Source organism: Microtus oregoni, unplaced genomic scaffold (genome assembly GCF_018167655.1).
Source record: "Microtus oregoni isolate MIOR12 unplaced genomic scaffold, Mior012 000069F_ref0000032, whole genome shotgun sequence".
NCBI lineage: Eukaryota > Metazoa > Chordata > Mammalia > Rodentia > Cricetidae > Microtus > Microtus oregoni.
In genome coordinates, this window is record NW_024543976.1 from 4,373,107 (window position 1) to 4,474,873 (window position 101,767).

Genomic DNA, 101,767 nt, shown 5'->3' on the forward strand with positions numbered 1-101,767 from the left:
CTACAGACATGGGGAGCTGCCATGTGGGTGCTAGGAATGGAACCTGGGCCCTTTGCAAGAGCAAGTGCCCAACACCCCAACACCCCCCCCCAACTTCAAAGCCTTTATTTTGTGTGTGTCTGCATGCACATGTGCAGGAAAGTTAGAGGCAGAAAGGCAGCTGAGTCCCCAACGCCCTATGGACACTATGCATGCTGGTCCTCTGCAGGAACAGCACATTCTTTTTTTTTTTTTTTTTTGACAGGGTTTCTCTGTGGTTGGAACAGCACATTCTTAACCTGAACCACTTCTCTACCCCATTTGATTGTTTTTCTTGACCTTACCTATTTTTTAAAGATAATTCTTTATTGTTTCTTTGGGAATCTCACATCATGCACCCCAATCTTTATTTTTAGAAGCTATGTGTAGGTAAAAACTCAGTTGTTTGACCTGGATTTGTTTGTGCACCATGTGGGCAGTGCCCTTTGAGGCCAGAAGAGGCATTAGATCCCCTTGAACTGGAAATTACAGTTGTGAGCCACCATAGGGATGTTGGATTTGAATCTGGGACCTCTGGAAGAGCAGTCGGTGCTCTTAACTGTTGGGTCATCTCCTCAGCCTCCATTTAGGTAGGAGTTTATGCATCTATCACTCAGGGGGCCAAGCAGGAGAATCAAGGCTAGCTTGGGCTACATAGGGAGTCCTGTCCCCCCAAATCAAAACAGTACAACTCAGGCAATGGGCTTGAGAGAACTCAGCAGTTAAGCGCTTATTGTCTTCCAGAGGACCAGAATTCAGTCCCCAGCATCCAAGTCAGCTAGCTCATAACCACCTATAGCTCTAGCTCCATGAGTCTAGCAACCTCCCCCATCCCAACACACAGCAGATGTTCATAGACACATATACACATGAATTTAAAACTAAGAACAAGTAAACAAACAAAACATTTTTGCCAATGTTCTAAGGGCTTTTATTTGAAATAAGGTCTCACTATGTGTGCCTGAACATATATAGCCCTGCCTGTCTCCGAGTGTTGGGGTTAAAAACATGCTCCCATACCTGTGGTTTTTTTTTTTTTTTTTTTTTTTTAGGCAGGTTTCAAATTGTAACCCAGGATAGCCCCAATTGCATAGTAACCCTAACTTCGTTAGGATTACAAGTGTGCTGCCAAAGGCAGCTTCTTCTAATCACTCTCCATACTGACTTTCTCAGCTGTTACAGGAACAGCAGCACCTAAAAGTCTTAACACTAATCATCTTTAAGATTCAGGATGTGACCATGAATGGTGGTACATGCCTTTATTTATTTATTTTTTTTCTTTTCTTTTTCGAGACAGGGTTTCGCTGTGGCTTTGGAGCCTGTCCTGGAACTAGCTCTGTAGACCAGGCTGGTCTCGAACTCACAGAGATCCACCTGCCTCCGACTCCTGAGTGCTGGGATTAAAGGCATGCGCCACCATTGCCCGACATAGTACATGCCTTTAATAATCCCAGAATTTAGAAGGCAGAGGCAGTTGGGAATCTCTGCTGAATACCAGTCCAGCCAGGCAGAGACCCTGTCTCAAAGGAATAAAAAAAATCCTTCCGAGCCGGGCGATGGTGGCGCACGCCTTTAATCCCAGCACTCGGGAGGCAGAGGCAGGCGGATCTCTGTGAGTTCGAGGCCAGCCTGGTCTACAAGAGCTAGTTCCAGGACAGGCTCCAAAGCCACAGAGAAACCCTGTCTCGAAAAACCAAAAAAAAAAAAAAAAAATCCTTCCAGAACACTCAGTACCATCTGAACACCGTCCTTGGAACTAGATGCAAACTTCCGGAAAGCAAAACCCGTTATCTTTTTTGTTGCTGATGAAAATAGGATTTGGTGTATATTTGTGGGGTGACCGATTCTTAGGTACTTTATGTACCAATGTGGAACAACCTCCAAGAAGTGCTAAGGAAAGCAACAGAAGTGCAGCGCGAGTTACCCATTTTGCACAGCCGGTGTGAAGGGGGTAGGGGAGAAACACACCCACACTGGTCTATATATGGCTCAGGCCTGGAAGGCTCCTCTTCTGCTCAGGCTACACTTGGATCAACAGTTGCCCGCTGCTCTGGCCCTTTTAAGACCCAAAATGGAAGCCAGGTGGTCAGATTAAAATGGGTTTTTAATCCCAGCACTAGGAGGCAGAGGCAGGCAGATTATTGTTGAGTTGGAGGTCAGCCTGGTCTAGCTCCAGGATAGTGAAACCCTGTCTTGAAAATTAAACAAACAAAGAACCAAACTGTTATTTCACACTTGCAATCCAGAACGAAAGGAAGCCAAGGCAAGAGAATTGACACAAGTTTGAGGCCAGCCTGAGCTACAGTGAAACCTGTCCATGTTTAGACGATCCAAACAGCTTCACTTCTGTGGCTGCTTCAGTCTTGCTATGAAGACCTGCCGGGCCTAGAATTCCCTATGTAGGCTATGCTTTCAATCTGTGAGTTTTTTGCCCTGCCGGCCGAGGCCAGTTGCCCCAATGCCTGTGCTATCTATCAGCGGTCCCACTTTCAAACAGTGCTGGCTGGCAAATGCCAAAGCTGCAGCCTCAGCACCTCTTCTCGGGTTCCATGCTCAGAAAACCAGTCTGCAAACCCAGACCTGCCCAATAGACACGAGAAGCCGAAAAGGCCTGCTTGTGCTCTGCACAGTGTCTTTACATCTCCCGAAACACACTGCCTTGGTTTTTGAGGCAGGTTTCAAATTGAGAGTAACAACAAATACCAGGACTGGTAGTCTACACCTTTAAATCCAGCATTTGGGAGGCAGAGAGAGGTGGATCTCTTGAGTTTGGGTCCATCTACACAGTGAGTACCAAGAAGCCAGGGCTATGGAGACCCTGCCTCAAAGCAATTAAGAAAAACAAAAGGACCAAAACAGCTGATACAAAGCAATTTATTAACAGAAAATAATTTGAGAAGTCCTGTTCACAGACGGCGACCACGACGACCTCCCTTCCTTCGGGTGCTGTCAGAGGGAATGGGGGTGACATCCTCTGTGAGAAGGAAGAAGAAAAATGTCATTGCCTGAAGACACAGGCCTTCCCAGCCAATGAGACTAACTAGCAGAATTCATTCTTGCCCAAATGTATCCCAGTAGTCAGCAAACAAGCCCCCCCCCACCTGCCCATTTCCTCATCCCAACTCACATTAGAAGGGGACATGGGCTATAAGAAGGCACATAAACATCGGAGGGGAAGGACACACTCAGGTTCCTAACTCAGAGCCTACTGACTAACAGAAAGTGCCCCTACCTACACTGAGCAACTTGGACTGGCCCAAGGAGCATGCTCTAATATTTAGTAATCAGGGACAAAGGCTGCTGAAATCAGATTCAGAAGGGTTTAGGCTTTCCCACCGCAGATGGGGAAAACATGATGTATCAGAGCGGCATTTACGGAGATCAACTCTTACAATGTCTCTACAGGTTCCTCTAACAAAAGTAACCACCACCAGACAAGCCCGAACCATGTATGCACATCACATGGTTTGGAAGGGGTCAATGAATGCTTTAGAATAAACCCAAACCTTAGCTAGACGGGGCACTTACCAATCCGCCCAATCTTCATGCCTGAGCGAGCAAGAGCTCTGAGGGCTGACTGGGCTCCAGGTCCAGGGGTCTTGGTCCTAGAAAATGAAGGATTGTTGGCCAAATCAGTGGGAATGTTTCTAAAACTCATATGGTTTTAATTCATTTCTGAATGGGGGTGGGGAAGAGCCTATAGTTAAAGATATGAATAGTCTGTGAGGGGGCCACATTTTGTGACACTTTGTGGTCACTATTTTATTATTACATGACTCCCCCCAAAAAATCCTTTCAAAATCGCTGAGGGTTGGAGATGGCAGAAGGCCTGTTTCTTGGTTCTGTCCCCGCTACCTACAAGGTAGCTTACAAGCACCTGCAATGCCAGTTCCAAGAGATTCACAGCTCTCTTCTGGCCTCCACAGGGCACGCATACACACTTGCGTAATTTCTTCTACTTTTCCTTTTTGGTTTTTCAAGACAGGGCTTCTGTGTAACAGTCCTAGCTATCCTGAAACTTGTTCTGTAGACCAGGCTGGCCTCCAACTCAGAGACCCACCCTGCCTCCTGAGTGCTGGGATTAAAGGTGTGTGCCGCCACCACCAGGTATTTTCCACCCTTTTTTGTGTCTGTGTGGGTGGCAGGCCAGAGGTATTCTAGGATTAAAGATATGCACCACCATGCCTACAAATCCTTAAGGAAAAAAAAAAGGGGGGGGGGGGAGTATAAAATGCTCTCATGCAACACAGTCGCCTGTCCTGCTGTCCTTCCCCTTGCTGCTGATCCCTACTTTCTGGCTCCTGCATCTTTTGCAGGGACCAATCCAACAGCTTCCTGTCTAGCATCTTTCCAATCAGTAGCCAGCCTAGTCTAGTTTTCATGCCCATCTTTGCTCTGCTCCGTAAGACATAAAGACCCTGCTAGGTGGTGGTGGCACACACCTTTAATCCCAACACTCGGGAGGCAGAGGAAGGAGGATCTCATGAGTTTGAGGCCAGCATGGTCTACAAGAGCTAGTTCCAGGTCAGGCTCCAAATCTATAGAGTAACCCTGTCTTGAAAAACCAGTCTCGAAAAACAAACAAAAAAGCGAGGCTCCATCCCTTGCTTCTTGACTCACACTTCACGCCTATCATTCATTCCTTTAATGCCCAACTTCTTTCTCACCTGAAGAAGCTCCTCTTGCAGTTGTCTCTATCTGGACTATGCACCCCAGTGCATCATTTAAGCAGCAGTGTTTAGCTCAAGGTGGCCTCAAACTCATTATGCAACCAATAACCAACCTGAAACCCTTAACCCCCCCTTCCACTGTCAGACAAGTGCGTACTACCATACCCAGGCTAAACGGTACTGGGGAACAAAAAGCTGGGCTCATATATGCTACAAAAGCACTCTACATAAAGGAACATAAACATAAAGGAACAAATTATCTTTTTTTAAGGCAGAGGCTCACTGTATAACCGAAGCTAACCCCAAATTCTAGATCCTCTCACGTGGGTTCCTGAGTGCTGGGCTTACAGGTATCTGCCACTATGCCTAACTAGGAACATACATGCCTACAACAGTTTGCTTTCAGACATATCAAATCTCAAATCCAGCCCCCCACCAGTGGATTTCCCATACCTGTTTCCTCCTGTGGCGCGGAGTTTGATATGCAGGGCGGTGATGCCCAGCTCCTTGCACCTCTGGGCCACATCCTGGGCAGCCAACATGGCTGCATAGGGAGAGGACTCGTCTCTGTCAGCCTTGACCTTCATTCCACCAGTCACCCGGCAGATGGTTTCCCTAGAGACAAAAGCAGAACCGTGCCTTCATTTTCCAACAAGGAGACATGGAACACTTACTGACACCAATGGGCACACTGTTAACAGCTTAGGTATGACAGGCTCATTACTTTGAGCATATATCCCGGTTCTAAACAAGACAAGAGCTGTTTGTATTTACAGGTGTCCAAAGACCCTTTATAGGCAAACTCCTTATTAATACAATTCCTCCCACATCAGTCCTTTTGAGGCTTAGTTTTATGTCTTTTCGCCGAAGTACTCACTTGCCAGAAAGATCGGTAACATGGACAAAGGTGTCATTGAAGGACGCAAAAATGTGGCAGACGCCAAATACATTCTCTCCTTCAGCCACTTGAGGCCCAAGGCTGATGACTTGTTCTTCCTTCTTTTCCTTCCCCTTGCGAGGTGCCATCTCTAAATGGAAGGAGAACCTCAATGTTAACAGACGAAAGGGTCCAGAACATTCTTTCTCAACGTACTAAAGGAAAACCCAGGTTTTCCTCCTCTGGCTCCCTAATATCCTACCTCTTTTTACTTGGGGAAGTTACTGAGCCGTAACTAAAAGGGAGGTGCCAAGAGAAGAGACAATTTCTCAACTAAAGCTCAAAGCATTTTTTGGATGAGCCCACTGTCCCAGAAACTACCACATGCATCTTTTTCATAAACAGCTATCCAAAATAAACACAGAGCTCATGTCCTGGCCCAAGTTCCACTCATAACTCCCCTTCCTTGAGCCTGGAAGTTTATTTGTCCAGTGTGATACAAATGAAGTAAACTATAAGGCAGTGAACAACCACAACCAGGTGAGGGGATTCTCTGCCTACACACAATATTTAATCTAAGTCTCCTGGACCCCAGAGACCACAGTTTAGAGCCCAAAGAAGCCTAAAAGACAAAAAAGTCAAGGCCAAGATCACTGGTGAATGGCAGGAAGATCCCTTTCAGTTCATCCTTGCCAACACAGCCTTCAAAGCCTTCTACACTTAGTATCCCACCAGATGCCCCCCATCCACGAGTTCACCCCACAACAGCCTCACCCTTTAGAACCAACCTTCCAACTTTTACTAGTAGCAAACAGTAAAAGAGCCAGCAATACCAAAGTGTGCTGGTGTATAACTTTAACCCCAGCACTCAGGAGTCAGAGGCAGGAGGATCTCTCCAGCTGCTAATATGCAGGCCAGCCTAGTCAACAGAACAAGTTCCAGGATGGTCAGGGTATGCCTTTCAGGAAGTCTAATGGGAAAGATCTCCATGTGTAAAATCCAGTGCTCAGGAGATCAAGTAACTCTAGCTCTGTGGTTCTCAGCCCAAAGCTGTGACCTTTTAATCACTGTTGTTACTTTGTGACTCTAATCTTGCTATTGTTAGGAACTGTAAATGTATCTCCTGTGCAAGACCCGTGAAAGGTTCATGCACTGCTCTAGCCTATAATGTTATTTAATGTAAGACCTGGGGAAAGACAAAAAAGGAGGCTTTTTTTTTTTTGGCAAAAGCCACGGGCAGGCCTTTGACCTACCTGAGGGTAAATTCCAGAACAAACTACCAACATCTTCGAAAGAAACTAGTGCTGAGCAGCATTCACAAAAATCAGGCTGTATCCAAGCAAATAGGATGCCCCTACTCCACAAAAACACCCCAGGCCTTAAAAGTAGGTTTCAACCAGACCTGGGACCTCTCCAACGTCTTCCTTATACACTATTTGGGGTCTACTTGCCAAAAGCACAAGGGCAGGGTTGGGGATGTACGGTCACCTGCCCTTCCCCGCACATTAGGCTAACCAACACGATTCGGTGGGGTACACATCGTTGGGGCATGACGTCTACTCGATATAGCTTTGTCCTCAGTGGAGATGAGAAAACGATTATGCCGAGAAATGTAAACACATGGCCATCAGTCCGACTCTCCTAGGGAGCACCCCGACAGGCAATGTGTCCGACTCGGGGGAGGGAACCACCACGAATTGGGAGCACTCCGCACAGGGACCCGGTTCTCTGACACTCCCTTTTACTCTTCGGTTTACAGAGTAAGAAGCCTACTCGCGTTTTTCACATGAAAAACGAGGTTAGGCGCAGGCCTGCGACCGCCCGTAACAATCTAAAGGGGTGCCGATGCCGGCCCACTAGCGGCTGGGGACGCGCTCCCCGAGCGCCCTGCGCGACGGCTGTGGCTGGACGGCGAGGCCCACGGCAGGACCCGCACCCACTCCCGACCTCCCGGTCTCAGGCCAGAAGGCCGCCTCCGGGACACGGCGCAGCCCTGGGCTCCTGTGGGGCCGGCGGGAGTCCGAGCGCATGGCCGGCCGCCTCTACCACGCACCTGCCTCGGATACCGCGCACAGCCCTCGGCCCCGACCCCGCAGATGTCCCTGACCAGTGGATGTCGCACGATTCTCGGCGGCCGGGCCTCCTACCTGAACGTCGTCTCCAGACTCCTCCACCGGAAAGAGAGAGACGGAAGGGGAGGGCAGACGGGTCACTTCCGCGTCCCGGAAGTGTACCTCTGAGGTCACGGAGGGAAGCCGGCTCCCGGAAGAAGCCTCTATCACTGTTGTCAGGGAAACTAAAACTGCCGGCGAGGAAGGTGGCTTATTAAGGACGCCGGGTGCTGCGTGTCGCTGGGACAAGATCGACCTATGACACCGCACGGAGCGGACGCGCTCGGGAGGCGAAGTGGGCTATGATGCTGGGCGCGGTGGCCGCAGCTAGACGAACTTCCGCCATCAGGACCTCAGCTAGAAGCGACAGCGCATCTCGTGGTACGGAGGGGAATAACGGCAACAACCTTGTCAAGCAACTTTTGCCCATTTTGCCCAGTACGCTAATAAGCTGCTCAACACTTACATGCTACTCTGCACTAAGCATCTTATATTCAACTAATTCTGTCGACATAAACAAGATTAGTTTTTATTTTCATTGTACAGATAGGTGTATGAAATGAGACGACCTGTGTGTGGCTGATCTGGGGTTATGACATAAAAGCCTCATATAGTCATTTTCATATATCCCTATATTAACCATATTGCAGGACCTTGACGAAACGGGAGGGTTGTAGATGGAAACGAGGAGAAAGAGAAGTGTACCTTGTAGAACCTGAAAAGCATGGGCACAATACACACACACACACTGGCATGCGCATGCATTCATAGACTCATATTACAGAGCGTGGCAAACAATAGAACAAATATACGCAGACACATATACATATAACAATAAAATGTATATATTGTATATAGTTCTTTGTGTACTAGAATTGATACCACTCTGAAAGACTTCAGCTCCACTTAGGGAAATTCTTTTGAGACAGGGTCTCACTGTGTCACCATGATTGGCCTGGAACTTTCTATGTAGATTGGGCTGACCTGGAGCTCACAAGATCCCACCTGCCTCTGCCCCCAGACCACTAGGATCAAAGGTGTGTGTGTCACCATGCCTGGAGGAAATTTTTCTTTAAAACACACACACACACACACACAAACAAACAAACCTTACCAAACCTTATTTTTTTATAAAAACAGCTGCAGAAAACCTATAATAGACTAAGATAAGGGAACAAGAAAGGAAAAAGAGAAGAAGTCAGGTATGATGTCTTTAATTCTAGCATTTGAGAGGCAGAGGCAGGCAGATCTCTGTGAATTCAAGGCCGACCTTGAAATAGGCTAACCCACTACTGTTAACTTATATTTAGCACGTTGTCTTTCCCAGTATTACTTAGGGAATTACATATGGGAAAGAACTTTGGGGGAAGGACAAGATCTCTTGTAGCCCAGGCTAACCTTGAACTGGCAAATACCTGAGGATTACCTTGAACTCCTGACTCTTGCCTCTGCCTTTTGAGTGCTGAGATTGTAGATACACACAATCCTTTCTTGTTTTTGGTTTTTCCAGACAGGGTTTCTCTGTGGCTTTGGAGCTAGCTCTTGTAGAGCTGGCTGGCCTCAAACTCACAGAGATCCGCCTGCCTCTGCCTCTACCTCTGCTGGGATTAAAGGCGTGCGCCACCACCGCCCGGCCTCTTTTTTTTTTTTTTCAAGACAGGGTTTCTCTGTGGTTTTGGAACCTGTCCTGGAACTAGCTCTTGTAGACCAGGCTGGTCTCGAACTCACAGAGATCTGCCTGCCTCTGCCTCCCGAGTGCTGGGATTAAAGGTGTGCGCCACCACCGCCCGGCCTCTATTTTGTTTGTTTTTGAGACAGGATCTCAAGTAGTCTAGACTGGTGTGGAACTTGGTGCGTAGCTCAGACTGCCCTTGAACTCCTGATCTTCCTGCCAGTAATTTCAAATTCTGGCATCACAAGTGTATGTTACCACACCCAGCAGGGTACTTTTAAAAAGCCATGTTTATTGTAGACAGTTCACACTAAACAAAAATTAGGTAGAGAAGCTGGGAGTGGTGATGTACACCTTTTATCCCAACATTTGGAGACTAGGCAGGTTTGTGAATTTAAAATCAACCTGGTTTACATAGCAAGTTCCTGAGTTCCAGGCCAGATAGAGATATAGAATGAGATCCTGCCTTAAAAAAAAATAGAACTTAGACAACAATGCAGACGCTAAGAGAGACTTACGTAGATATAATCTACATGGGAAGTAGAAAGTAGAAAAAGACAAGATCTTCTGAGTAAACTGGGAGCATGGGGACTTTGGGGAAGGGTTGAAGGGGGAAGGGTAGAGGCAGGGAGGGGAGCAGAGAAACATGTAGAACTCAATAAATATCAATAAAATAAAAAAAAATCTTCAGACTAAAAAAAAAATAAAATAAAAAATAAAAAAGGGGGGTGGAGAGAGGGCTCAGTGGTTACGACTTCTCTTCCAGAGGATGTAGGTTTCATTCCCAGCACCCACATGGCAGCTCACAACTATCTGTAACAGCATTCCCAGGAGATCTGACGCCCTCTTTAGGCCTCCACAGGTACTTCATGCATTGGTGCACAGGTACACTTGTAGACAAAATAAAAATAAGTAAAATCTAAAGAAGAATTTCAAAATGTGTGTGCCTGTGTATTATAGCATAAAAAGGACTAAAAGCTTAGTGGTGTGCCTGTGAAAGTCAGGCGAGGGCGGCAGAGCCCGTGGAACTGGAGTTATGAATGACTGTGAGTCAACATCTGAGCGTTGAGAATGGATCCGCCTCCTCTGTTAGAGATGGAGCAAGAGCAACCGCAGTAAGTGCTCTTCACCACTGAGCATCTCTCATGGTGAACATTGACGTAAATGAAGTTTTTTTTTAAATTTATTTATTTATTAAGGATTTCTGCCTCCTCCCCACAACCGCTTCCCATTTCCCTCCCCCTCCCCCATCAAGTCCCCCTCCCTCATCTGCTCGAAGAGCAATCAGGGTTCCCTGACCTGTGGGAAGCCCAAGGACCGCCCACCTCTATCCAGGTCTTGTAAGGTGAGCATTCAAACTGCCTAGGCTCCCACAAAGCCAGTACGTGCAGTAGGATCAAAAACCCACTGCGATTGTTCTTGAATTCTCAGTATTCCTCATTGTCCGCTATGTTCAGCTAGTAGAAAACAAGGGCTCAGGAAAATAGAACACAGCAAGGATGGGTGGGGCTTCTCCGGAGTCAGTCATTTGTTTTGCTTGTTTATGTGTTTGTTTGAGACAAGGTCTTAAGTAGGGGAAGCTGGCCCTGAACTCCCCATCCTTCATCTGGCTCCAAGTTGTAATTACAGGTATGTGCCACCTTGTGTAGCTGAGACCTCTCTTTAAGGGTTGCTGTGTCTGTCTGCATCTCTTCTGTGAACTGTTTATATTCTTTAAAGATTACGGCTCTTGATCTCGGGTAGAGTGTTGTTCAATAGAGGGAGTTATTAGCAGAGATGAAGCTGTGAAGTGAGTTCCTGCTTTGAGTCCAAACTGTGTGAAACAAGGCTGTAAACCTCAGGGACGGAATTCTCCACGGAGGGAGCAAGGCGGAAGGCAGCTATGCCGTCACCCAAGCTGACCTCCTCCTCTCCGTCCAGATGCCTCAGCTTCCTGACCGCTGGGATTACATGCATGCACCACTACCCTTGCTCCTTAACCTCTTTTTTTTTTTTTAAGATTTATTTATTTATTATGTATGCAATGTTCTGTCTGCATGTCTGCCTGCAGGCCAGAAGAGGGCACCAGATCTCATTACAAATGGCTATGAGCCACCATGTGGTTGCTGGGAATTGAACTCAGGATTTCTGGAAGAACAGTCAGTGCTCTTAACCTCTGAGCCATCTCTCCAGCCCCCCTATCCTATTTTGTTGTTGCTGTTGTTTTGTGTTTTTGTTTTGTTTTTGGAGACAGGGTTTCTCTGTGTAATAGTCCTGGCTATCCTGGAACTTGCTTTGTAGACCAGGCTGGACTTGAACTCGCTGAAATCCACCTGCCTCTGCCTCCTGAGTGCTGGGATTAAAGGCATGCGCCGCCACCACCTGGCCCTTAACCTTTCTTACCTGACTGTTTTGCCATCTTCCCTACTGAGGCTACTTGCTTACATGTTGTTACCACAACTTATAAATCCCCCCCCCCCCACCATCTCTGTCTCAGCCCTTAAGCCCTCATCCAAACCAACAGGCAGTGTGTGGACTTTAACCATCCTTTGGTTTAAGTGTTCCATCTGAACACTTAATCCATTGCTTCCACCATCTCCATGCTGTCCTGCGTGCCCTGGATGTTCCTCCAGCTTTCCCACTTCGGGGACATGCTCAGTCACTGTCACTATTCCTTCACCCTCACCTTCTGTTCCCTGGTTGCCTCTGGAGAAAAATCACAGCGACTAACATCTGTGCCATTGCGGAGGGGGGAGGTTAGACTGTAGACTGCAGAGGGGCCTCCAGCTACCCGACAGACGGAGTATGTGGGAAGGTAAAGGTACCATGAGACTAGTGAGTGTGTTCAGTGGGGGCTGTCGAACCCTCATCACAACCAGTAGCGTGCATTTACTGCTCAGCTGCCCTCTGCACTTCTCCAGCCCAAGGCCCCCAAGCCCAGAGAACAGTGCCACCCAGTGAGAAGATCTTACTTTGGTTGTGAGCCTAGCTTTTAAAGGCTGAGCTATCTCTCCAGCCCGAGAGGATCTTCCCAATTAGTGTGATTAAGAAATCTTTCATGCTGGGCAATGGTGGCGCACGCCTTTAATCTCAGCACTTGCGCGGCAGAGGCAGGTGGATCTCTGTGAGTTCAAGACCAGCCTGGTCTATAAGAGCTAGTTCCAGGACAGGCTACAGAGAAACCCTGTATTTTTGTTGTTTTTTTTTTTTTTCAAGACAAGGTTTCTCTATAGCTTTGGTGTCTATCCTGGCTGTCCTGGAGCTCACTCTGTAGACCAGGATGGCCTTGAACTCACAGAATTCAATTCTGCCTGTCTCTGCCTCCTGAGTGCTGGGATTAAAGGCGTGTGCTACCACTGCTTGGCTGATTTCTTTTTAAAGATAGGATCTCACTAAGTACTTCTAGCTGGCCTGAAACTCGTTAAGTAGACCAGGCAGGCCTTGAACTGTCAGAGGTCTCTCTGCTGAAATTAAAGGCCTATGTGACCAGATTTCTTTTTCATTCTTTCATTCTTTTTGTTTGTGTGTTTATTTTGGTTTTTCGAGACAGGGTTTCTCTGTAGCTTTGGAGCCTGTCCTGGAACTAGCTCTTGTAGACCAGGCTGGTCTCGAACTCACAGAGATCCACCTGCCTCTGCCTCCCCAGTGCTGAGATTAAAGGTGTGCACCACCACCGCCCGGCTAAAAGAAAGAAATTCTTAACAGACACTCTCAGAGGCCCTTCTCAGGTGATTCTAGGTGGCATCAAACTGATGATTAAAACTAACCACCTCAACTCCACCTCTTATAAACCTGACACACATATATCACTTTAAACTATAGCCTCTTGTCCCCAATACGCTCATGGTCACCTTGTAACACTAAGTACACTGGGCAAACTTTTAAAGTTCAATACCACAGTCATGGAAAGTATCAACACTTTAAAAGTCCAAAGTCTGTTGAGTTCCTATAAAATAAAACACAAGCTACAGCCTTCGAGCTTGCGATGGCACAGAATACAGATTCCTACTCCACAGCGGAAGAACCAGGATGTAGGAAGGAGCAATCACATGAGAGCAAACCCAGAGCCTGTAAGGCAGATGCCAAGTCCTGAAGCTCTGCCTTCTGGATCTGAGGCTCTAATATAATCATCTGGTCTCCAAAAAGGCTTCCATTGCCTTGTCCCGCGCCTCCATGGCCTTTACACATGGATTCTCGGCTAGTTTAGGGTCGTCACGTGCAGCACTCCTCAGTGCATGTGCCAATCAGTGGTCCTGGCATCTCCAATATTCTGGGGTTGCCACTGCAGCTCTAGGCTTCACCTTGACAGCTTTGCACAGTAGCTTCTCAGGGCCTCTCACCAGAGTTCCCACACCCACCCCCAAATCTTGCAGTTTTCATATCTTCAAAACCTGGACAACAGATGTTGTTCCCTTGGACCACAGCTGCATTATCTTATGTGTGCTGACCCCAAGGAAACGCTTTCTTGTCCTAGTACAGAACACCAGGGTTCTCTTTTTTAAAAAATTGCATAGAGGCTGGGCATGGTGGCACACACCTTTAATCCCTGCTCTTGGGAGGAAGAGGCAGAAGGATCTCTGTGAGTTTGAGGCCAGCCTGGTCTTGATAACAGACTCAAGGACAGCCAATGCTACTTAGAGAGACCCTATCTAAAAAAATTACATTGTGGACTGGGTGGTGGTGGCAGTGCACCCCTTTAATCTCAGCACTCAGGAGGCAGAGGCAGGCAGATCTGCTAGAACTAGTTTCAGGACATGCTTCAGGGCTACAGAAAAATCTTGTCTCAAAAAAACAAAAAAAATTACATTGATATAAGTGTGTGTACATGTGTGCATGTATGTGTGTATGCATATACTGTTATGTGTATGTGGTGACCAGGGGACAGCTTGTGGGTGCTGGGTTAGTTCTCTCTTTTCACCATGTGGGTTCCAGGAAGTGAATTAAGATCATCTGGCTTTGGCTTTACCCCCCTGAGCTGTCCTACCAGCTCTAGTTTCTTTTTAACAGTACTAACCTCCCTCTCTCTCCTCAGCCCTCTCTGTATCACTATGTATTCCTCCCTGGCTGTACTGGAACTTGCTATGTAGATCAGGACAGTCTCTAGCTCACAGAGATCCACCTGTCTTTGCCTCTCGAGTGCTGGGATTAAAGGTATGCACTGCCATGCCGGACTAATTTCTTATTTACCAGTTACAGCTGTTTTGTTGCCTACGTTTTCCTTGTCTGAAACTTTGAACTTGACTACACACTCCTCTTATTGAAAAAATTAGTTCATTATATTTACTTATTTGGTTTTTTGAGACAGGGTTTCTCTGCATAGCCCTGGCTGTCCTGGAGCTCAAGTCATAGACCAGGCTGGCCTTGAACTCAGAGATCTGCCTACCGGCTGGGATTTAAAAAATGTGCCACTACCACCCGGTAGTTCATATCTCATTATCTTTTTTTTGTTTTGTTTTGTTTTTTTGTTTTTCAAGACAGGATTTCTCTAGCTTTGGAGCCTGTCCTGGAGCTCTTGTAGACCAGGCTGGCCTCGAATTTACAGAGATCCGCCTGCCTCTGGCTCCCAAGTGCTGGGATTAAAGGCGTGCGCCACCACCTCGTGGCTCATTAATTGCTCTTGTAGTCCACCGTTCCAAACTGCTCTTCATTCCTTCCCCAAACTCCCAGTCCCAATTTCTGTCCTAGTTTATTTTCTTGTTGCTGTAATTATTGCTCTGGCAAAAAGCACCTTAAGGGAGGGAGGGTTTAGTTTCTTCCCACATTTCAGGGCATAGTCCTTGTGGCGGGATCATCTGGGAAGCAGGAGCTTGAAGTAGTTGATCCCATCTACAGCAGGAAGCAGAGAACGATGAATCTGCGCATGCTCATGTTCAGTTCCTTCTCAATACCTACACAACCCGGAATCCCCAAGCCCAAGGAGTGGTGCCGCCCATAGTAGATGAGTCTTCCTATATTATTTAGTATAATTAAGATATTCCTCCACAGACACTCTCAGAGGCCCTTCATCCAGGTGACTTTAGGTCATGTCAAGTTGATGAAGGTCGTGTCAAGTTGATGGTTAAAAATAACCACCATTGGGCTGGAGAGATGGCTCAGCAGTTAAGAACATTGCCTGCTCTTCCAAAGGTCCTGAGTTCAATTCCCAGCAACCACATGGTGGCTCACAACCATCTGTAATGAGGTCTGGCGCCCTCTTCTGGCCTGCAGGCATGCATGTAGACAGAATATTATATACATAATAAATAAATAAATAAATATATTTAAAAAATAACCACCATTAAAAACAAAGCAAGCCGGGTGGTGGCGCTCGCTTTTAATCTCAGCACTTGGGAGGTAGAGGCAGGTGGATCTCTGTGAGTTCTAGGCCAGCCTTGTCTACAAGAGCGAGTTCCAGGACAGGCTCTACAGCTGCAGAGAAACCCTGTCTCAAAAAACCAATAAATAAATAAATAATAAAACAAAGCAAACCAAAATACAAATAACTGTATTTGGGCACCAGGAACAGATCTTTCAGTGTCTGAAAAGGTGAGACCAAAGACTGGAGGCTGGGCCTGGAAGACACAGGAGCAGGGCTTCTTACAGGGCGCTTAGCTGCCACTCTGAGTTCTGAGTGTGGAAACTGAGGGCAGTAGCTTGTGCCGGTTTGGAAATTGAGGTTAGGAAATGCCTGTCCTTGCCCAAGCACCCGCTAGATGGCGCCTAGCTCCATGATGCTGCCTGAAGGACCCAGTGCTGTTATGAGCTCTGGCGTTTGTTTATCCATCAGAGAATGGTACACACTTCAGCCAGGATGTCTCACGATATCGCTTCAGCGTGACCAGGGCTATAGTGAAGCTGAATCAGGAGAATATCAGGGCAGTACCCAATGCTGTTTGCCTGCTTCAGAACTCAGCGAGTGGAGAAATTCTGCACCCATGCCTTTGTGTACTCTGCCAAGTCACAGGCTAACTTGCAAGGACCCACCCTTCTGTGCTCTCTCAACGGGAAGAATCACACCCACTGGGTTATCGTACTAGAGTATATAGCCTACTTAGGCCATGTATTTAATCCGTGCATTCAGGGAACCCTCTATGTGGGATGAGTAACAAAGCAGTGGATAAGGAAGTCCTAAGTCTCTCTCCCCATGGAAAGAGCTATCTAATGTGAGTGGTAACAGGGCATTGTGTAAGAAGACTAGCCATTATCGTGTCCGTACAGATTGCGGTAAGTGCCGGGAAGAAAGATGACTTACAGGAGAAGGCCACTATGCTAGAAGTGGGACAGGACTGTCACGGCCAGGAAACCCTTGTCTAAAACCTACAAGAAGAAAGAGTAAATCAGGGGAGCAGGAATGTGTGACGGATGGTAGTGAGAATTCTGGGAACCAAACCCAGATCCTCTGCGAGAGAAACAAGTGCTCTTAACCACTGAGCATCTCTCCAGCCCCAATTGATGTCTTTGTAAGTCTGCTCTGGAGCCTGGATATGTAGTTCAGTCGGTAGAGTGCCTATCTAGAATATACAAACCCTGAGATCAGTCTGAAGTGGCACAGAATCCAGCCATTTTGGTGTAGAACTGTTTGTATGGCATTGGGAAGGAGGGGCTAAAGTTCAAGGTCATCCTTAGGGACATGCTTAGGAACTTACATCCACAGTAAATTTGAGGGTAGCATGGGCTACATGAAGCCCTGTCTCAAAAGCAGAAAGAAAGAAAGAAAGAAAGAAAGAAAGAAAGAAAGAAAAGTAAGCCCTGGTTTTGTTTGGAGAATCAATGTCAGTTGAAGGGGACAGGAATGGGGACAAGAAGAGAAGAAGACGGTTGTGTGATGAGAGATCACAGTGGCTCAGACCATGACAGCTATGAAGAGAGAGAAACATCACACAGATTTTTGGGGGAGTTAGCAGCGATGCAGTGCTTGGAGCAAACCCAGAGCCTCACAAGCAAGTGTTCTATCATCAAGCTACACCCCCAGGGCAATATCCATATTTGAGATTCATTTTGGAAGCAGACTCTAACCTTTAAGATTAGTTGGGCCAAGCCGGGCGGTGGTGGCGCACGCCTTTAATCCCAGCACTCGGGAGGCAGAGGCAGGCGGATCTCTGTGAGTTCGAGACCAGCCTGGTCTACAAGAGCTAGTTCCAGGACAGGCTCCAAAACCACAGAGAAACCTTGTCTCGAAAAACCAAAAAAAAAAAAAAAAAGATTAGTTGGGCCCAGGACTGAGAATGATTCAGGCTTAAGTGATGGGTAAAGCTGAGACCATGTGCCAAGGCAAGGAGGCCTGGGGGAGGTATTTCTGGGGTGAAGGTGTGCACTAAGCTAGGATGGCCCATGCCTGGAGTCATCTATGTGACACTCTAGTAGGAAGACAATGGCCAAGCTGTTGGAGGGTATCGGAAAGTCGAAATCCTATCGGTAGTCTCCACTTTACGTGTGTGTGTGTGTGTGTTTGTGTGTGTGTGTGTGTGTATGTGTGTGAATGTGTAGGAGACCTCTTCAAACACCCTATAATCTAGATAGCCAAAGGGTAGGAGACAGTGAGGGCCATTACCGTAAGTAAGTAAGTAGAAGGGCCTGGCTGATGTTGGTCAAGGCTGCTGGAGAGAAGTGGATTCCTGGACTGGAAGTAGAAGGAAGTCACCCGAAGGATGTCAGTAGTAACCCCATGACTCTTGAACAATGTGGAGGGGTTGGCCATACTTAACTCCATCTCTTTGTCTAGTTAGATCCTCCTTTCTCAGTGATACCCTTCCCCCATTGCCATATGGCAGGGCCCAGCTGCTCACAGTTTCTGGGGAGAGAGGGAGACGGGGCAGCCTCCGGGATGGGGCTGTAATTTCAGCTGGAGGCAAGGCTCCAGCATTTCAGCCTTCTGCTTCGTGTTCTCAACAGCATCTCTCATGTGACTATCTGGGCTATGAGACTCCCCCACCCCCCAGAAGCTTCTCATCCTCTCTCCAAGGAGGTCCAGGCCCAGCGGGTGCCACCTGCTGATTCCCACCTGGAAAGGCATCAAGTCAGGTGGTACAGCATCCCTAGGGACCAGGGGATAATGAAGGGGGCTGCCAAGTTTAATTAGTGGTTGTGAGATGTTGGAACCTGCATCTGAAAGTCCCCACACAGTGTCTTTCATCTTCAAAACCTCCCCACCAGGCCGGATGAAAGGGCCAAGCAGAGGCCAGGCATTAATAATAATTATTAGTTTCACTAATAAAGCGAAGAAGTGGGATTATCACCAAGTTCAATTCCTTCTCTCTTTTCCTTTTCTCTCCTTCCTGTTGCCCCTCCCTCCCTCCGTCCGTCCCTCCCTCCCTCCCTCCTCTTTTGTTTTTCTCAACACTTGTCACTCTGTTCGGTTTCTGTTTCAAGGCATGGGGCCCCGGCTCTCCATCTCATCAGTATTGAGGTGTGCTAGGACATATGGAGAGCATCGCTATGCTAGTCTGGGTGGTAGAGAGAACAAAGAGGTGGAAGGAGGCGTGGGGCTGAAGGGAGCATGTTTCTGAGTAGCTGCATTCTTTCTCTCGCTGTTATACAGAGTGCATGAGAGACAGAGTCTTGCTGTGAGCCTGGCTGCAACTCACTGTGCCTTGAACTTGCCCAATCCTCCTGCCTCTGCCTCCTCAGTGTCGGCATTACAGGTGTGTGCCAACAGACTCAGCAACAAAGTAATTAATCGTGTAGTATGCCAAGTCCTAGGACGGACACCTGGGGACTCAGTCTGAGCAGGACAGACATAGGCTCTGTTGTCACAAGTCTACATTGCAATGGGGAGGAGGGACAAGAGACAGTAACTGGCAGACACAAATGATGTCATAGATCATGATGCACTCTGTGAAAGGAACAGAGTGGGCTTTTGTAGTTTGGTTTGATTTAGGTTGTGTGTGTGTGTGTTTCCAGTGCTGGGACTTGAACTCAAGGTCTTAAGGGAATGTAAGGTAAGTGCTCTAATACTGAGCCAAACTCCAGGCTCTAAATAGAAATTCTGAGGAGAGCTATGTGGGCAGCTACTTTAAATTAGGGAGCCATGTCAGTGACGTTTAGACAGAGCCTTGAATGATAAGAAAGATCAGTTATGGGGGAAAATTGGGAAGAACATTCCAGGCAGGAAGAAGAGCCCTTGCAATAGTCCTGAGGTTGGCAAGGGCTCAGCAGGAGGTGTAAAACAGTGGCTCTCAACCTCCCCAACACTGCGACCCTTAACGCAGTTCTTCGTGTTGTGTCGACCCCACCCATGAGGTCATTTTCATTGCTACTTCATAACTGTAATTTTGCTACTGTTATGAATCATAATGTAAATATCTGTGTTTTCTGATGGTTTCAGGTAACCTCTGTGAAAGGGTCATTCAAGCACAAAGGGGTTGTGACCCATAAATTGGGAACTACTGGTGTGGAAGAACAACACTGTTCTAGCAGAGGACCAAAGTTTGGTTCCCAAGAACCAACACCACGCATTTCATGACTACCTGTACTTTGTCTCCAAGGATGTAATGCCCTCTTCCAGCTCATTGGGTACCGAAATATATCTAAACACACACACACACACACAAATAAAATACATTCTTTCTTTTTATGTTTTTAAGGTATTTTTTTTAAAGATTACATTTGTGGAAGTTACACACAATTGGATCACCCTGGAGATGGAGTTATAGGCAGTTGTGTTGGTTTTAAACATCTTAACTTTTTTTAACTAAGAAAAGGCCTTTTTAATTTCTTTTTCAGGACTGATGATTTTGAGTCAGGGTCTCTCAAGGTAGCCTGGGTTAGCCTTGAACTTGAGGTGATCCTCCTGCCTTGCCATGCTTGGGATTATAGACCTGAGCATAGTTCCTGGCTTGAACTGGGCTCTGCAGATTATGTAGTTGGCCATAGTAAGAAAAGCTGGCAAAAGAAGTGGGTGTCCGTGCATAGAAGTGTGTGGGCCAGTTGACTGGTGTTGGATGAATGAGTGAGTGAATAGTGGGCGGATGAATCTAGGAGTATACATGGGAAGCTGATCTGTGGAGGCTGTCAGAGGCCACGTGGACCAGAGGATGCTGCTCCATCAAGACCCTTCACCTGCAGACAGTACCCCTGCTCAGTGGACCAGAGGGTGCTGCTCCATCAAGACCCTTCACCTACAGACAGTACCCCTGCTCAGTGGCTCCCACAGTCTGCACCACTTGTTACATTTCTCAGGGCCTGCTGTGGGCTCCCAGGACTATGTGGACCCGGCCTGAAGCAGTGCAGTGGGTAACTAGTTAGGGGTCAGGTTTGCCCTAGTTCTTGTCTGAGAAACAGGGTGATCCCTCACCATAATGGTGGTGGTCATATCTTGCCTAAGAGGTCTGAGACTTTGGAGCTTAGACAATCTGGAGTTTAAATCCGACTTTGACACTGAGTGGATGATTAGATGCTTAGGTAGACACTATATATAGGTGAATCGCTTCTCTAAGCCTTGGTTTCTCATCTGTGAAATGGGGGAAGTAATGAAGAGAAAGGGCTTGCAGTGAGAGCCTGGCAAAGATTTGATAGTAACAAGATTCTGCCAGAATGTGGCTCAGTTGACAGAGAGCTTCCCTAGCATGCAATAGCCTGGACTAGAGGACAACCCCCCCGCCAAAGAAAAAACCACACCCGCATGTGGTGGCCCAGGTCTATAATCCCAGCACTTGGAAGGAGGCAGCAGGAGGATCAGGAGTTCAGGGTCAAAATAAAACAACACAAATAAAACAAAAGCCTCAAACAAAACAAAGAAACAACAACAACAAAATCCCAGTTATTGTTAGCCTCCAGTTTCTGGAGACCTGGGCGAAATTAACATTTACTGTTAACCATCTGCATAATTATGAACAAGTTCCTTAATCCTCAAGCCTTGCTTTCCTCTTCTGTTAAGTCAGGGTTATCGCAATCTAACCCATGTCTAATCTGGGTGGCTGGATGATCCAACAACCTCACTATGAAAAGTCTACAGATGGCTAACATATATGAGTTTCACATATGACCCAACCTCCAAGAAAAGTGTCTTGCATTTCCTGTCAGCATCTAAAACTCACTCCCTCACTCTGAAAACTGTGCCTGGGAGTGGGCCTCAAGCTCCAAGTTCATAGCTGGGCAAGACAAGGGAAGGTCCCGAAGCTGGGGCTGTGGGAGGATGAAAGAGAGGGGACAAAGGAGCTGAAGCCAAAAATCCCATGGCTTTCTTCCTGCTTTGCTTTGGGGCAGGAAGCGGTGGAAAGCTGCAGAGAATTAGTCTTACAAAGGACCCACTTAGTCTCCCACATCTGCTCCCCAGAGGTGGATCTGCAGCAGCCTCGAAAACTCTTGAATTCTGAGGAGTGCCCACCATGAACTTCGTTGGGCAGAGCTCACAGGCTCTTTAGAGTCATTCCAATGTGGGAAACATTTGGGGTTGGGCTTGTCCAAGACCTCAAGGTTACTCTCTGCCTCTGTTTTCCCATTTGAAGCATGGGGATAATAGTCATGCCTTCTCAAAGTACTGTAGGAAGAACTGGGTGTTCTCGGGGCTCAGCAAAGCCTGATGCAGAATGAGTGCTGTGGGAAGGTGACTTTGTATCATGTTCTTGCAAAACCGATGCTGTCTAGCAAGTTGGGATGGAGTCTGTCACATCGTATGTAACAGGTCAAGACCTTTTCTCCCCCACCCCCATCCTACAGTCCTGTCTTGCAGCACCCATGCATCCATGTATGCATTTGTTTATTTTATTTATTTATTTATTTATTTATTTATTTTTTGTTTTTTTGAGACAGGGTTTCTCTGTAGCTTTGGAGCCTGTCCTGGAACTCCCTTTGTAGACCAGGCTGGCCTCGAACTCACAGAGATCCACCTGCCTCTGCCTCCCGAGTGCTGGGATTACAGGCATGCGCCACCACCGCCAGGCTTATTTATTTATTTTTTTAAATATTTATTTATATATTGTGTATACAATATTCTGTCTGTGTGCATGTCTGCAGGCCAGAAGAGGGCACCAGACCTCTTTAAAGATGGTTGTGAGCCACCATGTGGTTGCTGGGAATTGAACTCAGGACCTTTGGAAGAGCAGGCAATACTCTTAACCACTGAGCCATCTCTCCAGCCCTGCATTTGTTTATTTAACATGCACGTAGGCAGTATATGGTAGCATAGTGTGGCAGATGTCCCTGAAAGGTTCCTGGAAGGGGATCAGAAACTCAGGGTCGTTCTTCACTGCAAACTGAGTTTAAAGCCAGCTTGGGCTATATAAGACCTCATCTCAAAACAAAAACAAAACAAACAAAAAACCAATAGCTTTTGTTAGCTTCCAGTTTCTGGAGCCATAGGCCAGTCATAGCATCTGCCCCTAATTGTGTATATAATCATGAACAAGTCACTCACATTTACCTACTATCTGTAGGTCTAGTTCTGAGTGCTCTGAATCTTGCTACCAGGACACAAACACTGCAGTTAGGGGAGGGAGCCAGGTGAGCATGTACCCCAGACCACACAAGTCTGAGTCCTTGATAACAGGCTCCCTTCCCGCAGGTTTGTGCTCCAAATCTAGATTTAGAGAATTCCTTCCTGCTGGACCCCAGCTCCCTCTCGCCTCCACTTTGGTCAGAAGCAGGTCCTCTGAAGCCCCAGGCTGAGCTGTTTTCTGTTGCCCTCCACAGGATCTTTGTCATTTCCTCCCGGATTCTCCTGACCACAAAGAACCATCCTGGGGTTTTCCTTGCATGGAGAGGCCCAGCCTGGAGGTAACCCATGGAGAATGCAGTTATGGGCCACTCAGAGTATTTGTCTCTTTAGCAGTAGAGCACAGGGTACCTGGGGGTAGAGTGGCAATCGTTTGTGATGGGTGCCAAGCCTAGGTCTTCTAGGTGCCTAGAGTGTCTCCCTCTGGTTCTGTGGGCTGAGACAAGCCCTTTGTGGGGCTCAGATTCCCTGCCTGCTGGAACGGGGCAGTCACAAAAGCTCTAGAGCAGGTACTTAGGTTGAGAGGTTATCTGTAGATGACAAGTTGGCCTGCCTGCCTCTCCTCTTGGGCTCATCGATGGATATAATGGGACAGGAGCCTGGAAAGGACTTGGGCCACAGAGCTGGATAAGGGAGCAGATGAAGAAGCTGGCCACTCCTATTTTACTAGTCAGCTCTAGTTTTGTGCCTCCTCCAGGCTGGCGCCCAAGCCATGTGGAAACTGGGCTCTGAACTCAACAGGAATCTGAGTTAAGACTTTAAAAACAGGGCAGTGGTGGCCTTTTTGTCAGCACTCAGGAGACACAGGCAGGCAGATCTCTGTGAGTTTGAGGCCAGACTGGTCTACAGAGCTAGTTCCAGGACAGCCAAAGCTGTTACACAGAGAAACCCTGTCTCAAAAAACAAAACAAAGTGGGGAAAAAGACTTTAAAAACAAACATGTATTTATTTAGTGTATGTGTATGCATGTACATGTGTGTGTAGGTCCAAGGACAGATAGCTCTTGGAGTCAGTTCTCTCTTATTATGTGGGTGTTGGGAATAGAACTCAAGACTTTGGGCTTGCAGTTTATGTACCTTTAGGTGTAGGGCCTCAAAACATTAGGTAAGGACTTTCTTTCCTCCTCCTCTTCCTTTTTAACAGTCTCGTGTATCCCAGGCTGGCCTTAAACTTGGTGTGTAGACACAGATGATCTTGAATTCGTGATCTTCCTGTCTCTACTTCCCTAGAGCCACGTTTACAGTTCTGTGCTACCTTACCCAATGTTTGCCACGTTGGGAATTGAGTCCAGGTGAATATACTTGGCCAACCGAGCTACATTCTCAACCCTTTATAAACTTGTAGGGGTTGGAGAGATGGCTCAGTGGTTAAGAGCACTGGTTACTCTTCCAGGGGGAGCAGGTTTGATTCCCAGCACCCACATCGCTGCTCACAACCATCTGTAACTCCAATTCAAGGCTTCCATGGGCACCAGGCACACAAGTCACACACAGACATACACATAAAACAATCATACACAGAAAAGTAAAACAATCCTTTTGTTGTTGTTTTTTGTGACAGGGTTTCTCTGTGTAGCCCTGACTAGCCTGGAACTTATTTAGTAGACCAGGCTGGCCTCAAACTCAAAGATCCATCTGCCTCTGCCTGCCAACTGCTGGGATTAAAGGAGTGCTCACCATTGCCCAACTTAAAACAATCTTAAGAAAAAAAAAACCCAACAACTTTATTTTTGAGGCAGAACTTTCCTAACTTATTCAGTTTGGCCTTGATGTGGTTCAGGTCAGCCTTGAACTTCCTCTCCTCCTGTGGAACCAGTTCTCATCAGGACATTTCTGGACCTGGCCTGAGCATCCTGCTGTGTTTGAATGTCTGGGTGACTCCTAAATACCTGTGGGAGATGGGTAGGTCTTGAAGACTGAATCCTCACGATGGGAGTTAATACCCTTATAAGATAGGCCCAAGAACTCATTTGTTTCTTCCGCTATTCAAGAGCATGGCAGAGAGTCATCTATGAGCTGGAAGTGGCTTGCTGAGACACAGAATCCGCCAGAGCCTTGCTCTTAGGTTTCCCAGCCTCAAAAATTGGGAGACAGATTTCTGTAGTTTACAAGCTCGTCCATCCATGAGATTTGTTCTGGCAGCTCAGACTAAGAAACACCCCAAAGCCACCAAGGCACTACCAGGCAGCAATGTGTGTGGTCTCCTCTAGTGTCCTTGATATTCAACCTTGCCCATCTTGCTCCCTGTCCTCCCCCCACAGGAAGGTGGTGATTGGGACTGGAGCTGGGGTGCAGAAGAGACTTGCTGCTAAGCAGATGTCCTTTGGGCACAGTGCAACACTCACCTTGTGCCTTCAGCTCTTGGCTATGTTTCCCCATCTGCACAGTAAAAGACACAGATCCTGTGACCCTCAGAGACTTCTGACTCTCCAAGCACAAAGGCATGGACCCCTGACTTCTGTCCTCCCCAGACTCCAGCCTTGAGCAAATGGAAGCCTATTTCACAGAGCCCAGATGCTGTCCTGACTCCTGAAACCAAAGGAGGGAGCTGGGGAAGGCCTGCTTCCACAAAGACTCAAGGCCAGGGTCTCCCTTGCAGACTGATGCACAAGGATGGAGATGAAGAACTCCAGGATTGGCAGAGGAACAAGGTCCCCCACGTGGAGAGGCACGCTCCCCCCCCTCTCCCACAGGCTGGGCCAGATGGTACAGGCAGCTGAGGGGAGGCTCTTTGCTCCCACCTTCGCTATTGGCTCTGTAGGGAACGGGGATTTATTTCTACAGGAGAAATGTGTGGAGGAAAGCCTTTCTCACAAGCAGTCCTGGTGCTCAGGAAATGTTTTAGTCCAATAGAACCACAGCCATAGCATTAGCGAGCCGAGCAGGCTGCAAGAGTCTAGAATCTCAGAGGCCCAGCATCTTGGAATGTTAGAGAAGTGAGTCACAGAATTTTCGGTTTTGATACCATGCTCTCCAGCATTGTAGCCACTGGGCACATGTGGCTTCAGAGCGTCTGGAATGTGACTAGCTCATGTGTTAGAAAGTGTAGAACACACAGGATTCTGAAGACTAAGGAAAGACTTTGAAACAGCTCTTTGGTTCTCTCCCTCCCTCCTTCCCTCCCTCCCTCTCTTCCTGCTCTCTGTTTTTGAAAAAGTATCTTGTCTGGTGGTGGTAGTGACACATGCCTTTAATCTCAACACTAACTAGGGAAGCAGAGGCAGGCAAGTTTCTGAGTCTGAGGCCAACTAGTCTACAGAGAGTTTCAGGACAGCCAGGGCTACACAGAGAAACCCTGTCTCGAAAACAAATATCAACAACAAAAAGAAGAAGTATCTATGTAGGCCTTAAACTATTAGCCAATGATGACTTTGAACTTAGGATGCTCCTGAGACTCCCACCTCTGGCATACAGGATCACAGGGCTGAGCCATCACAGTCAGTTTATAATTTCTTTATATTAACTACATTTCAAGATGATGTTATTTTGGTCTATTGGGTAAAATACAACATGTTTACAACATCAGTTTTGCCCATTTCTCTTTATGCTTAAAAATGTGGTTACTGGGTGGTGGTGGTGCACGTCTTTAATCCTAAGACTTGGGAGGTATAGACAGGCAGATCTCTCTGAGTTCAAGGACAGCCCAAATCTAGAGACCTTGTCTCAAAAACAAACAAACTGGTTACTAGAGAACTTAAAAATTTATGTGAGGGCTGGAGAGATGGCTCAGCAGTTAGGAGCACTGGCTGGTCTTCCAGAGGACTTGGGTTCAATTCCCAGCACCCACATGGTAACTCACAAGTGCCTATAACCTCCAGGAATTCGACACCCTTACACAGACATACATGCAGACAAAACACCAAATCACGTGTCATAAAAATCATTTAAAAAGTTTATATGTGGGGCTGGAGAGATGGCTCAGTGGTTAAGAGCATTGCCTGCTCTTCCAAAGGTCCTGAGTTCAATTCCCAGCAATCACATGGTGGCTCACAACCATTTGTAATGAGGTCTGGTGCCCTCTTCTGCCCTGCAGGCATACAAGCAAACAGAATAATGTATGTCTAACAAATAAATAAATATTAAAAAAAAGTTTATATGTGGTCTGCCTACATTATATTTATTCTTTTTCAAAATTATTTATTTATGTATATATGTATGTATGTATTTTTTTAGGTATGAGTTTTCTGTCTGCATGGATGTGTTTATGCCAGAAGAGGACATCAGATCCCATTACAGATGGTTGTGAACCATTATGTGGTTGCTGGAAATTGAACTCAGGACCTCTGGAAGATCAGTCAATGCTCTTTTTTTTGTTTGTTTTTTGTTTTGTTTTGTTTTGTTTTGTTTTTCGAGACAGGGTTTCTCTGTAGCTTTGGAGCCTGTCCTGGAACTCACTCTGTAGACCAGGCTGGCCTCAAACTCACAGAAATCTGCCTGCCTCTGTCTCCTGAGTGCTGGGATTAAAGGCGTGCACCACCACTGCCTGGCCAGTCACTGCTCTTAACCACTGAGCCATCTCTCCACCCCTATATTTATTCTTTTAAGAGTATGCACATGTGTATGTGTGACACATATATCAAACTTTTTTTTTTGATAAGTTCTTTCATTAAACCCATGACTTTTCTATTGGTTAAGAGTGGCTGGTCCTGGGAGCCTCCTGTGTCTGTCCCCTCAACCCCACCCCAACCTGCATTGGTATTACAGGCCCAGGCCTCTTTTGAGATGGGTGCTGGGATCTGAACCCAGGTTCTCAAGCCACCCCACCCACTTCCTTTTTTTCTCTATTCCCTTCCTCCCCTACCTCTCCCCCTACCACCCATGACCGAGAATTGAATCTAGGGCCTCACAAGTGCTAGGTTAGCACTCTTATTCCAGGTTGCTTCATGTTTCTTTCTTTTCTTTTCTTTCTTTTTTTTTTTTTTTTGCTTTTTTCAAGACAGGGTTTCTCTGTGGTTTTGTTTTTTTTTTTTTTTTTTTTTTTTTAAAGTTTTATTTATTTATTATGTATATATTCTACCTTCTTGTGTACCTGCACCCCTGAAGAGGGGCACCAGATCTCATTATAGATGGTTGTGAGCCACCATGTGGTTGCTGGGAATTGAACTCAGGACCTCTGGAAGAAGAGTTAGTGCTCTTAACCACTGAGCCATCTCTCCAGCCCTTCTCTGTGGTTTTGGAGTCTGTCCTGGAACTAGCTCTTGTAGACCAGGCTGGTCTCGAACTCACAGAGATCCACCTGCCTCTGCCTCCCAAGTGCTGGGATTAAAGGCGTGTGCCACCACTGCCCGGCTTGCTTCATGTTTCTAATGACAGGGCAGTTTTAGAACCTGAGACTCCCATGTTAGAACCCAAGACTCATAAGGTCATGGCATTTCAGAACTTTTTCGTGTGATCACAGTCAAAGAAGCAATGTACTTTAGAACTTAAGATGACAGAATTTTGGAGGTAGTTTTCCATGTGCTTGAATGCTCTGCTTGGATGGTCCTGTCATGTCCTTTACTTTCCCCTACCTGGTCCCCAGCTCTTACTCCAGGTCACATCCAACACAGACAGGAGAAAAATGCTCACCTTGAAGCAGTAGGCTAAAACAAAGGGCTAAACACATTGTTGGTTCCAGAACCAACTTCCCATCAGGGTTTACAGTGCTCCTCTTCCCATATGGTACCTCTCCAGGCACCCAGGAATAGTGTCTAGGCTTGATCCTGGGGGATCTATGTTCAGTAGGTCTCAAACCCCTGCACCTCTGTGTGCCAGCATCCCATTCACATAGAACAGGTAAGCAGAAAACCTGGCAAGTAGACCCTCCTCTGGTCTACTCTGCTTTATGCCATTGGTGCTCTGACAGATTCCTATCCTCCCCGGGTCTTAGTTTCTCTATTTCTTTGGCTTAAAAAAATTGTTGTCAAGCAGTGGTGGCGTACACCTTTAATCCTAGCACTCAGGAGGCAGAGGCGGGTGGATCTCTGAGTTCGAGGTCAGCCCGATATACAGAGTGAGTTCAGGACAACCAGGGCTGCACAGTGACACCTGTCACAAAACAAAAATGTTTATTTTGCATTATGAATATTATGAATGCTTTTCCTGTATGCATCCATGTGTACAGTGTGCATGCCTGGTGCCCATGGAAACCACAAGAGGGTGGGTGTACGATCCACGGGTGCTGGGCACTGAACTCTACATCTCTGTGAAGAGCAGCAAGTGCTCTTAACAGCAGAGCCGTCTCTCCAGGCCTCTCCATTTCTTTAAGGAGAATTGGAGTGGTTCAGAAGTCAGAAACTCAGATGCCAATAGAGTCAAGGGCAATAATGCAAATAAATGACAAGTGTGGAATGGGGGTGGGGCTTAGGGACAGCAGTGAGCTGGTCGAGTGTGTGTGGGGCCTGGTGTTCCGTGGCTCACAGCTACTGCACGGCAAGGCAAATGAAATGAGCCCTGAGGGCTGGGAGGCTAACTCAGCTGGTAGCGTGAGTGCCTAGTGTGTGTAGAGTCCTGGGTTCCAGGGCGTTTGGTTCCCCAGCACTACATGAAAACGGATGTGGTGGCATTGGCCTATATGATACCACTTAAGAGGTAGAAGAAGGAGAATCAAAAGTTCAAAGTTACTCTAGACCGCAAAGCTAGTTCGAAGCCAACCTTAACTTCATAAGGCCCTGCCTTAAAAAAAAAAAAATTGAAAAAAAGTCGTCAGTTCTGGTTGCTCCAGGGTCCACAGCCTGTAGGCTGGGCTCCTCCACCTGGCACTGTCCTCAGGGAACCTCAAACCACTTGCTGATAACATTCACTTAGAAACCTCTGGCCCCTGAGAATGTTTTTCTTTGTCTTTGTCAGATTGTAATTGGAGCATAACAATGGCACCGTTAAAGGGGGAATTAGCGGATTTGCAGAAGCCACGTTTTCTTGCTTGCAGGATGCTGCTCTTGTTTTCATCCCCTCCCTCCCACTCATCTTCCATCTCAAAACAAACTTCAGTTCCCAAAACGTTTATTTTATATCTGTTTTCCATTTGCTTAGCAGGTACCAAGTTTTCTAGTCCCTGTCACTGAACAACCTGCCTCCCTTCCCCACCACCCGTCGGGTGGGGGGTAGGGGAAACTGTTACACCATGTGGTCAATGCTGTAATTATGGTGACCACATGTTCTCCAAACCACAGTTCAGGTCACATGGTCCAACACAGGCTATTTTCTGCCTCCACTGCTGTACAGACATGAAATCACATGTAGTTATACATTCATCAAATCACCTTAAATTTCTTTTTAAAAAGCAAATGACATGAAATTTGGATTATCCTTGGCAAATCCCACTATCTTCATAGGAAATCATTAAAACTGTGATCAGGGCCTGAACAGACCTCTATGCAGAGCGAGGTTTCCTGGATGGGGTGCTGTGGACAGTAGGTTTTGACGGCTGAATAGGAGGTTTGCAGACAGCAAGAAGAGTGGTCGGTCTACTCTGGATAGGACCCACTCTTCTGCTTTAAAGAAGTCCAGCTACCAGCCTACTAACCACAATCCCAGGGAACTCAGACAACAATGCAGACACTAAGAGAGACTTACATAAATCTATTCTACATGGGAAGTAAAAAGTAGAAAAAGATAAGGTCTCCTGAGTAAATTGGGAGCATGGGGACCTTAGGGGAGAAGTGAAGGGGGCAGGGGAGAGTCAGGCAAGGGAGCAGAGAAAAATGTAAAGCTCAACAAAAATCAATAATAAAATAAAATGAAACTCCAAAAAAAAAAAATAAATAAATAAAGAAGTCCAGCTTAGGAACTGGGAAGCTGGCTGAAAAGGCCAAGGTCTTTGCTTGTTTATGCGAGTTTGTTTCATTTACATCATCTCAAGGACCCATCCTCGCCACAGACTGCGAAAACACGCAGACAGCGTATTGCATCTTCCTTTGTGCTTACATGCCTCTCTCTGCAGAAGCTAACACTGTATACTGCCCAGAGGCCTTACCTCTCTTGCTCATCCTTCCTCCCCTGCCAGGACTGTGTGAGGAAAACTCTAGAGGCAGCACCCATAGATGAATGAAGGAATGGAGTGCCAGGCGGTGGGCACTTTGTCAGTAGACAAAGATACTTACTATGTGCCCAGTAATATGCAGGGCACAGGGTTCGAGGCAAAGACCTCCAATGACCTTGGACTAGAGAAGAGAGTTGGGCAGCTGGCAGGCACCAGGAGGATAGTGGGGAAGGGAATGGGAAGTATACACCAGAAGGTTTGGGCTGTGTCAGGAGGTCAGGAAAAACCCAAGAGAAAATAAACTTTAACCTTGAGGCCTAAAGGATGCTGTCATAGCTGGGCAGTGGTAGTGTATGCCTTTAATCCCAACACTCCAGAGGCAGAGGCAGGAGGGTGTTTGAGCTCAAGGTCAGCCTGGTCTACAGAGCGAGTTCCAGGACAGACAGGGCTACAGAGAAAAAACAAGAAACAAGGATCGCCATCATTTAGTTAACACATATATAGTGCTTATCATATGGCAGATACTGCATGAAGGGCTCCACATGTCTAATTCCCACAGAGCTCTCAGCAGCACACACAATTATTGCCCACACTGCAGAGATAATAGCACAGACAGGTTGAGAAAATGATGACCATGGTCACATAGTTTAGATGTGGCCAGAGCCCAGAAAGAATGACTTTGGTACATTCTTTTAGCAAAAAATCAGCAGCCTGAGGCTAGGTTTCCGGCTCCTGCCTTTGATCCAAGCATTCCGGAGGCACAGAGCTGCCTGATCTAGAGAGCACATTCCAGGCCATCCAGGGCTACAGCAGTGAGACTTTGTCTCAAAATAAATAAACGGACAGGCAAAGTGGAAGGCGAAGTTCTGCCCGCTAAGGACCACCAGATAACGGACAGACATCAGGAAAGATCCTAGGAGGGTGGGAAACAAGCTGCTGGAGGCTTTCAATAGGAAATGGGCTTGATGAAGTTTCATTAAAAGCTGAGAGGGGCTGGGTGGTGGTGGCACATACCTTTGATTCCAGCACTCAGGAGGCAGAGGCAGGCGGATCTCAGTGAGTTTGAGGCCAGTCTAATCTACAGAGCAAGCTCCAGGATAGCTAGGGCTGTTATATAGAGAAACCTTGTCTCTGAAAACAAACAAACAAAGAAGAGAGGGGCTGTGTGGTGGTGTTGGCGGCAATCCCAGCACCTGGGAAGCAGATGCATGTGGATCTCTGTGAGTTCGAAGCCAGCCTGGTGAGTTCCAGGGCAGCCAGTGCTGTTACACAGCAAAACCCTGTCTCGAAACCAGCCTCTCCCCTGCTCCCCCCAAAAAGCAAGCTGAGATGCATGACTCTGTACTTGTATTAAGCACAAGCTAAGAAGGCTATGCATCAGGTAGCACCCATGAAGGAGAAAAGGAGTTGGGAAAGAGAGAGAAAAAAAACCCAGCTTGGAAGCAGGAGCAATGGAATGACATGTGGGGCGGGCAGAGAGATTGGATGTGGGCCTGATGAGGAGTGATGAGTTCGGCCTCTGCCTTGCTAAAATGGAGATGAGGTGATGGGACAGCAAGGAAGTCTCAAGCCCCAGATGAGGGTCACTGGGCCTCAGGAAGGGGCCTGGGTCAGGAGGGGAGGGAGGAGTAAAAGAATGTAAGTCTTCCAGCCCATCTCCATCCTGGCTGGGCCTCCCCACCACACACATCCTCACAGGACATCCAGCAAGCTGGAAGGTCCAGCTTATGAAGCTTATGAAGTTTTGAAGACTCGGAGGTAGGAAATGTCGTCAGAGACATGGGGTTACCTAACTTATGAGCTAACCCTCCAAGCCTGCTTTCAACATGCTGTTGACCTGGCTGGCTCCCCGTCATCTCTTCTCCCACGAGAAGACGTTTCTCTCTCCAGCAGGCCCTCAGGATTTTAGGTTCAGTCCAGGCTGGAGCCAGCTGCTCCCGAGGCTGCACTCAGCGCCTGACACCCTTCAGTCTCTTCTGACTCAGCCTTCCCTTCCTGCTTCCTCTGCCATGCTCCACGCAGCTTTTCCAGAACCACTTCCACGTGGTCCTGGTGGATTGTTCCTTGTACCAGAAAAGTCTATCTTCCTTTCCCAAACCCACTCTAGCTGCTCCTCTGATCCAGCTCTCTGAGAGGCTGACTCCCTGGAGCCCTTCCCTTCCTTGCTCCTTCCATCATGAGAGCCAGAGCACTTGGACCTTACCTCCCTCCAGGCTCACTGTGGCCAGAACAAAGGGGCGGGGGGGGGGGAGGCTCATGCCCATTTGAACTCTTTGAACACCTTGTTCCTATTGCCTCAACCTCCTGTATGGAATTATAGGCATGTACCATGTATACAGTGCTGGGATTGAACCCAGGGCATCCTGCATGCCAGGCAAGCACTCTACCAATTGAGCTACATTCTCAGCTCATAGCTTGAGCATGAACTCCCAGCTCTGCCCCTCCCACACGGTGTCTAGAATACAGATCAGGTTCACGGGGCTGCATCCTGACGGAATGGACCTTTTGAACTGCCTTCCAGGGGCTTGACCTGCTCAAGCCTCAGCCCATTTTTCAAGGACTTTACACTGCCCGGTGTGGAAACTCAAATTGTTAAGAATTTGCTGGTCTATGCTGTTTTCCCCAGCCAAACTGGCGGTGGCTGCAGTATGTGCTTGGAAGTCACATCCTGTCCACATGTAGCCTGCAGTTGTGGCCTGTGGCTCCGCTCCTTCCAGAGGTGTAACATGGGCACATATAGGAAGCAGAAGCCTGGTAGCTTCTCAGCTCACACACCAGCATCTGTGTTTAGGCCTCAGTATCCCTGCTCTTCTGGGAGACACAGCAGGCTGACCAACAAGGACACCTGATCCCACTGGGGAGATCCTGTGGGCCTGTTCTGCTTCCCAGTGCCAGCTGCCTTCTTTGAACTCTCCTTTCTGCTCTGATTGCTCGCATGGTTTTTGTTTTTTGTTTTTTTCTTTTACCAATTCTGTTCCTACAGTTAATCCTGAGCCTCTGATGGTGCTTGAGAGTCCAGGATGTTTCCCGTGTTTGCAGTGGCCTCAGTCTGTCTGCCTGGTAATCTGTAATGTGTAAGGACCGTTTTTTTTTGTTTTGTTTTGTTTTGTTCCTTTTGTTTATCGAGACTGGGTTTCTCTGTGTAGCTTTGGAGCCTGTTCTGGAACTCGTTCTGTACATCAGGCTGGTCTCAAACTCACAGAAACCCACCACCCGGCTCCCTGCATGGACCTTTCAAAGGCTGTCAATACCTATTCTTCCACCGGACCCCACCTCCCTATCCCTTGTAGGTTTACTGGTTGGCTGAGGAATGGCAGATCTCCCTGGGCTGAGAATAAATTCTAGCACCAGCTATTAAGGACTCTCAGCACCCTACAGGAGACTCAGTTTCCGTCTGCTTAATGGGAGGAACTTCGTCCAGTTTGCACGGTCTTTGAGACAGGTGGGATTGCTGAGGATGGAGAACAGGCCAGGTGGGAGAAACTTTTGCACAAGACGGTATACCTCTTTGTCTGTCTGCTATGTGCCACAGAGAGCACTGATTAAGCTGGGAACAACTTGTTGAGAGAGATGACATCCTAGTAAACAATGAAATCAGTACGTGAATCAGATCCTCCCCGGTAAAGGGAATACAAGTATGTTTCAGGAGCAGAGCACGGGGAGTGTGGGTGTGGGTGTGAAGTCCTGCCCTGGAGGGCTGGAGGGGTCACATTGACAGGTACCTGTTGTCTGAGGAACCCTGGAGGGTTGTCACAGGCCAGCGGGGCAGAACTCACAGCCCCGGGGCCCAGCCAGCGATTCCAGGCCTGTAAGTCGCGGCGAGAACATGTCTTTGTGCCCCCCTCCTTCCCTCAGCCGCCTCTCCGACCCCCAGCGCCAGTCCCTCTCTGACTCCAAATAACTTGTTGGTTTCCCCAGGGCTTTGTTTGCTCGGGGTCATCGCCTCCGGGACACTGGCCGGGGCGCACCGCCCTCGCGGGTCCCGCGTCTGACACCCCTCGGGCCCGGGCCCCCGCCCCCTACCCGCTCCGAGACCGGGGTCAAAGGCAGCCCGAGTCACGTGGTCGCCGAGCAGCACCGAATCGGCCGGGAGAGCCGAGGGAGAATCCGGGTGGAAGCGAGAAATCCAGCCCGGCTCGCAGCTCGCGGCGCCCGGTCCCGCCCCGGCGCCTGCCGGGCCCCCGCAGCGTGCGCGCCCCGCGCCACCAGATCGAGCCCCGCGCACGGCCAGGCGGGGGAGGTAGGCGCGGGTCGAGGGAGGCGGGCGGCCCGGCGGCCCTGTGCGCGCTCCCCACGGGCGGGTGTGCGGGCGCGGGCGCAGCGCGGCCAGCAAGGGGTTAAGCCGGCCCGCAGCCCGCCTCGCGCACGCCCGGGACCGGCGGCCGCGCGGCCACCCGCGCCGCTTCCCCGTGGCGCCCCGGCCGAGGCAGGTAAGGAGCCGGAGGGCCGGGCGGCCCGACTTCCCGGGCCGAGCGTTTGCCAGCCGGGCACGGCGTGCAGGCCGCGCTGGGGCCCGAGCGGCCCCGGTGCAAGTTTGGTGCGCGCGGGCGCCGGGCGGGCGGTGGGGAGGACAAAGGGGTGGGGGCCTCGCGGGGCCGGGCGGGCCGGGGTGCGGACCGGGCAGCGCGGCAGCTGTAGGTCACGGATAATGTCACCCACGAGGAATGCCCCCTCCCCCTCCGCGGCTCCCGAACAGGGGAAACTTTTGTCTGGCATGGGAGGGGGCTAGAGGCCGGGGTGGGGGGGTGGGGAGGCGGCCGGACCGGTTTTCTCCCGGCCCTGAGCGGCCTGGTCCCTAACTCCCCTCCTCCCTCAGTTTCCCCCGGAGCTAGGACTCTAGCATTTGACCAGCACGAAGAAGGGACGCCTGTAGGACGCGGGGGTCTGGGAGCTGCCAGGAATCTGAGGACTCATCCATCACCTGGCTTTTATGTGCCAGGATCCCCACAGACCCTACATCCCTCTACTGGTCCTCCCTCCCGCCCCTAGAAGAGCTTGGGGGACATTCTGGGGCAATATTACCCTCTGGACTGAGGGTTAGACAGATCTGGGTGTTCGTCACTTCCCAGCTGTGTGACCTTGAGCAGATTCTTTCCCTTTTTAAGCCTCTGTTTCCTCACCTGTAAAATGGGTGTATCTGTCAGAGTGGGGGATGAAGCCAGGGTGTGGGAATCTCGGAAAATGTTGGCATGCTTATATTCAACAAGTGTTCGGTGCATATTGCTGTGTGCCAGGCACTAGGCTAGTTCACTCCTTTACACGGTGTCGTTCACAAAATTCTTCTACATGACTGTTAGGCAGATGTTATAGAGGGGAAACTGAGGCATCGAATGGAAAATGTCAGGAGAGTAGGAAGTGGGAGCGGGATTTGCCCCTTCTCTCAGTCCTACATATGAACTACAGATCCCTACTAAGCCTGTTGGTATGACTGGGTTTATGGTTTCATTTTCAGTGGAATCATGTGAACTGCCTCTCTACCCCATCGCCCTTCCCCAGGTGAGGTGCCCTTCTACCTGGCACTTGCCTGGGTGAGGTCTTGTGCCCTTGCTCTTGTTAGTGTAGCAGCTGGAGCTGGAGGGGAGGTCGGTTGGAGCCTGTGATCAGAGAGAGCTTCATGATGGTCCAAGTTCCGTTGCTGGCTGGGTCCTGGGAGGAACGCTCTCCCAGTGTGGGTGGTGGTTCAGGGAGGAGTCTGACTCCCTGGCTCCAACTGGGGACAGCTGGTGGCTTTGTCAACAGACTTCCCCAGCACCCAGGAGACCTGCAGAGGCTTTTATCTCCCTTTAGAACTGTCACTTTGAGATCAACAGGGGGTAGGAGGTTGGGCTCAAGAGTTGAACCCTTGGGCAGATCAGGGATCTAAGGCCAAGGATTGATGTCCCAAATGTTTTAGGCTTCATGGCCAAACTAAGGGAGGCTTTGATACCTTAGCCTTAAAGGTCCTTGGAGCTAGTATGGAGGGTGAACTTGGAGCCAGCAAGATTGCAGAATCCTCACAGAGATGCTGGTCTTTGTTCTAGAGTCCAGCTAGCCCAGTACTGGTACCTCGTAGTCCCGGAGGAAAGACTTCCCCTAGTAACTGTGAAGAGTGGCTCAGATCCTCACTGGGTTTTCAAGTGTTAGGTGGGCCCAGTCTTTGGTGGTGTGTGCGGGTAGGGTGGGGAGGGACATGATTACCAGTCAAGCTCTGATTGGAGGTTTTGAGCAATTACTTAAGAGATGGAATACAAATTGCTAATTAATGACATCTTAAAACATTGGACCGAGGGCTGGTGTGGTGGGTGTGGTGGGTTCCTGGGGGAGGGAGGTTTGTGCACAGGGCTCCAGCCGCTCCAAGACCCTCCAGCTCAGAGTGTGGGATTCCCAAGGATTTGTAGGCTTTCCCTGGGCCCTGGGAATAGACAGCTCTCCCCAGCTGACATCACTATCAACTTGTAGGAACAAGAGTGGAAATTCCACCACTTAGCTCTGAAAGGCGGGAGATTAAGTAGAGGGCTGAAAGACCTGGAAAGGGTCCTGGGGGCTGGAGGCTGTCCCTTGTGTGGTCAGAGTCGCTCGGAGCAGAGAGGCCTCTGGGAAAGTCAACAGGTAAAGGAAGAAAGTCAGGGAGAAAGATAGAGAGGGAGAGGCTTCTGTCACAGGGGTGTGTGCAAGGGGTGTGCAGGGTGAGTCTTCAGACTGAGAGAAGAAGGAAGAAGAGGGAGAGCCTTCCATCACATGGGGTGTGCAAGGGGGAGTCTTCAGGCTGAGAGACGTGGACCGGAAGTAGCAGCACAGGAGCCAACAGAAAATGTGAGAGATGGTCTCAGCAGTCCATAGCTCTCTTTCCTGGCCTTAGGGACCCGTTTTGCCTGTGCTCTGGGCCCATGTGTCTGTACTTTAGAACCAGAGCCAGACTTAGAAATCACTAGGGCTTGTGCAGACTTCTAGGTTGGAATTTGAGTATGGCTTGAAATAACAGGGCTATTTGGAGGACATTCTTTGCTTGAGATGGGAAATTGGGTAATTTTTCAAATTCATATGGAAAATTTCTGTGGCCAGGGTGGCAGGGTACTTGCTGGGTTTTGACGAGGATCAGAGGTGGGATGGTTGTGGAGCCGGGTGTGATAGGGTGATCAGCAGAAGATGGTGCCTGAAGGACAGGAAGGAAGAGCTTCCTGGTTGGTCATGTCGGCAAGGGTTCCCAGAGGAGGAAGCATCTGAGGGGTCAGACCGTCAGAGAGGACGGTGGGCACCAGGCTGCACTGTGGGGGCTTACCAGCATCCTGCTCCTGACTTAGGGTTTTATGTGGTAGCCGAGAAGACAGAAGGTTGTAAGCAGCTTGTTGAGATGGTGCCTGCTACTGTACTCTGCCAGGCATGGTGCCAGGCTCTTTACAGACACCCGTTGACTTCTCACAATGCCCTGCAGAGTAGCTGGTCACCCCATCCTGCCCTATTTCTAGGTGGGGGAAATGGAGGCTCAGAGGGGTAGAGGCACTAGCAGTGCCGGAGTTTGAACCCGTACTGATCTGTTTATGTGGCACCGAGATGCTGTTCTCAGGGTCGTTTTGGCCATGGACAGTGGCAAGAGTGACCGAGACTGGAAAACTCATTGACTGTCACCCTGTGGAGCTGACCTGGTCGCCTCAGGCAGACTCAGGCGGGAAAAGGGCCACAGGATTTTGTAGCTGCCTCGGGGGTTGGCCCAGGTTTAGGGAAGGACTTCAGCAAAATCTCTGCTTTTGAATCCTTGGAAAGCTCCCTAGGGGCAGATACCATAGGCTGATCCAGGCCAAAGACAGCAGTAAGGTCGCACCCAGGGCATCTAACCTGAGAAGAGACTGCCTGAGGACAAGGGGAAGACCTCACTGCTAAGTGCCTGCAGGAGGAGTAGAGAGTCTTTAGAGGGTGTGGGAGAACGCACCCCCGGGTCAGGTTCGAGTGACCACTTTCAGTTCCCTCTTTGCCTGAGAACAAGTTGGGTAGTGCTGAGCTCACTCTAGCCCCACTGTCCCCAGAGCTCTTGAAGTGGCCTTTCCTGTGTAACACCCAGTGGCCTGCACAGCTCCTTGAGCCCCTGTGCTTTGAGGACACAACCACCCAGCCTTGCCTGCTTCTAATAATATTGATTTTCTTTTCCCTTCCTCCCCGTCTCCTTCACACCCTCCCTCCCTCCATTCTTTCCTTCCTCCCTCCCTCCTTCCCTCCCTCCTACCCTCTCTTTCTCTCTCTTTCCCTCCCGCCTTTTCTCCTTTCCTTCCTTCATTTCCTTTCCTTTTCTTTCTTTTTTAAAAAATATTTTCTAACCTTTGTTTTTATTTTATGTGTGTGAGTGTTCTGCCTGCATATGTGTCTATATACCATGTATTTGTTGGATTTTAGGGGATGGGAGTTGCAGGCAGTTACTTCTGGAGCAAACCAGAACCTGGCCCGCAGGAATGCAAGTATTGATTCTCTCCTAGAATTGGTTTTCTCCTATGGGCGCACGCACGCGTAGGTAAGGCTGGGTAACTCTGTGAGTTCAAGGTCAACCTGGTCTTCCAGCAGAGTTCCAAAACTAAGTCCTGACCTCCACACAGGCCATAAACACACCCATTCCCACACTCTCACACAGTCTACCTGTAAAAACCAACCAACCAACCCCCAGACTCCTATTTTGGAAAGGATGGTTGTTATGCAGCACCCAGCAGACAGGAGCTGTTTAAAGAAGCAGGTTGGAAAGTTCAGGTGAGGAAACTGAGTCCCAGCGGCAGGACAGCCTCATGGCCTGCAGTAGCTGTGGTTATATCTTGGAAGCCGACAGGATTTCCTCTCTTTGTTGATGCCTCTGCTTTCTGACTTCCTGCCTGTCATCCAAGTTAAAGGACTTAAGTCCCACTGGCCCAGTCTCCTCCTGGATGACCACACTGGCTAGTGTCTAAAGCTTGCTCAGGTGGCCCTATGACTGCTGTCATGACCCGTCTCATGAGTTAGGCTGTGGGCTTGGGACTTCCAGAAGGGCAAGGGGAATAGGTGGTGGCAGGGAGAGGCCATGGGAACAAGAAGGCGGGAACTTCACCTTAAGGGAGTAGTGAGGTCCAGGTCAAGTCAAGGCTACAAGCAAGCCTGAGTACCAGAGAGCCTGGGGCTGGCCCCGCTGTGTGGAGCCTGGGCAAGGGGACTGCAGTTGTCCTTGCTTTGAAGCATTTTAATTCAGACAGTGCAAGTTTTGGGTTACTTTTGATTATTGAGACTGGCATTGTTATTGATTGATTGATGATTGATTGTAGCACGATTAATAAAAACCCAGAGACAGATATTAGGGTTCAACTTGAAGGTAAGAAAAGCAAAAACAGTCAGCTACTGGCTCTTAGCTCTACCCCAGTCTGAAATGGCGATTCTGCCTCCAGGAATCTCAGAATGAGACTGTGTCTGAGCTGTTTCCTCCCTTCTTATATTCCTCTCTAGTGTTGGGTTTAAAGTTGTACACCACTACTGCCCACTTTCTGTGACAAACCAGTGTGGTTACTGGGATTACAGGTGTGTGTCACCTCTGCCTGGTCTGTAAGGCTGACCAGTGGGGCTGTGTTACTCGCTGATCTTCAGACAAGCTTTATTTATTAAAATACGAATGAAATATCACTACAATTCATTTATTTTTTGAGTTTTTAAAGACGGTTTCTCTGTGTAATAGTCCTGGTTGTCTTGGAACTAACTCTGTAGCCCATGCTGGCATAGATTCACCTGCTTCTGTGTGCTGGGATTAAAGGCAACCACACCACCACTGCCTGGCGATAGTTATTGATTTTGGAGACCGGGTCTTACTGTGTTGCCTGGCTGGCCTATAACTCTTTATATAGACCATGCTGGCTTCCAGCTCTGCCTTCCATGTGCTAGATTAAGGATGTGTACCACCAAGCCAGCTTGATAGTTATTCTTGACTGAGGTGCTCACTTCCTTCTTATAACAGCAGTGGGAAATGGAGTTAGTATCACCTTCTTTAAGCAGATATGGCAACCAAGGTTTAGAGGGACCAGTGGCTCCACCTGGAGCTTAAACTCAGAATAACAGCCAATGTTTGCTGATTCTCACGGCTGCTCTGGCCTTGTTCTGTGAAGCACTGATAGACAGATTGAAGAATAGATATACCAGAGGGGACTGACTCAACTATATAATAAGAAAGCAACATATCACAGCAGGCCAAGATGGCAGTATTGTTTCTGGAGGGAGAAAGCTCCATATTTCTGGGAATGCAGCTCAGGGCTGGAGAGGTGGAGAGGCTCAGCAGGTAAAGAGCACTGGCTGCTCTTCCAGAGGACCCAGGTTCAATCTCCAGCATTCGCAGGGTGGCTCGCAACTATAATTTCAGTGCCAGGGGATTTGACTCCATTTTCTAGCCTTCATGGGCATTGTAAACAAGTAGTACACAGATATACATTCAGGCAAGCTCTCATGCACATAAAATAAAAATAAGTAAAATTAAAAAAAAATTCCCAGAGTGTATGTAATTAATATGGTGGGTGGGGATTCTGGTCTTTCAGGCCTGAGATTTGGTTCCATGAGGCAAAGCCTGGATAAGGACTAACTTGTCTGGACAGGTCTCCAGGTGGTGGAGGGTGGAGGCTTGTTGTAGTCTCACCTCTGGTTTGTACCCTCTGCTCTGCTTGCACATAGCTGCCTGCCCGGGCAGGGGCCAGTGAGAAGAGAATGTTGCCATAGCAGGTCTTTCACTCAGGTCCCTCTGCCTGCATGTCCTTCCTCCTGACACTTGTGGCACCCTGCCCCATGGTGTTATGGGAATGGAAGCAGCAGGCGCTCTCCCTGCTTCTCCTGCATCTGTATCACCTGGGAACTTAGGAAATGTGCAGGTGCTGCCTCCCTATCCAGACCCACTAAGTCAGACACTGGGGCGCTGCAGCCCAGTGGTCTGTGCTCATTCGCTCTCCAAATGGTTCTGATGCATGAGAACCACTGGTTAGGTCATTACAAGGTCAGTGCCTCTTTCTGTTTTCGGTTTATTCAGACTCACAGTATCCGGATGAATCCAGGAAAGCCCAGTTCCTTTCTATCTTATCCTTTTAGTGACCACTGGGCTAGGTCATTTAAGAAAATAAATGTGTCTTTCCTTGGGCTCCTGTTTTCAGCATATTCAGTTGTTCAAGTGGAACAACTGTAGGGGCCATGGAAAGCCTACTTTCTCTTCTCTCTCTTTTCTTTCTTTCAAGAGGGGAGCGGGGGTGTCTCACTATCCTGACTGTGTACCCTGGCTAGTCTGATACTATGTAGGCCAGGCTGATCTTGAATTTACAAAGATCCACCCCTTTTGCCTCCTGAGTGCTGTGATTAAAGGCATGTACTACTATACCCTTGTTCTACCATGTTTCGAAGGAGTACCATTTTGGATGAATTCCCTTTACTCCAAGAAACAGTCTTATAAGAGCACTGGGGTATAGCTGAACCCTGTGAGTATAAGAAAGAATATTGAGACAATTTGAAGAGGACAGAGGTGGGAATAGGAAGAGTGAGGGAGAGATTGTGTTGGCTAGAATGGGTGCCAAGAGGCTGGGCAGAGTGGCATGCCTTTAATCCTAGTACTTGGGAGGCAGAGGCAGGAGGATCTGTGTGAGTTTGAGACCAACTTGGTCTACATAGTGAGTTCCAGGACCACTAGAATGACACAGAGGAACACTGTCTCAAAAAAGAAAACAAAACAAAAATGTGGGTGTTAGGAGCAAGCCAGCTGTGTTCTGTGCCTGGGCCAGGCCTGGGGTCAGAGAATGTGGGTCCTGCACTAGAGAATGCTGTGTGTTAGGGATGTAAGGGCATGCATCTGTATGAATCAGTGTCCACATGTGGGTCTGAGAAGCCTTAGCTATCACCAGTCAGTGGTTTTAAGCATCTCAATAACTCTAATGATGATTGTAATGGCTACTCGTATCTGTTGACAGTTTATCAATGCTTGCTAGACATTTACATGTCATCTCAGAAGCAATCTTCAGAATAACCCTCTAGATAAAGGAGGCACTGTAGTCACTTGTGTTTTATAGATGGAAGTACCTAGGCCACGCATAGCCAGAAGGACTAGATTTAGAAATGTTTGTTTGTTTATTCATTGAGACAGAGTCTCACTGTGTATGTCTGACTGGCATAGAACTCACAGAGATCTTCCTTCCTCTGCTCCCAATCGGGGCCCTTTACTACAGACATTGTTATTCTCTGTTCTGTCCATGAACTGCCTGAGTTCAAGGCCCCGGAGCAGGGTGAGAGGTTAAGTTTGAGAGAGAAAGTGGGTTTCCTTTGGTTTTGGTTGGAGAAGTGGGAGAGGTAAGTCAGTCTCCTAGGGGCTGGAAGGTGACTAAGCCATTATTAAGCACTTGCTGTTGTTCTATTAGAGGACCAGATCTCAACACCCTTGCAAACACCTGTAACTTGAGCTCCAAGGGATCTGAAGTCTGCTTCTGGTCTCTGTGTAAGGGAACACACACAAACACACACACACACATGCACGCATGCACACATAAATAAAAATAAAATTTAAAAGTTTTCTATCATCTACCTTGTTCTTTCCTGCCTGTGTCCGCAGTGTACTTGCTAGGAACCCCAGGATTTCCCTGGTGGCATAGGAACCTTTCATCTTAAGTTGAAGGACTAAGGCTCAAACAGGAGCAGGTGCTCACTCAGGCTGTTTGGGACGTCAGAGTCACTGTTAGGACCAGAGCTCAGAATTGTTACTGACCTTCCTAACCAGAGATGGCTTTTCTCCTTTAAACTGTCCTATCCATCTAGTCTTTGGCAGGCTGTATCGCCATATCCTCAGGGTGGCCTAGGGCAATTCTGGGAAGAGAGATGGGGGTGTCCTGGGAGACAGCTGCCAAGAAGGGGTGGGGCAGTTTCCATGAGGAAGATCACCAAGAAGCCCAAACTCCAGACGGAAACCAAATGTATTTTCTAGGTCCTGAGAGGATATTTGGAACAATGGCGGTAGGATGGGGGAAGCTGGACTGGAAAAAGGTTTCTTGTTACCCTTAAAAAAAAAAAAGTTGAGTCTGTAGGTTTGACTTTTGTTTCTCTGAAGGACGTTTATGTAATTTCCCGAAGCAAGATCCAGAGCTCTGTGAAGTTGTTAGGCCTGTTGTTTATAGATTCAGGGCTTTGGAGCTGGGCAAGACTTCTATTAGGAAACCTCCCCATCTGACGAGCAGATTGAGAGGTGGGAGCAGCTGTCAGAAGTGGCCCAGCAGGCAGCCCAGAACTTGGGCTAGAATGGGGTCTTCTTGGTCCTGCCATCCCTCAGATGTCTGATTTGTTGGAGATGGCAAGGGTCATGGTAGGGGTGGGCTTTGGAAACTCACTGCTGCTGGGGTTGGGGAAGGCTATGCTGGATGGAGCTAGCTGAGACCACCCTGTCCAGATGCTGGACCTAGCCGTATACTGCCTACCCAGCAGCGAGGGACTCTGAGTCACACTCAGTGGGGCACAGAGTCATGGGCCATTGTGTGTCCTGATTCATTTTGTTCTCCCAGTTCTGTAGGAATGACTAGGCCCTGGCCCCAATCGTGCCCATAATTGTGAGTGAAGGGCTCAGTGCCTACAGATATCCCGCTACTCCTGATCTCCTGTCTTTAGGTGCTCTGTGGTCATGGTCCACCTGTTCTCCCCAGGACAGGGGTTTTGAGCCCCTGAAATCAGACATGGAATTTGAAGGTATTTCTGTATACTGCTTTTCTCTCTTTTTAAAAAGTTATTATTATTACCAATTTTATTGTATGGGTGTTTGCTCGCATATTTTGCTTGCTTGTATGTCTATGCACCACATGCATGCCTGGTATTTGTGGAATGCAGACCCTAGAACTGAAGTTAGGGATGCTTGTAAGCCGCCATGTGGATTCTGGGAACCGAATCTGGGTCCTCTAAGCATCTCTCTAGCCCCCATACTGTTTTTTTTTTTGTTTTGTTTTGTTTTGTTTTTTTTTTTTTTTTTTTGGTTTTTCGAGACAGGATTTCTCTGTAGCTTTGGAGCCTGTCCTGGAACTAGCTCTGTAGACTAGGCTGGCCTCGAACTCACAGAGATCTGCCTGTCTCTGCCTCCCGAGTGCTGGGATTAAAGGTGTACTCAACCACCGCCTGGCTTCTATTTTTTTTAAGATTTATTTACTTTATGTATATGGATGTTTTGCCTGCATGTATATCTGTCTGTCTGTACATCCCATGACACTACAGTTACAGATGGTTTTGAGCCACCATGTGGATGCTGGGAATTGAACTGACCTCTGAAAGCCATCTCTCCAGGCCTCTGTACTGTGTTCAAGTTAGAGTCCTGTCAGTTTTGGCAGACTGATAGAGGATAAGGTGTTCTTGTGATGAGCAAGGACCACATGCGCTATAGGCTGGGGAGAAGTGGCCATGTCACACTGATGTTTCAAGTGTGGTCACAGAAGTCACTGACAGGTGTGACGCCAGCTCTTCCAGTTAGGATCTGTATGATGACTGTGTTTCACATTCCTTGTGTATAAGCTGGCAATAGCAAGGATGCTTATCTGTTCAGTCAGGATATGCCTGGTACAAAACTGTCGGTTTGAGAGGATTTTGGTATGTGGCTGTCCTTGCTGCCGGTTTCTGGTTTGGCCTTCTAAATGCCTGCCCCGGGTCTGGGTCTTTTCCCTATCCCTGGGCTCACCTGGTGCCTGGGCCACAGCAAGGCTGTCGAGCTGCAGTGGGTAGGCAGTGAGGGTAGCCTTCTCTGCATCTGGGCCTCCCAGCCCAGGCCCTCCCACACTGTGTCCTGAGGCAGGCTTATGTAACAACCTGGCCTGGCCAGGCAGGACATGATTCTCAACCTCATTTTGTCCCTCCATTGTCTCTTCTTCTCCCTTCCCCCACGGAGCTGTTGTTAGCTGGTTTCCTCAAGCTGCAGGTCTGAAATCGGACCCCTGCTATTCTTCCACCAATTGATTTAGTCTGATTGATTTCGTCTGCAGGTTTTTGGGGCGGGCAGCCAGCCCCTCCTTTCACTGTCCGGGGACTGTACTTGCTTCGGAGACTGGCAGGCACCTTGGATTTTTGTGTTTGTTGGCTCCTAAGTGGCATGGGTCCCTCTTGTGACCTGCCAGCCCCTAAGGCCGAGAGGTCCCAGTTCTGGATTCATTCCCTTTCTAAACATGCCCACCTCACCTTTTGGCCCAGCACCTCCCTGAGGCAGCCTTCCTGATCCAGAGAATCCGTCTTTCTGACAGGCCTCCACAGTGCCAGTCACAACTCCTGTGCTGAACTCTACGGTGAACTCAATACTGTGTTTTCTGCTCTTCTTAAGAGAACAGAGGTAAAAGCTGGCAGGCCACATGTACCCTATGGGCAGATTCTATTTGGTCCATGCCAGATATTGAGCTAGTAGTCAATAGGACATTCTATATTTAAAAAAAAAAAGTACTTCTTGCTTTACTGCAAAAACTGAAACATCAAGCTGGATGTAATGGTATATGCTATTAATCCCAGCATTTGGGAGGTAGAGGTGGGAGGACCAGGAGTTGAGCCAGTCTTGGTTATATGAGACTCTATCTTCCAACTTCCTGTGCTCCCCATTAGGAGACTGCAAACCTCAAGCCTGTGTTCTCCAGTGGCTCATGCTAGGGATAGGCCTGTGCCCGTTACTGGCCCTGCCTGCCGTTTCATGTGCTTTATAATCTTAGACCCCAGAGACATCTGAGTTTGCAACCCCGTCCTTCAGACAGGGTCTGCTTTCTCTCCCACTTGGCAGGGTGCTGCCTGCCTGTGTCCTGTGGCTCTTTGTGGGCAGTGAGGGTGTGGACTGTTCATATCTGTGTCCGGGAATGTGCTTAGGCTCAGGACTGTGCATACAAGGTTTATTGAATTTGTTTTCTGATTTTGTTTCTTTTGAGAAAAAAATCTTATTGTTTAGCCCTGGATGGCCAGGAACTTTCCATGTAGATCAGGTTGGCCTCAAACTCACAGAGATCCACTTGTCTCTGCTCCCAAGAGCTGGGATTAAAGGCATAGGCTTCCATGCCAATGAAGATGCCCCTTCAAAGTGGTCTTTGCTGATAGATCACAATTATCCTGTAGATAAGAAAACTCTGGGGAACTTACAAAAATTGCCTATAGATTTCTGTCCCCTGCATCTGTTTAGGCTTTTCCTCCGAAAATACTCAGACACAGAGAGCTTCAGGCACACTTTGAGTACTACTGTAGGGGTCTAGGGCTGGTAGAGGACCCCAGGATGACATTAACAGGGACATCTTTCCTACCCTACCCCTGGCTTCTCTTCCACCCTCTAGGCCAGCATGCAGGGCTCCTCCCTGTCGTTCTGAATACGTCTTGAGCAATTCTTCAAGGATAGCACATTAGGCAGGTTTGTGGGGTGGGGTTGGCCCAGAGGACTTCACTTCACATGGGCTGGCAGCTCAGGAGAAGGGCACACTGAGAGGTGTGCTCTATCTGCCCCAGAACGAGAAGAAGCTGAAGTCTGGCTCTTAGCAGGTAGGTGCTGGGACTCTGCTCTCAGGCCTTGTAAGAAATGACTGGTCTGCTGGGGGCCTGTGCCACACAGGCTGAGCCATTAAGTACAAGACCAAACAAGCCATTTACAACTGAGTGAACTGAGGTTCTATAGGGAGGGTCCCTCCGAATATTAGTCATGAGTGTATGAAAAGTTAGGCTGTAACCTCCACTCTTCTCTCTCCAAGCTAGGCTTTGCTTCTCTGTCCTCATTGCCCTCTGGACAGTTAGTGGCAGATCATTCAGTGGGGACAATCAGCTGATTGTCTGAGGAGACGGTTAGGGCCTAGAAGACTGAGCAGAGCACCAGTACCCTGGAGGCATGAAATAGAATAGGTATGTGAGTGACCCCTCAAACATCCTGCATCCTGTTTCTTGGTTTTCCCTTGCACTGTCTCGATGGGCCAGCTGTCTGTGTGCCCACTTCTGCCTGGCACTGGCCTTGTGCTCTTTCTTCTGAGAACAAAGCTAATTTCTGACAGTCTTTTCTGCTGACAAAGAAGGGCAGACAAGGCCCTGGCTTCCCCCTCCACCTGCTGAGAGCACCTGTGGGCTGTTGGGAAGGCCAGCGGCAGCCCTGTCAAGGCTCCTTCTGGCAGCCCAACTGTCAGGACCTAGAGCTCTTCTTCCCCAGGGGCCAAAAGTCTGTAGACAGAGGGAAATGGAATATTGTTATCAGGGGTCACATGAAACCCTGGAGGTTTGTTCAGGCCCAGGTGTGGTACTACCCTTCAGGACCCAGAGACTAGATGTGTCTGGCTCAGGGATGCAGTATCACATTCTTATGAAGCATCTGCTTCATTTGGGCCTTTTTCTAGGAACTGACCCAACAGTGTGCAGAATAGCCCAGCACTCTGTTTTCATAGCATGCCACCAGTAGGGCGGAATCAACAAACCAATACAAACACATCGTGCCGAGTGACAAGAAATCCCTAGGAGGAGTAAAGTTGGCCTGAGGATAGCAGGTTGCCTGAAGGGCCAGGCTATGCCCCAGCAGTTGGGTGTCTCAGGAGGGAGGCAGGACGCTGCTGCAAGATTGGGGAGGAGCATGCTTGGCAGAGGGAGCACCAAACCAAGTCTGGGGGTTGGTATGGGTACATACGAGGGGCAGTAAGGCAGAAGGTCAGGCAGAAAGTGGGAGGGTGGGTGAGGAAGGGCTTTCTTGTCCCTTAAGAGGGAGGACTTTGCTGTTTAGATCTGAGTAAAGGGGAAGCTGCTGAAGGGCTTGGAGTGGAGGACTGACCTGTTTAACTCTTCAGGCAGAGCAATCACGTAGCTACCTCCCAGAGAGGAGCCAGGAAGGTCAGGGGGTATACAGGGTGATGCCAGGAGAAGCTCGTAGCCCCCAGATGAAGAATGATGGTGGCTCAGTGGTAGGGAGGGTAGGGGCATCGGGAGTGGCCTCTGAATTTATCTTGTAGATGAGCCGACAGATTTGCTGAGGGATTAGCTGTGGATGGAGAGGAAAGTGTTGTTGGCTGGAGGAACCGGAAGGAGGACCAGGAAGGCTGAGGACAAGCAGAATGGAAAGAGAAATGGTGATTTCTGGTCAGTTGTGTTGGGGTGTGGCATACACTGATGGAGGGTACCTGGGGACCCTGAGTGTTGTTGGGGTGTGAGGTGTGCCCTGTCCTCCCCTGTTCCAAGAGTCTGTCCTGAGACAAACACTTTTGCTCCCTCAGTTCTGTCTGCAGACCTGCCTTCCCCTTCCCCCTGACAAAGAGGATGCTAGGTCTTGGTAGAGAATCCTTTGCGTGGCATGCCTCATGTGAAGGAGTTTTGGTTTTGGTGGGTGGGCCTAGTTTGAAGGAGGCTCAGGCTCAGGCTCTGCTAGCCAGCCGCCCCTCGCCCCCTGCACTGCAGTGTTGTCCTGGCCTGGAGTTCCAAGGGTAGCCAGGAGCATTTGAGGAGGTAGCATAGTACAGTGATTAAGAATTTGGTCTTAGAGTCAGGCAAGTGGGCAGTGAGTCCTTGCTCTGCTGCTTGACTGTGAGACTCTGGGCAAATGAAATGACATCTCTGACCCTCTGCTTTGTCATCTGTGTAAACGGGCCGATCTAACCTGCTTCACGGGGTTACTCTGATGAAGTTAGCGAGGAGACGTGCAGAAGACACTTGGCAAAGATCTGATACCACACTCGATTAGAAGCATTAGCGATGACCTGTGTGATCCATCAGGATAAGAGGTTTTGCCTAGTAGGTTATGGGAACCGTGCAGTTTTTCAAACAAGAACACATTTACTTGTGGTTTGGTGGGGTCAGCTGTAGTTGCTGAGATTTGGGATGGTGGGCATCTGACTCATTCCAGGGATTTCCCTTTGTCATTAAATAAATTGAGATATGAGGAGAGAAGACGCTTAAGCAAAGTCTCAGAAGGCCACCTTATGCTGTCACCTCCTTTTTTCCCATGTGTCTTGCTCAGAATCTTAGCAAGTCCCTGTTAACTTCTGCCTCAGATAAGAACAGGGCTGGCCCAGGTGAAAGGTCCTTGGCTCTGTTCCTTCCCCTGTACCTCTGTGCCCTCCCTAGCTGAGGGTCTTTGTTGTGTTGGCATGGCAGCGTAGGTATCCGGGAGGACAGTGGGAATTTTCCTAGGGACTTGTCTCTGCTGTTCAGTGGACAGCCTTGGGGAAACTTGAGTGAGAGGCTTGAGGGGTAGGTGACATTGAGGGGACTTAAGGGACATTCCAGACATTGAGTTAGGTGTGGCGGTATATATTTGCAGTGCTAAGTGCTCTAGAGGTTGAGGCAGTAGGATCACTTGTTCCTAGGAGTCCCAGTGTGGGCGTCACAGCATTTGAGGTCCACCTGGGCTATATAGTAAGACCTTGACTAAAACAACCAACTGTAAACAGGGCTGGTGGTGCGGTGGGGCAGGCTGGACTGGAGTGGCATTCCTCTGTGCACTTGGATGTGGCCTTGGCTCCTGGTCTGGGTCCAGGCAGGGTGCTGCCTGCTTCAGTGGAGCCATGGAGAGGTTGACAATGAACGGAATGTGGCCCCCTAAGAACCCCCACACACTTCACTGGCCCAGGCATGCTAGTTGAACCCTTTGCTTTGTGAGCCTTTTCCAGCAGTTGAGTTGTGTCAGGACAGCCAAGGACATTTCAAAGTCCCTGGGGCAACACTGGGCAGTGTTTGTTTTTTCTCAGGGTCCAAGGGTCTTTAGATCTGTGGGAAAGGATCTGGAGATAGTCCAGCAACTTTCCTTAGCATCTGGGTAAACTGAGGTAGAGAAAGCAAGACACTTGACCATGATCTCACATGCCCCCCTGCCATGTCTGTCACCTCCTTCTGTTCATGTGTCCCTTGCTCAGACTCTTGGCCTAATGCCCAGACAGACATTTATATCAGCCTCCCTCTTGTGGCTCCCCACGAGCTTTGTTTGTCCTCCTCTTATCATAATTTTGCCATGCCCTGCCAGGCACACGCACTACTTGATATGTCTGACCTCTTGTCCCGTTCTAGTGTCTGCTTGTAATGGAGCCTCCTAGACAGAGCTATGCAGTACAGAGGCCTAGGCCGCAGGCTCTGGAGCCATACAGCCTGGGTTTGAGCCATTCGGCTCTTTTCTCCGTATGTAGCATTGCGGTGGCCATAATGATCCTCCCAAGCCTCAGCATCCCGTCTGCACAGTGAGATCAGCACGGGCTTTAGCTTGCAGGGTTGCTGGGGGATGGGCAGCTCAGATGACTGGTGGTGTGCTGGCAAGACATAAGCTCTCACATGTGCTCATGGCTGTCACGAAGGCCAATTGGCTGGTGGGCTTGGCAAGTTGAGTGTGTGGTGGACTCAACTCTGCATAAGGAGGCAGAGGAGTGGGCTTTGAGTTTGCTATCTCCTGTGTATCTTTAGGGGAAGTTGGATGTCCTTAAGAGTCCAGTTTCCTCCTTCTGAGGGTGGGGGAAGAAATCTTATTATGTTTTCCCAAAGCTGTCTTGTGATACCAAAGCAATGGTGTGAGGAAGTGTTGCCTCTGTGTGTGTGTGTGTGTGTGTGTGTGTGTGTGTGTGTGCATGTGTGTGTGTGTGCGTGCGTCAAAAATGGCAGGTGTTGGCTGGTGGCAATGAGGACATTAACCATAGTGGTGGACAGCTGGCTGAGTGGCCAACTTGCAGAGTTCCCAGGGATTGCCCACTCCAGCTGCCTGTTCCCAACCACCTCGCACATTAGTTTCAGTGTTATGTACCAGGGATCGCGGGAGGTGCAAAGATCCCCCGGCATTTCCCAGGACTTGGTGGGCTTGCCGTTAACTGTGGCCAGTGCCACAGAGTCAGGAATTAAGAGCCAAGACAGGCCGTGGTCTGAATGTCAGCTAAGTATTTTCCCCGCTGGGAGTTTGAGCAGTTAGAACCAAAGTCTCCTCATTTGTGAAGCCAAGTCCTGAAGATGCAGAAGCTCAGCGGTTGGTATAGGTGTGGGCTGTGGTGTGCTGGGCCATTGTACCTTTAGGGGGGTGTGGTGGATGTCGGTTATGCCTGCCCTTGAATCTCACAGTCGTGGGTCAAGAGCATCCATGAGTACAAACCATCTAGTACAGTTTCTTTTACAGATGAAAGAGAAAGCCTAAAAGGAGGAGGTGCTTGCCTGAGGTCCCAGGCCGGTTATTAAAAGCTGGGCCTCCAGTGAGGCACAGAGGAGCCGCCTTAACCCTTGCCTCTGCCAGCTGTCCCCACACCTTGCATGTTTCACTGAGCAGAGCCTTGGGACTAGTGCATGATGTATTTATCAGGAGCCTTTTGGGATACCTGGTGACCCTGTCTAGAGTGCCCTCAGTCCCCTTCAAGTGGATTCTGACTGAAGTAGGTTTGGGTGCACCCTTTGTTCTGGTCTCTGCTCTCTAGAGAAGCCAGGTCCTCCTTTACCAGGCCCTCCTTACCCTCTCTGCTAGCTGTGCCTCCTAGTGACTGCAGTGAGCCCCCTCATGCCCCAGGTTTATTGGCAGCAGGCCCTTGTCATGGTGACAAGCTCCAGCAAGTCTGAAGGGACAGACTGCTTTCATGTGGGCCTTCAGGAGCCGTCCTTTGTCTCAGCAGGCCTGTGTTGTGCTCACCAGGCCTTTAGGAGATTAGGGGCTTCTATGGCTCCAGCCTCCCCTCTTTTCTCTTCCGGAGGGAGTCGTTCTAGCCACTGGCTTTCCTCTGTACTGGCTTTAGGGCCTGTAGGCTTTTAGCATCCCCAGGGCTTTGACATCTTTTGGGCTGGCTGCTTTTAGGGCACTCCGGACAGTTCTCTAATTGCTGCCCATATGTTTGTTTTTGTAACCTAGGTTGATATCCATCTCTCCGTCCTCTTCCCTCTGTCTCCCAAGTGCCAAACCCTAGGTGACTTAAGAGATGGCTAAGGCTGTTCATCCCTTGTCGGGGTTCCCAGGATCCCTGTTGTCATTGTGCCATGACTGAAAAGCCCAGTGTCGTCCTGGGCCCCACAAGTATGAGCACACCATCTTTTTGTTTCGATTGTTGCTCTTGAGCCTGAACCTCTGCCATTAATAAAGTGCTTTGTACTTTTTTTGGTGTCCTTTCAGAAGTCAAGTCCGGGTGGACACTTCTGAGTGTTTGCTGTCATGAAGCTATCCCCAGCTGGCCTGACCTTTCACAGCTCACGGTGTGACCAGAGCCAAGTTGCTGCTTCTCTCTGGGCCATGACTGTGTGCAAGCTTTGCAACTCTGGCATGTGGACAGTCACAGGGATTCTGACACCCTCCGTGCTTCCGCCAGTCACCTTTCTTCCTCCTGTGTGGGGCGGAACAGTGGGAAGGGCCTGTCAGCTCAGCTAGGGCGGGGTCAGGTGCCAAAAGCCAACGTCATGGATACTTTGACTTCCAGATGGTACCAAGAGGGAGTATCAAGCTTTCCTCCTTTTCTCGAGACAGGTAGGGAAACAGGCCGGCAGGGGAGGTCATATGGGAAGTCAAGGTCCTTTGGAACCTAGTTTACATTTGTTGCTTGCATGAGTTCTATCCAGTTTTCACTGCCACCTTTTCTGAGAGGAACCAGAGAAGCCAGACTCTCCTAGGGTTGGGGACATGCTTTTCTTCTTGTATGGAGGGTACCTCCAGGTAGCTTCTACTTGCTGTGAGTGCCTGTGAGCCTTGCTGGACCTGGAAGGTCCAGGAGTCCAGGCTGGCCGCCCTGTAAGGGAGGTGGTGAGAGAACCAGAGGTTTCCTAGAGCAGGGTTCCCTAGGGTCATCTCCCTCCCTCCCTCCCTCCCTCCCCCCCTCCCTCCCTCCCCCCTTCCTCCCTCCTTTCCAGAAGGGAACTAGGCAGACAGCAGTACCATTTGTCCTGGCTCTGAGATTCAGTGCAGCTGTGTGAAGTGAGTATGGAGCCCTGGAGAGGCACAGCCAGATGCAGAGCCTCGGAGCAGCCACTGCCTGAACTCCCGAAGCTCTGGTGTGTCCGGTCCTTCCTGCTCTGGTTCCCGTCTGTGTTGGCCTTCTTGGCCCTTTTGACTGTTGTCATCAGTCCCCTGCCTTGTCCATTCTGAGTGTGTGTTAATTTACAACGTGTATGCGTGTGTGTGGGGCCAGGGTGTACAGCAGGCTTCTGTCTGTCAATAGTCAGGAGGAGAAGCGGGTTTCATGGGTGTCCTGATAACTTGGCTGCCGTAGGTAAGTAGCAGGGGCTGTCCTGGTGGATTGCTGAGGTGGAGGAGAAAGAGGAGTGGGAGGAGATGGTGAGGGATGTGTTCAGTTCTTCTGCAGCATCCTGGAATAGCTAGGGAGTCGACAGCAATACCTGAGGCAGGTAGACTCAGGAACTGAAGGTTTCCTTCAAGGCAGTGGGGATCCTGGAATGGTGATCTCTGAGGGTACTCAGTTGAAGTCACATATGTGACTTCAGTTCTGCCAAACCGAAAGAGCTGGGTGTCTTAGTCATCATTCTATTGCTGAAAAGAGACACCATTATCAAAGCAGCTCTTATAAAAGAAATCATTTAATTGGTTGGTTTACAGAGCTTAGTCCATTATTATTGTATTATTGTGGGGGGAACATGGTGGCACACAGGGCTCTGAAGTAGGGAGAGCTTTATATCCTGATCTATGGACAGCGCACGCACACACACACACACACACACACACACACACACACACACACGAGGGAGAGGGAGAGGGAGAGGGAACCGAACCTGTCGTGGGCTTTTGAAATCTCAAAGCCTATTCCTAGTGACACCACACCACTTTCTCCAACAAGACCACACCTCCTCCAGCAAGGACATACCTCATAATCCTTCTAATCCCAAATAGTTCCACGCCCTGGTAACTAAGTGTGTAATTCAGTGTGTGAGCCTATGGGGGACATTCTTACCCATCTGCTACACTAGGGCAGGCCAAAGACCCCTGGAGATCCAAGTTCTTAACCTGGCTTTTGGTGGGGATTGGTTTGTCATGACCACCCTGAATTTGTGGATTTGGGGAGAGTCTGCCAGCTATTGTCATTAGCTTCTGAAAAGGTCCTAAGCTGCTTCTGCTCTGGTGTACACACCATGTCACACTGTGCAGCGGGGGAAGCAGGCTCCGCAGAGGGGCTGCCCAGATGTCTTCCTGCGTTGCTGCTGTTCTTCTCTCTGATTTTCTAGCTGGTGGAGGGGACCCTGCCTTTGTAGCCCCTAAGCTTAACACCTGGTGGGGGGGGGCTGGATTCTGATGTGGCTCACAACCATAGGGGAAAATATAGAAGGGGGTGGCACTTCCTTATTTCCCGAAAGGAAGGCAGCCCAGAGAAGTTCAAGGCATAGGTTGATTTCCACCGGGAACAAATAACAAGATGGCTTTTTTTTTTTTTTTTTTTTTTTTTGGTTTTTCGAGACAGGGTTTCTCTGTAGCTTTGGAGCCTGTCCTGGTACTAGCTCTTGTAGACCAGGCTGGCTTCGAACTCACAGAGATCCGCCTGCCTCTGTCTCCTGAGTGCTGGGATTAAAGGCGTGCGCCACCACCGCCCGGCTCCCTCTCTTCTTTAGCAGGAGACCTCTGACTAGAGTATGTGTGCACTCCCCCTACCTCCACTTTCTTTCGGCTTTTTGAGACAGGGTTTCTCTGCATGGCCCTGGCTGTCCTAAAACTTTATTTGTAGACCAGGCTGGCCTTGAACTCAGAGATCTGCCTGCCTCTGCTTCCTCTGGGATTGAAGGTGTACACCTGTTGAGTGCATTCCTTATTTTTTAGAAGGGCTCCTCCGGCTATGGGCCTGGCTGAGGCACGCTGTGGAATGCTGAGCAGGGAACTGTAAAGAGCTTGAATGCACTCCAGAGTATGCTGGGAAGGGTCATCCTAGCTTCAAGTCCTCTCAGCTGTGTGACCTGTAAGACAGCCGCTTGCCTCCCGAGGCTGCTCTTCCTTTCTGTGACCTGCACACACTTTCTACGAAGCATTCCTCCTAGTGTGGTGGGCACAGCAGGGATTCCCAGCACAGCTCCAGGGAGCTTTCAGGTCCTTCTGAGTTAGTGGACATCAGCAGGGAAGGCTGTTAGTCTTTTTTTTTTTTTTTTTTTTGATATTTACTGAGTTCTACATTTTTCTCTGCTCCCCTCCTTGCGTCTCCCCTCCCCCCTTCAACCTTCCCCCAAGGTCCCCATGCTCCCAATTTACTCAGGAGATCTTGTCTTTTTCTACTTTCTACTTCCCATCTAGATTTCATCTATGTAAGTCTCTCTTAGTGTCCTCATTGTTGTCTAAATTCTCTGGGATTGTGGTTTGTAGGCTGGCTTTCTTTGCTTTATGTTAAAAAGCCACCTATGAGTGAGTACATGTGATAATTGGGTTACTTCACTCAAAATAATGTTTTCTAGTTCCATCCATTTTCCTGCAAAATTCAAGTTGTTATTTTTTCTGCTGTGTAGTATACTCCATTGTGTAAATGTACCACATTTTCCTTATCCATTTTTTGGTAGAGGGGCATTTAGGTTGTTTCCAGGTTCTGGCTATGACAAAGCTGCTATGAACATAGTTAAGCATGTGTCCTTGTGGCATGATTGAGCGTCCTTTGTATATACCTAAAAGTGGTATTACTGGGTCTTGTGGAAGGTTGTTTCCTAATTTTCTGAGAAATCGCCACACTGACATCCAAAGGGGTTGTACCAGCTTGCGTTCCCACCAGCAACGCAGGAGTGTTCCCTTTACCCCACAACCTCTCCAGCATAAGTTGTCATCAGTGTTTTTGATTTTGGCCATTCTTTCAGGTGTAAGATAGAATCTCAGAGTTGTTTTGATTTGTATTTCTCTGATGACTAAGGATGTTGAACATTTCCTTAAGTGTCTATCAGCCATTTTAGACTCTTCTGTTGAGAGTTCTCTGCTTAGGTCTGTACTCCATTTTTTTATTGGATTATTTGTTCTTTTGATGACCAATTTCTTGAGTTCTTTGTATATTTTGGAGATCAGACCTCTGTCTGATGTAGGGTTAGTGAAGATCTTTTTCCATTCTGTAGGCTGTCATTTTGTCTTGTTGATGTGTCCTTTGCTGTACAGAAGCTTTTCAGTTTCAGGAGGTCCCATTTATTAATTGTGTCTGTCCTGCTGGAGTTATATTTAGGAAGTGGTTCCCTGTGCCAATACGCTCAAGTGTATTTTCTCTTCTATAAGGTTCAGTGTGGCTGGCTTTATGTTCAGGTCTTTGATCCATTTGGACTTGAGAGGCTGTTAGTCTTAAGGAAATGTCCTTTTCCTTTAAGTGTCTGTGATCAGAACCTGAGGAAAATAGCTCCAGTGGATTTGATGGTCTTAGGAATGTTGGGGTGAGCAGAAAGCCCTGTTTTTGGGAAGACAGTCCCTGGTCCTGCATAGCTGATTCTGCCTTGGCTTGTACAGTGCCCATCCTCCACCTGCTGTTTGTTTGCTTGGTAAACCTTTTTTTCAGAGCTGGTACAGAGATAAATTTTCAACTCAGGCCCCGCTGGAAGTAAGGCATTAGCTACCCACAGTCTTGTGCTTGCCTTTGCCTGCCAGGAGGGGACCAAGAACAAGTTCCCAAGCTAAGAAGCAGGGTGAGCAGTGTTTGGTTTGCTTGCTGATGGGGGGAGGGTTTGTGGAGCTCCTTCTAGAGGGGATCCCTGCATGTGAAGCACAGTGGATAATGCAGCGGAAAGAGTAGAGGTGCACTCTGTATTGGGCCCTAGGCTAGCACCAGCTGTCCCAGGTGAATTAGGCTACAGAAGAAGAGCCCAGGCTTGTGTTGAGATTCCCAGCCAACTCCACGGGCTAAGAGCCTCTGGGCTCCAGCTCCTCATCTGGGCGGTGCTGTTGGACTGGGGCTGATCTCACCATGTGGTGTCCAGGAAAGGGAAGTGGTTGTGACTGTTGTCGCTGGTTTGAGACTCCTGCCACAGACAGAAGAAGAAGGCAAGGATTCCTTGCTGTGAGCTCCCACGGGAGATAGGAAGCCTCTGCCTGTGCCTTGGGAGGCCGTGGAGAAGTAGAGGAGCACTCATCCAAGTGCTTGCAAAACCCGCAGCAGGCAGAGTCTGACGTTGTAGGAGGGTGGGTGAGGCTTTAATGGATAAGAAAAGGGGTCAAGGCAGTGGGAACAGCACATTCCTGGTTGGTACAATTCAAAGAATTCCTTTTCCTCTTTCTTGTCCTCTGCTCTGTGTACTGACTGCAGGTGGACTATGCCCTGTGGCCGAGTCCAATCTAAACTTAGCACTTTCAGTCTTTGGCTAGTGGTGACTGTGGTATTGGTGGGGTGACTGATAGGCAGCAGCTTGGCCAAAGGCCAGTCAACACTGTGGGATCGTGGGGGATGGGAGTGCCACAAATTCCACCAGGAAGGGATTGCTCCTAGTCTTGGCCTCTTGGAGAGAACTTCGAATGGAACAACTCTCCCCACAGCTGGGAAGCAAATGTGGGATTTTCTTTATTGCTTTGGTTCTGGAGGGTGTGGCAGGCCAGGCTGGGTGGCTGTGGGGTGTGGCTCAGCTGTAGGGTGTGTCTGGGTGGTGGGTGGTTGTGTGACTGGGTTGAGGGTGTAACGGCTGGGAGGACCTGGGCCAGCTGTGTGGCATGGCTCTAGACGCATGTGGGACTAGTGTCTGGGCCTGCAACTGCCACCACGCTGTCCTCCCAAGTTCTTGGCCAAGTCTTACCTTGGAGATCCTTTGGAACTGCCTGCAGGGTTCTTTCTCAGCCCTCAGTGTTTGTGTGGCCTGGATTCCCACATGGTGCCTTTCAACATGTCTGTGTGTGTGAGTGTGCCTATGTGTTGGCACACAGGAGCTCGGTGTGTGTATTACAAGGTGGGTACCCCAGTTTTCGAATGGCTCAGATTGGAAATACAGTATGTACTGGACTGTGTGGACCTTCTCTCACTCACCCTGAAGTGACATCACACCAGAGACTTAAAACCGTGATTTCTGAAGCTCTCAGAGACCTTCCCTGAAGCTCTGGGTCATCACTGCTTCATCAGTGCCTGGTGCTGTGCCTGGCACCTCGTCCTGTGTGACAGACAGACTGAGGGAACCGACACGTCACCTGCATGCTTCAGCTCCCAGGGTGATGTTGAACTGCTACTCTTTCCTGAAGCCTCTTTCCCTGCTTTTTCTTTCTGACTTCATCCTCTTGTCCCATCTTCTAGATCCTGTTTTGTTTTGTTTAGTTTTGAGATGAAGTATCAGTGTGTTGCCCTTGCTAGCTTAATTTTTTTTTTTTTTTTTTTTTGGTTTTTTGAGACAGGGTTTCTCTGTGGCTTTGGAGCCTGTCCTGGAACTAGCTCTTGTAGATCAGGCTGGTCTCGAACTCACAGAGATCGCCTGCCTCTGCCTCCCGAGTGCTGGGATTAAAGGCGTGCACCACCACCGCCCGGCTTAGCTTAATATTTTTAATAGATCAGTCTAGCCTAGAATTTACAGAGATCCACTTGCTTCTGCCTCCTGAGTGCTAGCTAGGATTAAAGGTGTATGCCATTGTGTCTGGCTTTTTTTTTTTTTTAAAAAAAAGCTAATTGGAGTTATTTTTAAAAATAATTAATTTTTTGATATTTCTATTACTAGTTTTTAAATTTGTGTGAATGGGTGTTCTGCCTGTACGAATGTTGGTGAACTGAGTATGTGCCTGGTGTCTGTGGAGTCCAGCGAGAGCATCAGAGGCTCTGGAACTGAAGTTACGGACAGGTGTGAGCTGCCAGATGGGTGCTGGGAACTGAACCCCCATCCTCTAGAAGAGTAGCCAGCACTCTTAATTGTTGAGCCATTTCTCCAGCCTGTAAGATGCATTTTGAAATGTATAGGTTTACAGGCTAAGTTTAAAAACATAGGTAAAAAAGATCAAAAAATCCTTTGCAAAGTTCACAGGAAAGTTAAAGCATGTTTTGTTAACTGTGAATATGGTTCATAATCTTGCTTGTCAGAATTTTTTTCCCTTTTTTTCCCCTCTTTATCTTTAAGATGGGGTCTGGGGCTGGAGAGAGGGCTCAGTGGGTGAGAGTGCTGAATTTGGAGCCCCAGCACCCATGCCGGAAGGTAGCACGGTTGGAGAGTGGGGGTGGAAACAGGGTTGCTGGGGCCTACTGGCTGTCAGCCCAGCTAAAAAATGGCAGATTTCAGGTTCAATGAGTGACTGTCTCAAGGGAATAAATAAGTGGAGAAGCCATAGTAATCATAGAGGAGGGTAGCCAGTGTCTTCTGTCCATTCCACACCTTGATTGTGAGTATTGACATCTTCACATTCTCATAAACTGTGCACAGCACACACCTGTACACACACACACACACACACACACACACACACACACACATTGATGGTACACTTGAGAGGCAAAGGCAGGCAGATTTCTGAGTTTGAGGCCAGCCTGGCTTACATAATGAATTCCAGGACAGCCAGGACTACACAGAGAAACCCTGAAAAAACAAAACAAAAAACAAAACAAAAAAGTCTCTCTGTGGCCCAGTCTAGCCTCAAACTCTCAGCAATCCTGCCTCAGCCTCCTGTGTGCTGAAATTACAAGCATAAGCCAAAGCCACTGCACCCAGCCATACATATCATAGAAAGGAATATCACATGACTACACTTTCTTTTCCCCAGTAGAGGAAGGGAAACTGAGGTTCAGAGAAGTTGGGAGATTTGTATAAAGGTCACAGGCTGGTAAATAATGAAGCCAAGCTTCAAACTGTTGTCAGCCTGAACTTTGACTGTGGCTAGCAGTCACTTTGTTGGCTTCTGTTCCTGATGGTGTTTGGATAAAGGAAAATAGCACATAGTGCTTTTCAGGGCCTGCTGGCACATGGTAACACACTTCACCCTCAGATTTATAGCTCACTTAATCCTTGTCTATTCTGGGGTCTCTCAGTCTCCATCCTGGAACCCACCCTTTCACCTGAGCCAAGTTGCTTACCCCCTCTCCTGTTGTCATGCTCTGAACAGTCTGCTCTATAGGAAATCTTCCATTTCCTATGGGTCCCAGCAAGGGTTGTGGAGGAGCAGCACTTTGAGGTAGGGATGTAGGTTAGGGAGTGACTTTCGACTCTAGAGCAGTGGCCACAGTTACTGTGGTATTTCCCAAAAGTGCTGGGTTGCCATGGTGTCTCTATGACAACCAGAGCATCTCATTCATTATCTCTAGCACCTTGGCAGGGAAAGCTAAGGCTGGGACTGGGAGAGTGCAGTGGAAGTCAGGGTAAGGGCTGGAGGGTTCTGTGACTGTGGTCCTTCTCAAGCTGCACAGCTAAGGGTCTCCTGTGGCTCCGGAGCACTCCTTTTCATGGGGTCTGGATTAAAATTTCAGCTGTGCAATGGACTAGCTGTGTGGTTTTTGGAAAATGACGTCTCTGAGCCTAATTTTTCTCAACTGTAAATGAGAGGATATTGACATATAATGTAAGGATTACATGAGATAAGGTATAAAATGTGGAAAGTACAGGATGTAGCTGGGCAGTGGTGACTCATGCCTTTAATCCCAGCACTTGGGAGGCGGAGGCAGGTGGATCTCTGTGAGTTTGAGGCCAGTCTGTTCTACAGAGCTAGCTCCAGGACAGTTAGGACTGTTACACAGAGAAACCCTGTCTCCAAAAAGCAAAAACAAAGCAACAACAAAAAAAACCTCAACCAATTTCCCCCCACTTCCCACCCCCTCACCCCAGCTAAAAACAAAAACCACAGTGTGAGGCTCATAGCAAATGCTTCACGTGTAGTGTCAGTACCAGTCATGGTGATGATTATGATTGTTAACTGTCGCTATAATTTCATTAGAGGGACCTCTGGGCTTCTTGAAGGAATGAAAGACTAACTCAAAGTCAGGAAGAAACAGTTTTGAATCAAGATTTAGTGGTTTAAAGAACCTTGCCTGGGAGCTATTTATCATATCTGGAGACATTGGGATCTGAGGAAAAGTGGGAGCCTTCCTAATGACTAATATGTGGTCCTCACCTTTGTGTGACTCCCAGGGTTTGGGGAGAAGCCAGCCAGGTGGACAGGGTCTTGTGGATGTCAGATGTAGGGATATGCACCTGATTGTTACTAGAGCATGCTCTCTCTCTCTCCCTCTCCTAATTAACTTTCTACCTTCCATACAGAGGCAGAGTCTCTCACCTGAACCCAACTCTCTAATTTGGGCAGTCAAACTAGAAAGACCACTGGGGGCTCCACCAGTGTGCCTCTTGAGCACGGGATTACAGGTGGATGGCCATGCTCGCCTGACATTTGTGTACGTGCTGAGGGTCTAAACCCCAGTCCTCATGTTTATGTGACAAGTGCTTTACCCATTGAGCCGGCCCCCCAGTCCTGGGTGTACCCTTTTGAAAGAGAAGTTACAAAGGTTCTAACCTTTGGAGGAAATTTTCAAAACGAAAGAAAAACATTTTGAGAACACATATCCACCCTCTGGTTCCAGAGCTATATTTCCCACCCTCCAGCAAAGGGTGGGGATGCTCAGGGATAGGCCTGGAGTGAGAATGGGATGGTTGGAAAGGACTTCAGAGAGACTGTGACATTGGAATTGGCATGTGGAGAATGATTAAGTGTCTCAAGAGATTGGGGGAGGCATTTCTGGGGATGGGAACATCATGAGCTACCTGACTAATATGGTGACTGGCTGGGCAAGACTGTGGTTTATGGGAAAGAGCCCGGATTGCCTCAGCTGTCCTGAAGCCTTGGTGATTCTAGAGAGAGAGTAGATGTTCCCAGTTCTTTGTCCCATGGGCCACTGGTGCTCTATAATGCAGGGGGTGAGAAGGGCTTTCAGTAGCTACTGGTGGGTGATGGGTGGTCTGTGCAGAGGCTCCTTACCAGGAAGCTGGGACGTCAGTGTTTTGTTTACAAGGAAGCTGGTTAATTTGCTGTCTGGCCTGGACTTTGCCAAGGCCTATATCCCTTGCCTGGTGGGAAAAGCCACACACTTTAAAGATGGGAATTCTTGGAGGAGGAGGAAGATGAGGAGGTGGCATTGGGCTAGGCAGGCTTCTTACTGCATGGAACAGGCACCCCACTTATACACTTGTTCTCCCTCTGTGAAATCAGGGCTTGCCCCGGCCAGATTCCAGGGCTGCCAGAGAGATGAGCTCTGCAGTCTGTGTGAACTAAGCTGTTGTCCATGTTGTGAGGGATCATTGTGAGTGTGGTCAGGAGGCAACAAGAGCGAGCACTAGCAGCAGCGGACAGCTCAGTGCAGTCAGCCCAGCTACGTCAGAGCTCACTTCATTTTCCCCAACCCAAGAAGTAGTGTGTAAGTGCCTGGCTTATGGGTGATGTAACTGAGGCACCGAGTAATTAATTGTCCAAGATTACACAGCTCCTAGGTGATGGACCTTGATTTGACGTGATGCCACCTGGCTACAGCCTGCGTGAGTAATCAGAAAGTTTCTTAATGTAGGACTCTGGGTCCTTGCTTGGACTTGGGCTCCTGGTCTGAGTTCTGGAATTATTACAGTTACAATATATGTACACGTATGTATTTTTCAAAGTTAAAAATTTATTTTGTATTTCATATGTGGGAGTGCCAATGGGGGCTAGAAGAGAGTGTTGGATTCCCAGGAACTGGAGTTACAGGATGTTGTGAGCTACCTAATATGGGTGGAGGGAAGTGAATTCAGGTCTCTTGGAAGAGCTTTTTTTTTTTTTTTTAAAAAAAAACTTTATTTAACTTTATTTCATGCACATTGGTATAACGATGTCAGATTCTCTTGAACTGGAGCTACAGACAGCTGTGAGCTGCCATGTGGGTGCTGGGAATTGAACCCGGGTCCTCTGGAGGAGCAGTCAGTGCTCTTAACCACTGAGCCATCTCTCCAGCCCCTTGAAAGAGCTTTTCACTACTGAACCGTCTCTCCTTTATTTGAAGAACATGTTTGCTTTTACATTAAACTAAAAGAAAAGTAATGTTCCCTGCTGTACGTAGTCTCCCTGTTATTGATGACCCCCCACTAGAGTTCATTGTTACAGCTGATGTAACACTGTGCAGAGCCCTGGTTTAAAGTGTGCAGTCCTTTAATATCTGAAAAATGATGTCAGATTCTTGACCCCCAGATGCCTGAGACCATGAACTGCATTACTAACAAGGAGAAAGGCTGTTAATGGGGCAGACAGGGACAGTGACACACACATGAGCTCACCACCTCCCCTTCTGTAGGGCCGGATGGATGGATGGTGTGGGCAGGGACCACCCCCAGCTTTGTGTTCCTGTCGGCATGGTGTGAGGTCAGGTCTAGCCATGGCTCTGGCTGTAGACAGCTCCTATCACTGGTGAGTGAGATGCTGGTCGCTCTGGCCTTCCTGGCTCCAGGACACCTGCCCTTTGGTGCTTTGCTCTCTGGAACTACAGGGAGTCCTGGAAGGCATCACACGTTTCCTTATCTCCAGGCTCCTGCACAAGCCATCTTTCTTCCATTCTTAGCTAGTCCTTGCTCTGTCCTGCTCAAGTACCTCTAGCCCCAGAAGCCTTCCTCTGTCCTCCTGATCTGTTTGTAGAGATTAAATGCTGCTAACTTCTTCCAGATACCATGTTCCTTTCCCACCAGCCACACTTGCTTACTCCCTGCCATCACAGATGTCTGCTTTGAACAGGCAGCCTCTTTCCCAGCTGCACACAGTGCAGAATGTCAGAGATAGAAGGGCCCCCAACCCCCTCTAACAGGCAGGAAGCCCAGAGAGGGACAAGGTGTATATATGCTCAGGGTCAGGGTGCATCATAGCACAGATGGGACCAACTCCTCATTTCATGACGACAAAGCAGAACATTAAAATCACCAGTAATACCATGTTAACATGGTATGTGTGTGTGTATGTATGTTTAGTACCATTTTTTATCCTGTATATAAAAATATTTAGCAAAAATAAATTTATACAGATAGTTTCAATAGTACATGTGGCAAGGGGCTGTGGGATAGCTCAGCCAGTATATGCCTTGCATGACTGAGTATCTGAGTTCCCACCTAATGATGTATCAAGAGAAAGGGTGTGCTTGTAATCTCAGCACTGGGGAAGCACACAGGCACATCCCTAGGGTTCACTGGCAGGGAGCATAGACTTGGGTTCCAGTCCAGTAAGAGGTCTTTATCTCAGAAAAAAGGTAGACAGTATCTGAAAAATGATACCTGAGGCCGTTGGCTTCTACATGCATGCGCACACACATGCACACCTGTGGCAGATGTCTGTCAGTATTCTTTATGTGCTTTGTTTATCTAGGATCCCATCATCACATTAGGAATTGTTGTTTGCTTGTTTTTGGGACAGGGACTAGCTGTGTAGCCCTGGCTGGCTTGAACTCTACATACAGGAGGCTGGTCCCAAACTTGGAGTGGTCATCCTGCTACATCCTCTTGGGTGCTAAGATTGCATGTGACACCATACCTGACTTGCATTATGATTTCTAGAGAATACCTCCATGTTGGGCATTTGCCATTATAAGCGGCACAGGGATTTGGATTCCTATAGAGAAATTTTTTGTTTTGTTTTGTTTTTTGAGACAGGGTTTCTCTGGGTAGCCTTGATGTACCTGGAATTCACTTTGTAGACCAGACTAGCCTCAAACTCATCTGCCTGCCTCTGCCTCCTGGGTGCTGGGATTAAAGGTGTGCACCACCACTGCCTGGTGAGAAATCCTTTTTTTTTTTTAAATTTATTTAGCTGGGTAGTGGTGGCTCACACCTTTAATCCCCACACTTGGGAGGTAGAGGAAAACTGATCTCTGTGTTTGAGGGCAGCCTGGTTTACAGAGCGAGTTCCAGGACATCCAGAGAAACTCTGTCTTGAAAAAAACAAAGCAAACAAACAAATCCATTCTGTGTTTCTCTAACGGTGTGTTTGGATGATCGTGTGTGTGAAAGCAGGCTTGTGCGTGCCAAGGCATGTATGTGGAGTTGGCTCTCATCTTCCATCTTCCTTTCCTTGCTTGAGGCAGGGTGTCTGGTTGTGGCTGAGGCTTTGCTGCTTACTCCAGCCTAGCCAGCACATAGCTTCTTGGGGTTCCTGCTGTCTCAGCCTCCTCTCTCACTGTAGGAGTCCTGGGATCAGGCTCGTTTATCAAGCACGTCAATCCACTGAGCCATTTCCCCAGTCCCTCCACAGGATTTTTTTCTTTTACGATTTATTTATTATGTGTACAGTGTTCTGCATGCACACCAGAAGAGGGCACCATATATATATACAGATGGTTGTGAGCCACCATGTGGTTGCTGGGAATTGAACTCAGGACCTCTGGAAGAGCAATCATTGCTCCTAACCTCTGGCCATCTCTCCAGCCCCTCTCCATAGGATTTTTAAGTGTGCATACAAAATGATGGATTTCATTATGGTATTTTCATATATTTGTATCATTATATTTTATTCCTTAAAAAATTATACATGAATTTTTTAATTTTTAAATTTATTTTATTTATTTTGCGTATGAGTATTTTGCCTGTATGTATGTCTTTGTACCATGTGTGTACCTGGTGCCCACAGAGAGGCCAGAAGAGGGCCTTGGATTCCTGAAATGAAGTTACAGGTGGTTGTGAACTGCCGTGTGGGTGCTGAAAATAGAACACCGATCTTCTGGTAGAGCAGCCGGTGCTCTCCAGGCCTTTTACTTTATTTGTATTTGTCCCTCCCTTTCCTTCCCCCACTGCCCAACTCGTCTGTGCTTCTGTAGTGATTCCCTCAGGATGAATTCCTCGAAGTACAGCTCTTGCTGTCTATCATATGGTCCCCATGCTGAGCACATCAGAGAGTCTTGGGCCTAGGAGGAGATTAGCGACCTTTACCCCTAAGCCAACCCCCAGACTCCCAGTTCCCCATCTGGTACCTCAGCCCAGTCTGTCTCACTTCCGTGATTGCTGGCCCATTTGAGCACTTTCTAGTCTGCATGGTGCCCTATGGGAAGGTGCTTCTAGGTTTGGTGGTTTTCACTCCTGAAACAGGAGCTGGAGGGTGGTGTCTAGGGTTGCTGTGGAAACATGGGAATGGAGCCTTTGCACTGCTTGTGTGGTCTCTGTTTACTCTTTCCAGAGAGAGATGGTTGTTCTGACTTGGGCCCCCTAGTGGGGCACAGGCTTGGGAAAGAGCTAGAGTGTAGAGTTCTGGCTGTCTGGGTGGATAAGGCCATTGTAGAGGAAGTCCTGTCCCATTGGTTCTCAGGCAGGCATTTGGTCACCTGGTGTCCAAGGTTGTCAAACATGTCCCTGAAGACATGGTTGCATCTGGGAAATGCTTACCACCTCTGTTTCTTAGTGTCCTTGTGTCAGGCCACAGTGTGTCCTTAGGTCCTCTTGTTCCATCAGTCCTCACCGCAGTCCAGCGTGGAGGAACCTCACAGGGTGAGTTCCCTGATGTTTCAACAGCAGTGACGTCCTGTAGGCTTTTGTACACAGCTGGCTTGGATCCCTGCTCTGGCTGCTTCTGTTAGGGACTGGGGTTGTTAGGGTCACCCAGGAAAGGCTGGCAGAGGGAAGGAAAGGCAGGAGGGAGTGGACAGGAGGCTGTGCTGTTTGGTCCTGATGGGACATTCTTCCTCCCAGGCCTTGGCAGCTGTTCAGTGTCACATTTTGCGTCTGGATTTTTTCTTTAAGATACTGCATTTGTATTTCGTGTATGAGTGTTTTGCCTGCATGTATGTATGTGTGCCATGAACATGCCTGGTACCTATGGAAGGCGTTGAGTTCCGTGAAACTGGAGCTGCAGATCTCGGTGAGCCTCCATGTAGGTGGTGGGAACTGAATCCAGTCCTCTGCAAGAACAGTACTTTCAATCTGAGTACTGAGGTTACTCTGAGCCATTGCTCCAGCCCTGCTTGTGGAGTTTTCTTGGCTAATAATGATGAGCACTTACAGCTGCCATGGGTGGATGCTTCAGTAAGTGCACTCCTAGTGGTTTCTCTCCATTGTTGGCCTTCATTTCCCAACTCCTTATGATATGGCTACCGTTGTTTGCTTCATTTCCCACATGGGGAGACTGAGGCTCACAGAGGTAAGAGTGTCAGGTTGGGTGGCAGTTCCTGAACATGAGCCCACCTTGACAGGACTCAGGTTTCTGTGGTCAGCTGTGAAAGCCCTGCTCTGATTCTCTCCTTCTCTCCCCAGCTCCCCAGCCTTCACCCTGTGGGTCCAACTCAAGAGAGCAAGCAGCATGCAGCACCCCCTGGCTGGCCCATTGTCTTCTGACCTGCTGTTGACCACTCCCAGGAGGCCCTGACGCCCTGGGGCACTTTTGCTCTGCACAGGACCACGTTGGGGTTTGCCATGGTGACATAAAGGGGTGTAGAGGAAGGAAGGAGCAAGACCAGCCTGTTGACTGTGCCCCTGGCTGGGAGAAAGGGCCAGGGGCCCGGATCCTTCTCTCCACTGCCCTTTGAACGTCTTACTTCCTAAGTCTCCGAATTTCTCAGTTCAGTGGACAACTCTTGGGCCTCCTGTGTGAGGCCTTGAGGGGGCCAGGCCAGGCTGGGCCTCTGCTGGGTGAGATCTTGGGGGCCAGGATGCCTGCTCTGGCGTGCCTCCGGAGACTGTGTCGGCACATGTCCCCACAGGCTGTCCTTTTTCTGCTGTTTGTCTTCTGCCTGTTCAGTGTCTTTGTCTCTGCCTACTACTTGTATGGTTGGAACCGGGGCCTTGAGCCCTCAGCAGATGCCTCTGAGTCTGACTCTGGGGACCCACCACCTGTGGCTCCCAGCCGTCTCCTGCCGATCAAGCCTGTGCAGGCAGTTGCCCCTTCCCGGACGGACCCACTGGTGCTGGTATTTGTGGAGAGCCTCTATTCACAGCTGGGCCAGGAGGTGGTGGCAATCCTGGAATCTAGCCGCTTCAAGTACCGAACAGAGATTGCTCCAGGAAAGGGGGACATGCCCACACTCACTGACAAGGGCCGTGGCCGCTTTGCCCTCATCATCTATGAGAACATCCTCAAGTATGTCAACCTGGATGCCTGGAACCGGGAGCTGCTGGACAAGTACTGTGTGGCCTATGGTGTGGGCATCATTGGCTTCTTCAAGGTATTCAAGGAGCAGGTTTCTGAGTAGTGCCTAGCACTGTCTCTATATTTATTAGCCAAGCACCTCCCAGTTCACACTGTAAACGAGTGCAGTGGTAGCACTAAGCGCCTGGGCTTGTCATCAAGGTTAAAGGGGTTCCTGCTTCCTGCTGATGAATGCTCAATAAGATATTTGGAGGCATTGTCTGCTGCACATGGGACTCAGTGCACACTAGGTGCTTGCCTGAAGGAGACCTGGGGCTGGGTGCAAGGCAGGAAAGGCATAGTCTGCTAGGGATGCTGAACCCTGCATGGCAGTCGTCTCAGGATGAGCAGGTGCAGACCTAAGAGGGTGGTCACCCACCTGAGGCAGGTTGGCTCCCTATCTACAGCCTTCCTCCTGGAGATCGATAGTGGGGGGGGGGGTGAAGTTTGTATTTCTCTCAAACCGGAGCCATTTTACACTAGGAGAAAGGAGAAGGAAATCCCAGTTTGCAGGAGGGGAGCTGTTCTGGATTTTGTGGAGTTCCCAGGACCACCCCTGGGTTTGGGACCGGGTTATTGCTTAAAGCTTGTCATGGAAGGTCTGCCCTTGAGGAAGGGCAGGAACAATGGTGTATGGTCATGAAAGATGAGTGCAGGCACCAGCTGGGGACTTGGGGGCTTTGAGGGGACATTTGTTTACTGGATGCTTCCAGTGTGCTGGGCCCTGTGCTGAGGACTAGTACATAGAGTAGAGGGAACGGGCAGGGCCCTGCTCTTCCAGAGCTGACATTTAGCATAGTAGCCATGGAGTAGGCAGTGACTGAAGCACAGAGGCCCTGGCAGGGGTGATATGGGCAATGAGGAGGAGCAGAGAACGGGGCGCAGGAGTGGCTATGGCTTCTGTGCTCAGCCAGGAAAGTTGTCCCCTCTGAAGCAGCCTGAAGGGTCTGGGAAGGGCATAGGGCTATTGCATGGTGTTTGTACCTAGAGCAATGGATAGAATCGGGCAGAAGGTGCCCATGTTCCAACCCTCTCTGCTCATTGTTCCTTTGTTCAGTGCTGGGAGGGCCTGCTTTAGCTCAGGCTTCCCACAGCATGTTCTTTCATGCACTAATACAGCAGGAGGCTCTGCATTGAAAAGGGATAGTGAGTCAAAACACCAAAGGCCTTAGAAATCCTGCAGCGGAGCTGCCCAGTGCCATGTTTCTCAGCCAGCTTGATCTCTTTCACAGAGCACCCTCTGGGGAACGCTGGCCTGGTTTATGGCTTCACAGAAGCAGAAAGTTAGGCTGGCTCCATTGTCTGTGCTTTTTTTCTTTCCTCCTATACTCTCTCCCCTCTCCTGCCATGAACTTCATTAAGTTTGGTTCAGAGCCCCAGGCCTGAGAATCATCAGAACTGCTGACGTTTATTAAGAGCTCCTTCAGTGCCCTGTGCTGCCTGCCTGCTTTGCACAAATTAACTTACTTCTCACTAATAAGCCATTTTCCATGGCAGGCAGAGGGTATGGTGATTTAAGAGAGGGGAAACTGAGGCAGAAAGAGGTTAAGAAATGTATTCAATGCCAGGTGGTGGTGGCCCACGCCTTTAATGCCAGCACCTGGGAGGCAGAGACAGGTGAATCTCTGAGTTCAAGGTCAGCCTGATTCACAAAGCAAGTTCCAGAACAGCCAGGGCCACGCAGAAAAACCCTTTCTTGAGAAAACAAACAAAACAACAACAAAAAGAAATTGTCCAGGATTCAAGTCCAAATAACCGAAGCCATAGGCTTGGTCTTTCTAAGGTTTGATGAGTCTCGGCGCTGAATATTCTCAGTGGAGGTCTGTGCCAGAAGCCCTGTGTTGTGTACTGGGCTTCTTTAGGCCTGGGGCTTGGACATTGAGCACAGTTAAAATAACAGAACTCAAACCCTGTGTAATCCCCAGCTCCTTGTGTATGGTAAAAGCATGAGGCCCATTGAAGAGCAGGGACATGCGCTCAGTCTCACTGGGGTCAGTGGCAAAGGCAGCTCTCCCTGCCCTGTTGCATAAGTCAAGACTCCTGGCTTTTGAGCAGCGGCTTGTGGCTGTGGGTTAGAACGCACGCCTCCTGGTGGTCGAGGCACACCACTACTCTTCTGCTAAGGCTGGCTTCCTTGCTGTTAGACTCAAGGGCTTGTGCCAGGGCTCAAGTTCCGTCTCTTTCAGGCCAGATTGTCAAGGCGGGGTGAAATCATGAGCTTAAAAGTCCAGACTCTGTGACCATGACCAGGGTGCTCAGCTAGTGAGACGAGTTCCAGCTCCTGCCTCTAGACCCTGCTAGAAGTCAGACAGTTGAGGGAAGCCCTGAAGACTAGGCCGGCAGTCACTCCATCAGTGGCTGCAGGGGTGACGTGTCCACTCCAGTTCAGCAAACGTAGTGGTTGCTCTTGGTCTGTGGCTCTGACACTGTGCCCTGGAGAAGTCCTTGAGATGGGGTCAGGTCCTCACCTGTGCCATTCCTACAAAGTCACGCATCTGCCTTGCGGAGTAGATGGCCTGCATCTGAATGCACCCTGAGGGCCAGCAAAGGCCACCTGACCTTTCAGTGCCCAGCATGTTGCTTTGTGTGCTTTGTCCCATGGAGTAGGCACTTTGTTCTCAGATAACGCGACTCAGAATTAAGTGGCTTTACCAGAGTGACATAGTTAGTATGCCGCCCAGCCAAGATTTGACAGCCCAGCTTACTGCTTCTAAGTGGATGACCTCAGAAGACCGCATCGGAGCAGACTGACTAGAGACCCAGAAGGATACAGGGTTTCTCAGTGTGTCTCGCCAGTTGAGAAGGAAGTCTGTGCTAGGCCTCCATATCCCACGCGTTGCTCAGGCTCTCCTTATGTCAGGGTCACCCCTGTCTCAGTGCTGAGGAGTAGGAAGGACCCTGTGACAGGGCCAGCACCTCTGGCCCTAGACCCTCTGTTCCCTTCCCTGGCTGGATCCTTTCATGGCTGCCTGTGGTGGTTATCATGGCTGACTTCTTCAGCACCTCACAGCAAGCTCGGGGCCAGACTTGGAAATGGGATCCCCGAACTCCAGTGCCTGTGGAGAGTTCCCAAGCCCCAGCAGTGGTAGACAAGGCCTGATGTGTCTGTCTTTGGTCCCTTCATAGGTCATACTCTCGGCCAATGCCTAGCATTGTGGTGGGGAGCTGGGAGCCTCAGGAGGGTGTCTCTGAGGATGGGTCGCAGTCTCTTGCACTTCAGCACTGAGGCTGGCTCAGGATGGGGTCTTGGCAGGCACTTCCTGCATTTAGAGTTCTAAAGTGGTTCCCTATCACAGTTTATAGAGCCAGGCCCCTGCAGAGCTTTGTGGGAATGAGAAAGGCCTGACTGTTAAGATTAGTAAAGAGCTTCCTCTGGGCAGGCTCAGGTCTGCACCTGGCTCAAGGCTCAGACTATCACCTCCCGTCCACTCTCTGTTCAGCATGTGCTCAGGCGGGGTACTCTCTAGGCTAGCCCCACAGGGGGCCTGTGGGTGACCCTCCTTCCTTCTCCAGCATTCAGAATCCTTGGGTAGAGTATGACAGCTCCAGGGACCTTGCTGCCTCTTGTCCTTTCTCTGGCTCCTTGGTCACGGTGTTCTTTCTCCTGCCTCAGGGCCTTTCCACAGGCTATTCTTAGGACTTGACTTCTGCCTCCTTCTAGTCGCTCAGTTGTTCTGTAACAAGCTCCAAAGGCCCTTTCTCCAGGAGCCTCCTGAGCCTGCTGACTGCCCAGCATGTGCTGGTCCCCAGCTGTGACTGTTCCCCTGTAGGTGTACTGTGTTTTATTCTTACCTGGCTTTGATGGCTGTCTCTCCTCCCTGCTTGACTCAAGGGGGAGGGTCACATCTGCTTTTCTCACTTGACACAGTTTCCTGTCTTTTCTCACTATATCTCATTAAATACTTATTATAATGTCTGGTACAGTAACTAGCTGCAGACTGATAAATTAACCCGGGAACCCACAACTGTCAGGTGCTAGGTACGGCCAGGTCTCTGTTCCTCTTTCATTCTTAAAAATAGTTACTCAGCAAATGAATGTGTGTCCCACCTGGGTGTCAGGGATCCAAAGTAAGAACTAAAGTCTTCTTTTCAAATAGGCATAGCGGGGAGGGATGCTCTGATCCCAGTGCAGCAGCTGACTTTATCATGGTCCCAGGGAGGCCATTGCAGGAAGCAGGTATATGTGTTTGGTTTTGAAGGATGAACAGGAGTTTGAGTCCTAGAGATGATAGAACCAGTATAGGAACAAGGATAAATGTACTGTATATATCTGGAGTCAGATGTCCGGAAGGGTGAGGAAGAGCATGAAGGAGTCACCAGTGAGGCCAGGGAAGGGGAGATGGAGTACAGGGAATGGGGGCAGCATCAAGTCCCGGGAGGAGGAGGTAAAGATCACATCACTCTCAGTGGTGGCTAGAGGGCAAGAGAGCAGCCCTTCTGTGTGGAAGGGAGCCTGTGTGTGTGTGTGTGTGTGTGTGTGTGTGTGTCTATCTGTCTATCTCTGTGTCTTTGTGTGTGCATGTACCTGTGTCTGTCTGTATTTGTGTGTCTGTATTTCTGTCTGTCTATGTATCTGTCTGACTGTATGTGTATCTGTATGTATGTCTGTGAGCATGGGTTTGTCTGTGTCTTTGTGTATTTATGTGTCTGTGTGTGTATTCAGTGAGGGATATGGTAGCTCTTGTGAAGTTGTAAATATTGTTGACATTACTGTTCTCTACTATGCCTGACAGCTGTTCTCCTACCCTTTCCTGCTCTAGGCCAATGAGAACAGCCTGCTAAGTGCACAACTCAAAGGCTTCCCTCTTTTCCTGCATTCGAACTTGGGCCTAAAGGACTGCAGCATCAACCCCAAGTCCCCGCTGCTCTATGTGACACGGCCCAGCGAGGTGGAGAAGGGCGTGCTGCCCGGTGAGGATTGGACTGTGTTCCAGTCCAACCACTCCACCTATGAACCAGTGCTGCTGGCCAAGACACGCTCCTCTGAGTCCATCCCACACCTGGGCGCAGATGCTGGCTTGCATGCCGCCTTGCACGCGACTGTGGTTCAGGACCTGGGCCTCCATGATGGCATCCAACGTGTGCTGTTTGGCAACAACCTTAACTTTTGGCTGCATAAGCTTGTCTTCGTGGATGCCGTGGCCTTCCTCACAGGGAAGCGCCTCTCACTGCCTTTGGACCGATACATCCTGGTGGATATCGATGATATTTTTGTGGGCAAGGAGGGCACACGTATGAAGGTGGAGGATGTGAAGGTAAGGAGCCATTTGCTGTCTTACTGTACGGAGATGTTTTGCTTGTGTATGCTGGAGTTCAGGAGGAAGGGACATGGGCAGAAACAGATCTGGCTAGGGTTGTTGTCTGCCTTTTAGCCCAGATGTGATTTTAACTCTTCTAAAATGTTTGTCATTATCACAGTTCCACAAGATTCTTCAGAATAAAAAGTCACATGTACAGCATGTTCCAGCAGCTATATGTGGATGGTGGGGGCTTATGTTAAATCCTGAAACCATTTAGCATATTGTTTGTGGGCACTCCTCACAAACACAGGGTAGCTATACCTGTGAACTGTCAAGAAAGAAGCCTGCCAGAGGACAGTCTTTTAGATGCAGTTGTCCAGGCTGGAGCGATGGCTCAGTGGTTAAGGGCACTGACTGCTCTTCCAGAGGACCCATGTTAAAGTCCCAGCTCCTACATGGCAGCTCACAACTGTCTGTGGCTCCCGAGATCTGACAGCCTCGCACAGATATACATGAAGGCAAAAACACCAATGCTCATAAAATATAATATTTATTTATAATTATTTTTTACAAAAGCTGCAGTTGTCCTTTAGCCATCAGTCTCCCTGGAGACCCTGCGGAGGAGACAGATGTAGAGGAAGGGCATTGCTGTGGTTGCTGCACAGAGGGCCAGCATAGCAGTAAAGCAGGCGGAGGCAACGGGATTAAGTGTCCAGAGCTTCTGCCTGCCGACTGGGCGTCCTCTCTGGAGATTAACAGGGCTTGAGATGCATTAGCACCAGACACAGACCTCTTTGATGCTGAAGGAGGCTTTAGACAGTGTGGCAGGCACTCTCCGTGGGCAGCACAGACCCATTGGCATTGTCTTCTGAAGCCTTAGGCAGGGCTGGCTAGAAGGAGGGTTCCTCTGGGGTTGTGGCCTTGTCCTGCTCAGAAATGAACTCTGCAAACAGGAGCATGGCAGATAGTGACTCTGACTTGGTGACTTGGGGAAGTCTCATCCCATCACTGGGTCTAAAATAAGGGGGAGTGCCGGGAGGGGCTCAGGCTGTTTGCTACACTAGGCTTACACAGTGGCGCCCGGCTGAGGCCCGGGAGGGGTATGTCCACATGGCCAGGCTCCTCCCTCCCTTACTTGCCACAGCAGACCTAGGCACTGTTGATCTGCTTTTATGCACAGTGCTGCTCCTGACACTTTTCTCAGGTGTTCTGTTGAAGAATTTAAGCTCACTCCAGTTGAGCCGTCCTGCCAACATCTTCATGCAGTGCTGAACCAACCCCAACAAAGCAGATGGCCCTGTTGCTTGCTTGGCACACTCTTCCAGTGGCCCAAGCGTCTATCCATTATAGTTTGGGTCCTCACTGCATTAGCAGGGAATGTCTGACAGACTGTGGTCCAGGGTGAGGCCTCTAGCTCCAGGCTCACTGTGTACCCTGTGAGCCATTGATCCAGGGTTGATTACTATAGCCCAGGCTAGTCTAGACTTTATTATCTTTAGCCTCCTGAATACTCTGCCTAGCTTTTAGCACCCCCCTTTTTTCTTTTGGATTCAGTATCATGTAGCCCAGGTTGGCCTTGAACTCTTGATCCTCCATCCTTCCTGAATGCCAGGCTTATAAACATGTTTCCAGGCCTGACTCAGTTTCCCCATTTCTGAGGAAGAGGTAGTGCAAAGAGCCATGCCTGTAGAGAACAAATATCTTACACATTCCCAGCTCAGGGAAGACGCAAGTGCTTCTTTGTCAGGCCTCCTTCCCCTTTAACATCTTTCTGAGTCTGAAGGGCTAGTTTTCCACTTTAGTACTGAACATAGCTACCCACTGATTTTCCTTCAGAACCACAACTGTCACCTCATTAGCTTGTGTCCTTCCTGCAATTCAATGCAGTTTCTGTAGTCCCAGCAGAGTTTGCATAGCTGGGGTTTGGTGAGTGCCAGGCTCGGTGTTTAGCCATCTGTGTGTGATCCTCATTGGATGTCACAGCAGCTGGTGAAGAGGTATGAGTCCCCTTTTAGTGACTCAGAGAGATGGGACAGCTTGCCTGCGGCCACATGGCTGGATCATGTGTCTGTCAGACAGTGGTTAGACTTGGTTAGACACCCGAGGTAACAGTCCTACCTGAAAGTGAGCTCCTGGAGGTTTTCTGAAAGCCGTGTGAGCAGCGCAGTCCTGGCCCAGAGGTCAGCCCTTCCATGGACTCCCATAGGTGCTAGATGTGGTCACACAGAACACAGAGGACGTCCTTGGAAGGGCCAGGATCCTTTGATCTAGTCTTGCATTCTCCTGAGGAGAACAATCCTTCCTGAGGAGATATTGGTGCTCACGGTGTCAGTGGCTGCAGCTGTGACTGTAGCTCTCTCTCCATCACTTTTTCACCACAAGCCCTGCAGTTTCACAGACCGATTCTCACTTGCCTAAAGAGCCCCATGAGGGCAGAGATCTTCTGTTCCCCTTTTGCAGTTAAGGCCTAAGAAATTCAAAAGCTTCTCAGGCTTGCATTGCTGATCCAGGCTGGAGCTCAGGGCGTTTCAAGCCAGGGTCCAGCGTAGGAGATGGCAGGGGGACGGCTTCTTAGGTAAGCAGCCTGGGTTGCTCCACAGAGATTATGCTGAGGCAGTCCCTGTGTAACTGAGGCCTACTGTTCACTGCTTGATGTTCCTAGCATTGGAGCAAGGGCCCAGCACATGCATCTTGGGGTCTGTGCTGGAGATGGAACCCAGTCCTCAGATGTGAGGCAAAGGCTCCATCACCGAGCTTTACTGACAGCCCTGTGTTGGGTCCTGTGAGTTTTGTAGCTGGTCCTGTTCTAACAGGATACCAATTGGATGCTCAGTGGGAGGAGTCTGACCCGACCCCCCTCACTGCTGCCTCTCCTCTGCCTGTCCTAGGCCCTGTTTGATACACAGAATGAACTTCGTACACACATCCCAAACTTCACCTTCAACCTGGGCTACTCAGGGAAATTCTTCCACACAGGTATGTATGTGGTGGTTTATCCCTGCTCTCCACACAACTGCCCCCTGGATTGCTGTTACATGGGCACCAGATATACTGTGTAGGAGTGGGGAGTGACTCCAGAGTCCATGGTCCACAAGGGACGTCCCAGCAGAGGTCATCTGGGGACAGTAATTAGCAGCAACAAGGTTTCCATACGCCTGACAGCTTGTGCAGTCCTGGGCTATGTATCTTCTTCCTCCTGTCTCCTCATCACCCTTACCTTTCAAAATGATTTCCACTTATAAAAGATATTAGTTAAATTAAAAAAAATGCTTAGCCAGATAGTGGCATCTCATGCCTTAATCTCAGCACTTGGGAGGCAGAGGCAGGCAGATCTCTGTGAGCTTGAGGCCAGCCTGATCTACAAAGTAAGTTCCAGGACAGCCAGAGAAACCCTGCCTTGAAAACCAAACCAAACAAAAACAAACAAAAAAGCTTTTATTGCATTTTTATTTACTGTATATATACCTATGTATACATATGTTTGTATTCATATGCCATAACGTATGAAGGTCAGAGGACAAGTTGGGAATTGATTTTCTCCTTCCACTCTGTGGATCCTGGGGACTAAACTCAGGTTGTCAAGTGTGGCCATTTCATTGCTGAAATAGCTCTGCCAAGCTATTACAGTAGCCAGAAATGGATTGAGTTTTAAGACTGTTCCAGAAATAATAGCATAGAAAGTGAAAGCACAAATGACTGTCCCTCCCCAGCATGACCACCAATATCACGTGTTTTGTTTGCAGTAGCAGGGATGAGGTTGCGGGTTCTTACAGGTTCTTCACATGCAGGGCAAATGAACAGCAACCAGGTCTACAGTCCTCAGTGAGGATGGCTTCTGGAGTTGTAGGCAGGGCCACCATAGTCAGTAATAGATTGCGGTCAAGAGTGTGCAAGATGGCCCAAAGGTTCCTGAGAGTACTACTGATGGTCTGCGTATCTGTTCTTAGCCCTTCACAGACTGTAGTGACTGTAGTCGTGCTTCTGACAGAGGTCTAAACGTCCTGTGTCCACCCAGAACTTCTGCAGGCTAGTAGGCAAAAGGACATATGACCCAGTTTAGATCCTTGGAACAGGACAAGAGCAGGCATGTGAAAGGCAGAAGAAATACTTGGGGTTGTTGACTTCAAACACCAACAGCCCACAGAGGAGATAGTATGGCAAGGGCAGTCCAGATTAGACTTGTGTCTCCTCTGCCAAAGCTCGGTTGACCTTCCACACCGCTCCTACATGACCCTTAGCTGACTGAATGTCCCATCTGTAGTCAGGGGCCAGGTTGGAGGGTTGAATGACCAGCCAGCTGTGCTGAATACTATGCCCCTGCCTTAGGTACCGACGCCGAGGATGCCGGGGATGATCTTCTGCTGTCCTACGTGAAAGAGTTCTGGTGGTTTCCCCACATGTGGAGCCACATGCAGCCCCACCTATTCCACAACCAGTCTGTGCTGGCTGAGCAGATGGCCCTGAACAAGAAGTTCGCTGTCGTGAGTAAGATTCCCTAGGGGACAGAGCTGGGGGGATCAGGGGCTGGGCTGGGCTTCACTTGCCTCTCAGTGCTGTGCAGTTCAATTTGATAGGTGTGTTTCTGTGCCAGAGCCTGGGGTGAGCTGCCCTGATAGCAGTGTCTCCTGGATACCTCAAGAGGGCAGGCCCTCTTTATAGACAGGAAACCAAAGCTCACCGGGCCTGGTGGTACATGTCTGAATTCCAGCCTTTGGGAGGCAGAGGCAGGAGGATCAGTTGTGGCCAGTCTGGGCTACATGAGACCCTGTCTCAAAACAGCAAAAACCAAAACCCCAAACCAAAGAAACTGCGGCTCAGGCTGTCACCTAAGGACGCATGCTGAGGCCTGCTTATTTCCTGGGTCCAGGGTGGAACCTCTGGAGAGCTGGCAGAGTTACTTAAGAGAGATCTACACAAAAGATCAGCTTGGACACACTAGCCAAACAGGAGACAGTGGAATATGAGTGCTCTGAGCTAGGTGCCAGGCATTTGTACTGAATGAGAGTTGGAGCCAAGTGGTGATGGCGTACACCTTGAATTCCAGCACTTGGCGAGACAGAGGCAGGCAGATCTTAGTTTGAAGCCAGCCTGATTTATAGAACGAGTTCTAGGACAACCAGGACAATTTGACAGAAAAACCCTGTCCTGTTTTTAACCCCATCCCCAAAAAAAAGATAGTTTCGGAACATTTTTTTTAGGCTCATTTTTTTTATTAACCAGTTGGAAATTAATCTAGGCTCATTTTTGCTAGTTACTCGCTTTGAGAATCTGAGTCCCTTCCTTTCTGTTCTAGGCCTCAGTTTCCCCATCTGCATCTATGGGCTGACACCACATACCCTGCCATTTTAGCCTTTGGTTTTTGTTTTGTGTTCTAAAAAAGAGAAACAAGGTCCAAAGGGAAAGACCCCCATTCTCATCCTGCCTGGGTCATCCTCTCCCCAGGAGCACGGCATTCCCACAGACATGGGGTACGCAGTGGCACCCCACCACTCCGGTGTGTACCCTGTGCATGTGCAGCTGTACGAGGCCTGGAAGCAGGTGTGGAACATCCGTGTGACCAGCACAGAGGAGTACCCCCATCTGAAGCCCGCCCGCTACCGCCGTGGCTTCATCCACAATGGCATCATGGCAAGTGGCTGGGAGGGTCATGGTGGGCGTTGTCATTATGGGGCTGCACACTATGCAATTGGCTGACTTGGGGGTTTGGGGCCGGTTTCTGCTGCTGTCCTGCCTCAGAGGTTCCATCACAGGGAAGGCAGATTGCTGTCCTTAGCTTCTGTGATAGTATCAGAAAAGCTTGCTTTCCTTGTTTCTTTTTTAAAGTGCATTTTCATTGTGTGTGTGTGTGTGTGTGTATGTGCTTGTGCATGTACGCCCAAGAGTGCAGGTACCTGCAGAGGTATCAGATCCTCCTGGCTCTGGAATTAGAGGTGGTTGTGAGGTACCTGACTTGGGTGCTGGGAATCACGTGCAGGTCCTTCCTCCATCCTTCCTTCCTTTATTTATTTTGAGACAGGATCTCATAGTCCACGCTAGCCCTAGGATTCATGTTAACTCTGGGTATGAGGTAGTTATGAGACATAGACATGTTCATTCCCTGTTCTCAGGGCCTGGTTTCCAGAAGGAAGACAGACAACATGTAGTTACATCAGTAGACTAATAGACTAGCTGGGGCTCTGAGCTCCCGCAGTGCTGTGTTGGAGGTCAGAGACCCTCTCTGCAGATGGCACAAGTTTCCACGCTACTTTTGGATCTGCTTATTTTATAGAAAATAGCAGTGACGTAGAAGGCAAAGATAATGGTTCACCTGGGGACACTGCAGGCAGAGCCCTTGGAAAGGACTCCCAGGAGTCAGGGCTGTGTGGCCTCTTAGGGGAGCATCTTTCCCAGGAGGCCCCAGCCCTTGTCCTGAGGAAGCAGCCTTATTTTCTGGACCATGACTGGAGATACCATGGCCCATCTACCACTCCTAGGTCCTCCCTCGGCAGACCTGTGGCCTCTTCACACACACCATCTTCTACAACGAATACCCTGGAGGCTCCAGTGAGCTGGACAAGATCATCAATGGGGGCGAACTCTTCCTTACTGTGCTCCTCAATCCTGTGAGTGCTCTTCAGCCCAGGGCTGGTATGAGGGAGGATGCTGACAGCCTTTGTGTTCTAGGAGGCTTCCTGAGCTGGGGAAGAGTGCATACATGGGCCCGGAAACTGGGAGGTCCACTGTCCAGTTGTGGTGCTGGCCTCCTCCGTTGTGTGGCCCAGACAAAAGCATAGGTGTTTTCTCTTTTGTAATTCTGCACACCTATATAGAAATGTTAGCACTTTGTGTTCTCTTTCTATTGTTTGCGTGTGTATACATGCACAGACACATGCATGTGCACACCACACCTATTTCAGTTGGACCTTTTTGGGCCTTTCTTTTTCTTATTTGTAAGTGGAACCAACTATTCTAACATTATAAAATGTTTTATTCCCAGACTTGTGAACTGCATGTTCTTCATATTCAATGTAAACTCCCCATCCTGATTTAGAAAACAGTGCGAATAACTCCTGCCCAGGCTAGCTTCCTTCCCTCGACCTGTCATTTAGACCTGGGTTTTCCTTGGCTGAACACAGCTCAAGGTCAGGGGGGACTTTGGTTGGCTCAGAAGCTGGCCCAGCCTCACCGCCCTCTTCCTTCCCCGAAACAGATCAGCATCTTCATGACGCACTTGTCCAACTATGGAAACGACCGCCTTGGGCTGTACACCTTCAAGCACCTGGTGCGCTTTCTGCACTCTTGGACCAACCTGAGGCTGCAGACGCTGCCTCCCGTGCAGCTGGCCCAGAAGTACTTCCAGATCTTCTCTGAGGAGAAGGACCCACTATGGCAGGTGGGCAGAGTGGCCAGGTGCCTTGCGGCACTGTTCTCAGGCATAGGCCCAAGGCGCAGCCATCATACTTCACTCCCCTCAGCAGTGTGGGCACACTCCTGGGCACACTCCTGGGCACACATAGGTGCAGTATGTGTACACACTGTATATGCTCCTACCTCTTCCCATAAACTCTGTGCATGCATACTCATGCACAGCCTTGGAAAAGAGCCTTTAGGAACTGTGGGTAAGGGCTGGAGAGATGGCTCAGCAGTTAAGAGTACTGGCTACTCTTCTAGAGGACCCAGGTTCAATTCCCAGTGCCCACATGGCAGCTCACAACTGTCTGTGACTCCAGTTTCAGGGCACTTGGCACCCTCACACAGACACATATGCTGGCAAAACACTAATGCACATTTAAAAAAAGCACAAAAACAAAAAACTTGCGGTAAGACTAGTGTAGACAAAGTATATAGAGAGTGTCTGCCCTACCTAGTGGCCATTCATGCCATCTCCTTCAATTGCAGCAGGCTCTCAGCTACTAGTAAATGGGTGGAGGGAAGGTTTAGGGCCGTCCTTGGGAAAATCTATACTGGGAATACTAAAAATTGGAGGCAGAAGCTAGACTCAGGCCAGGGATCCACACACTTACACCCGGGCCAGCTCTGGCTTGTGGTGTGTCTTTGTAAAGAAAGCTTCATTGGCTCCCAGTCACGCTTCTTGTGTGTCTGTCTGTGCCACTTTCCTGTCACTGCAGCAGAGACCTGAGAGTTCTGTAAGCCTACTGTGTTTACTAAACATTTCCCAAGAGGTTTATCCTGTCCCGCAGGGCAAGTTTGCTGAACCCTGGATTCAGGCATAGCCTGTGCAGTTAAAGTGAGCAAGTGCTTATGAGTTCCCGTTAGTGATGACCACATAGCTGGCCATTTGCCAGGCTTGATGGGATTATAGCACTAACCAGAAATGGTCCCTATCTGTCACAGAGTGGTGCTGGGGGTGAGGATGCAGCCGGAGCACAGGGTGGTTAGGAGACACGTACCTGCTGGACAGTGCTGGCGCCCGCCTTTAGTTCAGCACTTGGGAGGCAGAGTCAGGAAGATCTCTGTGAGTTTGAGGCCAGCCTAGTTTACATAGTGACTTTCAGGCCAGCCAGGGTTACATGGTGAGACCCTGGTTTCAAACAAATAAACAAAGACATAGCCACATATGGAGGGAGTTCCTTCATGGTCCTTAGGCCTCCCTCATATCCTTTCCATTGCTGTTTTAGGATCCCTGTGAGGACAAACGCCACAAAGACATCTGGTCTAAGGAGAAGACATGTGACCGCTTTCCAAAGCTTCTCATCATTGGCCCCCAGAAAACAGGCAGGTCTCTTGACCCTTGACCCAGCTTCCCCTGTGCCTGTTAGTTCAGCCATAGAATTCTGGGGACCATCTTGATCGGGACTCAGTCTTAAGTATTCTATCTCCTTTTACCAGAAATGGGAGCAACATGGGGACAAATATGAGTTGTCTGTCTTTGTGGGAGCAGAGAGCAGGGGAGTTCGAACCACAGCCTCAGAGAACACCCCAACACCCTAGGAGTCTCTGAGACAAGGCAGGAAGGATGTCTTGTTCATCTACTTTGCAAATTTGAGCAATGCTAGGTAAAACTGGATCAGCGTAGAGGACTGTGATCCATTAGTCATGTCTGTCGGAGGCTAAGCATTTGCCTTCCACTCAGTTCTGTAAGGACAGGTAGGTGTTCTTTTTATAGACAAGGGAAGTTCACTGACTTTGTGCAGCATGGTTGGGAAGTGATAGTTCCAGGTCTTGAGACCTGATCTGCAGCCTTGAGGCTTCACAGTCGCCAAGCTTCAGAGTTTCTCTCTGTGCTGTTACACAGAAAGCACCCCAAGAATGAACAAAAGGTCCTGTCAAATAAGGGACCATGGTGGATAGACACCAGCAAGAGGGGCTAGTTAGTGGGCTTGGACCTCCTGGCTTCTGGAGAGTTCGATACCACCTAGGCATAGTGCCACATGCCTGTAAATCCTGGCATTCTGAATGCTGAGGTCAGAAGATCGTGAGTTTGAAGTTGCCTGCTTTACATATCAGGACCCTGTCAAAAAGCAAAGCAAGTGAACAAAAACCAGCAATAAAAAGAAGTGAGAAGAGCAAGAGCTTCCTGTGACCAAACCCTGGAGGGTTGGCGCTTCCTTATCCCTGGGCTGTTCCCAGAGCTAGAAAAGACAAGCAGGAAGCGCCTAGTTCTGAGGCTCTGAGGAGACAGCAAGTAACCAGGCTGGAGTGCGGTGGCAAGAAAGCCTCTGAGGGCGAGTCCTTGTTTAGCGGTGAGGAATCCTGTGATAGATGCATGGTACCCGGGAAGGCTCCAGGACCCGATAGTCTTATTTAGACCTTATGCTTAAGGTCTGCATTTATTGTACTCGTGAAGGAACTAAGACTCCAGAAGGGAAGGGATTTTCCCAGCCCTCCTGGTGACTGGGGAAGATAGGCCCAGGGTGTACTCTTGTCTTGTTGGGGGCTGGGCTGAGTTCTCAGCTGTCCCCTCTCCTAGGCACCACGGCCCTCTACCTGTTCCTGGGCATGCACCCGGACCTCAGCAGCAACTACCCCAGCTCCGAGACCTTTGAGGAGATCCAGTTTTTTAATGGCCACAACTATCACAAAGGCATCGACTGGTAAGTGGCCTCTGTCTCCAGCAGGACAGGAAGGCCATCATGGAGCCAGCTGGAGTGGCCATTGTGGCCACAGCAGGAAGCAGCTGGTGCTTGCTCACACACAGCTGAAGTTCCTGTAAACAGGGACATGGCTCAGTGACCGTTGAGTCATGTTGCCACAGTGTTGTGACAAACTGGATGAGGAAGCCCTTTGCCCAGGGTCGGAGCTAGCTTGAGTGGGCATCCAGCCCCTCCCTGACTGCCTAGAAACAGAATCCTCAAGGAGGAAGGGTTGCACCGTGTGACTTGTCTGCTAGTGACAGTCAGGTCTTCTGACTGGCTTTTCCTATGCCTGTGGCCATCAGCAGGGAGAGGGGTTCCCATGGTTTTTAGGAGCTCTCTGGGGGCAGTAGATTGACACTTCCCACCAGAACTTTCCCAAGAGGGCACCATATAGGAGGCTAGCATGGGTGCTGTCACCCTCCAGTCTTTCCCCTTGTAACTTTCCTGCCTTTGATAAGCCTATGTGAGCATGTTCTGCCATTGTGCGTTATTGATTAGTGGGTTCCCTGGGTGCAGAAATTATGAGACTCTGTGTTTGTCTTTTGATACCTTTTTCACATTGTTTTCTTTCGTTTGCCATATATCATCTGTCCATGTTTATCCACCTTTCAGTCTATATTCCTAACTCTTACCTAAGGCCCCTTGTGGCCAGATGTCTTAGTGCAAGCCAGTGTGTTCTGAGTTTTAGAAGGAAATGTGGGTGAGCCACTGCACACTCGCATGCACACAGTCCATTGGGCAGCTGTGGGGATGTTTCTGCTAAGAAGGTTAAGGAGTTGATTGCTGGACACTACAAGCTTAGGAAACAAGTTTTCTGAGCATTCTCAGGTCAGGTATTATAGGTGGAGAAAGTCGGGCCTAAAACAAGAAAGGCTGACTTCTTGGCCACATTCCTAAGACTGGTTTTACAGGTGTGGGTTGTGGGGCTGAAGGTCTGATAGGTCCTAGGGGATTCTGTTTAAAGGTCCTTGGGACCATTGAAGAAATGTGTACTTTCAATTAGGATGTACTTCATTTCCTTTTCAGTATCTTCAAGAGTCTGTTCTGTTTGGGTGGGAGGTAGGGTGTTAGATGGGAAGCTGTGCTCACCCATAGCAGTTTAGAGAGAGGAGGATGAGTGGCAGAACACTACCCCAGGCCCAGAGGTGACGGAGGACATCCATCTCCTTGGACTTGTTCTTCCTGGATGCGAGTCACTCCATGCCTAGTTTGTCCCCAAAGAAGTCAGGGCCGGCAGGTTATCTGTGGAGCTGCATGGTCCCCTCCCCAGGCCCCACAACCCACACCACAGTTTTTTTTTTTTTCTCTGTAGCTTTAGAACCTGTCCTGGAACTAGCTCTTGTAGACCAGGCTGGCCTCGAACTCACAGAGATCCTCCTGCCTCTGCCTCCCGAGTGCTGGGATTAAAGGCATGCGCCACCACTGCCCTGCTTCCACACCACCCTTTTAAGAATCTCCAGATCTTTGATTCTAAGATGCCCACCAGAAAAAAAATGAATTTGGAATAGGACACTGCCAAGTGGCAGTTCCTCCCAAACCCTATCAGAGGCAAGTCCTTGCTGCTTGGAGCAGTGCACTTTGCCTCGTTTTTGAGGAAGTTCCACCTCAGGGATCCCCCCACCCTGTCACTGCATTCCTGGGGTCCCTGGCTTACGAGATTTGGCCTTAAGCCCTGTCTCTGGGCTTCCTACAGGTACATGGAGTTCTTCCCTATTCCTTCCAACACCACCTCTGACTTCTACTTTGAGAAAAGTGCCAACTACTTTGATTCAGAAGTGGCACCACGACGGGCAGCTACCCTGTTGCCCAAGGCCAAGATCCTCACCATCCTCATCAATCCAGCCGACCGAGCTTACTCCTGGTACCAGGTGAGTGGGCTGGGGCTGTGTCCCCAGGAAGGGTGTGGATCTATATGACATTTACTTAACCAGCATTGAACAAGCACCACTTGTGAGCACATAGCCTGGCGTGTGATGGTGAGAATAGTCTTGCCTGTGTGATGTGTCTGGCCTGGTGGTGGTGACAAGCAGAATTGATGTCGAATGTCGTTTTCCATCTCCCTGCCCACTCCAGGCTTTACTCGGGCTCTGATAGCCATACAAGGCAGAGGCTGAGTGGACTTAGAGAAAGCCTAGATCCCCAAAGCAGCCATCTGGTTATGCTTGCTATGGTTTCCTACCTGTGAGGGGTGGTTGGGAGTAGGGACTTGGGTGGGATAAAACCCTCCTAGGGTGATCTAAGAAGGTAGCTCCCACCTGTGAGGCAACATGAGCTGTATGAGCTGCAGACAGAGACCTCCCTGTTGGCATTGCAGGTGTGTGCTCCAGGGCTTCCTGAGTTTCTGTTCCTGGCTAGACTTGTGCATGTATTCCACTGGCTCCTGCGAATGCTTCTCACCCTGGCATGGAGCTAGGAGGGGTTTCCTCTCCTGTCCTCCTGCTCCTTTTTGGGAGTATACCACACTGCAAGCACTATGTCTGAGTGGCCTTGGTGCCTAAGGCTACGTTTCTGGCTACCTGCATCAAACCATCAGACTGGGTTTGATCTTCATGCTGTGGGGCAGCTGGGCCTCAGCCTCTGGTCACCTGGGAAGTGCACACTGTCCTGGCCGGGGAGGCTTCTTCCCGCCTAGCCACTCTCAGTGGCTCTTTGCCGCCTTCTGAACCTCCTTACCTCATGCTGTAGTGACTGCTTCCTGGGGCCTCGGTGCTTTTCTTTTATCCTGGTTCCTTAGAACTCTCATCTTGAGCCTGTGGTCATGAGAAAGGAGCCCTCCTTCTCTTGTTCTTTAGGATGCTGGTTCATACCTTGTCTTGGCATTTCCAGGGCCTTTGTCTTTATGGGAAGCCCAGAGTGAAGCAGGCAGCATTTCTTTCCTCTGTGGGTACACCTGCTTCAGCACAGCGTGGATGGCTAGAAGGCTGCTCCTATGCCCTGTCGGTCCTGTCTGGTGGGCATGACAGAACAACTCTGCAGCCTCCCTTCAACTGTACAGCAGTTTTCTAGAAAGCTGACAAGGGTGTGTGTGCGTGCACGTGCGCGCGTGTGTGTGTGTGTGTGTGTGTGTGTGAGAGAGAGAGAGAGAGAGAGAGAGAGAGAGAGTGAGAGAGAGAGCGAGCGCGCGCGCGCAGGGCTTCTTTACCCAGCTTCCATGTGTAATGGAGTTCTTTAAAGGAACAGAACCTATGGAATGAATATGTGTATAAAGGGTTTATTGGATTGGTACATGATATAGTCTGAGTAGTCTATAGTGACTGGCGCACTGGAGTGGCTGAGAATTCAGCAACCCCAGTCTGACCCTGAAGGCCTGTTGGATTCCTGGAGAGCTGCTAGTCTTCAGTTCACATTTGGAAGCCAGAGGAAATGTAGCAACAATGGTAGCAGCAGCAGCAGCAGGGTAGATGAACTTGCCAATGAGAATGAAAACAGATATGCAAAAGGCAAACTTTGTTCTTCCTCTTTTTATAAGGCTGCCACTGGGAGGTGCTGCTCTCATTTAGGGTGGGTCTTTCCTCTTCAGATTACTTGATCAAGACAATCCCTCATGGGTATTCTTTGCCTCTTGCCTGTTAGTTGATTTCAGATTATGTCATGTTGACAACTAAGATTCACCATCACACGTTGCATTTTGAATACAGGTCTTATACACCTAAGGCTTTATTCTTTCTCCTGTCAATGGTCTGGGGAGTAAGTGCTTTAAGGAGAAAGAGGCTACTTCATTTTAGGGTATCAGAAGGTACTGGGAGGAGAGGAAGAGAACTAGGCTGTCTTCAGAAAGTGAGGAGGAGCAGAGGTTGTCCTGTACATTTATATACATCACTTCCCTGCCTCTCCTGCCTTGGACTGTGCATGACCCTCAATGGTGATCAGGGTCAGTTAACATGGGCAAGTCCCTGGCCTCTGACTTCCGAGATCTGCTGATGGCTTTACCTGACATTCCTCTCTTCTGTGATTTCTGTCAGTCCATCCAGTGTCTATCAAGGGCAATGTTGCTTTTGGTGGAAGAGACTCGTGTCCTTTCTAGTAGGTGACACTCTGTTTCAGCAAGGATGGTGGCTTTGAATGCAGGGCTTGGAGCAGGTATTTTCTTCTACCTGGCATTTGAGAATATGGTTGCATTTTTATCTTATAGCCATTTTCGGTATGTTGCAACTGATTCTGGTTTTCCATTTTATAAAGGATATGTCAAGGGTTTTCTTGTTGTTTGGATTTTAGTAAATTGTTGTAAAAAGGAAAAATGAGGGCCAGGGATTTAGCTCAGTTGGTAGAATGCTTGCCTAGTGTGTACAAGGCTCTGGGTTTGAGCTCTGCACTGCACAAAACTAGATGTGGTGACACGTGTCTGTGATCTTAGTGCTCAGAATGTAGGAGAATCAGAAGTTCAGGGTCACAAGGCCATCCTATGCTATACACAGTAAATTTTAGACCAGCCTGGATTATATGAGACTGTGTCTCAAGAAATGGGAGTCAGAGTCAAGAAAGCCACATTGATGTTGATACTTGTTGGTTAGCAGGTCCCTGGAGTGGCAGGAATCTCAGAGACTATGCCAATTAAGAGCATTTGGGAAGTTGATGTATTATATTTCCTACCTTGCAGAGATGTGGAACCTGGGAATCTGGGGTTGATGACTCTTTGTTCTAAAGCAGTGAGGCAGAAGCAGAGCATCAGCCTAGGCCATAAGCTTGCTTCTGTTCCGCCTGTGGTGCACTCATCTTCTTCCCTTGCCTGCAGCACCAGCGAGCCCACGATGACCCAGTGGCCCTAAAGTACACCTTTCATGAGGTGATCACAGCTGGCCCTGATGCATCTGCAAAGCTGCGTGCCCTCCAGAACCGTTGCCTGGTCCCTGGCTGGTATGCCACGCATATTGAACGCTGGCTCAGCGCCTTCCATGCCAACCAGGTAGCTATCTGCCTTGCCTCTTGGGAAAAGGAGTGGCCTTAGTTTAAGGAGACCTGGAAAGCCCTGTGGGGGACTAGGAAGGAGGAGGAGCCATGGTGTGGTGGTGGAAGGGAAGCCTGAGTGGAGGGTCGGCATGGTTAGATCACAGGACATCTTGAAGACTGGAGCAGAAGAACAGTGTGGGCTGGAGGCTTTGCAGGAGGCTTTAATAGGTATTCTGTAGGGATGTGAGGAGCAGGGATGACAGCTGTGCTAATAGCTTAAACTTTGGGAAAGAGCGAGATGGAGAGCTGGCAGTGAGCAGGGATTGAGCAGGGATACCTTTGGTAGAGATGTCATGAGTAGGGTAAACTCGGGATGTTCAGGACCCTGTGTTTGTATCCAGGCCATTTCTGCTGCAATGGGCATGGACAGTTTGCTATTGAGATGAAAGCAAGTCCAGATAGCCTTTCCCCCTTTCCTTGTCTCCAGATCCTGGTCTTGGATGGCAAACTGCTGAGAACAGAACCTGCCAAAGTGATGGACACAGTGCAGAAATTCCTCGGGGTGACCAGCACCGTTGACTACCACAAAACCTTGGCGTAAGTGTTGCTTTTAGGCAAGTGTTGCCATGAGGCGATTTCCCTGGCCCAGACTCTGGGCCAAGGAAATAAAGACTTGAATGACTGGGAGAGACCCAGAGTTGCTTTAAGTTAGTAAGAGAACATGCAGCCCTTCCCTGATGGTGACTCTTAGCAGAAAAGCAAGTGTTAAGATGGCTTAAGTTACATCAGTGACGCTGTGGCCTTAGGAGAAGGCAGTGATGGATCTCCTCTGCTCAGCCAGCTTGGAGGAATTTCTTCAGTGCGGTCTTGACTCTTTTGTCTCAGTGAGGTAGCTCCCACAGTAAGCATCAGCCTGGGTTCCAGGGGCTTGGGTCACATGTGCTGTGTCACATACAGGTGGCATGTTCAGTCTCAAGAGTAGGAGGAATAAACTTACCCTAATTGGCTGCTTTCTTGGGAGTATTCCCTCTGCTGTCAAGGGTACTGGAGGCTATAACACTCCTGAGCGTAGGCTGCTTCGTCACTGATAGAGGTTAGGACCAAATAGGACCATCTTGACTTGTTTCTTTCATCTCTGAGTTCTGTGACTTTTGACAAGTCCTCTGGGTTCTGGAGCCTCCACTTGTTGTTCTGGGGAGGATAAGGAGGTTAACTCCTGCCTCCCAAGATTGAGGGATTGAATGAGAAAGTATGCGTGGTGCTCTGGACTCCACGCTTGGAATGTAGCATGTGTTTTCTGTGTGACTACTACCGTCTTGAAATGTGGGGGTTAAAGAAATCTTGGGTTCAACACAAAAATAATCAGAAAACCCTATTCTACACTATTAGGGGTTACTCAGAAAATGTCTCTCAGAATTCTTTGGGACTAGAAAGAGTCCAGAGGGATTATGGGAGGAACTGGAGCTGCTTAACCTGGACCAGAGTGACTTAGAACATGGAGGTGCCTTTTCTGGGAGAAAGGCAGTATGCCCCAGGCAACACTTGAGCTACAGATGGCAAGTGTCAGCCTGCATAGTCACACTGCCAGTGAAGGCGACTTCCTGCACACTAGGACACAGACATGGCCTTGAGGAGGGAGGCCAGACCACTCACCCATGGGCTTCCACTCTCTTCAGGTTTGACCCAAAGAAAGGATTTTGGTGCCAACTGCTTGAAGGAGGAAAAACCAAGTGTCTGGGCAAAAGCAAGGGACGGAAATACCCAGAAATGGACTTGGATGTAAGTGGGGGATATAGTACCATGACAGTGGGCTGAGTGGGAGGGGTCCCTTGGGGAGGCCTTTAAACCTTTACTCTTGACTGTGGCAGTGACCTTAGGACCTCTTGCACAGTAGTCTGCTCTAGAGAAGGACATAGGTGTAGGGCCCTGGAGGTCAGCATCGCTTTAGTCGAGTGTTTATTACCTTTTAGCAAGGGTAGCACTGTGGGTTCCATGGATAAAGCAGATACTATGCATGACCTCCACACGCAGTAGGAAGCAGAGTTCAGGGCAGGGGTGCCGACACAGGGATGTGGTCATGGGGGAGGGGCCCCAGGATTTGGCCCTGTGAAAGGGAGAAGTAGGCCACCCTGCAGGGAGAACACTGTATGAAAGCACATGCAGGGAAGGTCACAGATTGCATCTTGTTTTGTTTTCTTCTTTTTGCCTTTAGTTTTGATGGATGCTCTCCTCTCTCTCATGGGTTTGACCTTGGGCACTATGTTTTGATGCTCCTCCTACGTGAGCACTTTCCCTGGGGGCTTCTTTTTAGAAGAGGACTGGGATAGGATAGAGTGTGGTGTTATGGAGGGGGTTGTGCTGGTGCTGGCCGTCGCTCCTGACCTGAGCTTCCTTCCCATTGCAGTCCCGAGCCTTCCTAAAGGATTACTACCGGGACCACAACATCGAGCTCTCTAAGCTGCTGTATAAGATGGGCCAGACATTGCCCACCTGGCTGCGTGAGGACCTCCAGAATACCAGGTAGCCTCGGTCACCACAGCCAGACAGAACGCTTGTGTTAGCAGGGATGTCCTGCCTCACACTGAGCCAGACTGACCTGCCAAGAAGGGCGCTGGGCCCGGCCAGCCAAAAGCAACGAGCAATACCCTGCTAAGGCCCACTGGGGCCAGAAGCCCAGGCAGGTCTGCAGCGTCTCCGAGCATCTACTGCTGAATGTGTGGCCTGTGGATCTCTCTGGTACCGGAGGTCCATTCCGTTTGCAGCTGCCCTGCCTGGAGAGACCACTTCCTATTGGTGGAAGGTCATTTCCTGGTAGGAGGGGTCCTGGAGACTCTCTCCTGTCCCTCACTGTGTTCTGCCATCCCTGCCCTTTCCTTGGTCATACCGCCCCCTGCTCCAGCAGGTTGTCCCCTCAGTATTAGCTGCCATATTTCCCTGTCCTCCAGGCAGTAAGGGAGAATAATGCAGCTGGGCCTTCTGCCCAACTAGGGAGAAAGACTGGGCATGCCCTTGAGGGTTTTGAGCCAGTCTCTGCCAGGGTTTAGCTGGGCTCCCAGAGGCACTCATTGGATTGGATGTGAAGGTGGCCATCATATGACATCTATATTTGAGTTAATATTACCGCATCTCTTCTTCCCTTTAGGGGAGAGACTCTCTGGTCCCTGTAGTGTCCACCTAGTGCTCTTGGTCTCTTATAGGCCCTGGGCCACTGCCATGCCACTGGGCCTAGCAACATGGGCCTGAGCCCTGCCCTGTTCACCTGGGTGTGACTGGTGTTTCCTGTGGTAAAGGCTGAGGCGAGTCAGGAGTCTGCCAGTGTTTGTGCTCCGTGTATATACATCGTTTTACAGTCACTGCCTCGGCCCAGCAGACATGGCAGAGTTAGCAAGACTGCTATCCACTGCTTTGCCCAGCAACCTGTGGCCGAGGGTCCCCAGAGACCCCCCTAACCTCCCAAATACTAAGAAGCTAAAGTATTTTAATATTTTGTGTTTTTTTTCTTGGTGCCAGAGTTTATACCCTGGGTGCTGGGGTCGCACTGTGTTTTATATATATATATATATATATATATATATATATAATGTGTATATATATATTATATTTTTTTTGGTTGGGTTTGCTTTTAATTAAGTCATACACAATGGTGGCAAGCCCTAGTCTCAAAGGGTGTCTATTTTAATGCTAGAGAATGAGTTGGAAGGGAAGGCAGATTTTCTCTAAGAGTCTAGGCCTCAGGAAGATGACCTCCCACAGAGGGAGTAGAGATGGTAAGATGGAAAGGAAGACCAACTCTCTCCAGGAAGTCTGGGTTTACAAGCCTAGTGGCCCTGGGGTGTTTGGGCCACAGGGAAAAGCTGGGCTGGGGTGGGAGACCTAAGGCCCTGAGCTGTCCTCCCCCCTCACATGGTGCTAGGTTGGGGGCTGCCTTGGAGGGGGTGCCCACAAAGACCCACAGAATTGTCTCTAGACCCTGCAGACACAGGGTCTCTGACTGTTTTCTGTTTGGGTTCTGCGTCTGTTCCCCTTTAACAATGTGAAGTCACTGAGGTTGGGTTCTCTTTCCTTGCCCCCCACCCTCAACTGCCAATTCAGTGTCTACCAGGCGTCCGGGACATTCTGGCATCCTGGACTTGAAGGGGTTCCGAGATGGGCACAAAGTGGGTACAGGAATGGGAGGTGGCCTTGGTCAATGTCACAGAGCTGTTGGAAGCAGTATAGCAAGAGCTAAATGCAGGCCCCTGATTCTGAGCCCAGTGCTCTTCCAGTACCACACTGCCTCCAGGCCCACCTGTGTTCCAGGGCCCTGTATTTCCCTCAGTCAAAACTGTGGTCATTCCAGGACATGGGGACAAACCACTCTTTCCCAGCCAGGTGCCTTTGAGCCTTCCCCTTCCAAGACCTGCACACTGCTTTCCTGTTGTGTTCTCTTGCCTCCAGAGTTCATACATCCTGGTGACGGGGCTGTTTGCATTCTGAACTAGTCTGTCCTTGAGCTCTCCACTGCTGTGGAGAGTGTTGCACGCTCAGGGGGACCTGCTTGCGTGGTTTTGGTATGCAAAGCATGGTACATCACGTTTCTCCTTGTGGTCTTGGGGCCCGTGGGTCCCTTCCATACACAGTACCTGAGGACAGGATTGGGTATGCTCAGATACCCTGCCAGCAAGCTGGAATCAGACTCGGAGTTGGGTCAAAGTGTGTGCCGTTAGCCCGACTTTCCACCCCTCAGTGAGGGTGGCTCTTGTATCCTGAAGGTTACTCTCTGTTTGAGACCCTGTGAGAGCTGAGGTAGGGTGGTTAGAGTGGCCCTCGTATAACATGCAGCTCTATTAGCCTCCTTCTCTGGCTTCAGGTGAAAACAGGCAGGCTGGAGACTGGCAGACAGAGGGGATGCTCTCTATGGTCTGTTCCCTACTAAGACCCTGGAGACTGCCATCTGTCTGAGTCTGTAGATTATTGCTGCTACTATGTCCCTTCTTGCTACTGGACCGAGACTCCGCCCCAGCTTGCAGATACTGGGTCTTGGAAAGTAGCTAAGTTTGTCCTAGGATCTCTCAACTAGAATGACTAGAGGCATTTGGAAAATCAAAAAAAAAAAATGTTTGAGGAAATTCACTTCAGTTGTTCAGGCCGTTCCCCACCCCCTCCAGTCTCTGCCAGCAGCCTTTGCCTTATGGGTGCAGATCACCTACAACTGCCTCAGTCATTCCAGGTTCTAGCGCTTTCTATGGGGCAGGCACCTCTGAGAGCATGATGTTAAAATGGACCTTTTCAAACCCTGATGTGTGAGCAGTGGGCGCTTCTGAGTCTGCTGACTTCAGTGGAGGAAAACTGGCCTGTCTTACCCTGGAGCCCACAGATATGTCAGGGGAAGAGCCAGTTCAGAACCGTCTTGCCCAGTGTTGGGTTCTGAGTGCCAGCCACCCTTCATCTGGGCTGAAGGAGGTTAGCATTTGCCAGTTTGTTTTCTTTCTCTGTACATTTATGTATTTTCAAAGTGAGTTGCAGAGACTGTTTATCCCTGTTGTTGCCCTAAGGGCCTTCTGCCAGATCAGCCAGTGCCACAGCCGAGATAGTAGTCCCATCCTCACTATCAACTGCTGTCTAGTCTGTACCCAAAGGTCCCCTACCCCACCCCCCAGCAATTATACCTGGTTTTAGATTGGATCCAGTCAGGGCAAGAACATTGTATTTTATTTAAAAGTTTCTTTGAATTCTAAAAAGGTTTCCCTCTACTCATCTGATTTTTTTTTTTTGTTTGATTTTTGTTTGTTTGAGACAAGGTCTCATGTAGTCTTGGCTAGCCTGGAATTTGCTGTGTAGAATAGGCTATCCCTGGAACTCATAGAGATCCACTTGACTCTCAAGAGTTGAGATTAAATGTGTGCACTTACCAGGCCCAGTCCAAAATGGTATTTTGTTTGCTTTATTGAGACAGGGTCTCACCATGTAGCTCTGGCTGTCCTGGAAATTACTATATGAACCAGCCTGGTTTCGAACTCAGAGATCCACCTACCTGCCTCTGCCTCCCAATTGCTGGGATTAAAGGTGTGGGCCACCACTCCCAGCCTTCAAAAGGTATTATTTTTTTTATGGCCAGGGGGTCTGTTGTCACATAGAAGTCCCACATTCCAGATCCGCTTGTTTCCCCCTTGTCCCTTAGCCCACATGTTTTCAAGGTAGTTTTGCTGTTTGTACTAATGTGGCGTTTCTCGCCTGCCAAGGTGTGCCTCCTCCCACCACCATCTGCAGGAGGGGCCAGACCAGCTTGGAGGAGGGGAAAGGGCTCTCTGATGAGGCAGCATCACGTTGGGGGCAGTCTGAGGGCACTGCGGGGTGGGGCGGCCTGTGGAACTGCCCCAGGGAGGCCAGGCTGGGCACTGAGTTGTCAGAATGAATGTATATAGCTTGGAGGAGCTAGGCTGCCCCATGCCAAACACAGCATCCTTGTTTCTTCGTCTCTTTCCTTCTCTGCCTTTGTTTTGGTGTCCCTGCTTCTGTTCTGTGGTTCAGGGATCTTCAATTTCTAGATGGTCCATGTGCACTGGAGCAGAAATAAGACCTCAGGCTATGACAGGAAGGGCTAGATGGAGAAAGGCCTCCTCCAGGTGCAGTGTGAGAGGAGCGCCGGATACAGCGGATACAGCGGGTGGTCATGTGACAGTCTTCCTCCCCAGGCCTCAGCTTCCCTTCCATACAGTGAGATGGAGGCTACAGCAGGGATTTCCACATGCCCATGCTAGAATCAGCTGTACTCTGTATAAAATGAGGTTAGCCGTTTGCTCCTTACCCCTCATCCCAGGCCTTCCATGCAGTGCTGAGTTGAGGTTGTCTGGCTCTGGGCTTGATGCCCTTGCCAGCTCTGAGCAGGCCGGGCAATGACCATGTGTGTCCACCCTGCTGAGGTCCAACAGGAAGGTCAGGGGACTCTCCCCACAGTGTTTCTGCCTAAGAAGTTCATTTCTCCCTCTTCTCTCCCTGGCCCGGAGGAGGCTATCAGAGGAAAGGGTTTTCTATGACTGAGCTAGCTTTTCTTACGGGCAAGAGGGCTCTTTTTGTAATTCATGCATGAAATTCATGTTATTTCCTGGGGAGAGAAGAGGGCCAACTGAGTGGGGTGGGGGGCACGTTTGGGAAGCAGGCAGAGGGTTCCTTCCCTGCAGGGGTGGGAAGGGGTTGCAGAGGGCATGCTACCCAGCTCACCTGAAGAGGGCTCTTGAACCAGCCGTTTTGGGTTGTGTTAAATGTGGGAACTTTCCTCCATTAATGTCCAATCTTGAACTAACTGCTAATAAAATGGGATTCTGTTTGTACATATTGGTCCTGTTTTTGTGTCTGACCTTTGCCTGCAGGGGAAAGTGGAGCTGGGGAGGTTTTCATCATGGCCCATATTTGCTCAGTTTGCATCCTGATTTGGTCAAGACAGACCATGTCCCCTCGTTCTAAATCAATGCCTTTTCAAATGCCTCAAATGTCTCAGATGACCAAGAGCCTTTGGGCACAAGGTTACCAGAGTGCTAGGTGTGGCCACTGTCCCCAAAGGACCCTCAGAGGCTAGAGATGTTCCTGTCATTCATTTCTTTCTTGACTGTGGACATGCCACTTTTACTTTTTGATTGGTAGTTCCCTTGTCTTTTAGGATGTGAAATGAGTTGGACTTAGTGGCCTCACCTAGAAAATGGGCCTGGGATGTAGATTCCCAGGCCCTGGCTCTAGAGACTGACCTCCAGCAGGTATGGACAAGGCATTCGGAGCAAACTCTTTTAGGGATCCAGGCTCAGACAGAAGGTTTCATAGGTTCCTCATTATCCAAAAAAAAAACCTTAGGTAAAATGAGTGATTGTCAAGTACCCCACCCCACCCCTGCCAGCCTTGAAAATATCCTAGTGAGGACCAGAGTCTTCCCAGCACAGAAGCTCTGTCCTGATATCTGCAAGGCAGGAGGCTAGGCCCAATCCCAGAATCCTCTTGGGAAGTGGGCATTCTGGGTGCCTTGTCCAAACCCACTCACCTAGAACTTCTGGGAGTAGGATCAAGCAGCGTGTATTCAGAGAACTCCCTGCTGCTCAGAAAGCTTTGGGGCAGAGTCAAGCTCCCAGGTGTATGCCAGAGAACACCCTCCCCCTCACTTTGACAGAGGGCAGGTGTTCTGTCTGGGAGGAGAAGGGAGCCCAGGCTCCAGGTGGGCGCACCAAACTCCAACCTGTAGGAACCTTACGGGTTGGTCAGCAGCAAGTGTAGCGTGGATCATGAGACATCGCTGTCCAGAACGATGTCCTAGCTGCTGGGAGCAGACCCAGGCAGTATGGTGCCTATGCGACTCCTGTGCCCGGAAGACACAGGCCTTCCGAGTCACTGAACAGGAAGGGGCTAGGACAGCTGTGCTGAGCAGCTTTGCTCAGCCTCACCTCATGCTTCCGGAATTCTAAGATTCCATGAAATAGGAAAAACAAACTAAAAAACCTTGCCCGGATGTTTGTAGTTGTACAACACCAAAAGCTCGGTGATACAGGTCCACCAGGCCCTCTACTCTTGACTGAGGCACCCACTCAGGAAGCCAGTTAACCAAGTGGCCCAAGCTCCCAGAGGATGCAGCTTCTTGCCAAAGTCTTAGGGTCATCTTCTAGTTTAGTCTCTTACACTTTGATAAACACCGTGACCAAAAGCAACTCGGGGTGGGGGGAAGGGTTTATGTCAGCACCCACCTTATAGTCCATTGCTTGCTCAGTCTACGGATATGCCCAGGACCACTGGCCTAGCGGCAGTACCGACAGCAGGCTAGGCCCTTCCACATCAACGTCAGTCAAGAAAGCGTGCCACAGGCTTGACTGTAGGCCAGTCTGATGGGTTTTCACAGCTAACCCTGGCTTGTGTCAAGTTGACAAGAGAACTATCTCACCAACACAGTCGAGCCCTTGCAAACTTGGCCCACAGACCCATCACTAGTGAGTTATAACCTTCCTTTCCTTGTCCCTAAGATGGCATTGTTAATGTTAGTATCACAATATAAAAACATTTCAACGTTTAAAAGTCCCAGAGTCTTCAAAAGTTCAGTCTCTTTAAAATACCCAAAGCCTCTCTCTCTCTCCTCAGATGACTCTAGCTTGTGTCAAACTGACAAAGAACTAGCAGCACAGGTCGTGTGGTTCATAAGAGCAGAGTCCAGAAACAGTCCTTGGTGGAGGATCTGTAGGATATGACTGTCAAGCACTGGCACCTGAGCTTGGTTCTCAGAACCCATAATTTCAAACAAACAAAACAACGGAAAGACCTGGTCATGGTGGCATTTGCTTGCAGTTCCAGTGGTGGGGAAGCAGACAGGTGGGCCCAGGGCGTTTGCAGAGCAGCCATCAGGCTAAGGAGAGACTCTCCTGAAGACAGGGTGCCAGTAGCCGAAGAACAATACCGGATGTTGTTCTGACCACCATGCACACGCGTCTGGATACACATTTGCACACATGTCCACTAATTACCTCAGCCTCCAAGTCTTGGGAAGTTCCTTTGTGACCATTTATGTAACAAGAGTATCAAGAGTGTTTTTCCTGGGAATAGAAATGTGTCTCCCACCAAGACAACCACAGTGGCTGCTTCCGGAGGAGGGAGAGGAGTGTTTTCTATGGGGACTTTAACTTCTGCTGAGACATCACTTGCGGAATCAAAACTCCAGCGGAAGCAGGAAAGGGTGCTCAAGACAGCTTGACTTGGAATGGCACGTTAGGGACCAGTGCTGCCCAGCACCCAGCCCTCAGGCAAACCAGCTCCGCTTGGCGTTGGCCCCACTCTGTCTGGGGCATTAGAGTTGCAGTCACCAACACTGAAAAGACTGGCATTATGTAGTTCCTGGGGACCTGGGTTTCCACTTGTGAAATTCTAGATTCCAAGAGGAAACCAGAGATAGGTCCTCAGCAAGACATTTTTGCCAAATAACTATCTGAAATTCAAATAATGGCAAGGCTGAGTAATGGCTTGGGACTGAAGGCTGCTGACTGGCCTGGTATTCACATGCCACAGACGACCCTAGAAACGAACCAGAGCCATTAAATAATTAGCTGTGAAGGACAGTTTTCAAATCTGGACTATGCATTCTAGGGAATAGTGTTCTCTCAAAGCTAAGCTCAAATTTTGGCTATTATACTGGTCTTTAGGAGTTGGTCCTTGCTAAGAGTACACATTGAAGCTGGGCATGGTGACTCATGTCTCTCACACCTGCACCTGGGAGCTGAGGCAAGGGGATTACTGTGAGTACGTGGCCAGCCTGGGCTACATAGTAAGTACTCACCGAAATAATTTAGGAGTATTTAGGAACAAGAAGAAAGCAAGCTGAATTTTGGTATGTGTAGGGTGCAGTATAGGATGTGTCCAGCAGGGGGCACTCTTAGCTAAGTTTCTCACGCATCACCAGCTGGGGCTTGTTAATGTGAGGCAGATTACACTAAGGCGCACAGGACATTAAACACGTAGGAAAATACTAAAAGGTCCTTCCCGCATGCTAGTCAGGCACTCTGCTCCTGGGAATGGTCCTCTCAGTACTTGACAGGGCCTTGAGGCGGATGTTCTCACGGTTCTATTGCAGATCCAAAGTCTGAGGTTAGATGACTACCGTCCTTGGTCCCTGAGATGCCCCAGCCCCAAGTCCCCTCTGTGATCGTGCCTCCTGGGGCTGAGGCTGGGAAATAGCCCTGACCTGCAGAGAAGAAATGTGCAGTGTCCTCGGGACAGAGTGGAGCAGTTCCTCGTGCTTGACTCTGTTCTTCCCAAGACTGGCCTTAAAGATAACTTACGTTCCGGAGCCTAAGTAAAGCTAACAAAAGCGTAGCAGGATGTACTAATACTCATCCCCGACCACTGCTTCAGTGCAGGCCACCACTCCTGGCTTTGTGGATCTTTCCAGAATTATTTTACATGTGTGAACAGCCAAGTAAACAGACATCTTCCACTGGTGTGTGCTCTTCGTGTTCTTTTCCCGTTCTTTTTCACAGAGCCTGTGGGCACCACTGCAGGGCAGTCTGCATCCGTGCATGGAGGCAGGCGGAGGGGCTCCTGCTCTGTCGGTACACAGACAAGCCCTGTTCTGCCCACCTTTGGAGCACAGAGAAGCTGGCACATGCCCTCCCCAGCCTCTGCCCCGTTTAAGGGATGCTCTCTCTTATCATATGAAAGGTTAACTGTTAGCATAGCCATCAACACATTCCAGGAGGGTTGATCTGATCTCATATCTGGGCAGATGTTGGCCATGTGGCTTAGGGCAGGTGGCTTGGCTCCCCGTCTGTAAACTGGCGTGGCTAAGAGGAGCTGAAATAGCCTTCTGGAAGGTCTGGGGCATCTGAGCACGAAGAACTCACTGTAGATGCCTGCTGTGTCGGAAGTACACCAGGGAGTCTTAGTCCGTGGTGTCCAGTCCACATAGCCCCGTCACTGAGCCTGAAGCCACTCTGCCACTTTTGTCCTGAGAGCCGCCGCCCCTGCACAGAAGCTGCACTTGGCTGCTTTCCCCAGGACCCTTGGAACGGAAGGGTTTTGGTGATCTGGGGCTCTGAGAAGGATCCTTAAACTACAGATGCAGCTGCTGACCAGCGCAGAAACAGACAGAGCTTGGAAGACTGCAGGGACATGACCGCTGCGCACCACCACACTGGAGAGCTTAGGTGAAGGGGACGCATTCCTAGAGATGCCCAGAAGCAATGGTCACATCCAGTAGACAGAGCCAGGGAAGAGAACCAGAGATCAGAACACTCCCAGCCAGAACCAGGCATGCTGGCATATACCCTAGAAAGAGGCAGGAAAATTACCATGAGTTTGAGGCCCTGTTGGGCTAGGTAGCAAGACCTTCTTCCCCTCCCCCCAAATCTGTCAACCAACCAGCTGGCTAATGGACCGACCAATCAGACAAACCTTCCTTGGCCTTAGCCAGAAGGCAGAGAAGTAATTGTTTCATTATTGTTTTAGACAGACTCACACAACCCCCACTGTCCTTGAGTTGTGTATCTTAGGATGACCGTGTTCCTCTGACCTTCCTGGCCACCCCCCTCAGATTCCGGGGTTGCAGTGTGCCCCATCACACTTGGATTTGGCAGTGTTGAGGGTTGAACCTAGGGCTTCATGCTGGGGAGCACACACCACCAAGTCCCATCCCCAGTTACCACCAAACGCAGCAAATCAAAACATTTTAAAACCTCACAGCAAAGAGAAGCTGAGTGTCACCTCCAGTTCTCCCCAACACGCGAGGAAGCATCAGCACCAATCCCTGTCAGACCCTTAGGAAAAGATGGAAGAGAGGAACACTCTCTGACTCACTCTCTGAGGTCAGTACGGTTTAGTAGTAAGGCCAGACAAAGACCTGGGGCTGGGATGGAGCTCTGTTATTAGATGATTGTACCGCATGTGCTAAGAGCCGGGCCCCATCATCTTTAATTCCATTTCTGTTCTCCCAACATTAAACTATTCCTCCCGCCCACCCTCCCTCCCCCTTCTTTCCTTCATGTTATCTTTCTCCTGGAGACAGGGTCTGTCTGTGTAGCTCAGGTGCACTTTGAACTTGGGATTCTTCTGCCTGAGTCTCAGGAGAACTGAGACAGGAGTGCACCACCACGGCTAGCGCTTTCTGCGTGTGTGGGCTGCTGAGGCTGGACATTTCACATGAACGGAATTCATGTGTTGTAGCCTTTGTGCCTGGTTTCCTTCACTTAGCATCTATTTTTTTTTTGTAGTTTTTAGTTTTTTAAACTTTGTGAGTGTATGCATCATGTATGTTGAAATACAGGCATGTGCTTGCCACCACATACATGTATGTGGTTATCACAGCACAGCTTTGTGATGTTGCTTCTCTCCTTCCTTAGGTTCTACAGATTGAACTCAAATCTTCAGGCTTGCATGACGTTTAAACACCATGGTGTTTTTAAAGTTCATTTATTTTGTAGCATCTACCAAAACTTCATCTTTAAGGTCTATTTATTTTTCATGTATACAGTATCTGTCTGCATGTACACCTACTTGTCAGAAGAGGGCACTATATCTCATCATAGATAGTTATGAGCCGTCATGTGGGTGC

The 101,767-nt window shown here is 49.3% G+C and overlaps 3 protein-coding genes across 7 annotated transcripts; 2 read left to right on the plus strand and 1 right to left on the minus strand.

Moving 5' to 3' along the window:
* Nucleotides 1-2,876: 2,876 nt before the first annotated feature.
* On the minus strand, nucleotides 2,877-7,859 carry Rps14 (ribosomal protein S14). Of its 2 annotated transcripts, none has more exons than XM_041641426.1 (5): nucleotides 7,713-7,859; nucleotides 5,566-5,716; nucleotides 5,142-5,303; nucleotides 3,547-3,623; nucleotides 2,877-2,992 (listed from the first exon to the last, which is right to left on the minus strand). In XM_041641426.1, exons 2-5 carry the CDS (start codon nucleotides 5,712-5,714, stop codon nucleotides 2,925-2,927), a joined length of 456 nt encoding a protein of 151 aa, XP_041497360.1. In that variant the 5' UTR covers nucleotides 5,715-5,716; nucleotides 7,713-7,859; the 3' UTR covers nucleotides 2,877-2,924. The 2 variants fall into 2 exon arrangements, with proteins under 2 accessions (XP_041497360.1, XP_041497361.1); XM_041641427.1 differs by having other exon boundaries at nucleotides 7,619-7,733.
* LOC121440593 (translation initiation factor IF-2-like) lies at nucleotides 7,115-35,038 on the plus strand. Its single transcript, XM_041641353.1, has 3 exons — nucleotides 7,115-7,177; nucleotides 7,325-7,795; nucleotides 34,616-35,038. The coding sequence occupies exons 1-3, from the start codon at nucleotides 7,115-7,117 to the stop codon at nucleotides 35,036-35,038; spliced, it is 957 nt and encodes a 318-aa protein (XP_041497287.1).
* On the plus strand, nucleotides 34,776-96,014 carry LOC121440608 (bifunctional heparan sulfate N-deacetylase/N-sulfotransferase 1). 4 transcript variants are annotated; one of them, XM_041641365.1, is made up of 15 exons: nucleotides 34,776-34,937; nucleotides 67,649-68,556; nucleotides 73,280-73,774; nucleotides 76,648-76,735; nucleotides 78,086-78,240; nucleotides 79,202-79,387; nucleotides 80,233-80,361; nucleotides 80,949-81,131; nucleotides 82,378-82,474; nucleotides 83,670-83,793; nucleotides 85,529-85,703; nucleotides 88,568-88,738; nucleotides 89,210-89,319; nucleotides 90,399-90,501; nucleotides 91,127-96,014. In XM_041641365.1, exons 2-15 carry the CDS (start codon nucleotides 68,044-68,046, stop codon nucleotides 91,244-91,246), a joined length of 2,649 nt encoding a protein of 882 aa, XP_041497299.1. In that variant the 5' UTR covers nucleotides 34,776-34,937; nucleotides 67,649-68,043; the 3' UTR covers nucleotides 91,247-96,014. The 4 variants fall into 4 exon arrangements, with proteins under 4 accessions (XP_041497299.1, XP_041497301.1, XP_041497302.1 ...); XM_041641366.1 differs by lacking the exon at nucleotides 34,776-34,937 and adding an exon at nucleotides 34,960-35,127; XM_041641367.1 differs by lacking the exon at nucleotides 79,202-79,387.
* The last annotated feature ends 5,753 nt before the right edge of the window (nucleotides 96,015-101,767 follow it).

Coding starts and splice junctions, on each gene's coding strand:
- Rps14 (XM_041641426.1), bottom strand. CDS start 5,714: ATGGCACCTCGCAAGGGGAAGGAAAAGAAGGAAGAACAAGTCATCAGC. Junction 5,304..5,565: donor GTTACCGATCTTTCTGGCAA/GTGAGTACTTCG, acceptor TTTTGTCTCTAG/GGAAACCATCTGCCGGGTGA. Junction 3,624..5,141: donor CGCGCCACAGGAGGAAACAG/GTATGGGAAATC, acceptor TTCATTTTCTAG/GACCAAGACCCCTGGACCTG.
- LOC121440593 (XM_041641353.1), top strand. CDS start 7,115: ATGACGTCTACTCGATATAGCTTTGTCCTCAGTGGAGATGAGAAAACG. Junction 7,178..7,324: donor AAACGATTATGCCGAGAAAT/GTAAACACATGG, acceptor TTCGGTTTACAG/AGTAAGAAGCCTACTCGCGT. Junction 7,796..34,615: donor CACTTCCGCGTCCCGGAAGT/GTACCTCTGAGG, acceptor TGGTTTCCCCAG/GGCTTTGTTTGCTCGGGGTC.
- LOC121440608 (XM_041641365.1), top strand. CDS start 68,044: ATGCCTGCTCTGGCGTGCCTCCGGAGACTGTGTCGGCACATGTCCCCA. Junction 73,775..76,647: donor TGAAGGTGGAGGATGTGAAG/GTAAGGAGCCAT, acceptor TGCCTGTCCTAG/GCCCTGTTTGATACACAGAA. Junction 82,475..83,669: donor CATTGGCCCCCAGAAAACAG/GCAGGTCTCTTG, acceptor CCCCTCTCCTAG/GCACCACGGCCCTCTACCTG.